The sequence below is a fragment of the Bufo gargarizans genome, chromosome 8 (assembly GCF_014858855.1).
Source record: "Bufo gargarizans isolate SCDJY-AF-19 chromosome 8, ASM1485885v1, whole genome shotgun sequence".
NCBI classification, from domain to species: domain Eukaryota; kingdom Metazoa; phylum Chordata; class Amphibia; order Anura; family Bufonidae; genus Bufo; species Bufo gargarizans.
The window spans coordinates 47049877-47193882 of NC_058087.1; the positions used below are offsets into that span (position 1 = coordinate 47049877).

Here is a 144006-nt window from a genome sequence, read left to right on the forward strand (position 1 = left end):
GCCAACTATTGGCTGTGCTTCGTTAGCAGCTGAAGGTTAACTAGAAGGTGCAACATTGATTTGGGATGGAGACAGCATTGTTTCCTGCCCCGAGGATGCGCATCCTATAAACATGTGCTCAGATTCCCACTCTTCTCTCCTCGCTCCCCTTCACGCCCTTCTGAAGGGATTAATGCAACAACATCAGGGTCACCTCCCTCTTATAGACCCGACCTTGCTGAGGGACATGGCAGAGGTTACTTATAGGAAGACAGTGAGCCGGCTCTTCAGCCTTGGATGTCACCCACCCTCATCACAGATCCAACAGAACTTGGTAAGTCTTTTTGCTGAGTTTCTTAGTTCTGATGGTTATAATAGATTTGAGTCACTTGGATATGATGTTTTGTTTTTTCATGTAGCCTCCTTTTGAAACTTTTAGGGTCAATGGATAATGTAATCTTCAAATGTGTTTTCAAAGCTCAAGTTGAAAAAATGAAAAAGTATTAATTATCATTATTATTTTTACTTACTAAGAAGATATATTTTTGAAATTAAAAAAGTCAGTAGCAAACTAAATAAATGCACATCTTCTAGTATTACAATGGATATGAGAACTTTTAATTGACCGGTGGTACTAGATATGTCTATTTTCCAAAAAACAACTCTTGGCCTGCAGTCACAAGTACAATTGAAAAAAGATCCCCGCAGACGTGACTTCAATGCTCGTGAAAATTTATTCACACATAACAATATGTCCCATGGAAAAGGACGCGTTTCGGCTAAGTTGCCTTTTTCACCTGTTGAAAAAGGCAACTTAGCCGAAACGCGTCCTTTTCCATGGGACATATTGTTATGTGTGAATAAATTTTCACGAGCATTGAAGTCACGTCTGCTGGGATCTTTTTTCAATTATACGTGGAATTAATCCTATCCCTGAGCGGCGTGCATTGCAGCGTGTGCCGGCCGACTTCTCTCCATGCAGTCACAAGTACAACACAGTGCATGCATATTCCAATGTGCTGTACAGAGATTGTCATCACTCATATACTCTTTTGGGGCTCCAAATTAACAGTATGTTTTTGGGAGAAAAATGGAGCACGGGGAGAACGTGCAAACTCCATGCAGATGTTGTCCTTGGTCAGATTTACATGTTAGCAAAAAATGGTGCTAACCAATGAGCCACTGTACTGCCATGAATTTCAATTTTTTTATGGAAATTTTTTGCAACATGTGTTAAAACTACTAAGATTTAACAGCATTTTATTTATTACTTGCTTATATAGCGCCAACATATTCCACAGCACTTTACAGACATTACCATCACTTGCTGTCCCCTGTGGAGCTCACAATCTAGATTGGTGGTCAAGATTTCTAAGGTTGCTTTCACACAGTGTTTGGTCAGTGTTGATCAGTGATTTCCATCAGTGATGGTGAGCCAAAACCAAAAGTGGAGGCTACACAAAGATTAGATTTAACAGACAGATTTCCACCTCTTCTGTATTTTTGACCTGCACTTGGTTTTACCAAATACTGAATGTGTAAAAGTGGGTTTGAACCATGGGGATATTAGACATCATCAAAAGGTGCATGACTTGAAGCATCAAATGTTTGGCCCATCGACTAACGACTGAGCAGATGTCACCTTACTGTCCTGATACGGCCGGCATTACATCAGCACATGTATACAGATACAACTTACTGTTTTTTGTACATAGACTGATGAGATTTGTGTCTTACATATCCATTATTGCAGAGCAGCAACATTTGCTGGCAGTAGACGCTGGTGTGGGGGCAGGGTAGGGGACAGCAGAGTGGTTTTAATCTGGAGGTTTTAATCCTCATCCATCACTAAAACTGTACACATCTGATCTGAAAGCCAGGCTGGCGGTTAACTCTTTGCTTACCCCCACCTTCAATTTGCAGAGCTTCTCGTTTGTTGTGTCATCAATTGACCTTGATTCATATCTGTCACGTTTGGTTAATTTGCATTTTGGCCCATGGTATTTGTTCGTACCCGCTAGTAGTGACGCTTGGCAGTCCTTATGTCATACATGTATATGTGTTTCTTCATATGTAGGGTACGCGGGCTTTTCATATATGATATGAATCAGAAGATTAAAGGGCATTAGACCCCTCCTTTCTCTTAAGTACCCATGAGGATGTGCCAGAAGTATTTATGTGCATCAGTTCATCCTCAGTGCCAGGCGGAGATTTTTTTTTAATCCACTCTTTATAAAAAAAATCTAGGTTCTGGTCTACCACAGACATAAATCCGCAGTACGAAACGCGGCGTTGACTACTACTATTTTATAAATGCTGGTAGCTGGCTGGGATTAAACACTTTGTCTTAAATGATTACGCTCCCCACACGCCAGAGACTCCTTTCGTGGACCCTGCTGCCTGTGGCATTTGCCCCATATATGCCTGAATGGAGTCCAGTGACAGCAATCTGAGGCAGCTGTAGGAAATATTTGTGCGAGCACCTACAGCGGTGAATCCCATTTACAGAAAATAAGGGTTTTTGGAAGAAAATAGGTCACATGCGCAGCGCTGCCGGTCATGTGGCTTCCTTGTAGGACCAATAAGGTTTTTTCGTGTTAAGAGCTCAGAACAAAACCTCGATTTGGAACTTATTTTTTTTCCCTTGGCATTTCTGATTTTCTCCAAGCGGTGAAAGGGACTACATCCCCCACCAATCAACCCCACTAAAGGAAGCCTAACAATATCAAGCGGCCAAGACCTACCAACGGGTAGTTAGCACAGTAAGTACATCAAGGGCTGTTTTTGTTTATGGTCATCAATGGAAAAACGGATGAAATATAAGGAATATGAATTCATGCTGTGATGGTAAATGACATACGGAAATCTAGACCACTATAATGTAATGTTTGTGGTTTACCCTGCTGTTTATATCATGGGTATACAACACTATATATTTAAGTTAATTTCTAATTATAATTACCTTCAGTATGGTTTACCTACACTATTTACTGAAATATAAGGAATTAGATTTGACAATTATGAGAGATTTGGGTTCATGAACATGTATATTATGAAATACATCATAATCAATTATATGGGAATGTCTGTTCACCATGATCTGTTGCAGGAAAAATCTTCTATATATCGCCGATCTGGTGGAAAACCCAATAATATCATGTCTCTCAGCCCCTAGGCATCCATTTTGTGAGACAAATTCAGTAACGCATTTTTACCATTTCCTCCATCTCACAAGCGAGATCATTTCCAGACATTTGTAGTATCAGCTTAAGTTATATGCTCAATAAAATGGAGCCAACATCATTATGTATATGTGGATAGACAGTAGAGTAATTATTTTCTTCTGGTTGACTCCGTAATGATTGTGTCCATCTCCATGTTTTTACATTTGCTCTCCCTCAGTATGTTCCTACATTCCTTCCCTGTATAATTATGTAGAATTTTAGGGGGTATCTTGTTTATTGAAGCCTACACTGTATCCCTTCCGTACATCCCCCTTGCTGTTGGGTTCAGCCCTGATATATTAAGTGGATTTATCTGTGTGCATGAACTTGAATATAATCGTCTCCATGATTACACTGTATATAAGTGAAGTCTTATTAGCTTGGTGGTACAATGAAAATTTGCTACAAGGGTTTGTTTGACATTATATTATTATAAGAATTGCATGAAATGAATTATTATATGAATTGCATAATATAAATTTCTTGCTAGTGAAGGAATTTTAAATGTAATAGTTAAAGCAAGGTCCCATTTTGTTGGGCTTCTCATTATTATTATTTTCAGTTACTTTACTCTAAACCATCAAATTGAAAATATTGTGAGCACATTTGATCAAAAAGCAAGTTTCCTCAAATATTTTTAAAGATTTAGGATTTGACATGTATATGGTTATAAAGAGGATCGAGGTCTATGGATGATAGGTCCATGTTTTTCTGTGCTGTCTTTACCCGATTGTCCATCCAAGGTGTGATTTTCTTTCAATTGTTCTGATTTAAATGAACATAAAACATAGAATGAGAAGATAGTTGTAAATATTTTTGCAAAAGAAATAAAATATATATATATATACACTCACCTAAAGAATTATTAGGAACACCATGCTAATACGGTGTTGGACCCCCTTTTGCCTTCAGAACTGCCTTAATTCTACATGGCATTGATTCAACAAGGTGCTGATAGCATTCTTTAGAAATGTTGGCCCATATTGATAGGATAGCATCTTGCAGTTGATGGAGATTTGAGGAATGCACATCCAGGGCACGAAGCACCCGTTCCACCACATCCCAAAGATGCTCTATTGGGTTGAGATCTGGTGAATGTGGGGGCCATTTTAGTACAGTGAACTCATTGTAATGTTCAAGAAACCAATTTGAAATGATTCGAGCTTTGTGACATGGTGCATTATCCTGCTGGAAGTAGCCATCAGAGGATGGGTACATGGTGGTAATGAAGGGATGGACATGGTCAGAAACAATGCTCAGGTAGCCGGTGGCATTTAAACGATGGCCAATTGGCACTAAGGGGCCTAAAGTGTGCCCAGAAAACATCCCCCACACCATTAGACCACCACCACCAGCCTGCACAGTGGTAACAAGGCATGATGGATACATGTTCTCATTCTATTTATGCCAAATTCGGACTCTACCATTTGAATGTCTCAACAGAAATCGAGACTCATCAGACCAGGCAACATTTTTCCAGTCTTCAACAGTCCAATTTTGGTGAGCTCGTGCAAATTGTAGCCTCTTTTTCCTATTTGTAGTAGAGATGAGTGGTACCCGGTGGGGTCTTCTGCTGTTGTAGCCCACCTTTCTTTCCCATTCTGACATTCAGTTTGGAGTTCAGGAGATTGTCTTGACCAGGACCACAACCCTACATGCATTGAAGCAACTGCCATGTGATTGGTTGACTAGATAATCGCATTAACGAGAAATAGAACAGCTGTTCCTAATAATTCTTTAGGTGAGTGTATATTTGTGGTCGTGGCTACCTGTGAACGAATCGGGGAAGAATGCCTAACCCCGGATCCTACACTGGCTGACTTGGTACGTGGGTAGGCCTAAAAGGGGACATACCCTGATGAGGACAACAGAGAAAAGGGGTGGGAGTGTGGGGCACGAGAGAGGCGCGTGGCGGGGTAAGGGAGCCGGTGAATAAATGGGGCAGACGCCCCTCCCACAAATGCAGGCTGGACCTCAGCCTTCCTAATATATAAGCAAAACATTGTATATTTATTATAGGCTTGGGTTATCAGTATATTGACATCTGGCAGTGGATTATTGCCCGTGAGAACAAAGAATTGGGCAATATCTTCTTTATTCGAAGATTTAAGAATGCTCCCATACATATAAGACAGCCATTATTGTTGAAATCGTCGGGCTCAGCTGACTTTGCTCTTATGTGTATGGGCAGAGACCCATTGTCCAATGTACTGCAAATCACACAAGCAAGACCACACTTAATCTTAACAATAACTGAAAATGTAATAGAGGAACATTCACAGCTGCCATTTTGGATTGTCAACTCCAGCTAATTTTGGGGAATGGCTGGATCTGCCTTGAATACAGTTTAACATCTACAACTATTTTAAAGCCATTGCCTAAAGACAACCCTTTTTTAAAAAGAAGCCTGGTGTTGGAGTCAGCTAATCGCTTTACTTCCGGTTTCTCTAACCACCAACAGTGATCAGCATCAGCACCACTGTAGGGAAAATGTAGCTTTAGATGGACATCCATATAATATATGAAGGTGCCAAGTGCACCTCTTGCAGGGTGGCTTTCTGTTCTGGCACGTGGAGGAAAGTCTGTATGAAGGCCATATGTTTCAATAATTCTTATAGAGGTCCTTGTAAGACAATTTTAAAACCACATTCAATGTAGTTATATACATTATTTAATTTAAAAAATATAGATAGGTATATTCAAAGGAGACAACATTTGTAACTTGTATTATTGCATTTTTCCACTATTTTGTGCCCTACAGCAAGGACACAATTGTTCTGGAGGACAGATAGCACAACCATTACTAAAGTATGAATAAACCATAGCCATGCAACTGATCCATTTTGTATGGAGCAGAGATACCTTTGCACAGAAGCACCCAGGGGTATTCTTTTTCTGGGATTCCATCATCATCATCATCAATATCAGATGAATGGGGGTCCAACTTCTGGCACCTCTGCAAACAAAAACCCTTGTCTCACCAAATTGCTCCACATTCTAGGCACAGAGAAATATTAGTAAATCTAGGCCATTGAGTTTTCGCTCAGCTGGCTATGTGAAATGCTTACATCTCCAGTTCTTGAGGAGAAGGTACTTAAGACAATTCTGAATATTAATTCCATGGGGTACTGTTTCTCTTTGTGAAGACCAGCATTTGGTATAGAGAGTCTTTCAGACAATGCTCCCTAGAAAAAGGTCTACATGTTATGGTGGCTGTCCTCCACAAGGAAGAAAACTGTCTTTCTAAAGACTCCTATAGGTAGCTATCCTGTAATTCAATGTCCACCCATTAAAGTGCCTTAGAACACGCCTATGGATTTTAGCCAGGCCAAAATCTCCTCCAAAAAGAAAAGACATCCATCAGTAGACGGCTGTTTTGGGGTTATTATTCCTCATCAGTGTAGACCAGGGTGCTGGCTTGCTTTTACATAGCTACCGGTAATCGATAATTTATTGTGCTCAACAGTTAGAGAAAACTTGTGGACTTGTTATCTGCTCAGATAGTTCACTGCTTCATGACAGAGTCAGAGATGACCAGACATAACACTTTACAAAAGCATATTTTACTTTGGTGTAATTCAACTTTTGTTTAGAATGCTTAACTTTTTTTTGCCTGCTTTTGGTGAGTTTTGGGAATTTGGTTTTTAGTGATAGTGAAGTGGACTAAAAAAAGGTCTATCTATGCATTTCTACCATAACTAATGTACTGGTACGCTGTGCACAGGGATGAACACAGGAAGGCCATCTACATCCTTAATGTACTTCCCAGACTCACCCAGCAGCAAGACATAGCATTAGTTTTTAAGCATGCCTCCAATAATATAAAAGTGGTAGAAGAGGTAATTATCTTGGTTGGTATTAAAATATATTAAAATGGGTTAATGCTCCTTTCTTTTATTGACCTGAGCTTTAAAGTCCTTTCTGAACACTGGTTTGGTATAAAAATGCTAAAAGTAACTCAAAAAAGTTGCAGAGCCCTATTTTGCAACTTTTCGAAGCAAGAATTTTGAAGTGCAAGGCATGACAAATTTCCCCTATATGTTTTATGTAAGTATATCTAGTATATGCTTGAAGTTAATTTACACTTTCACAAAATTATATGCAAAGTGCATGGCCAGGTCGGATGATTTTGAGCATTTCGGCTGGTGATCTTTTGAAAACTATACACAAACTATCACTTACAACGTCAGATAGTAAATGTGGCAGAAAGGCGCTCATAGGGTAGTATGTAAAAAAAAGCGATGTTCATGAATAAAACTTGTTAGTCGTTATGCTCACCTTTTGGTGTTGTGCGTACGCAGGCACAACACTCGTGAGGGCGAAGGGCCGGTGCTGCCGGTATCTCTCAGTCCTCGTAAGTGGAGTTGCCGGTCCTCCAGAGGAGTAATGTACCGTAGAATGCAGTGGGGAGGGATGTGTACTAGGATAGTTCGCAAATATGATACCTCTTGGCGCAAATACACAACCTCAATGGATGTATATAAGTCTTTTTTTATTTTCAATTGGTACAGAGTGACAACACGTTTCGGAGTGAATATACTGCCTTTTCAAGTCTCCAACTGCACCTCTTCACACAGTGGAGACTTAAAAAAGAAGTATATTTACTCCGAAACGCGTTGTCGCTCTGTACCAATCAAAAATAAAAAAAGATTTTATTTACAACGTCAGGTGGCAGACTAGTGCATGCTAAAAAGTTATGTGTTGGATTGGATTGTTTTACCTGTCATCTGAAACCATACATATATGAGCGAACCAACATATCACTGATTGGCTGCATTCCAGCTGATTCTAGTCTTACGTGATAGGCCAGCTTATTCTCCAATATATGTACAATAAGTATCAAAGTTTATTTCCATGTTACAATTATGGTCACATCTCCCACCATTAACACATTGGACCTCCATAATATAATATTGGTTGCCTATCCAAAAAAGAAGCCATCTATCTTAAAGAACTGTATAACCCCTCTAGATATATAAAGGATAAGGAAATTCCTTATTTTTGATTTCCACAAAAATCTGTTAACGTGCATAATTATATCCTATGGAGAGGAAGAGCTTAGCTTCTGTTTACTTGTTAAAGGTCATTATGGCTGTACCTTATAGAGATCCAGCTGTTAGGTGTCATACTGCTGGTGTTAGGCAATATACTGTACAGTAGTCACCGCTTAGGCTTCAGTTTTAATGTAATACTTTTATCCAGTTAAAACCTTTCAAAATGTTATTTAATAGGACCCCTGTGATATCAAAGATGTAATAGCTGAATCTCAAACTGCAGGCTCTCAAAGCACATTGGGAAAGGGGGAATTTATCAAAACTTGTACAAGTACAAAGATGGAATAGTTGCCCCAACCATCTCCATAAACCACACAGAATTCGCAGCTTATACAAAATCTTTATTATATATTAATTACCATTTGAAGTCAGATCAGGCCATAGCGTACTCGCAGATCCTCTGGCTGTGCTACGGAACCCATAATCATTATACAGAATAACACAGATGTGGTTCATTGCATCTTGGTTCTTGTCCAGGGTGAGTAAAGGCTATGGACACCTTTGGTGGCAATTTTTATTTATTAACGCAATGAAAATTCAGATTTTCTTTTAAATTAGTCTTTATAAAAAAAATTCAACATTTCTTCCTCTACAGCTTTTAGTCCTCTATTGTACTTCTTCTTCTCAGTGAATCCATCAGAGAGCTGCTCCGATGGCTCGTTCTTTAGCCATTTTCTTTACTTTCTAACAGCTCATAAATACTTATTTAAGCATCTTAGAGTAGAGAATTTTTAGACCAGATCCATCGGCCGGTGAAGACAAGAGTTCTAGAAAAGTCTTAGGTAACGTAGCCAGTTTCTCATTTTTATGGAGAAGAAACATAATTGAAGGGCTTAATATGATACATTTTAAATGTCTCCAGTAGTTGTTGAGCAATTAAAATACGGGTAAGGGTTGCTTTCACACTTGCGTTGTTGGATTCCGGAAGGCAGTTCCGTCGCCGGCAATCTGTATGCAAACGGATACCATTTGTAGATGGATCCGGATGTGGATCCGTCTCACAAATGCATTGCAATACCGGATCAGTCTCTCCGGTTGTCATCATGAAAAACGGATCCGGTATTTATCTTTATCACATTTTTAAAGGTCTGCGCATGCAGAGACTGCAAAACCGCATCTTTTTTTCTGGAACACTTGGGGCTGGATCCGGCATTAATGCATTTTAATAGAAAATAATGCCGGATCCAGCATTCCGGCAAGTGTTCCGGAATTTTGAACGCTCCGTCCAAAAAAAATGTACAGTGACTGAGCTGAAGACATCCTGATGCATACTGTACCGATTTGCTCTCCATTCAGAATGCACTAAGTTAAAACAGTTTTTTCCAGTACTGAGGAGGGAACTGAATACCGGAAAAGTTTAACGCAAGTATGAAAGTACCCTAACAGAAACAGGATGTCATAATTGGATTATATGAAGATTTACATCATTCTGCTATGTGTTGTACTGCGCATGGCTACAGATAGCATGAATAAGGCACATTGTTTGCTATGTGGGATTAACCCTTGATAATTTAGCACATTTTAACATAACTTTAGCTCTATGAGTATAATTATAAGCTGCTTTTATAACCTCGGAGTTCAATAATTAGTTTCACGTTTAACCAGCAATAGCATAACTTTTGCAAGTTACATTCTTATCAAAATGATAAGAATGTAACTTAAAGATGTTTTATTAAAATTTTTAATCATGTGCCCGCAGCCTGCCCCCTGAAACAGAAGATCCATACTTACCTGCTCCACGCCATGCTGGTCCTCCATGCTGCCTCCGCTGTCTCCATCTTCCAGTCTCCGCACTATGTTCCGGCAGTGCATGACATGGCCACATTGGCCACATGCACCGCTCCAGCTACAAGCAGCACATCACCGCTGAACCATAGAGTGACCATGTCCATGCACCACTGGATGTAAACAGTGCGGGGACTGGAAGATGGAGACATCAGAGGCAGAGCGGAGGGTGTGGAGCAGGTAAGTATAAATCTAAAATTTTGGGATAGGCTGTGGACACAAGGATTTACGAAAAACCGCCCAGTGCTGCCCCCTCTACATTTATCGCTCTTATAGAACTCCCATAGCAGTGATCGGAGGGTGGCTGTGCATGCATGGCTGCTCTCTGCTCACTTCGGGGGTCCTGTTCTGGAGTCAGGAGCAGGTGTCAGACATGGGACCCATACCTATTTGATATTGATGGCATATCCTAGTGATATACTATCAATGTCCCAGATGAAAATATCCCTTTATATGAGTATTTATGAGTTATCTGGGACCTAGAGATAAGGGCTACAAATTGAGCTGTTAAAGTAGCTCTCTGATAGATTCAATGAGATTCCAATTAAAATAAATGTTTTATCCATAAATAAGTGGAATGCAATAATATAATAAAAATGATTGCTCCCAAAGCTTCTAGCCTTAAAGTTATTTATTTTTTCTGCAAAATGTCTCCCTTGTTTATTATGCTTGTTTATTACCATTTAGCAAACTCTTAATTTATTCTTATTTGCTGACTGCAAATACATAAAATACATATGCACATCTATCCACTGAAATTTAATTTGACTTTCTATTTTATGAACTGTAGCTAATGCCTCAGACGAAACAGAAATGAAAACTCACATAAGGTGTTGTCTATAGATGTGGCTTTCTCCTTACACTTCACTGTTACTGTGACCTTCTAAGCTGTTGTGTGTCAGACTTTTCCTGTACACAAATGAGTTACTTCCTCTCAGCCATATCAACTGTCATGCTGCTTTTATTTCTGTCACTTGGTCACCAACAGAACCTAAAAGTCTATGACTGCATGTAATGACTCTTAAGGTGCCTTTACACGGCCTGAGAATCGGGGAGATTATCGGGAATGACCATTCCTGTGAACTGTTGTTCCCGACAAACTGGCCATGTAGATGTGCCGCCAATCACCCGATGAACGAGCGAAACGCTTGTTCATCGGGTGATCCTGGTGTTCATGCAAGTACCACCGATCATGGCTACTGGGCAGCAGATCGTGGTGTCGAAACAGCAATCTGCTGCTCAGAAACTATGAATCTGTATGAGGACAAGGGTTTGCCTTGTAAATGCAGCAGTCTTCTTCACTGAACGAGCACTGGTCTACATGCAGTAGTCTACGAACTGTTGTTGTCTTATGTATAAAGTCAACCCATAAACTGCTAAATGGGTTGTCCTACGATTCCACATAAAATTTCTGTTAGATTATACAAAACATAATTTCTATTAGTTTGGAATACATTTTTTTAAGTGTTTTTTTTTTGTGTCTGGATATTGGCTACACACTTGTTTTGGTTCCCTGATGTTCTTATGCATCCCTCTAATAATTTCAGTAGTAGTAGGAGTTCCACCACCAGGATCTTCTTGTACATGGGTGATTCCTACTATTGTACAAATTAGACAATAAAAATAAGCACACTAGAAGTGGCTTCTGTAATGATGCGAGTTGTGCGCACAATCCCAGAACTGGACTTCACCTACGGCAGGCGTCTTTCCCAAGTCCTAACAGTTGCTCTTGGTACTCAGGTACCCCCAGGACTTAGAGTACAGATGAAATACACAACAACCGGACAGTCATAAAAACAATATATACGAAGCACATATAAATACTGAAAGAAAATAATACATTAAAACAAACTCACCGGTAGATGACAGGAACCATATGCTGAGGGTCACAAAGGAGGAGATGATCAATTAATGAAGTGGATAGGAGATGTAAGGCATACACATAGATAGTGGATGAATGATTGTGAACAAAGACTAAGCAATACTGAAGGGACCCTATCTGAATTCAAGTCAGCAAATCAGGCTGGACAATGCAACAGCACAGGCACAAACAAACCCCAAACACAGCAAGAAAGACAGAGAAACGAAAAGTGCCACAATACACAGAAAACACACCATGCTAGAACAAAATACAGTCATGGAACTACATATGTCAGAATACAGAACATGTACAAACTATCTGGAAGGGAATGCACTTAACAAACGCTATACCCGACAGCAAAAAAGGAGTAAGGCTTGAATATACAGCATAAAGGCTAGAAAAGTAGCAACTCCACCCTAATTAACCAGTCAAACAGACGATAACCAAACCCAGAATCAGATGCAAGGCAGTTGTATAGCAATTGCCCAAATAAAATTAGTATCAAGGTGAATAAGTAACTGAAAGACCCTTGTTGCTTATAGTAGCTTCTGCTATGATATTGATGTAACATCAATATCTGGATACAGGAGCATTTTTGTGAATGATTCCAATTGAAAAACTGTCTTGTTTAGCCTGATCTATTTTCAATTGTGGATGAACCACTTCAGTATACAGATAATCATACGTAATGTAGATCAACCAAGAAAGCACAAAATGATTAATATATAGACAGGAATCAATAACTCTGGGAAACTACCTAAAAACAGTACAGTCTAATGATGACACCAATCCTGCCTGAGATGAGTGTACAAGCAATAGAAGATAGTGAAATCGCTGTACTCATTCCCCTACCAACATCAGTTGCAAGTAGACTTCCAGCAAGGGACATGCAATGGATATGCCTTTAGGTAATTGACTGAATGTACTTTGAGAAATGATGATAGAGCCCAAACGAAAATCCTCTCTCAGGCTCTGTGATACATGTCTGCCAAACAGGAAAAGACTGAAGAACACAGGATATGAGCTCAAAAATGAGGAGGAGTTACAAGATGAATGACATGTGACATTTACAACCATAGATAACTTCATAAAACCAAATATAACAATGGCAACTAGATGTCGACAAAGTACACTAAGTTTAGTAGATAACAGATATAACACTACAATTAATTCTAGTTGAAAACCATTAGCTGGGACAGGAGGAAAAGGAAGGAGAATCCAAGGAGGACAGGCTACACAGGTTGTATATATGAAGGAACACACACACACGCAAGGAAGTTGGCAGGGGAATACAGCAGCATCCTGGACACACAGATCTCACTTTCATCATGTATTACTGGAAGAGAAACATTCACATAACAAAAGTCTGAAAGTAGGAGCAGATTGCAAACTGAATATCAGAGGGTCTGAAAAAAAGGAATCAGGATCACAGACTAAAACATTTTTACATGTCAATGACATCCATAGCCTTTAAAGGGAATCTGTTACCAAAAAGTTCACTTGTATATCAGGCTCAATGGGGAGATTTATCATAGACCAGTGTTTTATGCTGGTTTCTGAAATCTCCTGTGCTTCTGGAGGATGGGTTTAATTTATGCTGAGGCACAGGCCTTATCATAAATCACGTGCATCTTTTGGCAGTCTGTGCGCCAGAATGAAATTTATGGCAGCTCCTGACCAGTCTACCTTTGCACCCGCTGACCCCGACTCCTCCCAGTCCTCGCCACATTCCCTTTAAGAAATTCTCATCACAGTGGTGTAAAAATGACACATATAACAAAATGTGTTGCAAGTGGCATTAAAAAAGTTGCAGACAAGGGGTTTGTAACTCTTTTTATGTCAGAAAAGTGGTGTAGGGAAATGAAAAATTTCCCCCGATGTCTTGTAGGGGTAACTCTACTGAAGGTAATGCTAAATTTCACTCCGTGATCCATTGCTTCATTCTGGAGTATAAATACTTTAAATCAATATACAAATGGACAGTTAAGCGCACTGAGGGTGGTCTCAAGCCTATTTGTGCACCCTTGTTCCTCCTACTTCCTATGCCAGACCCTCCTTCTCTTCTTGTAAATCAGGAAGAAGAGGAAAGCACTGGCAAGGCTGAACAGAGTGGTTTAGGACTGCCCTCGGTGCACTTAACTGCTCACGTGCAAATGTATTCAAAATACATCCAGCACTGTATCCGAATTAACAGTGAATTTCCAGGTGACAGACTGCCTGTAAAGCTAAGACCTAAAACCTAGTAAAACCCTAACCAAACATTGGTAGTTGTATCACTTGGGTAGCTTACTTAGCTGTCCATACCCCTATGTATTTAGCCTTCAGCACATACAAAATGTAAGAATGTACCCTTCTTGTTTTTACTGTATATCGGTTTCACTGCAGACATTTCCAAACTCATTGGAAAATTATTGTGTATCTCACTGGCTCTTCCGATGCAGATATTTGTGCCAAAAAACATTTCATACTCCACCTTGATAGCAGTCAGTCATCTGTTTTTCTAATGCAAAGCTCCAAATCTCCAACTTCCTTTATCTTGGCTTTTGAGTTTAAAGTTACATTTTTAGCTAGTGGAAATTAGGAGCATACTTCATTCAGATTGATACACCACCAATTAAAATCATTAATGCATCTGTATGCGATAAGTTCCTGAGCTCCCCCTAGTGGAAGCTGCAGGCAGAACAAAAGGTATACTATAATTCCTTTTATTTGCTTACTAGAAAAGAAGAATGACCAAGTACAAATTGTTTATTAGTTTATTAGCGTTGCATTATATGTATGTTTATTTCCACTGTATCTAATAGACTATATAACACAGCTTAAATCTGACAAAATATCCCACCATTGTCGTTAGCAATTTCATTTACAATTGGAATTGGTTTCCGAATGGTTTAAAATTCAGTTGACCTAATAAAGACAGTCTATGACTGTCATCTTAATGCACTAATTGAGCCCCATGGGATCCTGCCATGCAGCCTCAGGCACAAATAGCTAGATCTGTGAGTTTTGGCTGCAAATATGTTGTGAGATCCCATCAGCAGACAGCCGGGCCATAGGACAAGGCTTACATATAAATAGACAGCTTTAGAACTGTAGTCTCTGATATTATGTATAACATTTGTATTTATCAACCATAAGAATTTATATTTTGCTGTAGTTCCAGGATTAAAACTCCCCAAATGTTCTGCAATAAGCATTATATAAGAACAATCCTATTCACAATGACTAGAGTACACATATTGTCCTAGTCCCAGTTAACAAGGGGTTTTCTTATCCTGTAAGCAAGAACATAATTGACAATTGTACTGAATGCTCTGGCCCCTGAGGGTTAATTTCTGTACATTTTCCATTAGGACAACTGAAAATGGTTAATGTGATTTGTCAGACTGAGAAGTATAGAAGAAAAGTGATTCCTACACGCAAAGTGTATGCAGAAGAAGAGCCACTAGACTAGAAACTAATTTCCAGTATTTGGTTTACTGAAGTAAACCATGAACCAGTGTTCATGCTAGAAACCTGATGGACCCATTATAGTGAATGGGATCCATCAGCCGCCGTCAGTATCTGACATATGCTGGATCCAGTGATTCTGGTATTCTGTTCCTATTCTGGAACAGAATACAGAAATTTTAGCAAGTATGCAATCTCAGACTAAATTTGGTAAACTGGATGGCTATAGACCCTACCTTTTGTCATACAGTGCTCATGTAATCGCTAATGGAGAATGACTTGCTATAAAGTGCTTGTGAAATACTGTACATTAAATCTTAAGGAGGTTATCCCACAAAAAAAAGGCTATCTGGCGTTATGTACACCATTACTTTAACTATATCAATGCAAAAATCCTGCTCTCCACTCTAGTTTCCCACTTTTTTTTAGCTTTTTTACTCACCCTTCTGCAGCTCTAATGTCTTCACTTTAGTGGGATGGTAGTAGCTCATTCTATGTGACCATCAAGCCCCTGCATCTTCCAGGAGTGCATTGCACTCAGCTCTTGTTAACCCCTTCTTTATCCTCCTCCCTTGCAAAAAAATAGTCTTTTTCACACAGCCCCAGAGAGTCCACTAATAAACAGTAATGTGATATACAATGTATTACAGGAAATATGGCTTTCAGACAGAACCTCAGCCTGATGACCACACAAATATGCCTAATAATTGGACCCAGTGGTATTCACCCATTCAGTGATATCAGTATGGCCAGTAGCAGTTGAACAACATTCTCTTGGCCAAGAGATGGAGAAGATATTTGGGTGGTCACAGGGTGGAGTCTCTGGTGGGGGGCTGGGACACAGCAAGATGTAGGTGAAACTTGGGAGGCTCTCTCTTCTCTTCCTGGACCCCCTTGGATCAACAGCACTTCAGGAGCAAGCTAAGTTATATGTGTGCTTATGTGGGTATGTATATAAGTATAATATCCCAGTAGACTTTATATGTGCACATATAGATAGTTGCAGTCTGCAATTGTATTACCAGTAGATTATATATGCTGTTTATGCATGAGTCTCTATATGTACATGTACTAATGGTCAGGTACTGGATGTGAGTTGGTTAGAAGAGTAGATCCAGTAGACTGTATATTAGTGGACTCTGGATATACTGGATATACATACACATTATTAGCCACATTTGCTTAGCATCCAGGGTGCGCAGGAACGGAGGTGGCTGTGTGTGGTGGTGTCCTCTATGTATTGTGTTATCTGTATCTTTATGTGTAATGTCCATTTCTTTGTGATCTCTATTTTATCAGTAAACTATTTTTATATATAAGTATCTGCGAGGGTTGTATGTTACTCCTGGGGTATATGAAGGTCTGGAAGAGGTACAATAATACACAGAATAATAGGGTTATTATATAGGAAAAAAGGGCAACCGTCTAGGAATTGAATAGAAGGGACGGAAAACGGAGATATACATAAATCTCCAATTTCTAATAAACAAAATTCCCTTTATCATAATGCCTCCCCAATTTCCTTCTCCACTGTCTGGTGGTAGATATAGCTATATATTTCTATGAATTTAAAAGAAGAGAGGAATGAATGAATGAGAGGTGTCTTGAGTCTTGACCACTTCACCTGCTTCTTTATGTGAATCTTATTTTGGAGTGGAGCACTTTTGTGACTTTGCAAAAAGTAGCAAAGATAACTTGCAGTACCCCAGTGGAAGGGGGTACAGTATCTGCAAATGTTTGGTTTCTTCTGTTATTTAATGTTTGCACTGTACACCAACAGGTGAGGTATGGTTGGCATCAGGATTGGGGCTAACGACCTCATTCTTCCTCTCTTGGTAGGGGTGGGCAGGTCCTGCTTCCTGCCAGGAGTGGGGAGTGTTAGTTATGACAATGAGGCGTGAGAAAGCATGTCTTTTTGGTCCTGCTCCAAGAGGGACCAGAGAACTAGCTCATCTGTGGGAACACTACTCCAGAGAGACTGAAGGATACTGGATACATTATCCTTTTTACCTAGACAGTCCAACTATCCACCAAATGTATCATCCAGATTCAGCCACTAGCAGGGGCATAACTACCATAGCAGCAGACCATGCCACTGCTATGGGGCCCAGGGCAAGAGGGGGCCCAGTCTTATTACTTACTTCTACTGGAGGTGAAAACTTGGTCAGGACTCTCAAATGAAACAATGGAAAAATGTCCCAAGGGTAATTGAAAAGGGTTTAGGCAGAAACTCTTCTGTCCTGTGGGGGAAGGGGAAAACTGTTTTGATCCTTGCGATGGGGCCTTTAGTTCTTTATGTATGACACTGGCCACTAGACAATACAAAAATGCATATTTATCTAAATTTACACTGTCTACAAATTAGATGGCTCCATAGGTTAAAACGCAAGTAATGGTATAAGCGTAAGTGCTACAGATGGGACACAAGCAATCTGCCCCTTGCCCATAAATATAAAAATACAGTCAGCGCACAAAGATGATTGGGTAGCTCCAGGTTTTACATAGAAAGCAGTAGTAGGATGCAATCCAATCATACAAATAGGTGTTCATGATGTCTGACCCCCAGCAGATATCCTCAAAAGTATAGGTCATCTATGGTTGCTGGCCACTGGTAATGATAATGCTCTTTGGGTTGTGGTTCATATGGACATTGAGCGGTACATCCAGTCAGCGTGACCTTTTCCATTCATCTGATGGGCAAACTTACTTCTGGCTTTTTCAATTATGTATCATATGAAAAGAGGTAGAGCCAACTTTTGGAATTGGCTTCCTATGAGTCAAAGTCCGACTTTTTGCCAAGCCTTGGGACATGACAAGGGATAATAGCCAAACCATTATGTATCATGTAAAAGATAATCTCCACTTACAATGTCATACATCTGTGCAAGGTTGTCGACAGAGATCAGTGGTGACACACTGCAATTATTTATTTATAAAGTGGGAATATGTTCAGCACTGTGCAATGCAAATATCTCCAAACAGAACATTGATCTCTGTGTCTGAACAAGCTAGCGATACACCAGCGAAACGCGTTAGCCAATTTTTTGTATTTTTTAATACATTTCAATTATTGGATGGTTTGGCAGCAACCCACATTCTGTTTTTTCACTTTTTTTAAACATTTTTTTGTGCATGAATATTGGTTCATACGATTCTTCATTCCTCCCCCCTCTCATACAGTTTCCATTATTGTCAGCAGCGTATGACCTGTGCTGCTGACGAATCTTATATCATCCTAAAAGATGTGATCAACGACAATGAGCAAACTATTGTTTGTCATTAGACCGCTGGACATAAAAGTGGAAATGATCTAGAAATAAACGTCTGTTCAAGCGATCGTTTGGGCGATTATTATCATATGTAAATGGCCCTTTAGTCTACTTTAAAGGGACTTTCTGGGATTTGCATATTGAAGGCCTATCCTCAGGATGTCATTAATATCAGATCGGCGGGAGTATCAGGTGTATGAAGAGGCTGCGGCATGTGAGCACTTAGGACACTTCCAAGACTAGGGACTTCACGGTCATCGGTAATATGTCCTAGGTGCAGCCATGAGGCTAAGATGCTATACTAAGCACAGCTGCTATACGTATGGTGCTGTGCCTGCTAAACTTTGAGGAAGCTGCGGTGCTCACCAGAGCTCCGGTGAGCGCCTTGGCTCCCTCAATCAGCTGATTGGCGGAGGTCCAGGGACTCGAATCCCCGTCGATCTTATATTGATGACCTAGGATAGGCCATCAATTTGTAAATCCCAGAGAAGCCCCTTTAAGCTGCTTTGCACAATATATATTAGGTAATTGCTCTTTAGTTCTTCTGTATAATCTTCATTTTGGGATGACTCCAGTAGATAATGAAATTAATGCAGGGAATGAGAATTCACTATTCTGGTTGCCTGCCAGTCAGCAGAATTCCGACTGATTCACATCATTGATATATCATATTACTAATTAGAAAGGTTTCCATGTTTGTGAATTATAGAGATGAGCGAATAAAATAATCTAATTTGATCTGAATTTAACAAAAAATAGTGTCAAATACAAATTTTGGGCATTTTGATTTGGGTGAATTCCCCAAAATTTTATTATCCATTTTTCAGATCAGAAGACAGGAAATATGAAGAAGAAAGATCACATGAACCAGGCAGTTTGCATTTATATTCACCTGCATACATTTGCTGCAAAAAACTTTTTGGGATAAAAAAATAACCGAAAACGAATAATCCTACATTGCATTATACATAGCTATATATGTCGCTCTCCCACTTTAAGATGACTTTGAATTGGCATCGAAGAGCTTGAAATGAGTTGCATGAGTCCTAGGAGGCCCCAGAATGTCATTCACAACTTTTAGGGCAAATGGAGCACATTTGAATTGGACCAAATTTATTCAGACCCGATTTAATTGCCTAACTGTTTCGGACTAATTGAATTTTTTTAAATTCCCTCATCGTTGTTTGTGAACATGGATGTGTTGCAGAAATTTCTGCAGGTGAAAATCCCTTACATACACGTCAATGGAATTGTTTCCATAGCGCTTGTGCAACGGGCTGCCCCCCAGGTCAATCGGGTCCCAGTGTATAGGAATGCCGAGTGGTAAGTTGTGGCCCTAATAGTTTGTGCCACGGAGCTCTTACATGGATACTGTCGCTTCCGGGGTTAGGCCCTGTAGCAACAAAAGAGTTGTAGTTGATGGAATGAGTGGAGTCAAGACTTGGTGAAGTTTAACAGTTTTATTAGAATAAACTTGTGTCATCTAAATAATATTTGACCTTGCTCTTGGCTCCAGTATGCTAAGGGTAAACTGGCAGGTATACTTGGAATACTTTGCTTTCTCTCTCTCTCTCTGCTGTGCTATTCTATGAATTCCGTCTGGTTACTGGACGTTCTAGAGGTCTTTGTACCATTGAGTGGGGTGCCCTTACCGTTGACCCCTTTGTAAATACTCAGTCTATGAACTGCAAGGAGTTGGAATGCTTTACATGCTGCTTCCCCTGGAAGACTCCTGCTGCAGGAGGGCAGAACACCCCCTCATTGTGCCATGTTGTCTGGTCTCCTTCCAACTCTCAACTAACGACAGCTTCCTGCAACTCTCCCTTGGTAGGAAGCGGGACTAACCCACTTTTGCCCAAAAGGGGCAGGGGGAATGGAATGGTAAGTTCCATACTGACTAAAGATCTCTGCCAGATTCCCTGCCACCTGCTGGACAACCAGGCACATTACATCAACATAACAGATTTTGCATATAACAAAATGACACTTTGCTGGTGGTGGTACAGTTGGTGGTGCAAGCCAATACAATGGCAGCAAACAGGCTAGCAATAAGAATGTTGGAGTTGTAGTGTCCCTCTGGGCCACTACACTTGCATATATATCAGCAAGTCCATATAACTGAATAGGAAAGTCACAGCAATTCCTGCAACAGATCTGCCACGGAAGAACATAGAGGAAGGTTTATCCTCTCCCTGAGCCAGTAAAGTGGTGGAAAAGGGAGTAAACTGCATTTTTGCATCTTTTTGAACGCCACTTGAAACTAATTTTGTTGCAAGTGGCGTTTCTGCGCCTCTCTTGCCACTTTCTGAAAAGAGGGGTGTGGTGAATGCGGGGAGTTGGCGGCGCAGCAAGTTAGCCAAATTCACCTTCATTTGTGCCTGCTTTCAGAGCGCCCATAGATTTCACAACCAGAGGTGTGGATACTTTATGACAAGGCCTGCCCCATAGACTCAATCTGCCAGATTCAGAAGTTGATCCTAAAAGAAAAAAAAAAGTAGAAGGAAAGGTTTGCATTTAGGTTCTATTCACATTCGAGCTGAAATCATCCACTGGAAATTGAAGTCAGTGGCATCTATTAGATCTGGCACTGTGTCAAAGCTTCCATTATAAACAGAAGCCAGGACGCAGATGTAGACAGAGCTGTATTCATGCTTCCGCATCCCCTCCCATTTTAAAAGCAGAATGTGTGGATACTGGATCCTGTTTTTTTTTTTTTATTCTTTTAGAAACTGTAGTTAAATGATAATGAACAACGATAAAAAAAAAAGAGATTAAAATGTCAGTAATCGGGTGAATAACGTTTGATAGCCTATATCACTGATCCTTATTGCTATAGTTTTTATGAACTACACACGATGTTGCCAAATAAAATGAATGCATTAAAAGGCAATTTCACCCGTTCAGTTTAAGAAGCTATCTTTAGCCACTACCCCTCCCCCTTCTCCTTTTATGCCCTACAATTAAAGAATCAGTGTGCTGATACATTCCCTTTAATGGCTGAATAAGGTGCCGTCCAGTTTATTCATCTCGCTTTCTTCTTAGATGGGTAAGAAAAGACTTGTGTTCCCGGCAGTACAGGAAAACATGAAGCGTGAGTAATCCAATAACCCTGATAGATCTCACCGCTTCAGCACATGACCCACTTTTTCAGTCAATTGGAAACATTTACACAGGAGATGCAGACATGGGAATTAATGATGTCTTTGTCAGCATGTGGCGTGCTGGATGTAATTCGTGTCCTTAAGGATTCTTCTTCTCTTATTGATTAAGGCCTATAAGATCTTCCTTTCCAAACAATGTAAACTGTGCATGTCTCGATAGTCGAGTAACATTAGGCCTGTTTTTTAGTTCAGTAACGTAGAGAAATAATCAACTAGTGATGGGAACCAACGACGCTTAGATAATAATATCTTAAGACTTAGTATACACAGGACAGATAGCATGCACCGGCAACCACAACATAGAGATCCCCACCACGTTTAGTGCTACTTCCATTTTCACATCTGACTAGATGAATTTCACTGATGTACCACTGCCCACACAGCATGTACACCTCTAGACTATGTTTCTGTCTCCATAATTGCCATAAACTACAATAGAGAGAGCAATGCAAATGCTTGGTTTATTTCTTCTTCTACTCCTTGAGCCTGCCGCCGACCAGCTCCTCCTGCTGACACCTAAGGGGAGCTTTATGAAGTCTGGCGCTTTCTGCGCCGGTCTTGATATCCCCTGTGGTGCAGGAGGATGCGCCTAATTTATGATGAGGCTCAGTCCTCGTGATAAATTAGGCATATCCTCCGGCAGTCCGTGCACCTAAACAGAAATCTACGACAGCTCAGAGCTGCCTTCATTTGTGCCTCAAACCTGGTGTAAATTAAGATAAATTTGTCTAGGCGGCAGGCCAATCCTCCTTCCCACCCTTTAAGGAAAGTGGCGGGGGGGGCGCTTTAAATAGTGAGAGATGAGACAATTTTTTTTTTAAGTTGCAGTTAAAACTTTTTAACTCTACTTTCAGGGAAATAATAACTCTCCCCTCTAGTCTTCACAGGATATGACTTTCACCATTTGACTTTCACAATCACAGGTTTAAAAATCCACGATCGGCATTATCGCCGATCACGGTCTTTGCCTCTGGGTGCCTGCTGTTCAAAACCCAGTGGCTCAGCGGCTGAGCAGACACCATCTTTGAAGAACCAACATCTGCTGTACATGTATGGCGGATGTCGGGAAGAGAATAATGATGAAGTAAAATTGTATCGTAATTTCCTTACCTTATTTTTTGGCATTTTAGTTATTCAGCACTTCATATTCAGCTTTCAAAATGGTCTAGTCAGTAGAAACCAATAAACCGATTTACAAAATTCCCTAATAACAAAGCAAACAGGAAACATCTCCAACATTATTTAGGACAAAGGGCTGATGCTGAGGAACACAGGTCCTGGGCATATTTCCAGGCAGAGTTACTCAATCTCTCAATATCTGAACTGCGTCTTACAGTTTTCATGTTTTGTTATATTGTTTGTGCTCTGTATACTTCTAGTTGGTGTTTGTAACATGTAAGTATTATCCCCTTCCACCTGTATACATTTTGGACCTTAACGACCAAGCAATTTTATTCATTGCTGCATTCTAAGAGCTATAATATTTTTATGTTTCCATCAATGTTGCTGTTTGAGGGCTTGTTTTTTGAGGGGCAAGTTGTAGTTTTTAATGGCACTATTTTGTGGTACATGTAGCTCAATAACTTTTATTAACTCTCTCTATACAGTCAGTGCCGCTGCCATGCTGTCACTGTTATACATTTTGTGGCATTCATATTTTGGCTTAAATAACATGATAACTTTACCGTCTAGGTCCCTTTAATTATAGTGATATCAAATAAATTTAGTATTTTTAGCATTTTACTACTTTTGCACAATAAGGGGCCCTTTTAAAAAAGAAAATATTTTTACAATGTCATCCTAAGGCCCATAACCTTTTTATTTTTCTTTCTACAAAGCTGTATAAGGGCTTGATTTTTGCAGGTCAACTTGTACTTTTTATTGGTATTATTCTGGGGTGCATAACACTTTTTGATCATTTTTTTTGATGGTGAATACGTAAAAAAGAGCATTTTTTTCCCTCTATGGCGTCACCATACAGGATAAATTATATGGTAATTGTGTAGTGCCAGTCATTACTGACGTGGTGGTACCAAATACGTGGAGGGGATTTTATTTTTTGAAGGGTTTACTGGGAATTTTTTATATTCACAGAATTTTTTTTTTCCCCAGGGGATGCTGTAACAGGTGATCTTTTAATTGCTTCTGTAATCCATTGTACAGCTTATGCAATACAATATATTATGCTGTTACTGCTATACTGACTGTCACCATCAGGCTGCTACAGAGAGGCACAACCTGGTGGCAAACACTACAGGCAGGCCTGGGGCCTTCATTAGGTCAGAGGCTGCCATGCACAATCGTCAGCACCCCCAAAATCTCATTCTCAGGATGCGGATAGGAGACGCAGGAAGCTCCCTCCTTCTAAACTAGGTACATGTCACTATTAACTGTGGCATCTAAGAGGGTAAATGACCCAGATTGGCACTTCTGTCAGGCCAGGCTGTTAGGGCAGGGTCTCCTGGGCAGCACTTAATCTAGGCCGCTATAGAAAGCTTGCAATTTGGGAATAAAGCTGGTTAACGGCAGCCGAAGAAACCCATATTGTCGGTCATTAAGGGGTTAAATATGACCAATTTCAGATCGGGGGGGGGGGGGGGGGGGTCTAACTCCCAGCACTCCCACCGATCAACTGTTAGAAGAGAAAGTAGCACTGGTACGAGCGCTGCCTTCTTTTCACAGTTTACCTGCTCGTTGTCGCCACCACAGTGGTGAGCAGTGTAATTACAACTCCGCCGTCCCATTCACTTCTATGGTACGGCTCCTTCCTATTCAAGTGAATACTACAGAGCAGTTCCATTGAAGTGAATGGGACAGCTGAAATGTAATTACACATGCTCACTGCCGCGGTTACGACAGCGAGCAGGTAAGCAGTGAAGAGAAGGCAGCGCTCACACTACTCATTATTCAGATGTTCCGCTGCTCCAGTCCTCACTAGTTCATTGTAGCAGTAATGCAATTTGGATTAACCCATGTTTTCATTGTTTATATGTGTCTATGCTGCACATAGTGTTTGTTTGCTTGCTTCTGCATGTCAGCCATGGTAGCGTGCACCTGTACCTTATTTCATATTGTTTGGAGGTTGTTTTTTTTTTTTTTTTGCATTACACATTTGGGGGGAGTAGCTGCCTCCATTTGGACCATGCACTACCGCCCATCTGGCTAGGTATTTTAATTAGAGCATAGTATAGTTGGATCTTACATTGCTCTGAATACTGTAGGCCTAGGCTCAGGAGAGGAAAGTTTGATAGTGTAAGTTCCCATCTGCAGAAGGCACCTTGCCATTCGTAGATGGGCCGGACACATTTTTTATCATAAATGTGTGAGCTTCTAATTTTCATGTATCATATGCATAGCAATAGTGCAATTCAGAATAATCCATGTTTCCAATGTTTGCATGTGTCTTTGCATATGGAGCAGTGTGCTGCTACCTAAAGTGCTTGTTTCTGCATGTCACCCGTGGTAGCGTTCACCTGCACTTTATTTCATATTGTTCGTAGGTGCTGGTGCTGGTCTAACTTAGTTTTTTTTCATCATTTATATGGCCTCAGCAGGCATGTGGTCACTGTAGGACATGCAATGTTGTGCTGTTCCTTTCTTATTCCTCAGAGGAAGTTATGAAAACCTTGACATCTTGCTGATACCAGTTGTGGGTGGGTCCCTACACTCTATCACACTGTGCTATCAGTGCTGACACTGTGAGACTCTGTAGGGACATACCCATTTGACAAGAGAATGGCAACACACCTTTATCAACTTACCAGGACTCACAAACTTTTAGAAGGAGTAACAGTGGAATGGCACAACACAAAATTCTAAGCAAAGTTTCTCTAGAATTGCTAATTCATGAGGAGTGCAAGCATTTACTAAAACAGTCATGTCAGGATCGGTTAAAGGTCCGAAGTAGGGATGAGTGAACTTGCGGTTTGCAAGTTCGGGTTCGGCGTTCAGGTTACGTGACGGATCCGTTATGCTGCCCATAGACTTCTATTATGACAGAATGCAAAACGGAATGCCTCTTAAAGGCCTCCATGGTGCATGCCATGATATAATTCTGTTATAGTCTATGGTAACAGAATCCATTACAGAATTGTCACATAACCCGAACCTGAACGCCGAACCCGAACTTGCAAACCGCAAATTTGCTCATCCCTAGTCCTAAGTAGATTCTGGTTACTTAAAAACAACACTAGGGACCTTACTGCATACTGTTGTGGAATGCAAAAGTTACAGTCAGCTACAGTCAGAAATATTCGTTTTCCAGTGAAAAACATTATTTTACCTTTGTATCATATAATTTTTTGTGTTTCTTATGTATTTCTGATGCAGGTGACCCAAAGAATTGCTATTCTTGACTTATACAATGGAGTCTAAAGTCTCGGAAGGGGGTTTGAATGTCACCTTGACAATCCGTCTTTTAATGCATGGAAAAGTAAGTGGCCAACACAGCTGTGATGCTGCACGTTAGATTATTAGATATCTGTTATTGAGTAATATAGACACAAGCACATAGCCAATAGATAAGGAAGTAACGTGGAATATTACACTAAAGCCTTATGCACACAGCCTTACTTTTTTCTGCCTCTGATCTGCATTTTTTGCAGATTGGATGCGGACCCATTCATTTCCACATCTGTATGTCCGCATGTTGTTTCTGCAAAAAAATAGAACATGTCCTATCACTGTCCTTTTTACAGACGAGAATAGGCATTTTGACAATGGGGTCCGTGGAAACTGTGGGATGCAGGCGAGCACGCCTATGTTCACATTAGGGACAGAGAAATAAGCCCCTACCAGACACCTCTGGTGGTGGCTTATTTCCCTTGACAAGAAGAGGATCCAACATTCACAACCCTGCTTTCCTCTGATATCTGTCATCTGGAATAGTCAGGACTATAGATGAGCGAATTTTTTCAAAATTCGATTCTCCGGTTTGCTGATTATTTTTATTTTTTTATTCAGTTCGATCCAAATATACCTGCAGTGAATTTTGTTAAAACATTGCTATATCCTGGCTGCAGAGAGCCTGTATAGTGGTCTAGAACACTGTGCCTTGCAGTAACACGCATAGGGAGTCTGCTTTGGTAGTGAAACAATACTGTGAGTCAGTATGACATGCAGATAACAGGGGTCACTCTTAGAATCACTGCACACTTCACTTATTTGGGCAGTCACGGGGCCAAAACTAACCAAATAACTCAAGTATGAACTCAGCCTTACAGGTCGATGTTAGCGCCAAGAAGAAGCGCACTCCTTTTACACCGACATCAGCCGATTCCACATAGATGTCTACAGAACCTGTTCTATTAAACGCTTTTACAAGTAGAGCCCCCCCGACAGAGTTGAGAGGGTGTCAGCAGTAAGTTTGTGTTGACGTCACTGATTATTTTGCCCTTCCTCTGATCCGTCAGAACAATAACCCCCCAAAAAAGGATCCGCCCTCATTAGGTCAGCATTTGGTCAGTAATCCATCAGTATTGCTAATGCCAAAAAAACAGGAGTGGATCCAAAACAGTGATGACACGTGAACAGAATATTTGCTCAAGGAGAGTGTGCTTTGCGGTGTACATGTGGCTGAAGTGTATGCAAAGTTTCCTGGCCATTTTTAGGATGTCTTGCAGATGGGTGGAAGACTTCAGGAACCGCTTGACAACCAGATTGAACACGTGTGCCATGCAGGGCTCACGGTTCATCCCTCCTTGACGCAGCGCCGACACAATGTTCTTCCCGTTGTCGGTCACCATGGTTCCGATTTTGAGTTGTCGCAGAGAAAGCCAGGATTCGATTTCTTGCTGAAGGACACAGAGCAGTTCCTCACCCCTATGACTCCGTTCGCCCAGGCAAACCAGGTGCAGAACAGCATGAGAGTGATGAGAGGGGTCGCACATGGCTTGCATACACTACATGCCTCCAACATAACTCTTGGATCTCTACATGAAAATAATGTATTTGGTGTAAATCGCGAGAGGGGCATAGTTGGAGACATTGACTTCACAAGAGATACAGAGCAGCGGAGTTCAGCCACCTCTATTTGCTTCCCGCTGTTTACTGCTCCTGAATTAAAATTGGGGCAACCAGATTTAGTTTCCTCTGATGTGTATGCCTACGGAGTCCTTTTGGTATGGCTTTGCACCACTACGTAATTCGGTCCATACAGCAGAAGGAGGAGTGCAATCACCTATCAATTTTACCCAAAAAAGCCTGTTTCACATAAAAAGATTCACCGAGACGTAATTTAGTCCATACAGCAAAAGGAGATGTACAATCACCCATCAGTTTTCCCAAAAAAAGCCTGTTTCACATAACAAATTTCACCACTACGTAATTTGGTCCATACAGCAAAAGAAGGTGTACAATCACCTATCAATTTTCAAAAAAAAAACATGTTTGAAATAAAAAATTTCACCACTACATAATTCGGTCCATACAGCAAAAGGAGGTGTCCAATCACCCATCAATTTTCCCCAAAAAAAGTCTGTTTCACATAAAAAATTTCACCACTACGTAATTCGGTCCATACAGCAAAAAGGAGGTGTACAATTACCCATCAATATTCCCCAAAAAACATGTTTGAAATAAAAAATTTCACCACTACGTAATTCGGTCCATACAGCAAAAAGAGCTTTACCACATATAACTGCACCGCTGAACGGCAAATAGGCCCTTAATTTTTTTCCACTTTTACACTACACAAAGCTTTTCAACATATAAGTGCAATGCTGAACGGCGAATATATTTTTCTTTTGCCAAAAGACAGGGCTTTAGAATATATAACTGCACCGCTGAATGGCAATTAGGCCCTAATTTTTTTCCACTTTTACACTACACAAGGCTTTTCAACATATAAGTGCAACGCTGAACGGCAAATATATTTCTCTTTTGCCAATAATACACAGCAGACAGGGCTTTAGAATATATAACTGCACCGCTGAATGGCAATTAGGCCCTAATTTTTTTTCCACTTTTCCACTACACAAGGCTTTTCAACATATAAGTGCAACGCTGAACGGCAAATATATTTCTATTTTGCCAATAATACACAGCAGACAGGGCTTTAGAATATATAACTGCACTGCTGAATGGCAAATAGGCCCTATTTTTTTTCCACTTTTCCACTACACAAGGTTTTTCAACATATATGTGCAATGCTGAACGGCGAATATATTTTTTCTTTTTCCACTAATACACGCCACAAAAGGCTTTAAAACATATAACTGCACTGCTGACCGGCAAATATATTTTTTCTTTTTCAACTAATACATGACACAAAAGGCTTTAGAACATATAACTGCACCGCTGACCGGCAAATATATTTTTTCTTTTTCAACTAATACAGGACAAAAAGGGCTTTAGAACATATAACTGCACCACTGAACGGCAAATACTGTATATTTTACTTTTGCTACTAATACACGACATAAAGGGCTGTAATTTTAACACTTCACCACACAACGGCTAATAAGACCTTTTTTCCCACTAATACAAGACAAAAACTGCTTTAGAACATATAACTGCGCCACACAAGGGCAAATAAGACATATAAATATTTCCTTGCAATAAACCCTGTTAATGCCTGTTTCAAACAGCACTTATACCCTAATAAGAACGGTTTGCTGGAATTACAGAGCTGTATAATGGCAATTTGGGTGCCTAGTCAGTGCAGCAAGGTGTAATAGGATTGTTTCTATTACCCAGGCTGTAACCTCCCCTACTGAACCCTGTTCAACATAAATGCTGTGGAATGATTCCTCCCTATCCTTTCCCTACACCTTGATAAATCTTGCCCTGCACTTGTAAATCATTTATTCAGCACAGTGAAGTTTTTTTATAACACTGTCCCTAGCGCCTGCTGACGTCTCTCCCTGCACTAAGTACACTGGTAAATGGCAGAAGCTAAGATGGCTGAGGCTATTTATAGTGCTGTGACATCACAGGGCTGGCTGCTGATTAGCTGCATGCATAGCATTATGGGTGATCCCACCTAACCAGAGTTCCTTGCTCCATTTTTTAGGAAAAAATGCAATTCATTACCATGAAGCGCGAGGAAATACGGCTTGAGTGCGAATCAAATTTTCCTGAAATTCTGATCCAATTTCACTTTGTCAGCTTCGATTCGCTCATCTCTAGTCAGGATGCCACCATACACATTAGATGGTCACCTGGTCTCAACTGGTTCTTCCAGTCTAGTTCAGTCGACATTCTTCTAATGCAGAGATGCTCAACCTGCGGCCCTCCAGCTGTTGTAAAACTACAACTCCCACCATGCCCTTCTGTAGGCTGTCCGGGAATGATGGGAGTTGTAGCTGGAGGGCAGGTTGAGCATGCCTGTTCAAATGTGTATGGCCAGTTTAGGGCAGGAGACCAGGCAGGAGGACTTAGGAACCACAAAATCCCAAAGAGCTATGCTGCTGGGTACTGATAGAGCTGTACAACCTCATCTCCAAACATATATTGGAGTTCTCCCTTTATGTGAAGTTGAGCATCATGTTTGGATATTGAGCTATGCTGCCAGACCACTTGAAAATAAAGGGGAATATATTCGATAATGGATTGGCTGGTCATGGACAGCCCTCCAAGTTAATTCAGTTCTCATGCTGCTAAATTCATCATGGTGCTAACTTGTTCACTGGTACTAGTTGTCTTTGTGGTAACTATTTTCCTGGGAGTCAAAATACCAATTTGATAGTTCTGGAACCGCAAGAGGCAGCGCCAAAGATTATAATGCATACTGCTGGTCAGAGTCAAATTAGCACAGTCTCAGGCACACTGTATACTGTATCCATCTCTGCTGCAGGTAATCTGAAAAAAAAACCTCCCGGTTTCCCTTTTTCAGTAAATATTGCTAATTTAAATTAGAAATCCTACTCTATTTCTATAAATGTGGCACCCATTAGCTTATTACCTGTCCAGTTTCTTTCATTATTCAAGAACAATATCACAATTAACCAGTGTAGAACAGAATGAAGGAAGGTTTTCATGAGTTTATGTACCACTGCTTGCTCATATAGCGCCTACATATTCTGTAGTGCTTTACAGACATTATTGTCATCACTGGGGGGTGTATAAAGACTGGCATTTTTTACACCAGTCTTAGTAACAAACCTTGCTGGTTTACGATGCACCAGACACCAGAATAATTAAGAGGCAATAACTCTAGCATTTCTTCAGGAGTTTTCTGCAACTGAAAATTAAATCTACACCAGCAAGGTAGCTGCCATAGATATCAGGTGTCACCCATGGCCTGCACTTTCCCTACCAACTTTTTGCAAAAATTGCAAGGCTGGCGGAAAAGTTTAAAGTGGCCAGCACATTGGCTTAGTGGTTAGCACTGGCGCCTGACATTGTTGGGGTCCTGGTCCAACCAAAGACAACATCTGCATGGAGTCTGTATGTTTTTCCCGTGTTTGTGTGGTTTTCCTTCGGGTACTCCGTTCCTGCCACATTCCAAAGACATAATAATAATAGGGAATTCAGATTGTGAGTCCCACTTGGGAAAAGTAAGTGATGATAATGTCTGTAAAGTGCTGCAGAATAAACAGAAAGTCACAACTTTTGGTTCAAAATCATTCCCTATGAGTATGTCTCTGGAGTATGAAAGGAAGCCCATGTAAATACAGGAAGAACATACAAGCTCCAGGTAGATATTGAGTTTTGTTTAAATTTGAACCCAGGAACCCAGGGCTAATCTCTGAGCGACCATGCTGCCTGAGTTATACAAGGTTTAACTTGGCTATTAATGTAAAATATTTGCTATTTTTTTATTTACTAATATACATTTTTGTTTAATACAGGAAGTTGGAAGTATCATCGGAAAGGTAAGAACCACTTCAAAAGCAACATACTGTATAACAAATAGGACTACCACTGGCCTAAAACACATGGGAAGTAGTGCAGATAAAGGCAACCGATCAGATCAATGCATACGTTACCCACAGGAGACTAAAGGACAGCTTAGAATTCATCTGAAATACACTACTCACAAAAAATTAGGGATATTTGGCTTGTGGGTGAAATTTCAGGATGAACCTAAAATACACTCTAACCTTTACAGGTGAACTTAATGTGACCTTCTCTAAACTTTTGAATGAACATGTCCAACTGTTCAATGTTTCACTACTTTTTGCACAACTTGCTATTCTCTAACAAGGAGCTTAAAGGCAAAATCTCCGAAAGGTGTTTGATCCATGAATCACCCAAATAATTTCCTGGTTCAATTAGACTTGGAAGTTAAACAGTCCTTCTCATCATCCTGTTCACATTTTGACATCATGAGACCAAGACGACACCTAACAATTGATGAACAGTACCTCACCATTGCGAGGCTTCAAGCAGGATGTTCTTAGGCTGAAGTGGCAACTGAGCTTAGAGTGTCGCAGAGTGTCATCAGCGGGTTGCAACAGCTATACAGAGAGACTGGAAGAGTCATAGAAAGGCATAGAAGTGGAAGTCCTTTGGTCACATCTCACACTGATGACTGCTTTATTGTGAACAATGCCCTGCAGAACCGGATGATGAATGCCACACAACTCCAGGCACATTTAAGGGACATGAGATGCACCCAATCGTCATGTCAGACCATTCGAACCCGTTTACATCAGCGTGGTCTGCGTGTTTTACCACCTGCAAGGGTACCTGACCATCGTCTTGCATGGGCCAGGAGCATCTACGCTGGACAAGGGACCATTGGGCCTCAGTGCTGTTCACTGATGAAAGTTGATTCACGCTGAGCAGAAATGATGGCCGCCAACAATGTTGGAGACATCAAGGGGAGCGCTATGCATCAGCCACTGTTGTCACCAGATGAGCCTTTAGTGGTGGTGTTACAGTGTGGACAGGTGTGACTAGTCAATACAGAACTGCCCTACACTTTGTGAATGGTACAGTGTCAAGCCCATACTACTTGAATAACATCATTAATCCAGTCTTTGTGCATCTGCATGAAAAACACAGGCCTAATTTCATCTTAATAGATGACAATGCGCCAGCTCATCAAGGTTGCATCATTAGGGAACGGCTGCTGGAGACTTGGGTACCTCAAATGGAGTGGCCTGCACTTTCTCCAGACCTGTATCCCATTGAAAACCTATGGGATCAGCTGAGTCGCCGTGTAGAGGCTCATAAACTCTGTACCCCCGGAACCTCAATGACCTGAGGGCCGCCCTTCAAGCAGACAATAAGTTGACTTGTGAACAGTATGAGACGTTGTTGTCTAGCTGGTATTAATGCTCCAGGCCACATGACAAGTTTTTGAGAATTTTTTTGCAGTGGTATACCCACCACTGGTGTTGCTTTAGTTTCAATAAATTGTTTGAGATGAGGAAATCACTATTGCTGCATTGCTACTTATTTGCCCTACTTTCATGATATAATATCACTGTAGCGGGAACTTTTTAAGTTTTCCATTAATTTCAACCAAAAGCCAAATAGCCCTAACTTTTTGTGAGTAGGGTATGAGAATAAATGCTAAATGTAAAGAACAAGATGGGCACATGGCAAAATTAAATTACAACCAATAGTTTCTTACCAATTATTCCCGGGTTTATATTAAAAGGGTTGTGCCAAGTTTAGAAGTTATTCCCTATCCTCAGAATAGGGGATAACTAACTGACTGCCGGAGGTCCAACCGTTAGGACCCCAACTGACGAATTCTTTATGGGACCACCACAAATAGGTGAATACTGTACTCTGCTATGTCCAGCTGTCCGATAGAGAATTAATGGTGCGATAGGGAGCATGCCCGACCTGCTACTCCATCAGATCAGGGAAACGAGTCCCCGATTCTTGGTCAGACGCCCAACAATCAGTTAGTTATCCCCTCAATGTTACAAAAAAAAATATCCATCAATCCATTTATGTATTTATACATATCTCGAAATCCCCAAACCTTAATGGGGTTGTCCAGCAGTTAATACTGATGACCCATCATCAGGATAGGTCTTCAATATCTGATCGGTGGGGGTTCAACACCCAGAATCCCCGCCAATCAGCTGTACTTCGTCTGAGAGGTGCAGTGTAATACAAGTACCCTCTCTTCTCAAGTGAATGGAGTGAGTGCTTGTAATTATACTATGCTACCGCTCCATAGGAGACAAGGCGTAGTGTGAAGACCAGGAAGTGGCGCTCCATTTTCCAAGCTCCTCCTTGTCTCACAGCTGATCAGCAGGGATGCTGGGTGTTAGACCCCCACCAATCAGATATCGATGACCTATCCTGACAATAGGTCATCAATATTAACGACTGGACAACCCCTTTAAATGTAAGGGTACAGCCACAGGAGGCAGAATTTCCACAGCAAATTTTTTTGCAGAGGATTTTGCAGTGCTTCTGCAGCAAAATCCAAAAATAATCCACTGTGAAATCTGCATGTATTTGTCGAGGATTTTTCTGCAGATTTATTGTAGATTACAATGCCAAAAGGAAGTCTGCGGTGGCAAATCCACGTGTGAACATGACCCTAAAGGTTTATAAAAGTCAAAAAGTTTAGCAGTTGAAAAATGTTGTATAAAGAAACTCAGATCACACTATGACAGACTGTCTATATATCCAAGGGCATAACTATAGCCATAGCACTTGCTATGGGGCCCAGAGATTGGGGGGATCGGTGGCAATCAGAAGTAAGATTTTTTTTTCTCATTTGTGATGAATAACAATTTGGTGGCTTTTTGCTCTAATGTGTTTTTCTTCTGATATATTGTGCTATTATGCATACCTTTAATTATTGCTTCCTATGCTGCTGTTTTAATTTTCTTACACTAGGTGGTGGGGCCCCTTCTTATTTTTCTGTTGGGCCCTATCAATTATAGTTATGCCCCTCTATATATCTACAGTATCTAGGTTTGCAAAATTTTTTTTTTTGTTTTCTTTAGAAAGGAGAAACTGTGAAAAAGATGCGGGAAGAGGTAAGTAGCATCCGAAAGTCTTACCAGATCTAAAGCCTGTGGTAGGTTTGCACTTTTTTGATCAAGTACAATTTTTTTTGGGGGGGTGGGGTTGGAGTATTTTTTTAGGCAGATTTTCCTGCAAGTTTTTCAGCCTAAGCCAGAACTGGATTTGAAATGAAATGCAAATATATTCTAATCTAGTAATAATAATCTATTCAGAAAATTTCCCTGTACTGTCACGACAAACCCCATTCTTGAAAATTCAACACACAATAATTTTTTTCTAGCTGTGATGTTGTCATCTTAAACCTGCCCCTTTGTGTGCAGGTTTAACCACCTCCGGACCGCCTAACGCAGATGTGCGGTCCGGAGGCGGCAGCCCTGCGCAGAGTCACGCATATATGCGTCATCTCGCGAGGGCCGGGATTTCCTGTGAACGCGCGCACACAGGCGCGCGCGCTCACAGGAACGGAAGGTAAGCGAGTGGATCTCCAGCCTGCCAGCGGCGATCGCTTGCTGGCAGGCTGGAGATCAGATTTTTTTAACCCCTAACAGGTATATTAGACGCTGTTTTGATAACAGCGTCTAATATACCTGCTACCTGGTCCTCTGGTGGTCCCTTTTGTTAGGATCGACCACCAGAGGACACAGGTAGGTCAGTAAAGTCGCACCAAACACCACACTACACTACACTACACCCCCCCCGTCACTTATTAACCCCTTATGAACCCCTGATCACCCATGATCACCCCATATAAACTCCCTGATCACCCCCCCTGTCATTGATCACCCCCTTGTCATTGATCACCCCCCTGTCATTGATCACCCCCCTGTCAGGCTCCGTTCAGACGTCCGTATGATTTTTACGGATCCACGGATACATGGATCGGATCCGCAAAACACATGCGGACGTCTGAATGGAGCCTTACAGGGGGGTGATCAATGACAGGCGGGTGATCACCCATATACACTCCCTGATCACCCCCTGTCATTGATCACCCCCCTGTAAGGCTCCATTCAGACATCCGCATGTGTTTTGCGGATCCGATCCATGTATCCATGGATCCGTAAAAATCATACGGAAGTCTGAATGGAGCCTTACAGGGGGGTGATCAATGACAGGGGGGTGATCACCCATATACACTCCCTGATCACCCCCTGTCATTGATCACCCCCCCTGTAAGGCTCCATTCAGACGTCCGTATGATTTTTACGGATCCATGGATACATGGATCGGATCCGCAAAACACATGCGGACGTCTGAATGGAGCCTTACAGGGGTGTGATCAATGACAGAGGGGTGATCACCCATATACACTCCCTGATCACCCCCTGTCATTGATCACCCCCATGTCATTGATCACCCCCCTGTAAGGCTCCATTCAGACGTCCGCATGTGTTTTGCGGATCCGATCCATGTATCCATGGATCCGTAAAAATCATACGGACGTCTGAATGGAGCCTTACAGGGGGGTGATCAATGACAGGGGGGTGATCACCCATATACACTCCCTGATCACCCCCTGTCATTGATCACCCCCCTGTAAGGCTCCATTCAGACGTCCGCATGTGTTTTGCGGATCCGATCCATGTATCCATGGATCCGTAAAAATCATACGGACGTCTGAATGGAGCCTTACAGGGGGGGTGATCAATGACAGGGGGGTGATCACCCTGATCACCCCCTGTCATGGTGATCAATGACAGGGGGGTGATCACCCTGATCACCCCCTGTCATTGATCACCCCCCTGTAAGGCTCCATTCAGACGTCCGCATGTGTTTTGCGGATCCGATCCATGTATCCATGGATCTGTAAAAATCATACGGACGTCTGAATGGAGCCTTACAGGGGGGTGATCAATGACAGGGGGGTGATCACCCTGATCACCCCCTGTCATTGATCACCCGCCTGTAAGGCTCCATTCAGACGTCCGCATGTGTTTTGCGGATCCGATCCATGTATCCATGGATCCGTAAAAATCATACGGACGTCTGAATGGAGCCTTACCAGGGGGGTGATCAATGACAGGGGGGTGATCAGGGAGTCTATATGGGTGATCACCCCCCTGTCATTGATCACCCCCCTGTAAGGCTCCATTCAGACATTTTTTTGGCCCAAGTTAGCGGAAATATATATATATTTTTTTGTTTGTTTTTTCTTACAAAGTCTCATATTCCACTAACTTGTGTCAAAAAATAAAATCTCACATGAACTCACCATACCCCTCACGGAATCCAAATGCATTTTTAGACATTTATATTCCAGACTTCTTCTCACGCTTTAGGGCACCTAAAAAGACAGGGCAGTATAAATACCCCACATGTGACCCCATTTTGGAAAGAAGACACCCCAAGGTATTCCGTGAGGGGCATATTGAGTCCATGAAAGATTGAAATTTTTGTCCTAAGTTAGCGGAAAGTGAGACTTTGTGAGAAAAAAACAAAAAAAATCTATTTCCGCTAACTTATGCAAAAAAAAAAAATTTATATGAACTCGCCATGCCCCTCATTGAATACCTTGGGGTGTCTTCTTTCCAAAGTGGGGTCACATGTGGGGTATTTATACTGCCCTGGCTTTTTAGGGGCCCGAAAGTGTGAGAAGAAGTCTGGGATCCAAATGTCTAAAAATGCCCTCCTAAAAGGAATTTGGGCACCTTTGCGCATCTAGGCTGCAAAAAAGTGTCACACATCTGGTATCGCCGTACTCAGGAGAAGTTGGGCAATGTGTTTTGGGGTGTCATTTTACATATACCCATGCTGGGTGAGATAAATATCTTGGTCAAATGCCAACTTTGTATAAAAAAATGGGAAAAGTTGTCTTTTGCCAAGATATTTCTCTCACCCAGCATGGGTATATGTAAAATGACACCCCAAAACACATTCCCCAACTTCTCCTGAGTATGGCGATACCACATGTGTGACACTTTTTTGCAGCCAAGGTGGGCAAAGGGGCACATATTCCAAAGTGCACCTTTCGGATTTCGCAGGCCATTTTTTACACATTTTGATTGCAAAGTTCTTCTCACACATTTGGGCCCCTAAATTGCCAGGGCAGTATAACTACGCCACAAGTGACCCCATTTTGGAAAGAAGACACTCCAAGGTATTCCGTGAGGGGCACGGCGAGTTCCTAGAATTTTTTCTTTTTTGTCACAAGTTAGTGGAAAATGATGATTTTTCTTTTTTTTCTTTTTTCCTTACAAAGTCTCATATTCCACTAATTTGCGACAAAAAATAAAAAATTCTAGGAACTCGCCATGCCCCTCACAGAATACCTTGGGGTGTCTTCTTTCCAAAATGGGGTCACTTGTGGCGTAGTTATACTGCCCTGGCAATTTAGGGGCCCAAATGTGTGAGAAGAACTTTGCAATCAAAATGTGTAAAAAATGGCCTGCGAAATCCGAAAGGTGCACTTTGGAATATGTGCCCCTTTGCCCACCTTGGCTGCAAAAAAGTGTCACACATCTGGTATCGCCGTACTCAGGAGAGGTTGGGGAATGTCTTTTGGGGTGTCATTTTACATATACCCATGCTGGGTGAGAGAAATATCTTGGTCAAATGCCAACTTTGTATAAAAAAATTGGAAAAGTTGTCTTTTGCCAAGATATTTCTCTCACCCAGCATGGGTATATGTAAAATGACACCCCAAAACACATTCCCCAACTTCTCCTGAGTACGGCGATACCAGATGTGTGACACTTTTTTTGCAGCCAAGGTGGGCAAAGGGGCACATATTCCAAAGTGCACCTTTCGGATTTCGCAGGCCATTTTTTACACATTTTGATTGCAAACTACTTCTCACACATTTGGGCCCCTAAATTGCCAGGGCAGTATAACTACCCCACAAGTGACCCCATTTTGGAAAGAAGACACCCCAAGGTATTCCGTGAGGGGCATGGCGAGTTCCTAGAATAATTTTTTTTTTGTCGCAAGTTAGTTGAATATGAGACTTTGTAAGAAAAAAAAAATTTAAATAAAAATCATCATTTTCCGCTAACTTGTGACAAAAAATAAAAAGTTCTATGAACTCACTATGCCCATCAGCGAATACCTTAGGGTGTCTACTTTCCTAAATGGGGTCATTTGTGGGGTTTTTCTACTGTCTGGGCATTGTAGAACCTCAGGAAACATGACAGGTGCTCAGAAAGTCAGAGCTGCTTCAAAAAGCGGAAATTCACATTTTTGTACCATAGTTTGTAAACGCTATAACTTTTACCCAAACCATTTTTTTTTGCCCAAACATTTTTTTTTTTATCAAAGACATGTAGAACAATAAATTTAGCGAAAAATTTATATATGGATGTGGTTTTTTTTGCAAAATTTTACAGCTAAAAGTGAAAAATGTCATTTTTTTTTCCAAAAAAATCGTTACATTTCGATTAATAACAAAAAAAGTAAAAATGTCAGCAGCAATGAAATACCACCAAATGAAAGCTCTATTAGTGAGAAGAAAAGGAGGTAAAATTCATTTGGGTGGTAAGTTGCATGACCGAGCTATAAACGGTGAAAGTAGTGTAGTGCAGAAGTGTAAAAAGTGGCCTGGTCATGAAGGGGGTTTTAGCTAGCGGGGTTGAAGAGGTTAAACAAATCTAAGGGGCAGATTCAGGAAAACTGACTTTGTTGCCCATAGCAACCAATCGTAGAACAGCATAGCAACTAATCACAGCACAGCATTCATTTTTCAAGAGCAGAATTTGCTTACTTTAAAGGGGGTTTCCAGGCTTTTAATATTGATGACCTAGGATCCTCAGGATAGGTCATCAATATCAGATCGGGGGGGGGGGGGGGGGGGGGTCGGATAGCGCGTGCCATCTTCCGTCTCTCTTCCTGCTTGCCATAGACATAGCAGCAGCGAGCAGGAAGAGAGACAGGAGACTTCACGTACCTTCCCTTCATAAAGCTGATCAGAGGGGTTGCCAGGGGTCGGACCCCAGACGATCTGATATTGATGACCTATCAAGAGGATAGGCCATCAATGTTAAAAGCCTTTAAATAGAGATCTTTAATTTTGCACCATCCTATTTGAATCCCCCTGTATTATACACATCCACGATATGTTCTTTGGTGATGTCCTCAAGGAGCATAGGATGGTTTGTTCCTATCTTTTTGACTTCCACATTTTAATTCAAATCTTGCAGTGGTGTACAAAAAAGACAAATCTGAGATGCAAATGCTAATTAATGCAAAAAGCAAGTGCATATATCTGTTGTAATTTACACATTGAGTTCTGCCCGGAGCCAGTCAAACATTTCCAGGACATCTGTTCTATTTTTATATAGAAATGCTTCAAAGCATGAAAGCTAAGTGTAGACCAAGCCCTCAGCCCAGAAAAGTATTGTAATTGAATTTTATTAAGAATTTTCTCTTTTTCTTATTCTATTATAAAATAGGCATGTACTTTATCTAAGTGGCCATAAGCAGGGTGGGACTGATCCACTAGAATTCCAGAGGATCCTCCAGTGGGTTTAAGCTTTGAATCCATAGTGGCACCCAGAGGTCCAAAAGAGATACCCATTTGGGTGCCTTCGGAACCAATCACCTGCCACAAGGGCAGGGTTCAGCAACCTTCGGCACTCCAGCTGTTGTGAAACTACAAGTCCCAGCATGATCCATTCCCTTCTATGAAAGTTCAGAGAAGAGTTGACCAGCTTTGCTTGCTGGGAGTTATAGCTTCACAACAGCTGGAGTGCTGAAGGTTGCTGAACCCTGCACTAGGACTTATTTATTTGATTCAAAACAGACTTTATTTTTATTCTGCAGCTTAGTACGATTGCGGCGATACCAAACTTGTATAGTTTTTATTTTGTTTCATTACTTTTATGTGCCGGTACCTTGCACCCCAGGACGAGCATTCTTGTCCTGCGGTCCTTCCTCCCCCCCCATGTGCTCTGCTGCGATCAGCAGCACGGATACGGCTGTTACTGACAGCCAGATCCGTGCTGCATCCACCAGCTTCGGTGATAACGCCGATGCCGGTGGATTAACCCCTCATATGCCGCGGTCAGCGCTGACAGCGGCATATGGGAGGTTTGCCCTCCCTCTCCTTAGCCATCGGGTCCCGCATTGCGGTGGCGGGGACCCGATGGTTGCCATGGCAGCCCCGATGCCTTACACAGACATCGAGGCCTGCCAGTTACGGAAGCCCAGGAGTTCCAGCCTGAGGGCTGGGTCTCCTAGGCAACTGTCAGTAGTCATATTTGGTATTGTCGCATCCGTAATAACCTGCTCTAAAAATGGTGCCAAAACTGCTATTTTTTATTACCTTGCCTCACAAAAAGTGTAATATAGAGCAACCAAAAATCATATGTACCCCAAAATAGTACCAACAAAACTGCCACCTTATCCCGTAGTTTCCAAAATGGGGTCTTTTTTTGTTTTTGTTTCTACTGTAGGGGTGCATCAGGGGGGCTTCAAATAGGACATGGCAGCTTAATATTATACCAATGAAATCTGCCTTCCAAAAACTATATGGCGTTTCTTTCCTTTTGCACCCTGCTGAGTGCCCGTACAGCAGTTTACAACCACATATGGGGTGTTTCTGTAAATTACAGAATCAGGGCAATAAATATTGAGTTTTGTTTGGCTGTTAACCCTTGCTTTGTTAGTGTAAAAAATGGATTAAAATGGAAAATCTGCCAAAAAAGTGAAATTCTGAAATTTCATCTCTATTTTCCATTAATTCTTGTAGAACACTTAAAGGGTTAACAAAGTTTGTAAAATCAGTTTTGAATACATTGAGGGGTATAGTTTCTAAAATGGGTGGTTTCTATTATATAAGCCTCCCAAAGTGACTTCAGACCTGAACTGACCCTTAAAAAGTGGGTTTTGGAAATTTTCTGAAAAATTTCAAGATTTGCTTCTAAACCTTCTAACGTCCCCAAAAAATAAAATAGTTATTACTTTACATTCCCCATATGTCTTCATGTTTGGACCATTTTAGGAATGACATTTTAGTTTTTGGGGATGTTACAAGGCTTAGAAGTTTAGAAGCAAATCTTGAAATTTTTCAGAAATTTTCAAAAACCCAATTTTTAGCGACCAGTTCAGGTCTGAAGTCTCTTTGTGAGGCTTAAATAATAGAAACCACCCAAAAATTACCCCATTCTAGAAACTACACCCCTCAAGGTATTCAAAACTGATTTTACAAACTTTGTTAACCCTTTAGGTGTTGCACAAGAGTTATTGGCAAATGGAGATGAAATTTGAGAATTAAAATTTTTGGGCAAATTTTCAATTTTAATCCATTTTTTCAAGTAACAAATCAAGGGTTAACAGCCAAACGAAATGCTATATTTATTGCCCTGATTCTGTAGTTTGCAGAAACACCCCATATGTGGCCGTAAACTACTGTACGGGCACACAGTAGGGCGTAGAGGGAAAGTTGCGCCGTGTGGTTTTTGGAAGGCAGATTTTGCTGGACTGGTTTATTTACACCATTTCCCATTTGAAGCCCCCCCTGATGCACCCCTACAGTAGAAACTCCTTAAAAGTGACCACATCTAAGAAACTACACCCCTCAAGGTATTTAAAACTGATTTTACAAACTTTGTTAACCCTTTAGGTGTTGCACAAGAGTCATTGGCAAATGGAGATGAAATTTGAGAATTTAAATTTTTGGGCATATTTTCCTTTTTAATACATTTTATCCAGTAACAAATCAAGGGTTAACAGCCAAACTAAATGCTTTATTTATTTCCCCGATTCTGTAGTTTGCAGAAACACCGCATATGTGGCCGTAAACTACTGTACGGGCACACAGTAGGGCGTAGAGGGAAAGGTGCGCCGTGTGGTTTTTGGAAGGCAGATTTTGCTGGACTGGTTTATTTATACCTTGTCCCATTTGAAGCCCCTCTGATGCACCCCTAGAGTAGAAACTCCATAAAAGTAACCCCATCTAAGAAACTACACCCCTCAAGGTATTCAAAACTGACTTTACAAATGTCATTAACCCTTTAGGTGTTCCACAAGAATTAATGAAAAATAGAGATACAATTTAAAAATTTCACTTTTTTAGCAGATTTTCCATTTTAATATTTTAAGATGTTTTAGTGTCTCCATAATCTGAGCCATGGTTTTTTTATTTTTTGGGCGATTGTCTCAGCTAGGGGCTCTTTTTTTGCAGGATGATGTAACGGTTAGATTGGTTCTATTTTGGTGGGTGTACGCCTTTTTGATTGCTTGCTGTTGTACTTTTTGTGTTGTAAGGTGACAAAAAAGTTGTTTATTTAGCACAGTTTTTTTATTTATTTTTTTACGGTGTTCATCTGAGGGGTTAGGTCATGTGATATGTTTATAGAGCTGGTCGATACGGGCGTGACGATACCTAATATGTCTATATGTCTTTTCCCTATTTTTTACAATGGAGATGAAATTTCAGAAGTTTAATTTTTGGGCAAATTTTCTATTTTAATAAATTTTTTCCAGTAACAAAGCAAGGGTTAACAGCCAAACAAAACTCAATATTTATGGCCCTGATTCTGTAGTTTACAGAAACACCCCATATGTGGTCGTAAACTGCTGTACGGGCACACGGCAGGGCGCAGAAGGAAAGGAATGCCATACAGTTTTTGGAAGGCAGATTTTGCTAGACTGGTTTTTTGACTCCGTCCCATTTGAAGCTCCCCTGATGCACCCCTAGAGTAGAAACTCCATAAAAGTAACCCCATCTAAGAAACTATACCCCTCAAGGTATTCAAAACTGATTTTACAAACGTCATTAATAAAGAGTTATTGGCAAATGGAGATGAAATTTCTGAAGTTGAATTTTTGGGCAAATTTTCTATTTTAATCAATTTTTTCCAGTAACAAAGCAAGGGTTAACAGCCAAACAAAACTCATTATTTATGGCCCTGATTCTGTAATTTACAGAAACACCCCATATGTGGTCGTAAACTGCTGTACGGGCACACGGCAGGGCGCAGAAGGAAAGGATTTCCATGCGGTTTTTGGAAGGTAGATTTTGCTGGACTGTTTTTTTTGACACCATGTCCCATTTTAAGCCCCCCTGATGCACCCCTAGAGTAGAAACTCTATAAAAAAGTTACCCCATTTTAGAAACTATGGGATAGGGTGGAAGTTTTGTTGGTACTAGTTTAGGGTACATATGATTTTTGGTTGCTCTATATTACACTTTTTTGTGAGGCAAGGTAACAAGAAATAGCTGTTTTGGCACCGTTTTTTTTTTGTTATTTACAACATTCATCTGACAGGTTAGATCATGTGGTATTTTTATAGAGCAGGTTGTCACGGACGTGGCGATACCTAATATATATACTTTTTTTATTTATGTAAGTTTTACACAATGATTTCATTTTTGAAACAAAAAAAAATCATGTTTTAGTGTCTCCATAGTCTGAGAGCCATAGTTTTTTCGGTTTTTCGGGCGATTGTCTTAGGTAGGGTCTCTTTTTTTGCGGGATGAGATGACGGTTTAATTGGCACTATTTTGGGTGCATATGACTTTTTGATCCCTTGCTATTACACTTTTTGTGATGTAAGGTGACAAAAAATGGTTTATTTAGCACAGTTTTTATTTTTTATTTTTTACGGTGTTCATCTGAGGGGTTAGGTCATGTGATATTTTTCTATAGAGCTAGAGCCGGTCGAATAAGGACGCGGCGATACCTAATATGTATACTTTTTTTATGTATGTAAGTTTTACACAATAACAGCTTTTTTAAAACAAAAAAAAGATGTTTTAGTGTCTCCAAAATCTGAGCCATGTTTTTTTTTATTTTTTAGGCGATTGTCTCAGCTAGGGGCTCTTTTTTTGCAGGATGATGTAACGGTTAGATTGGTTCTATTTTGGTGGGTGTACGCCTTTTTGATTGCTTGCTGTTGTACTTTTTGTGTTGTAAGGTGACAAAAAAATTGTTTATTTAGCACAGTTTTTATTTTTTATTTTTTACGGTGTTCATCTGAGGGGTTAGGTCATGTGATATGTTTATAGAGCTGGTCGATACGGGCGTGACGATACCTAATATGTCTATATGTCTTTTCCCTATTTTTTACAATTCTTTCTTACTTTATTTTTGGAAAAGGACGCTTTTTTTTTTTTTACTTGAAACTTTAATTTTTTTTGTAAAACTTTAATTTTCTTACCTTATTTTTTTTTACTTTATTATTTGTCCCACTCTGGGACTTCAACATTACATGGTCTGATCCCTGTTTTAATGCAGCACGATACATCTGTATTGTGCTGTATTGAACTGTTAGTGTCTTACACTGTAAGACGCTAACAGTTGCCTAGGAGACCCAGCCTGGGGGCTGGACCTCCTAGGCCTCCGTACATGCCAGGCCCCAAGCCTTGGAATGGCTTGGGGCTGCCATGGCAACCATCGAGTCCCCGCCACAGCAGCGCTGGGACCCGATGTATGAGTTGAGGGAGCGCAAACCTCCTATATGCCGCGGTCAGCGCTGACTACCGGCATATGAGGAGTTAATCCACCGGCATCTGCGTTATCGCATCCGGATCTCTGCCGCTGATCGCGGGACCGTACGCGGGGGCAGGGAACGAGTGCAGGACGAGAACGCCAGTCCTTTAGTGCTAAGTGCCGGCGATTTAGGACGAGCATTCTCGTCCTGGGTCGTTAAGGGGTTAAGGTGTTAAAAACAATAAAAACCTTTGAAGAAAAAAATCACAATTTTCTATGCATCGCCATATTCTGACAGCCATAACTTTTTTATATTTCGGTCTACAGAGCTGTATGAGAGATTGTTTTTTGTGTATCAAGCTGCAATTTAGTCTTTGTGGTCGGGGCCACCAGGTACGTACCTGACCCTAACCTAGGGAACCTAACCCTAAGCGGTCAGAGTTGTGCCGCAACCGCGTCGTGGAGGGACGCCTGAAAGAGGGCATCCCCTTTGAGAGTAACAGACAAAAGGGGGTCGGGTGGGAGGGAGAACTTCGTACGTCGTACACATGTGGGAGGGTGCTGACGGCTGATATGGGCGGCCAAGCCCCTCCCACAAACACAGGCCAATGAATCGGCCTTACACTTGTGGTCGGGGCCACCAGGTACGTACCTGACCCTAACCTAGGGAACCTAACCCTAAGCGGTCAGAGTTGTGCCGCAACCGCGTCGTGGAGGGACGCCTGAAAGAGGGCAAGAGACATACTGATAGGCAAAGTATTTTATTGTGGCGAAATTACAAAGCCAGGTTCTGAAACGCTGTTGACATTTCGGTATCGGGGTGAGGTATGTATCGGGTGAAACATGCCGAGTGCCAACGCCCTAACTTCTGAATTACGTGTGCAGGTACCTGATTCTTGGAGGCTGCAGATGCAGCGCCTATGCGGAATGAATGTCCCGAAATAGCGGAGGGGTCGCCACCCAGGCTGGCCACCAGTGATCTGACATGGGACACGAACTGATGGGTGGTGAGTGGAACCCCCCCGAAGGGTAACAGTGGGCTGTTAGGCCCAGACCCCGACAAGGCGGACCGTAGCTGACGGAGCACCGTGACGGGGCACCACTGGTGTGAAGTGGGATAGAAGGACACCGGGACCGGGGGGCCCACCTGGGAGGTCTTGGACGTCCTGAGCAGTAACGTGAACCCCTCGGAGTTCTGGACCAGCTGGCTGACCGTGAGGAACTTACTGTTGCCGGAAGAGCAGGTGAACTCTCCGGGCCTCAGAAAGCCGTAGAAGGCTAAATGGATGGCAGATTTGAGTACCAAGCTGGGCAAAACCCCGAACGGATTACTGTCCAGGATGTCGGACAGATTGCGGAAGAGGGGCCCGGTGACCCCTTGCCTGCTGCCTCGGCCTTGAGGCCCGCATTTGCTTAAGCCCTTGAGTGCTGCCTTAACAGCCTGCATGGCGAAAAGTGATGGTTGATCGGGATGACTGACGGAGAAAAAATGTTGTACTCCCGCTAGGTATGACCTGACTGTACTGTGAGAGAGCTTGTGCACTGAGTGGCAGTAGCCAATAAACGCCAGGATGTAATCTGGAAAACTGGATTCCCCCTGAGGATGCTCCCCTTGGAACCTGCAGAACATCTTCCACCCGGTGTGATATGCTCGGGTCGTGTTGGGCGAGAGAGAATCGCGAATCAGAGCGTGGGCCGTCTCGAGGTGGTCGGCTATGTTAACATTAAGGACTCGTGAGGAGGAGCGGTGGCACCTGTCGCATCTGCCTCTGGCATGATCTGAAAGAAACGGTAAAAGTTAGCCCTGGATAAGGCGTCGGCAGCCAGGTTTTGCTCACCTGGTATATGGGCGCTATGGACGTGGAAATGGTGGTAAAGGGACAGCTGAACTAACCGCCTAAGGAAACCCATGACGTGGCTTGACTTTGATGATCCACTATTTAGGATGTCTACGACGGCTGCGTTATCCGTCACGAACAGGACGGACTGGTTCGCCCAGAGACTGCCCCATATGTGAGCAGCTACCACGATGGGATACAGCTCAAACAGTGCCGAGGAGTGGAGGAACCCTGGGATTAGTACCGCCTCAGCCGGCCATCTGTCTGCAACCCAGTGCGTGCCAAAAACAGCGGCAAACCCTGTGCCGGCGGCCGCGTCCGAGAACACTAAGGGGGACTGGCACGACAGCTTGGGGACGAATAGGGACACCCCGTTCCACTGGTCCAGGAAATGATCCCACATACGGAGATCCGCTAAGGCCTGGCTGTCCAGACGCACTGGGCTGTCCTGTTCTGGGGCGGTGCTAAGGAGCGCCAGCAGGCGGGATACAAACGTTCTGCCTTGCGGAATGATGCGCATGGCAAAATTCAGCATACCCAGTAGCGACTGAAGGTCAGTCTTAGTGACCACCGACGTGGCTGAAAACCTGTGAATCACTTCTCGGACTCTCGTTAGCTTGTCCGAGGGTAACCTGGCTAACATGCGTTGGGAGTCCAACTCAATGCCCAAAAAAGTGATCACGGTGGACGGGCCCTCTACTTTTTTGGAAGAAACAGGTACCCCCAACTGGGAAAAACACCTCAGTAGCTTCCCCAGCCCCAGAGGAGCAGCCCCTGGGCCCTCAATCAATAGGAAGTCGTCCAGATAATGGATGACGAACTCACAGCGCACCTTGTGTACCAGAACCCAGTGGAGGGCTTGGGCCAGCTGATCAAAGAGCCAGGGGCTGCTCTTGGAACCAAAGGTGAGTTTCGTGGCAAAGTAATACAGGCCTCGCCACCTGATACCGTGCCATTGCCAGAGTGCTGGCATAATGGGGAGCAGTTTGAAAGCGTCCGATATATCTGCTTTGGACAATGCGGACCCGGGACCTGTCTGCATGATGATGGCGATGGCTTGGTCTATGGAAGCATACCTCATGCCCACTTCTTCTGAAGGAATGAGGGAATTGAGACTGGGAACCTGTGAACCATGTGGGGCAGACAAGTCAATGATGAGTCTCTCTTTCTTACTGAACTTGCCTGTGACGACTCCTACGGGACTGACTCTCCACCGTTGAAATGGGGGTGCTTCAAAAGGACCGATTAAGAACCCTTTAGCTAACTCGGCTTCTATGAGTGTGTCTACTGAGCCAGGATTCCTTTCGGCTGACTGAAGGTTCCCGCACTCATGCGTGACCTCGGGGGTCATGATTAACCCTGTGTGGAACCCTTCATGGAACCCTGACACCAGGAACTGTACGAATCCTGGGTTGTGGTGACCTTGCAACATTGCTTGTAGACGATTAGTATCGACCACGCTCATATAATTTTTCACCGACTTTAATGAACAAGCTACTCGGGGGTGAGCCCTGAAGCAGTTGGTACAGATATGCAACAAGCGGCACTGGCCGAAATTACAAGACGCGTAATTGAAATTGTTGCATATCTGTGCCCTACCTAACTGGACAATGGGTCGTCCTAGTTTGTCTACTGAATTGGGGGGCCTGAAGATGTCGAGTGGTCCTGCTGAAGAGCTGGAGGGGTATGACGTCGTGGCGGCTGCCGACTTATGGCACCACTCCACTGAGTGGAAGATAGACTGACAAGCCGAACAGGAGGGAGCCTTCAGGCCTGCAAAGTGTCTGCAGAACAACTCAGTGTCCAGGACGGACCAGTCTGTGACATGTTGAAACTGGGACAGGGCTGCGGCCGCTTTGGCTGAGAATGAACAGTGGTAATCGTAGAACGCATTACCACCATACCTATGTCCCAACTCAGTGACCCTAAAGAGGTATAGGTCTAGCTCCTCCCTCCTGTCCGGCCTGGCAGTACAGATAACGTCCCTGAAAAGGCTGAAAGCCATGACGAACTCTGGAATGTTCAGTTTGCGATTGAGCCGGTGGTCGCGGCTTCTCAGCACCACCGAGACTTCCCCGCAGGCTATGACCTTGTTGTCGGAAAGGTCCCTGGAGGCTATCAGTAGCGAAGCGAGGTTGATGTCCCTACCCTCAAGGATGTCCTTCCTGATGTTGATGGGGACAAAGTGAGACGGAGCCACGTTGGGGACTGGCTGGGCAGTGCGGATGTCTACTGCCGCCGAGGTGGAGGCGACCGGAGGCTCGGGTGAAGAAACTGACACTGCCGAGTTGTGAGCCTCGACTGACTCGAGTCTAGCCTGTATGGACGTGACAGCCGAAGTCAAGTTGTTCAGCATGAGGTGTAATTGGGCCAGCGATGTCTGTATCGTGGCTGCGGGGGGGATCACCGCCGCTGGGCACCAGGGAATCTTTCCATAACCGGTATAGCTCTGCTTTCCTAGCAGACGCCGGGAAAGGAACACCCCGTCTCGACAGCTCCGCCATCAGCTTGGGGATAGTCCAAGCACGGAGGGATAACGTGCTGCCCCCTTCGGACGTCCCTGCAGCATTCTCATCCACTGATGCTTCCATGATATCAGATGCGTGCGACATCACAGCTGTGGAGAAAATAATGCAAGGTGACCGGCTACCCTGGGCGACCACCGAGTGCGTGAGGCTGTTTGACAACGTGGTAGAAAAAGGTGCACTATCCCTGTGAAGCACGCACCCTAACCCCTGACGGCCGTGGAAGAGTGGCCAGGAACCGCCACCTGAAGGTACATGCCAGGACCTGACTTTACTTACCAACTGAGGAACACTGTTCTGAACCCCACGGATGTTTTTAAATGGAAAAGGAAACCTGAACGTAAAAGAGTGCATGAGACCTTCCCTTGCTAGTGATCAATGCCTCCCGTCCACTGACGTGAGCCCCCGCTACCTTGTTCGTGAGAACTCGGTGAATCCTAGACTGGCTTCTCTTGTAAGTGTGTTTGAGAAAATATAAAATTTTTCTCCTTGCTCTGACCTGGGAAACAAGCAGCACAGAAAACAAATCAATACGTGGGGTACAACTGACGGAGCGCGAGCTGTGGGCAGTGGATTTGAACAACGGATGGGGATGGCGTTGATTGAGTTTTTTTTTTTTTTTTTTTTTTTCTGGCCCCCCCCCGACTCTGTCTGTCGTATGTGGTGGACCCCTACCTACCTAAGCAGCACGGCGGCCCGTGCCAGACTTTAAGTGTGTGTGTGTGTGGCGCTGGCCATTGCATCCCCCACCATGTCCTACTGTGCCGCGTGGGGAGCGCGGAGCTCCCTGACACAGAGGACCAAGCGGGGGGATACTTGTGAGCAACAGCTCGCGCCTCACCCTACACTTTTTTTTTTTTTTTTTTTTTCGCCACGTGGAGAGTGACGCGTGTCCCTGGCAGGGTGCGCAGTGCAGGGGCGCCCTCCGTTCGAGGGCTGACCCGTCCGCCGGCTGGGCACACCTGCCACGTGGGGAGCTGCGCCGCCCTCAGGCCTGGATCGGCGCAGGGAGGACCCCCAGTGGTGAGGGCCCACCCCTGCCGATAATGAAAATGCCGCGTGGGGGGCCTCGCCGGTCCCTGGCGGAGCGCCCAGTGCGAGGGTGCCCTCCTGCCATCTGTGGGCCGGCCCTCCGCCGGCTGAGCGCGCCCGCCGCGTGGGGAACCGGTTTAGCCCCCTGGCATAACTGGAACAGGGGGGGGGGGGGTTCTGGACATGGCGCCGCCTTCCCCCCTGTTCTCCTGAACACCGAGCCACGTGGGAGGCCCACCGCTCCCTGATGGATTGCCCAGTGCGGTGGTGCCCCCCTGAGTCCGGAGGGCCGACCCACCGTCGGCTGGGCAAATCCACCGCGTGGGGACACGGTGGTGCCCCCTGGCTTTGACAGAGGCTGGGGGGGGGGTGGCAGGGGCGCTACCCCTCAACTGGGGGGCGGGCCCCGCCGCTGGATGCCACGCCCACACCACGTGGGGGAGCGGGGCAGCGCCGGCGACACGGAGCGTGAGCCGCGCCTGTGAAGGTGAGCAGAAGCGGCGGAGGAGGGAGGCGCGGTCTGCCGCTGTGCTCCACCACCTCCATGACACGAGCGGGAGTGGGGACCCGAGCGGGAGCGGGACGGGGGGCGAAGTGTTCCGGAGCGCGGGACCCGCTTACCAACCGGGCCGACCGCACAACCGGACGTCCGCTTACCTGGCCTGTTCGGCAGGACTGACAGGTACAACGCACGCTCCGGGATCCTGAACTTCGTACGTCGTACACATGTGGGAGGGTGCTGACGGCTGATATGGGCGGCCAAGCCCCTCCCACAAACACAGGCCAATGAATCGGCCTTACACTTATTGGTACCATTTTTGTGGTACGTACGACTTTTTGATCACTTAATCACTAAACTTTTTGGGGGCAAGATGACAAAAAAATGGGAAACTCGAAGTAAAAAAAAAAAGTTTTAATGGTTCAGACATTTTCGAATGCGACGATACCTGATATATTTTTTTTATTGTAAAATTGGAAAAGGGGTGATTTAAACTTTTAATATAGTGGTGTTTTTTTATTTTATTTTATTTCAATTTTATTTATTTTTTTACTATTAGCCCCTTTAGGGTGCTAGCACATGGGATCTTTCGATCCCCTCTCCTATTCACCCTAAAAGAGATCTATTAGGGTGAATAGGAATTTTACTCCTTCCATTCTGAGCTATGCTACTTCATTGCGGCCGGGTGCCGATCAGCTGTTTGAAAAGGCACCGGTGCTTGCAGTAGCGCCATTGATTTCTCTCAGCTTTCCCTGGGCCATATGATGTCAAGTTCATCGGTCACATGGCCTAGGTGCAGCTCAGCCCCAGAGCTGCGATACCAAACAGCAGCTATCAAATGGATGGCGGAATCCTTGTTGAGCAGGTAGAAAGCCAAGACACTACTGTGAGTAGTGATGGACGAACATCGGCCGGGACGTTTCGTGAACGCGCGTTCGCGATCAAATGTTCGCGAACCGCGCGTTCGCGAAGGACCCCAGTGACTTTAATGGCAGGAGAACCTGAAAAAACTTCAGGTCATATTTGCAGCCACCAAATACTTACTAGAAGTGCACAAATAGTGTATATACATAAGACAAGGACCATTTTTTGTTCTGGGTTGTGGTGGATATGTGTGGACTGGCATGAGGAAATTCAATTACATGTGGTCGTCACAGGTGTTGAATTCCTCAGAGATCCATGCCTCATAAATTTTTAGAAATGTGAGGTAGTCCACACAGTCGTGAGCAAGGCGAGTGCGCTTATCGGTCACAATCCCCCCTGCTGCGCTGAACTTCCTTTCGGACAGGACACTCACCGAGGGGCAGGCCAAGAAATCCATGGCAAATTGTGCCAGCTCTGGCCACAGGTCACGCCTGCACACCCAGTAGTCCATGGGTTCCTCGCTTCTCAGAGCATCCACATCGGCTGTTAAGCCGATGTAGTCGGACACCTGTTGGTCTAGGCGTTCCCTGAGGCTGGATCTGGAGGTCAGCTGTTGATGGGTTGGCTAAAAGAATGATATCATATCCGAAGTGACCAACACATCTTCAAACCGCCCTCTTCTTGCAGGTGTAGTAGAATTGGTACCCGCACCTGTTTCGCTGTGGGTGGAAATTCCCCTGCCAGCTCCCGCAACAAAAGAATGCAGCATCTCTCACAGCAAGGTCTGGAAATTCTGCATTCTGCCAGCCCCCTGTGATGCTGGTAACATTTCCGCCATTTTGTGTTTGTACTGGGGGTCTAAGTACGTTGCCATCCAGTACTGGTCCTTGCCCTTTATGCTATTTATACGGGGGTCACTCTTCAAACACTGGAGCATGAAGGCCCCCATTTGCATGAAACTGGAAGCGGTGGAGCTCCCTGGCTCCTGCTCATCGCCCAGGAGAATGTCGTCCTCGGTCTCCTCCCCCCAGTCACGGACAACACCAGGGATCCCTGAAAAGTTTAAAGTCCCCCTCAAAGCCTGCTCTTCTTGCTCCTTCTCCTCACCCCAGTCACCATCCTCCTCTGACTCCTCTTCAGACTCCTGCTGACTTGTCTCAGATGGAGTAGCCCTCCTGGGAATTCATTCAGCATTGCGACTTCCTCATCTTCCTGCTCCTGCTCCTCGACGGCTTGATTAATGACACAACGCAATGCACGCTCAGGAAAGAAGGCGTAAGGTACGATGTCACTGATGGCGCCCTGGCTGCGACTGACCAATTTGGTGATCTCATCAAATGGCCACAGAAGTCTGCATGCGTCGCGCATGAGCAGCCACTGGCACGGTGAAGAGAAACCAAGCTCCCCAGAACCTGTCCTGCTGCAGAGTTCGTACAGTTAGTCGTTAACGGCACGTTGCTGCTGGAGCAGCCTATGAAGCATATACAAGGTGGAGTTCCAGGTCGTCGGGCTGTCACAAATCAGACGTCTGACGGGCAGGTGGTGTCGACACTTAACGTCAACAAGGCGAGCCATGGCTGTGTAAGATCTTTTAAAATGGCCAGAGATTTTCCTGGCCTGCCGCAAGACGTCCTGGACCCCGGGGTATTTGGCAAAGAATCGCTACACGACTAAGTTCAGGACGTTTCAGCGTGCTCAGTATATTGGCACCGTTGTCAGACACCATTTTACTAACTGTCAAATTGAGCGTGGTTAGCCACTGATCGGCCTGTGACCGCAGAGCTAAAAGCTGTGCAGCTGGTTCAGCTGGGACTGAAAATGATCCTTTAGGAGCAACGGGGCGTTACCATTACACCGAGAGGCTCTGCTGTCTCTGCAACTCCCGCTCCTTGTCTACTTTGACAGGGCCTGGCAGTGAAAATGTCTTCACAGCTGGCCCTGTGAAAGTGCAGAGCACAGCTCCACAGCAGCAGCAAAAATGTAGTGTCACATATTGTTCTGCTGGTCTGTGTAGGAGGAGGAGCAGTGTGGTCAGGAATCTGGTGTTCTCCTCCTCCTACACAGACCAGCAGAACAATGTGTAACACTACATTGTGCTTCTGCTGTGAAGTGCCGGCGGCTGAGGAACATGAGGAATTAGGTGAGTATTTTTTTTAACTGCCTGTGAAGGGGGCACATATCTGGGCATAGCTACTGTGAAGGGGGCACATATCTGGACATAACTACTGTAAAAGGGGGCACATCTGGGCATAACTACTGTGAGAGGACACATATCTGGGCATTACTACTATGAGGGGCAAATATCTGGACATAACTACTGTGAGGGAGCACATATTAATGCATAACTACTGTGAGGGGCACATATTTGGGCATAACTACTGTGAGGGGCACATATCTGGGCATAACTGCTGTGAGGGGGCACATATGTGGCATAACTACTGTGAGGGGCACATATCTGGACATAATTACTATGTACTGGCACAAAGGGGGAATACCTTCTATGTGGGGGCTTTAAGGGGACTGGTTGTGGATAGTTATGCTTTGGGCAGAGTTAGAGGCGTGACCGACTATGGAAAAAAATATATACATACTGTAAACATATTCGCAAGATGTTTTTTATTTTCACATATATGTTTATATTTGCATGTGTGGTTTGGGGGTGTGGTGGCCCAGGTACATCCTTTACGCAGGGGCCCTTTGCTGTCTGTATCCGCCCCTGCTGCAACGTATGCCTTGACAGCACAGGCTGCAGATGGCAACACTATTGTCAGCAGCTGACACGTTAAAAAAAAGCCCACACTGCGGAGCCATGTACCGGCGTCCCGCTCCAGATACATTTGCAGTCTGCTTTTTGCCTCCTGTGCCCTGTGAGCTCTGCCTGCTTCTCCTCCTTCTCTTTCTCTGCTGCTCCGTCTTTCCCTCTGAACTCCCCTGCTCTTCCTCTCTTGTGGGGACCCACCTGACGTCCATCGACACGTCATCATTGTCACCTAGACCACCACTGACATTTGAGATCTCGGAGTAGGCAGCAACAGCGGGGGACCTCCCTCCTTGGGCTGATCTGGGTACTGTCGTCAGACCACTGGGTGGCGGCTGTTGCTGCCTCCTCTTCCTCATCCGATGTCAAGAATGGCTGCGCATTGGTTAGGTCTGGGAATGGATAGCGAAATAATTCCTCTGACTCAAGTGGAGGGGCTATGGTGGTGGTGGTGTCTTTGGGGGTGCACACAGCAGAGAGTGAGGAGGGTGCAGATACAGAGGATGAGAAGGGTGCAGAAGCAGAAGGCCGAATGAGCCACTCAACCCACGCTGATGCGTCCTTTTAAGTAATCGCCTTCTCCAACTTCCCACTTAGGCTCCGGCCTCGTGCACCTGCCCGACCCCTACCATGCCTGCGGAACGGCCTGCCTCTTCCTCTGCCTGTCATTTTCAAAATGACCCTGTACCTAAGTCAATGGAGAAGAGCAGTATTTGTGGAAGCAGGCATATCGCAGGCCTTAATCAATATTTGGTGGAAACAGGTATATCAAACCCTTTAATCAGTATTTTGTGGAAACAGGTATATCACAGGCCTCATTCAATATTTTGTGGAAGCAGATATATCAAACCCCTTAATCAGTATTTTGTGAAAGCAGGTATCTCGCAGGCCTCAATCAATATTTGGTGGAAGCAGGTATATCAATACCCTTAATCAGTATTTTGTGGAAGCAGGTATATCAATCCCCTTAATCAGTATTTTGTGGAAGCAGGTACTGTATATCGCAGACCTCAATCAGTATTTTGTGGAAGCAGGTATATCAATCCCCTTAATCAGTATTTTGTAAAAGCGGGTATATCGCAAGCCTCAATCAATATTTTGTTGAAGCAAGCATATCAAACCCCTTAATCAGTTTTTTGTGGAAGCAGGTATCCCACAGGCCTCAATCAATATTTGGTGGAAGCAGGTATATCAAACCCCTTAATCAGTATTTTGTGGAAGCAGGTATATTACAGCCCTCAATCAATATTTTGTGGAAGCAGGTATATTAATCCCCTCAATCAGTATTTTGTGGAAGCAGGTATATCACAAGCCTCAATGAATATTTGGTGGAAACAGGTATATCAAACCACTTAATCAGTATTTTGTGGAAGCATGTATATTGCAGGCCTCAATCAATATTTGATGGAAACAGGTTTATCAAACCCCTTAATCAGTATTTTGTGGAAGCAGGTATATCACAGGCCTCAATCAATATTTTGTGGAAGCAGATATATCAATCCCCTCAATCAGTATTTTGTGGAAGCAGGTATATCACAAGCCTCAATGAATATTTGGTGGAAACAGGTATATCAAACCACTTAATCAGTATTTTGTGGAAGCAGTTATATCGCAGGCCTCAATCAATATTTGGTGGAAACAGGTATATAAATCCCCTTAATCCTTATTTTGTGGAAGCAGGTATATCGCAGCCCTGAATCTGTATTTCGTGGAAGCAGGTATATCGAAGGCCTCAATCAATATTTTGTGGAAACAGGTATATCGAACCCCTCAATCAGTATTTTTTGGAATAGGTATCTCGCAGGCCTCAATCAATATTTGGTGGAAGCAGGTATATCAAACCTCTTAATCAGTATTTTGTGGAAGCAGGTATATCGCAGACCTCAATCAGTATATTGTGGAAAAAGGTATATCAATCCCCTTAATCAGTATTTAGTAAAAGCAGGTATATTGCATGCCTCAATCAATATTTTGTTGAAGCAAGTATATCAAACCCCTTAATCAGTATTTTGTGGAAGCAGGTATCTCACAGGCCTTAATCAATATTTGGTGGAAGCAGGTATATCAAACCCCTTAATCAGTATTTTGTGGAAGCAGGTATATTGCAGCCCTCAATTAATATTTTGTGGAAGCAGATATATTAATCCGCTTAATCAGTATTTTGTGGAAGCAGGTACATCGCAGGCCTCAATCAATATTTGATGGAAACAGGTTTATCAAACCCCTTAATCAGTATTTTGTGGAAGCAGGGATATCGTAGGCCTCAATCAATATTTTGTGGAAGTAGGTATATAAAACCCCTTAATCAGTATTTTGTTGAAGCAGGTATGTCAAAGCCCTCAATCAGTATTTTGTGGAAGCATGTATCTCGCAGGCCTTAATCAATATTTGGTGGAAACAGGTATATAGAACCCCTTAATCAGTATTTTGTGGAAGCAGGTATATCGCAGCCCTCAAGCAGTATTTTGTGGAAGCAGGTATCTCGTAGGCCTCAATCAATATTTGGTGGAAGCAGGTTTATCAAACCCCTTAATCAGTATTTTGTGGAAGCAGGTATATTGCAGCCCTTGATCAGTATTTGGTGGAAGCAGGTATATTAATCCCCTTAATCAGTATTTTGTGGAAGCATGTATATCGCAGGCCTCAATCAATATTTGATGGAAACAGGTTTATCAAACCCCTTAATCAGTATTTTGTGGAAGCAGGTATCTCGTAAGCCTCAATCAATATTTGGTGGAAACAGGTATATCGAACCCCTTAATCAGTATTTTGTTGCAGCAGGTATATCAAAGCCCTCAATAAGTATTTTGTGGAAGCATGTATATCCCAAGCCTCAATCAATATTTGATGGAAACAGGTTTATCAAACCCCTTAATCAGTATTTTGTGGAAGCAGGTATATCATAGGTCTCAATCAATATTTTGTGGAAGCAGATATATCAATCCCCTTAATCAGTATTTTGTGGAAGCAGGTATATCACAGGCCTCAATCAATATTTGTTGGAAACAGGTATATCAAACCCCTTAATCAGTATTTTGTGGAAGCAGTTATATCGCAGGCCTCAATCAATATTTGGTGGAAACAGGTATATAAATCCCCTTAATCATTATTTTCTGGAAGCAGGTATATCGCAGTCCTAAATCAGTATTTTGTGGAAGCAGGTATATTGCAGGCCTCCATCAATATTTGGTGCTAACAGGTATATCGAACCCCTTAATCAGTATTTTGTGGTAGCAGGTATATCGCAGCCCTCAATCAGTATTTTGTGGAAGCAGGTGTATTGCAGTCCTCCATCAATATTTGGTGCAAACAGGTATATCAATCCCCATAATCAGTATTTTGTGGAAGCAGGTATCTCGCAGTCCTCAATCAATGTTTGGTGGAAGCAGGTATATCAATCCCCTTAATCAGTATTTTGTAGAAGCAGGTATATCGCAGGCCTCTATCAATATTTTGTTGAAGCAGGTATATCAAACCCCTTAATCAGTATTTTGTGGAAGCAGGTATCTTGCAGTCCTCAATCAATATTTGGTGGAAGCAGGTATATCAATCCCCTTAATCAGTATTTGGTGGAAACAGTTATATCAAACCCCTTAATCAGTATTTTGTGGAAGCAGGTATCTCGTAAGCCTCAATCAGTATTTTGTGGAAGCAGGTATATCACAGGCCTCAATCAATATTTTAATGGAAACAGTTTTATCAGTGGATGTGCATTTTTGGGGGTTTCTTTGGTCTTTGTGGCTAGCATTTGTCTATCCAGAGGATAGGTCACTAGTATATACATCTCAGAAATCCTTGTAATTATGCGCAAACAGTAAGTGAAAAGATTATTTTGTTGCCAGAGCTCAACAGAACATGTCCTGTACAACTGTACAAAATATATACTGTATGTAAAATGGGTGCCATCAAAGGGATAAGATTGGATCTGGTTGCATCAAAGACTGGATACAGGGAGATTGCATGGACAAAGGGAAAAAACAGCAAACACAGAGTAATAACAGGAATAAAAAAGATGCATACAGTATAAACCATGAAAACATGGGACATGACAATCCCTTTTATTGAACTCTTGCAGACATCAGTTTGGTGTTTTACACATAAGAAACCAGCACTTTTTAGATTCTACTTTTGATGCTTTTATTAAATATGTTTTTCTTATAACCTAGAGTGGAGCACGAATTAACATTTCAGAAGGAAATTGCCCAGAAAGGATCGTTACCATCACTGGACCAACAGATGCTATTTTCAAGGCATTTGCAATGATCGCTTATAAGTTTGAAGAGGTAAGAGTTTTAAATTAGTATTATACGTATTAGTATTATAAGTGTCTATTTCTTACCTCATTAAAAACTGGTATATTGGCCCACTTTTCGTATTAGTTAGAATAGGTAAACATTTAGACATGGAGGGGGAAATGTATCATTGTAGGTGTATTAAAGGTTAGTTTTTAAAATGGAGTTGCAATACACACTTTGGCCAGATTTAGGAAAACTTTGCACAGTAAAAGCATGCCTGGGGAGTATCTGGCTTGAAGTTATAACTTTTTCACACTTCATGAATGTGACCAATGATCTACTCTGAAATTCTGACCAAATTTTCACTCCAAATCTGTAGGTGGCTCGAGACGGCACAGTGCTCAAAAAGTCACAAAATGTTTGACCCCCCAAAAATAGCAAAATCCATAGTTGCAAGTTTTTGAAGCCAAAATTCTGGTATTCAGGACTTGATAAATTTCCCAAGGAGTGCTTATATGTGCCAGAGTCATCGCAGTGGCTCAGACAGTATCTACAGACTGCATGTCTAAAAGTTTAAGCTAACCTTAGTTGGCGTAGTTTCTAACAGATTTTTTGCACTGGCAATTTTATTGCAGCACAGCGAAAAAACTGTCTAAAACGGTAGATGTATCCTTTTGCATCAAATCTCACAGCATTTTGCACCAAAGTCGAGGTGCAAACACAATAGTAAATGTAGTCCACTGTATTCAGAAGTCTAGACCACATGCAGATTTGTTGTGGACTATACTGGAGGAGCTTTAAATGTCAGCCTGTGAAACAGGTGAGGCTAGTTGCACACTAGCGTCAGAGATCTGGCAGGCTGTTTCGGCAGGAAAAAACCTGCCGGACCTCTGCACACTCCAGAAGTTTGTAAGGCTCCATATGTCCCCATTATCTATAATGGGAATCGGCAAAGATATTTGCCGGAATACGGACAGATTTCCGCTGGTTCCCATTATAGTGAGTTGGGCCGGACAGAGCCTTACAAACCTCCGGCAATACCTGAGAAGGCAGAGATCCTGGGGTTCAAGTCCAAAAGGTGCTTTATTTTGGCACTTCAGCACCATTATACACATAAACATCGAAATTATACACCTGCCCGTCTCTACATAATATTCTATACGTGTTGTCTCTACCTCACCTATAGAGAGCCATTCACAAAAGGGATTTGGACCTCCTCCACACAGATCTCCTCTAGATCTGTCAGGTTTCGGGGCTGTCGCTGAGCAACACAGCAACACAGCTCAGCTCCCTCCAAAGATGTTCTATTGGATTTAAGTCTGGAGACTGACTAGGCCACTCCAGAACCTTGATATGCTTCTTACGGAGCTACTCCTTGGTTATCCTGGCTGTGTGCTTTGGGTCGTTGTCATGTTAGAAGACCCAGCCACGACCCATCTTCAATGCTCTGAAGGAGGTTGTTGCTCAAAATCTCACAATAAATGGCCCCATTCATCCTCTCCTTAATACAGTGCAGTCGTCCTGTCCCCTTTGCAGAAAAGAACCCCCAAAGCATGATGTTACCACCCCCATGCGTCACAGTAGGGATGGTGTTCTTGGGATGCAACTCATCCTTCTTTTTCCTCCAAACATGACGAGTAAAGTTTAGACCAAAAAGTTCTACTTTGGTCTCATCTGACCACATTACTTTCTCCCATGCTTTCTCTGGATCATCCATATGGTCATTGGCAAACTTCATACGGGCCTGGACATGTGATGACTTGAGCAGGGGAACCTTCCGTGCAATGCATAATTTAAAACCATGACGTCGTAGTGTTCTAACGACAGTGACCTTTGAAACTGTGGTCCTAGCTCTCTTCATGTCATTGACCAGCTCCTCCCTTGTAGTTCTTGGCTGATTTCTCACCTTTCTTATCGTCAGTGATACCCCACGAGGTGAGATCTTGCATGGAGCCCCAGTCCGAGGGAGACTGACAGTCGTCTTTAGCCTCTTCCATCTTCTATCAAATGCTCCAACAGTTGATCTATTTTCACCAAGCTGTTTGGCAATTGCCCCGTAGCCCTTTCCAGTCTTGTGGAGGTCCACAATTTTGTCTCTGGTGTCTTTTGACAGCTGTTTGGTCTTGCCCATGATAGTAGTTGACGTCTGACTGACTGTGGGATGGACAGGTGACTTTAAAGAACTCAGACAGGTGCTACTAAGTTAGATTAATGAGTGGAGTAGAGGTGGACTTTTTAAAGTCACAGTAACAGGTCTTTGAGAGCCAGAATTCTTGCTGTTTCTCAGGTGTTCAAATACTTATGTTCAGCAGTACAAGACAAATAAATTCTTTAAAAACCATACAATGTGATTTCCTGATTTTTTTTTATTTATTCTGTCTCTCAGAGTGGGAATGCACCTACAATGTGAATTTCAGACCCCCCCATGATTTCTAAATGGGATAACTTGCAAAATTACAGGGTGTTTAAATATTTATGTTCCTCACTGTATACTGTACACATCACCACACTTACTTGAAATAATCTATTCTGGTTGTAGATATTTGACAGTTTTTGATAAATTCTTACTTTTTAGGACATCATAAATTCCATGAGTAACAGTACTGCAACAAGCAAACCTCCTGTCACTTTAAGACTCGTCGTTCCAGCAAGTCAGTGCGGATCTTTGATTGGAAAAGGTGGTTCCAAAATCAAGGAAATTAGAGAGGTATGTTCAAATGGAATAATGATTTAGCTGAACAAGTCTCATTTTTGGATATTTAAAGGGTTTCTGTCATCAGAAATAACATTATGTAGCTGACTGACATTAGCGATGTGCTAATGTCAGCACAATGCTTTATAACTCCCTGCCTGCCGCCGTTCTCTTAAAGTAAAGACTTTTAAAATATGCTAATGAGCCTCTAGGTGCTATTAGGGTGTTGCTTCAGCACCTAGAGGCTCGGTCACCTCACCCTTTTGGCACACCCATGTACACTTGATTGACAGTTCTCCTCATCGTCCCGTAAATCCCGCGCCTGCGCCGCCCGTTTAGTATTCGACGCAGTGAGTGAAGGACGCGCTCCTGCTGCCGGCTTCACTCACTGCGCCTGCGCCGAATACTAAACGGGCGGCGCAGGATTTACGGGACGATAAGGAGAACTCGGACATCAATAAAGTGTACATTGGCATGCCAAAGGGAGAGTTGACCGAGCCTCTAGGTCAGTGATGGTGAACCTTTTATAGACCGAGTGCCCAAACTGCAACCCAAAACTCACTTATTTATCGCGAAGTGCCAACATGGCCATTTACCCTGAATACTAATATAACATATCTTCCATGTACTTTATAATTTATCTATAATAGCCTGCCTACATTCAGTGAGCTGTCTGTGCCATTCATAGCATGCCCTGCGCTGATGAATGGTAGAAAAAGTCTAAGGCATAGTGTTACACCTTGGACTTTTTCCAGGGTGCGGGTGCCCACAGAGAGGGCACTGAGTGCCGCCTCTGGCACCCGTGCCATAGGTTCGCCATCACTGCTCTAGGTGCTGAAGCAACATCCTAATAGCACCTTAGCTCATTAGCATATTTAAAAGTCTTTACTTTAAGAGAACGGCGGCAGGCAGGGAGTTATAAAGCATACTGTTATTACTGCTGACATTAGCACATCGCTAGTCAGTCAGCTACATAACGTTATTTCTCATGACAGAAACCCTTTAATGTGTTTCTTTTTACCTTTTTACTATTTAAAGGAGCTATCCCATGAAATGTATTACTATGCAATAAATAGAGTATTTCAAATGAAGTATTATTGCAATATACATGCAATAAAAATTGTGTTAGTTTTTCTTATGTATATTACATTTTTCTGTCTGGTACCACCCCAGTTGTCTCTCCTATGACTGAAATTCTAGTCCACTGTCTTCTGCACAGTGGTGGTCTGCTCAGTAGCTTTGTTGCTCCCTTTTACTCTCTTCAGTGCTGATGTACTGATCAGGTGAAGCCACCAAGACACCTTTCATTCATCCCTACTTCTAAATGAATAGAAATACATAGCTATATCTCTCTAGACAGTGGAGAAGGAAATTATTAGTGTGGGCAATACATACCACATGTATCTCTAGGGCCATATGTGAGGGACTATTTTCTATGAAGGGGAAGAAGGGATTAACAAGGGCGGATTGCAGTGCACTGCTGGGAGATGTAGGTGCTTTATGAGCTGCTGCCCACTCACAGAATTCCTTCCAAAAATGTGATTAAAAAGAGAAAAAAAGGAGAAAATTAAACTAGAAAGTAGAGTTTTTTGAGAGATGAATGCAGTTGAGTGAGACAGTTATACATTATGCTATATTTTACAGTATTCTCTTTTCTTGTGCAGTCTACCGGGGCTCAGGTACAGGTGGCTGGAGACATGCTGCCCAACTCCACAGAGCGTGCAGTAACAATTTCGGGCACCCCTGATGCTATTATCCAGTGTGTGAAGCAGATATGTGTAGTGATGCTGGAGGTACAGTGTGTTGGCGTAGCGGTAATGTATACACACTGATGCACACATATTCAACACCAGCCTTGTTAAGAGATACTAAGCTTATCTACAGAATATGTAGATTTATTATGCTGAGAGCATCTAAGGCGGTGTACTGTATATAGCATTTTTATGTTTTATGCATTGGCTCATGCTATATTTCAGTATTTCTAACTAGAAATGGGTTATTTCAGTATTTTATTGATTCTGACAAAGCAGTGGTTATTATTAAAATGTAAAATTAAATGCTATTTAAAGGCTATGTACACCTTTGGGGTCATTTTTTTTATTATTGCATTGTACTCATTTTAAGCTAAAAGTCATTTGGGCTTTATTCAAAATGTGGAGCCTTTTTTCTGTACATAGCTGAGATGCTCAAGTAGCAGCCTCTGGATTTTCTCGCTTTTCTGCCAGTCGAGGAGCTGACCGGACATTATTTCTGCTCTATGACCTTATAAACACTCATTATAGCTCAGTTCTTATCTTACTACAGAGTGTGGCTTAAATAGGTATTTATGACCTCTTAGTAGTTTAGAAATAAGGTTTATTAGATGACTAGCACAAAGTAAAGATACCAGTCACACAGTTAGAAAAACAGTTAACCCTTTCTGACAGAACCGCTCAATATTTTTAATAAAGGCCAATTGAAAATATGATTTTTAGCCAAAAATGAGTAAAATGCAATCATAAACAAAAATTTCCTTTGAAGGTGTACATAGCCTTTAAGACAACATTTAGTTTAACTGTAAGTTTAAATATCAACTTACAGTGTAAGGAGAAAAGGCTTTAGGGCTCATTCACATCTACGCTATTCATTTCTGTGGTTCTGCTCCGTCATAGAAGCAGAACAGCAAAAAAAACAGAAGAGCTTGAACCAACGAAAGACACCAACGGCACTCAAAGGACCTTATTGACTATAATGTGGTCCCTCAAGTTTACGTCATGGTGTTCAAAATTTCCCCAGACAGTATAGGATAGCATGGTATGCTATTGTCCTGCATTTTTTACAATCTGCGGGGCATGAAACACAGATATCATCACACTTTAAACTGTACACTATAGGCTGTGGTAAGTCAACTAAAGACTATGGTTATTTTTAAAGGAAGAGCCTCTACACAGAAGGGCATTGGACTGTTCATCTCATCCTCAGTTGCTTGTTTGCCACCATATATACTTAAGAATTTCCATAATTTGCTAATTACATTTATTGGCAGATTCTCATACCATGATCTCCTATTTGAACAATTCTGTAAAAGAACAAGCCATAGAAGCAGACCTTTATCTTCTTGGTTACCTGCTTTTTAAAAGGTTCCCTCAGTTCAGCTCTCTTCAGTTGGAGATGATCATTATCCTACATACTGATGTAAAATGCTTAAATTAACTCTGTCATGTTTTCCACAAGGCATATCTAAACTTTCAGATAACTTTTCAGAACAGGCTGCCATATGTGTATACATGAGCTATAGCTCTGCATCTGACCATTATATGGCTCAAATCTGGCATATTTTACCAGTTTTCTCCTTTGAATGCTGCATCTATAATTCTCAGCTATCACTGAGTTGATGTCACTGTCCCTTCTGTGATAGATTTTAGGAGATCAAGGAGACTGGCAGAGCGTGGAAGAATCTAACATCCTCTTTGACGACTCTTTATTCAGTGTTTGTGACCTCATCCCCTGTTTCAAGTGTAGCTTAGTACTCATTACTCTACTCTATTTGGTGTTGCCCCACCCTTCTGATTGTGCAGTAGATAGCTTCATTTGGGTTTGGCTGAGCTGGTGTGAGGTCGTCTCTGGTGTTCCTGCTCGTCCATCACTACAGAAGTTAAGTGTTGCGTTTGTTTGTGTTTTGTTTTCCCTTCCTTGCTTGTTGTTACTAGGCCTCAGGGAGACGCCTGTTCCTTCATTGGGGAAGGAACGGGTTGCCTCACCCTGACAATATTCTTAGGGATCTCTAGGCTCTCCAGGGTCCCAGGTTCCAGGGTATGGACATTTCTACCTTCAAGGGGTGCCTATACGGTTAGGAGTCAGGGCCAGGAGTAGGGTTACTAGGAGGTGACCTTTTCCTGTCCCTAGCGTAGAGGCCTAGTGGCTTTCCCTTTCCCTCCTGGTTGTCAGTTTGGTATTTCCTCCTATACCTCATCCGTGACATTATCTACCGCCAAATAAACCGCCATTTTGTTTAGGTCAGTGCAGCTATGTAGCCTATGTCTGCACTGGTCGAACAGCTGCAGGGACTGTCATTGGAGGTAGCTGACCTCCGTGCAACAGTCTTACGGATTCAGAGACCACAGGCGGCTGGTTTCCGATGGTGGATACCAGGCCTGTCCTGAACCTAAGGTGACTCTCCCGGACAGATTTTCTGGGGGTAGTGACAATTTCATTTGGTTCAGGGAATCGTGAAAGTTGTACTTTAAGCTGCGTCCATACTCTTCTGGGGATGAGTGTCAACGTGTGGGTATGATCATTTCTTTGCTTAAAGATGATGCACAGTCTTGGGCTTTTTCTCTGCCGACCGGATCACCATCCCTCCAGTCGGTAGATGAATTTTTTAGAGCCTTGGGGCTTATTTATGATGACCTGGATCGGATCTCTCAGGCTGAGACCAAGTTACGTGGTTTACGGCAGGGAGAGACCTCATCCCCTGTTTCAGGTGTAGCTTAGTACTCATTACTCTACCCTATTTAGTGTTGCCCACCCTTCCGACTGTGCGGTAGATGCCTTCTTTTGGGTTTGGCTGAGCTGGTGTGAGGTTGTCTCTGGTGTTCCTGCTCGTTCATCACTATAGAAGTTAGGTGTCGCGTTTGTTTGTGTTTTGTTTTCCCTTCCTTGCTTGTTGTTACTAGGCCTCAGGGAGATGCCTGTTCCTTCATCGGGGAAGGAACGGGCTGCCTCAGGCCTGACAATATTCTTAGGGATCTGTAGGCTCTCCAGGGTCCCAGGTTCCAGGGTATGGGCATTTCTACCTTCAAGGAGTGGCTATACGGTTAGGAGTCAGGGCCAGGAGTAGGGTTACTAGAAGCTGACCTTTTCCTGTCCCTAGCGTTGAGGCCAAGTGGCTTTCCCTTTCCCTCCTGGTTGTCAGTTTGGTATTTCCTCCTATACCTCATCCGTGACATTATCTACCGCCAAATAAACCGCCATTTCGTTCAGGTCAGTGCAGCTATGTAGCCTATGTCTGCACTGGTCGAACAGCTGCAGGGACTGTCATTGGAGGTAGCTGACCTCCGTGCAACAGTCTTACGGATTCAGAGACCACAGGCGGCTGGTTTCCGATGGTGGGTACCAGGCCTGTCCTGAACCTAAGGTGGCTCTCCCGGACAGATTTTCTGGGGGTAGTGACAATTTCATTTGGTTCAGGGAATCGTGAAAGTTGTACTTTAAGCTGCGTCCATACTCTTCTGGGGATGAGTGTCAACGTGTGGGTATGATCATTTCTTTGCTTAAAGATGATGCACAGTCTTGGGCTTTTTCTCTGCCGACCGGATCACCATCCCTCCAGTCGGTAGATGAATTTTTTAGAGCCTTGGGGCTTATTTATGATGACCTGGATCGGATCTCTCAGGCTGAGACCAAGTTACGTGGTTTACGGCAGGCAGAGACCTCATCCCCTGTTTCAGGTGTAGCTTAGTACTCATTACTCTACCCTATTTAGTGTTGCCCACCCTTCCGACTGTGCGGTAGATACCTTCTTTTGGGTTTGGCTGAGCTGGTGTGAGGTCGTCTCTGGTGTTCCTGCTCGTTCATCACTATAGAAGTTAGGTGTCGCGTTTGTTTGTGTTTTGTTTTCCCTTCCTTGTTTGTTGTTACTAGGCCTCAGGGAGACGCCTGTTCCTTCATCGGGGAAGGAACGGGCTGCCTGAGGCCTGACAATATTCTTAGGGATCTGTAGGGTCTCCAGGGTCCCAGGTTCCAGGGTATGGGCATTTCTACCTTCAAGGGGTGCCTATACGGTTAGGAGTCAGGGCCAGGAGTAGGGTTACTAGAAGCTGACCTTTTCCTGTCCCTAGCGTTGAGGCCAAGTGGCTTTCCCTTTCCCTCCTGGTTGTCAGTTTGGTATTTCCTCCTATACCTCATCCGTGACAGTTGATGGGTGGAAACTAGCTGCAATGAATACACATAGATCCAACATATTCTGCTTCTAACTCTCTCACTCAATCAAAATCTGTCAGAAGCACCATATAGGATATTATAGAGAAGTGCTGAGCAGTATGGATGTGAATAAAGGAGCTGGCGTGAGATAATAACACTATATATTAGCTGCTGAATCTGCTGAAGCATTCCTGTGCTCTCTGGTCTCTCTGTTTATATCTACCCTCCCTCCTTCTCTCTCCATAGACTTCTATGGGATGATCTCAGTCTTTAGTGAGCAGGCAGCCCATTTTGATCTCACAAGACAAATTTCTCATACTGTACATTTCAGAAAGAAAGTTAGTTTAAAACAGTGAGGGAATAAAACAGCTCATAACTGGAAAAGCCATTTCTCTCTGATAAGATATATCACAAAGTTTCTTATATTTGCCTGATTTTGCTTTACGCAAAGTTGTGTGAATGTACAGTGATCCTTTAAGGAAATTTCATCGATTATCACTCTCATTGTCTCAGAATAGCTTAGTTTTAGTGCACACTTGTGGTATATACAGGTCCTTTCTCATTTATGTTCTTGCCCAAAATGAGAACATTTACAAACTGAGGGAAGAAAAGAACAAATTCCAATACCTTTCTTTGAGGAATGCTTTCCTTTATCCTTGAGAGTTGTTACTGTTTTGGCTGTAAAAAAAAGATCAGGGGTCCCACTAAAGGGGTTGTCCAGTGTATAAGAATGCTTTATATACTTCATCTCTGTATACTTCTATGTGGCTGATTACAAGCCATCTAACCACATGAGCACCGCAGCCAATCACTGGCCTCATCGGTCTCATCTGTATGTATAACACTAGGGTGCTAAGACCTGTATTTGGCACATGAACAGCTACAGAGAAGTATACAGAGACTGATATGGACCACCAGTGCTGAATTGACTACTGATGGTCTTGTTTTTTTTTTTTTTAAGCATTCTTTGCATTAAAAAGTATATCCTGGGCAACACCTTTTAGCCACAGGAAATGTGATCCAAATTCTTCCATATCGCTGGGAAATGGCCATACTCATTTTAACAATTGTTAGCAAGATGCTGACAAGCTATTCATTCACTACATTTTTTTTTCCACTACAAAAACACTGTCAATGGGATCCCTGAGTCTCTTGGCCCCAAAGCAACACCTATGATTGCTATGCCCATAAGAAAGAAGGGTGTGAACTAGACATCTCACTAGACAGCCTCTGGAGAAGTGAGTGAGTGGTATACTGTATCTGGAGGAGAGAATACTAATCTTTCGATTCGCACAGCAGCTGACCTCCTCCGCTGTCTGCAAAGCCACCAGTTCCACCACTTCTGGGTGGACTGATATCACTGGCGGCCTCACAGACAGTGGAGGAGCGCAGCTGCTGGGAGGATCAAAAAGTCAGTATTCTCTCCTTCCCATTTAGGGCTTGTTCCCTTCTCCAGAGGTTCCTTTGCCACCAATGAATACAGGCGTTCTATGCACATATTTTCAACAGAACATTAGCAAAATTATGCATTTGTAGCGGAATACATGATTTTGTTAAAACCAATGAATCCATACATCATATTAATGCTGGAACATCAATGACTAAGTGATCCACAGCGCGGGCACTAGAAAATAGGGCAAGATGAGATGTCTGGCCCAAGCAGTGTGAACAGAGCACAGGGGTGTAACAGTAGTGGTGCTTCAGATGCTAAGGCAGGGGTGCACAACCTGCGGCCCGGGGGCCACTTGCAGCCCTCAATGTCATTCTGTGTGGCCCCCAATCATCTGGTGACAGACGTGTATGTCTATGTCTTGTGGCTGCTCACATGTATTTTTCATGTATTTTCCCACTAGATGGAAATCCTGGAGGTGTAACCAGACATTTATGATATATACTGTATGTGCAATGCACCATAAATACAGTATTTCAGTTTCTAATACCCTTATAACTTTTATTTTCGGCCCTTGGATTCCTTCAGTCTCACAATGTGGCCCCCAACCAGAAAAGGTTGTGCACCCCTGTGCTAAGGCCAGGCTCTCGGTGCTCTAAATTGGTCATTTGCAAAAATATAAAAAGTATCATGTCTCGGCAGCAGTTCAACCTATAGACAAGCAACAGATATCAATTGAATCAGCATGATCAAGCCTACCAGGAAATATGTCTGGTTTAATAAGGTTGATTATGCTGACAGATGCTCTTTAAAACCTTTCATCTTTTCGGTATACTTCCTACTATGTGGAATTAAAATCTATTTTGTACTGCAACTGTGTGAATTACAGATATAAAAGATATGCAATTTTTATAACAGTATCTGTTTAATGTTAGTACAATCCACTTCTGTGTGTGCTATTGTATTAAATTTACCTTATTTTCCATAGTTACATTATTTTTTACTTTTTGTCTAGTAGTGTTATGCTATCTTACATCACGTGGCTGTTGATTCAGTCTAAGGGGTACTCTAATATTATCTCTCCCTCTCCTATGCCTTTTCCTAGTCCCCTCCAAAAGGTGCTACCATCCCTTACCGTCCAAAACCCGCCTCCGCCCCTGTCATTTTTGCAGGTGGTCAGGTAAGAGCGGACCAGCTGGGCGCCTCCACTGCCAACCTCAGCCTATTGCTGCAACACCAGCCTCTGCCCGTTAGTTTGCAAAGATTTTCTTGCATGTTCTCTCATCCTTCATGTTATCACTCATCAAGACTGGATCATTCACTCTGAGACACTGCCGGCCTAGAGTTCCTAATGCCCACAGCAGAAAAATTACTTCCATAAAGTAAGGTTTTGTTTTCTATGGGACCCAGAAAGTAGCCATTTTCAGCATATCAATGCTAGACAGAGACTGGATGCACTATGCCGAGTAGCCCACCCAACTATGCCCCCAGTATATTGACAGTACATGGGGTGCTGCTTATGGAAAGCATCTGTATGATGTTGAGGCAAACAGAGGTCCTTATGACTGCTTCTCTTCAGTGAGAGGCCATGAGGGTGAAATATATATTTCATTCCAGTAAGAGAAAATATAAAGTTCTCGTTAGTGTGATTACAAATTACAGGATTATTGTCAGTGGCCACATGGCACTGCACACCTTGGCTTATTCTCTAACTGTTTATGTAGGGCAGGTTCACACAGTTGTATTGTGGCTTTACTTTCCCATCCTTTTTGAAACAGGACTAGTTCTCAGCAGATTGCTGAAAGCCATAGGGTTGTCCAGGATTATCCTTACCTCAGGATAGGCCATCAATATGTGAGTCAGGCTCCTAGCACCTTTGTCAATAAGCTGTGCTTGAGTAGCTCTGACACCCAAACTTGGCACCGGAATGTCACAGCTCTGTCCATTGTGCGCTGAACAGAGATCGTTTCTGCAGCATTGTCCCCATTCCCTGTGGGACATAACTGGTTTCTGCAGCATTGTTCCCATTCAATGCGGGACAGAGCTGGTTACTGCAGCATTGCTCCCATTCACCGCAGAGGTCTGGGTGTCGGACCCCTGCCAATCAGATACTGATGTCCTATCATGAGGATAGACCATCAATAGTAAAATCCTGAACTACACCTTAGATAGAAAAAGATTAAAAAAAACAAATACATACAACGCAGCTAAAATAGGCTGGTGTAAGTAGGCTCTTACATGGTATACAGTTTACCTAGAGAAGATTTGATGCTAATTACTGTAATAATTTAATATTTTGATGACATGTTCATATTTTGGCCCTTATATCATTCTTAGGCTTGAGATATTTGGCTGGATAAAAGATTCATATGGATCCTTAATATGGCACCAATAGATATTTAAGTGCCGTTTTTGTACCACTCTATGGAGGTCATTTATCAAACTGGTGTAAAGTAGAACTGGCTCAGTTGCCCATAGCAACCAATGAGATTCCTCATTTCATTTTCCAAAGGAGCTGTCAAAAATGAAAGGTGGAATCTGATTGGTTGCTATGGGCAACTAAGCCAGTGCTACTTTACACCAGTTTGATAAATGACCCCTTATGTCTCCGATTTAATACAGAGCCGAATGGCCTTATACAGTCTCTTAGGCAGTCTCTTTTTCCTGTAATGGTTTGGCAGTGCAACTCAAAGTTAATGATCTCTCATCCTATGCATGAATGGGTGGGTAAATTTAGTGCAACGGTCTGCCTTCAGAATAATTAGGGGAATTAATGGGCGTTATCTTAATTGCTTTGTAATCTTAATGATGTCTAGATCGTAATTGTCAGCAGATGCGCAGAACATTGGGGCACATTTATCATTGCTGTCAGAAAGAAACACTGGCGGAGATTTATCAAAACTGATGCAATGGAGATGAAAAGGTGGAATCTGATTGGTTGCTATGGGCAACTAAGCTAGTTTCCCTTTACCCCAGTCTTAATAAATCTCCCCCGCTGTCTTTGTTGCCCATAGCACACAATCACAGCACAGCTCTCATTTCTTAGACTGTTCTGGTAAAATAAAATTTGTGCTTTCATTGGTTGCTATGGGCAACAAAGACATTTCTGCTTTTTATTTAATAAATCTGAAACAGTTGCATCCAGCAGTGACTTCATTTTAAGGATCATAGATTAAAGAAATAATTATGTATAATTAAAATGATATTATAATTATACATTTTGCATGTTTTTTTCATTACTAGTCAGTTGTATAGTACCAATATTTTCCGATAGGGAAAAACAAGGAATGACAAATTTATTAGTGAGGGTCAATTATTTGTCTACCAGAAAAGCAATATATAACAATGATTAGGATAAAAAGTGACAATGGGGGACATTTACTAAAGTTGTAAAAAAGTTGGGACACGCCATACTTGCGCAATAATTTGCGACTTTTTAAGCTTCTCGGCTCTTTTCCAAAGAGCAGAGAAAAGGAAGTGGGGCTTAGCAGGAGAGGACGGGGCTTCGTACCACCGGCCAGATTTACTAAAACTTTTGCCAGAAAGTGGCGTAAGTTATAGCTGAAGTCGATGCCGGCATGTAGTTGGTGTGGACTTCAGTATCTGGCGCTCGGCAGGGCTGAGATACGTCTAATTTATTAGGAGAAGTCCCTCTCTTCTTAAATTAGGTGCATCTCATGCCGTTGCAGGGAGATCAAGACTGGCATAGGGATAAGCCAGTTTCGATTAATGTCCCTCCTATAGGAATTGAAAAAATATCCTCAGTTTTTATATTTTTATATTTTTCAAATTTAATTTAGTGGGGTACAAGCTCTCCTTATGAAGACCAGCTGTGTATGGAACCTAATAAGCCAAGAGGTAACTCCCAGAGAAAGAGAACCGTCTCGCTAACACCACCTTCTGTAAGTGGCCCCCTATGAGTGAAAGTCCAAATTTTTTACAAGCCTTGGAACATTACAATGTCCAAACGCTTGTTATAAAGCCAGGCTTTGACTCATAGGGGGCCGCTTCCAAAAGGTTGCACTTGCTAGATGGTTCTTGTTCTCTGGGAGTTATCGCTTTAAATTTTATTTTCCCACTCACTGAAACGCTGTAATATATTATGGTTAACACTAGATGTCGCTATAACACAGTAATTCCTGGAATTGGCGTAATTCTATTTTACACTGTTATCCACTATACTTTTATGAAGACCCCTAGAAATTACCCATGTAACTATATAAATACAGAAAATGCTTATATAGTTCCCTTAAAAGGGCACTAATGTTCAAATAATTTTGATGATCCTTTCGTCAAGGACTTTAACAAGGTTTTCTGAGTGCTTTATACTGATGACCAATCCACAGGAATAGGTCATCAGTATCTGATCGGTGGGGGTTCGACTCCTGGGACCCCCACCGATCAGCTGTTTGAGGAGGCCGCTGCGACCTCCTTACAGCTTGCCAAGCACAGCACTGTCCATTGGATGGCGGCTGTGCATGGTATTGCAGGTCAGCCCCATTCACATGAATGGGAATGAACTGCGCTTAGGCCACGTGACCATTGAATGTGACATCACTGGTGTAGGGTAAGTTACGAGGTTCCTCTGGCGCTCACTGGAGCACTGTGGCCTCTTCAAGCAGCTGATCGGTGGGGGTGAGTCAGATCCCTACTGATCAGATACTGATTACCTATCCTGAGGACAGCTCATCAGTATAAAACACTTAGACAACCCCTTTAAGCTTGATGTAAATGACAGAGACTTCTGAAACATGACTTCCATGTCAACTTTTGCATGGTCAGGGTCATGCAACTTTCTTTTTCTCCCCATAGAAGCCTATGCACAGGTCTAACTACTTTTGAGTGTAGACTGAGTTCCATTTGTTGCATGGCTTCTGCACATTGGTATTGACAAAGATTGCAGTAAGCTACAAATTATAGCAATTGCTATGTTGTAGATATATAAAGTTGTACACAACGGGGGTCATTTACCATAGTTTTACAACAGTCACTTTACAAAAAGTCACAAAAGTTGCCAGAAATGGCGTTGTGTGCAAAACATTTTTGTATTTTCTACCTCTCCTGCTTCTTTTTTGCTGGAGCATGGACAACATTAGATGTGCCATATTTAAGAGGCATGTGCCACTTAATAAATTGGTCGGATCTTCCTCCAGCAGGGTTTTCACTAAGACTGGCGTGTTAAGCGCCAGTCTTTAGTCAATGACCCCCATTGTGCATGTGACGGCCAGCATCACTGATAACATTTGTCATTCTCCTAGTTTCTGAATGGGAAGCATGCGTGATTCCATAGTAGGAAATAGTTTAAAAGTGTTGCATTGTAGATTCTTGGGTCCATTAGGACTCATTCATAGACTTCTTCTCTTTGGCTGTCTTTCCATATCTGTATACCACTCTGATTTTATTTCCGCTTCTGTTTCAGGCCTATTCTATCCAAGGACAGTACGCAATCCCCCACCCTGATGTGAGTTCTCATCTCTCATTTTCTATCACCCTCCTCTTCCTTACACTTTCTTGCCCAGCATGCTGATGTTACTGATAATTAATATTAGATCATAATATTAATATGTCTGAGATGGGAGCTCTGTATTTGTTACTCGGTGGGCAGCCATGGAATGTATGCCACAATGGAAAGAGGACTTGGTTTCAGCAGGTTTATGCTATATCATTTTTACAAAGTGTATTAGTATTACTACTTATATTTATACAGGGTAAAACGGGAACACATAATGTAAGTATTACAAATTCTAGGCAAAAATGTCATAATTATTCTATATGGCCAATGTGTATACTGTGCACACAGCCCATACAATAGTCACATCTTCATACATTATCAAATACTACAGCCTTTCATAAGGACCTGCATTTGTACATTTTGTGTTGCTGCTGTTTGTGAAATCTCCTGATCAAAAACTAGTCCATAATACCAATCCCTGTTGGCCTGTTCCACCATAAAGTTGGAGGTATCATTGAATGCATCTAGTGTGATATTACAGATGTGCCAACAATGCATGGGTAGTAAAAATGTCCAGTGGTTTTACAACATTTGGCAATTGCTTTGCTAGTTATCTCCCCAAAAATATGGCTTCTTCTTGACCTGGCAGTCAAATTGGCTATCTGATTAGGCTTTGTGTGACCAGCCCTAAGTGCATAGCTTTTGGTTTTGTTGCTTATCTTTTAGTCTATATGACTGCCAAGTATGGGCAGCATGGAGGCTCCTGCTAATGTGCGAGTACAAACATATGAACACCATAAAAAATGCCCTACTGCTCCATATTACAAATATATGTGATTTTGGCAAAAGATGTAAAGGGGACTTTCCAGCTCACGTGTTTCTTGCCCATTTTGGGCCAAGCTCCTTCTCCTCTACATTGTGTGTGTATGTCCCATGGTAACCTGGTGATTTGTTTTATTTTATTATTTGACTCTGTTTTCTTGTGCCTGTGACTTCTTGTACTCTCTAACAATAACCTTCTTAGTTCTAATGTCCCTCCTACCCCTCAGCAGTTGACCAAGCTCCACCAGTTGGCCATGCAGCAAACCCCCTTTACTCCCCTCGGACAGACCACCCCTGCTTTCCCTGGTACGTACCCAACTTTCCCGTTCTAGAGTCTTCCTTCTTTTCTCTTCTCACGTCTCAGGCATTTCACTTTTTTTGTCCATTTGTCGTTTTTTTTATGCACTAATTTTCTTTTGAATACACTACAATTAGTAATGTTCTGATAACTCCATCAGCTTGCACTCCATAATAAATGGCTGGGTTTTAGATAACTACTAGCGTTTTTTTGGTAGACATAGTGCTTTGTATTAGAAATAATGATGGATTTATTCCATTTTCTCATCAATTTATGAGCTTTTTTAGATGATGCAAAACATTAATATTCTCAAGGGCAAGAAAGTTAAATGTATCTCTTCTTTCTCCTTAGGAGAAAAGCTGCCCTTACATTCCTCTGAAGAAGCTCAAAACTTGATGGGCCAGTCAGCAGGTAAAACACTCATAGCAGGACTAGATATATTGGTGCCTCCACTACTTAACGTGGATAATCTCTAGATAAGATTCACATATTAATCAAGTCAGGGGAAGAATTGAAGATTGTGGACCAACTATGAAGGGTTGGAAGGTGGTGGAGACATTTGCATTGAACACATCATTTTTTATCAATCACAAAATCAGTAATGATCCATCCTGTGAATCCTTCATTGGCTTACATTTTCAATAAATAGACCATTTCACAGTCAAATATTTCGACATCAATTCATTGTCTATTTTCATGTCAAGTTTCAATCCACAGTTTAAAACAGCTATGATCATTTACGCACAAAATCTGGATCAGATATATCCTACTGTGGATGTTGCAGTTGTTAAATCTGATAATTTATTAGTGGTATTTTTTCAGCATAAACACAGCTTGGAAATTAATGGAAAAATGTGAGCACTGGAGAATAGAATTTGGCAGAGTAGAGAGTTATATATTTTACCGTTGTGAGTTATGTCTTTTTTAACCCCATTATTTTGCTTGGATACAACATAATGCAAAACAATTGGGGATGTAAGGCAGAAATTTATAGGCAAGCAAACATGATGCATTGATTTTAGTTACCAAATTAATAATATGTTAGGATTGAGACCCAGTCTACAAAAAATCAGGACACTGAATTTTTGTAGACTTTTCAGCTTTGCAGAGTAGATTGGGGCAGGGTTAGCAAAGTTATCATTACAGGTTGGGGGATAGACTGACCTAGATATAGCAGGAGAGTAAAGTCCCCCATGCACACTAGTGCCCCTTCAAAAAAGGCAGGTTTGGCCAACAATCTAATGTGTAATTGAAGCTCCTGACTCTCTCCACTGACAGATGAGATCAGGAGAGACAAGGAGCGTTGAATTCCAATGTCTGATCCTTTTGCTCTCCTGTTGAAAATGCATACGCACTTGGCTGATCCTTTATGTGTATGGGGGAGCCTGGAAAAATGTCTGTCGGTCAAACAAGTGTTCAGCCAACAACCATTGAAGGGGTATAGGCATATTAAATCTATACAATTCTAAGCTAAGTATGCGGCTTCCTGGTCACATAAGGACAGGCTGTATTCCAGTCTTTCTGGAGACTGTATTAGTCTACTGTTCATTGCAGATGTCATAAAACACAACCCTCCTGCTTCATTTAGACATTACATCAAGGATTTGTGTGCCTCCAATATGGCAAATTCAGGAAACTTAAAAAAAATAAAAATGAAATAAAATCGCTTAAAATACATATAACAATTCAACATAATTAACTTTTATTAAAATCTTCAATTCCCCAGCAGCTCTCCTAGAGACATAAAGAATTACGGTATATACTTTCCATTGAAATCAATGAGCAGTCTTGTGCACAGACATGCTGGGTCCTCCAGAAAGGACACCGAATAAAGGACACCCTTCCCCTTTAAGTAGTAAATATTAAGTTATACATTGGTACCAAATAATAGTACTTCTAAGGGAAATAGGTCACATGAGATATAGCAAGTTTTTGTCTTTGATAGGCTGTTGAGTAATTTGGAAGTGTTGTAGACCTTTCTGGCATGAAAGATTTTTCAGTATCAACACTCTGTTGCCAAAATTATAAAAATAAATCACCATACATATTAGATATTAAAATATTGACTTCTTCCTGTGTATGAAGTTATTGTACGGTACTTAGTCTTGGTTATTACAGATGCTTTGTGTTAGATTACTCTAAAGGCATTTACTGATCCTATGTTTTAGAGATTTTTCTAGCACTTTACTGTTTTTATACTTCACTGCTTGACACTGTTAAGTGGTATCTTTGGAAATCAATATATTTTGATTAATTTACATTTAGAGTTCAGCAATCTAAAACATTGTGGTTGATTTAGTGATTTAATACAATTTTTGAGGTACGGATTTAGTAAGTAGCAATATCAATCATTTAGTGGTTTATTTTAACAATAACAATCTGGCAAACACCCATACAGAGTTCAGGTAAGTACGTAGTTCTTGAGAAAGGTGAGAGTATCCATAGTGTCCACTTGAACTTTGGCAGTTTTTTTCTGAAAATTAAGTACATGTTGGATAATATGACCTAATGTGACAGATGCCAAACTAAGCTCCAAGGCATGTTGACATTCTGATCTCAAGTAAGAGATAGCAAGAAGGAACAGGTGAGCTACAAATGGGAGCAGTGGAACTGGGATGTATGGAAACAATGACGTTACTCTAATATACTTTCTTCATATAATAGGTATGGATGCCAATCCCCAGGCAAGTACTCATGAACTCACCATACCAAATGATGTGAGTATGATCCTTTGTTTCTGTCCTACTTTAGCTTCATTTTCATAATCTATATATATAAAGAAGGACGTACAGTATATATGTGTGTGTGTATGTATGTATGTTTGGCGATCACTCAAAAACGCAACCATTGATTTCAATGAAACTTTGTATACACATCTCTTGCTACCTGGAAATAAATCTTTTAGGGGGTCATACGCCCCTACACAGCAGCTGCATGGAGTTTGTATGCTCCAACTTTTTTTGCTCCACACATATTGCTCTGTAACTCAAAAACTCATCGATCAATTTCTACTAAACTTGGTACACATATTACTTACTATCTGGGAAAGAATACTGTGGAGGTAACATACCGGTACACAATGAATTTCTGTCTGTTCCGACGTCTTTCTGTTCTTTATGCGCGACCAAACGACTGGACCAATCTTCACCAAATATGGCACACATGTACATCAGGTGTCCGGGAAGGTTTTAGACCAGATCTCTGCTCTCTAGGACGTACCGTTCCTGAGATATTCCCAAAAAATTACCTGCATTAGCCAATACAAGCCTGCAAGTCTTTCTCTTCATATCCCAACTGCCATACACATGGTCACATGTCTCTTATCAGCCAATAGAAGCTCGCAGGCCCTTAGTCTTCACATACACACAGTTTTACTCCAGGTTTCCATAACAATCCAGCCCTTTTTCTTTACTGCTGTAGGTCAGCTTTTGGCTAGGGCTACACGACGACATGTGTCGCGCGACAATATGTCGCACGACACATAGGGCACAACTAGACTGCTACATGTGTCGCACGACATGTGACATGCTGCGACTGCAACGCGACAGTTGCAGAAGAATACATCTTGGGTGGAGTTTTTGTGACTGTCGTGACACAGTCGCAGCATGTCACATGTCGCAGTGCGACACCATAGCCTATCATTATAAACATTGTTCGGACAAAATGTTGCGCGACACATGTCGTCGTGTAGCCCTAGCATTAAAGAGGCAGGTGTGGACAGTGCACAGTGTGGCGGTCACTGTTAAAGGGGCGGGCACTGTGAAGGTCACTGTTAAAGAGGCGTTCACTGTGGATGTTACTGTTCAGGGGGAAGGCCACTGTAGAGGTCACTGTTAAAGGGGCAGACACTGTGGAGGTCACTGTTAAGGGGGCAGGGGCCACTACTAAAGGGGCAACTGCTGTGGACGTCACTGTTAAGGCAGCAGGGTACTGTGAGGTCACTGATAAGTAAGCAGGGTACTGTGAAGGTCACTGTTAGGGGGGCTGGACCCTGAGGAGGTCACTGTCAAGGGAGTGGGGTGCTGTGAAACTCACTGTTAAAGGGGCGGGCTGCTGTGAAGGTCAAAATTAAGGTGATGGGCTGCTGTGGAGGTCCCATTTTAAAGTGGCGGGGCACTGTGGGGAGGGTCAGTGTTATGTGGTGGGGGACTGTGGAGTTCACTGTTAAAGGGGCGGGGTGCTGTAGAAATCACTGTTATGGGGAATACTATTAATATCTTTTAACGACACACACAAGCATTAAAGGAAGTCTGTCATCAGCATTTCACTTTTTTAACCCTTCCCACAGCTCCCTAGCATGCTTACAGTTAATAAAAACGTTACCTCTGGCATCAATCCTGGACTTATAAAACCATCAAAAACGACTCATTTGCATATGTTATAAAGATCGTTTTTGATGGTTTTATAAGTCCAGGATTGATGCCAGAGGTAACGTTTTTATTAACTGTAAGCATGCTAGGGAGCTGTGGGAAGGGTTAAAAAATTGAAATGCTGATGACAGACTCCCTTTAAATGAAATAGATTAAATATACCCGTTCAAAGCCAGGTCCTTCTGCTAGTGATTAATACAAATATATCCTACTTGGCCATGACAAGGGATGTGCACATGATATCAGAACATTCTTTTATGTATTGCAACAGCCCAGATGACTTAAGGGCTCGATGCCATTTGGTTTTAGAGTCAGAAAATCAGAAGATGACATGGTCCATATCCAGATAGCAGGCAGTGAACGTTCCTCAAAGGGAACGTTCTGAAACATTTTTCTGTTTTACAGAGTAACATTAGCAGGAAAGTTTTTTCTTTTTAAGCCAATTGATGGTGACATATCTGACCATTTGCCAGTAGTAGCTGGGACATAGCATTGATGTCTACTCCATTAAAGGGGATTTCTAGGGCTTAAGTATTGATGACCTATCCTTAGGATAGGTAATCAATATTATATTAGTGGTGGCTGTACTCCTAACACCCTGGCTGATTAGCTTGTAGAGGGCGTCTTGGCCCTCGGGCAAGTGCTGCGGCATCTTCCTTGGCCTGTGATGTCACATCTATTGGTCACATGGCCTTCCCATAAATTTGGTATTTTATCAGATACCTACAAACTTTTGTTGTATTGTACGGAATTCGGTGAATAAAATGTATCATTCTCATCACTCACTGTCCCTAGTCGGGGTCATAATCTAGATTCACTATCAGTATGGCTACTTTCACACTAGCATTTCTATTTTCCGGTATTGAGATACGTCATAGGGGCTCAATACCGGGAAAAAAAGCTTCCGTTTTGTCCCCATTCATTGTCAGTGGGGACAAAACGTAACTGAACAGAACGGAATTCTCCAAAATGCATTCCATTCCGTTCTCATACTGGAAAGCAAACCGAAGCATGCTGCAGTTTGCTTTGCGTCCTAGGATGCGGAGCAAAACGGATGACCCACAATGCAAGTCAATGGAGACGGATCCATTTTCTCTGACACAATAGAAAACTGATCTGTCCTCCATTGACTTTCAATGGCGTTCATGACGAATCCGTCTTGGGTATGTTAAAGATAATACAACTGGATCCATTCATAACGGATGCAGACGGTTGTATTATCAATAACGGAAGCAATTTTACTGAACTCTGCCGGATCCAGCAAAAACGCTAGTGTGAAAGTAGCCTTAGTCTTTTGGTAGTATGTCTTATGGCAATTGCAGTGCCTGCACTCTTTCATATCTGGATATTTTTCAGACTTTTCTAAATTTTTCAGCTAATAGGCTGCATCATCGGACGCCAAGGGACCAAAATCAATGAAATTCGACAGATGTCTGGAGCACAAATCAAAATAGCCAGTGCCATGGAGGGGTCAGCAGAGCGTCAGATCACTATCACTGGAAGCCCAGCTAACATCAGCCTTGCTCAGTACCTCATCAACGCCAGGTAAGCAATTTTGCAGACACACTATACTGTGCAGTGTGAAGACTTTTATAAAACTGGGGGCATAGTAAATAGTTATGGCTTTACTACAAACTAAAACTAAAGCTAGAAATACTGAATTTAACATTCCTTAAAATAACATTAACATAACATACTGTCTGCTGTTTCCTAAAGTTTCATTCGGACTGCAGTATTAGGGATTTATGTAGTACCATGCCCGTAACCTGGTGGAGGCCCATGCTGTACCTCTATCTGCCTCTGATTGTACGCAAAGGCATGCACTGCTTTTTTTCCTTCATGGAGTTTATAAAATAACGGCATGTGCTTCTAATGCTGTATTACATATATATATATTACAGTTGCAAGAAAAAGTATGTGAACCCTTTGGAATGATATGGATTTCTGCACAAATTGGTCATAAAATGTGATGTGATCTTCATCTAAGTCACAACAATAGACAATCACAGTCTGCTTAAACTAATAACACACAAAGAATTAAATGCCACCATGTTTTATTGAACACACCATGTAAACATTCACAGTGCAGGTGGAAAAAGTATGTGAACCCTTGGATTTAATAACTGGTTGAACCTCCTTTGGCAGCAATAACTTCAACCAAACGTTTCTTGTAGTTGCAGATCAGACGTGCACAATGATCAGGAGTAATTCTTGACCATTCCTCTTTACAGGACTGTTTCAGTTCAGCAATATTCTTGGGATGTCTGGTGTGAATCGCTTTCTTGAGGTCATGCCACAGCATCTCAATCGGGTTGAGGTCAGGACTCTGACTGGGCCACTCCAGAAGGCATAGTTTCTTCTGGTTAAGCCATTCTGTTGTTGATTTACTTCTATGCTTTGGCTCATTGTCCTGTTGCAACATCCATCTTCTGTTGAGCTTCAGCTGGTAAACAGATGGCCTTAAGTTCTCCTGCAAAATGTCTTAATAAACTTGGGAATTCATTTTTCCTTCGATGATAGCAATCCGTCCAGGCCCTGACACAGCAAAGCAGCCCCAAACCATGATGCCCTCACCACCATACTTCACGGTTGGGATGAGGTTTTGATGTTGGTGTGCTGTGCCTCTTTTTTTCCATACATAGTGTTGTGTGTTTCTTCCAAACAACCCAACTTTGGTTTTATCTGTCCACAGAATATTTTGTCAGTACTGCTGTGGAACATCTAGGTGCTCTTGTGCAAACTGTAAACGTGCAGCAATGTTTTTTTTGGACAGCAGTGGCTTTCTCTGTGGTATCCTCCCATGAAATCCATTCTTGTTTAGTATTTTATGTATCGTAGATTCGCTAACAGGGATGTTAGCATATGCCAGAGACTTTTGTAAGTCTTTAGCTGACACTCTAGGATTCTTCTTCACCTCATTGAGCAGTCTGCGCTGTGCTATTGCAGTCATCTTTACAGGACAGCCACTCCTAGGGAGAGTAGCAGCAGTCCTGAACTTTCTCCATTTATAGACAATTTGTCTTACCGTGGACTGATGAACAGCAAGGCTTTTGGAGATACTTTTATAACCCTTTCCAGCTTTATGCAAGTCAACAATTCTTAATCGTAGGTCTTCTGAGAGCTCTTTTGTGTGAGGCATCATTCACATCAGGCAATGCTTCTTGTGAAAAGCAAACCCAGAACTGGTGTGTGTTTTTTATAGGGCAGGGCAGCTGTAGCCAACACCTCCAATCTCATCTCATTGATTGGACTCCAGTTGGCTGACACCTCACTCTAATAAGCTCTTGGAGATGTCATTAGTCTAGGGGTTCACATACTTTTTCCACCTGCACTGTGAATGTTCACATTTTGTGTTCAATAAAAACATGGTAACATTTAATTCTTCGTGTGTTATTAGTTTAAGCAGACTGTGATTGTCTATTGTTGTGACTTAGATTAAGATCAGATTACATTTTATGACAAATTTGTGCAGAAATCCATATAATTCCAAAGGGTTCACATACTTTTTCTTGCAACTGTACGTGTATATTTTTATTTCTTAAAGAGGCACCTGACGACAGCACACAGAATGCCTTTGGGTCCATAATTAGGGACTTTTTCCGTCTGAGCCTTGTTGTGTCCATTAGCCCTAATATGTTACATTTGCAAATATGTCATTTTTTTACATTATTGGTTTTACTTTTGCCCCTACCCGAACAAGGCTCTTCATATGTGACCTCACATTGTCATGGATGCAAACCTATGAAATGGTCAGTGAATACACTTACTATCTAATGCCAAGGCTAATTGATTGAGTCATATTTGGTGACCAAGCAAATATGTAGATTATGCTTTCCAGCCATACATTGCTTCCATAGGATTGATTGCAAGAATCTATAAGCTATAGGTCTGTGTCCCCTCCTAAAGCATCCCTGCAAAATGGTAATCCAGGACACCAAGATGTGCAAAAATTGCCACTGACCACTATTCTGCCACCAATGTACATGAGATAAGTCTCTGATTAGTGTGAGTGGTAATCTCTTGTACAAGCAACTGTAATCATTTCCCAAGCGACACCAGTTGCATGTAGAATTCCAGTGAGGGAGATTCAATGTTTATGCCTTTAGGTAGTTTATTGAATACACCTTGAGGAATGATGATAGAGGTAAAAGGAAAATCCTCTCTTCAGCTCTGTGATGCATGTCTGACAAACAGGAAGAGACTGCAGGACACATGATATGAGCTCACAGAAGAGGAGTTACAAGATGAATGACATATTATTATTATTTATTATTAAATCGACATTCATTCCATAGCACTGTACATATGAAAAGGGGTACACATACATAATACAGACAATTGCACTAAGCATGAACAAGACGAGTTACAAACTGGTACAGAAGGAGAGAGGGCCCTGACCGTGAGGGCTTACAATCTACATGGTATGGGAGATGGACACACTAGGAGAGGGACAGATAATGAAATACAACCATAGATAACTTACATAAAACCAAATATAACAATCACCACTAGATGGCAGCAAAGTACACTAAGTTTCATGGATAAATATAACAGAATACAATAATATCAATTCTAGTCAGAAGCCATAGATGGGACGGCCCAGCCCCATTCATTCAAGTTGGTTGATGCTGCAGTTCCCTGCACAGCTGGGTGACCTGGGAGATACTGTGCAGAAATAATCAGTGAATAGGACTCAGCGCTGCAGTCTCTTCATTCTCAGGATTGGTGGGGGTCACATAGGTCATAAATGAGATGTAAACTCCCTTGTGATGAAATGATGGCATGCATTTACCTTCTCTTGTAATAATGTCATGCTGTATTCAATAGGTGAGCTTTACATTTGTGATTAAAACACCTTGTAAGCCAGGGAACAACAATTTTTGTGTAATTCTCAGAAGCAAATAATCTAATTACATTCAGTTACTTATCTGCTTTAATAGACTAAGTGCTGTACAATTCTTATGTCATTTTCCAAAGAACGTCTAGTGTTTTAGAACCAATAAATCTTCCAGTGCAGAACAACATCACAGTTACTTCAGAGCAGATACACGTAAAAAGAAAGTATGGCATCATAAAAAATCTTCACTCTTAATGTTTAACTTTATCATTATATATTCTCCATTAATCAATCATATCTTTGCATATATGAATACATGCAAAGTTCTACAAGTACCTATAGGAACTTTATAAGTAAACCGTATTTTGTTTAAAGGGGGTGTCCTGGCTTTTACTATTGATGACCTATCCTCAGGATAGCAAAAAAACGAAGGTTAAGAGCAGCACCCACAATAGGTTTACCAGAGCTGGGACAGTGGAATGCAACAGCTGAGCCGAAAGACCCCAGATCCAAGGCGGTCCAAATTAGCGTAGTAGAAAAGATGTAGGCTACAGCAGCATCTCCACCAACTTCTTTATTCAGGTTTCCAAAGTGCGGTACAAAAATGCGGTACAAAAATGCAACGTTTCGGCTAGGTGTAGCCTTTGTCAAGCATGACAAAGGCTACACCTAGCCGAAACGTTGCATTTTTGAACCGCATTTTTGTACCGTACTTTGGAAACCTGAATAAAGAAGTTGGTGGAGATGCTGCTGTAGCCTACATCTTTTCTACTATCCTCAGGATAGGTCATCAATATCAAATCGGCAGGGGTCTGGCACCCGGCACCCCACCGATCAGCTGTATGAGGAGACGGCACGTGCAGTGCGCATGTGCCGTCTCCCTTCTCTCTTCCTGTCCAGTGCTGCTGCCTATGGCGAAGACCATAGACAGTAGCAGTGGACAGGAAGGGAGAAAGGAGACGGCACGCGCGCACTGCGCGTGCCGTCTCCTCATACAGCTGATCGGCGGGGATAATGGGTGTTGGACCCCTGCCGATCTGATATTGATGACCAATCCTGAATATAGGTCATCAATAGTAAAAGCCTGGACAACTCCTTTTAATAGGTTCTTTCAGCTGTTTCCAACCCCTACAATAGAGAGAAAAACCATCTTCAGTCTTGTTTTTTTCATAGAACACTTTCTCACAACGAGCTCAGCTTCACTACACTACTACTCTACAACATGTAGCAGAAGACAGATAACAATTGCCGGTGTTTGTACAATGCAGGATGTACTTTGACTTTGTTTTACTTCTACTTATATACTGTCTTTCTTTTTACCTTCACAATCCCATCTGTTGCTTCCGTGCTTTTCTCTATTTCTACACCTTAACTACTCCCGGCTGGTCATTACCATCTTCTTCTTGCCACACTTCTCCTCTTGTGCTTCCCCATGCCGTTCTCTCTTTCAGGCTGACGTCTGAGGTTACCGGGATGGGCACGCTGTAATTTCCTTCCATGACTTCCAACTCTGACCCTTCCGTCCACAGCCAAGCATTCTCTTACTTTCTGTCATCGTCCCAACTACACTACAGACCTGTATGATATGTGCAGGACTTGCCAAAGCTGCTTATCGAATTGCTCATGGATCCATGTGTGTCACATAGCTCCATCAGAGCCATGTCAATCTGCTTACGTCAACAAGACTTCATTATACTACTGACAGATATGTCCATACTTATACATGCATGCTGAGAGATCCTGTTACAGTGACTCGAAAGTCAGTGCATACCGGTCTTTACATACATATTCTAGCTGGTCACAGTATACAGAGTATTTTAACATTATGTTTGGTGTTCATACAGCAGCTCATGCATGCACCATATTTTTAAATAAAGGACTATGCATTAAATTTTCCTAGGGGGAAAAATTAGTAAAATTAGGAAATTGGCAAGTCAATATGTCTTTGAAGGATTACGCTGCTGCTGTTAAATTCATTTATTGTGATGTTTTGAATGGAATGATCATATGAAATGGATTTGTGTTTAGTGATTAGGTAACTAGCATGTTCTTGTCACATTTAATGCGGTTTACTTTATGCTGTAGTGAAGGTAGAACATTTATTACAGTCCGCAGCAACCAACCCCCTATTAGGTTTCAATGGGTTATGTATGTATTGGTTGCTGTGGCTTACTGCTGATCATTTGCACAAAATTCTTACATAATTCCACTAAGGTTTGGTGATTGTGATCAATGAAAGTATCCAAAGACGACTAAGAAAGATCTAAAATGCTGCACACAGAATGTGCTTCCCTTGTTTTGTGTAATGTTCTTGGATAAAAGCTTCACCCGGACGCTCCCTTTGAAATCCACACATTGGCCCAGATTCAGGTAGATTTGCCCATTACTTACACCTGAGCCGCTCAGCTGAATTTCTCTGCGCTGGAGCAATTTTGCCAAATTGCCACCTGATTCAGGAATCGTTTGTTCATTTAATTTGCTCCTGTTTAAGGCAAAGCTGAGGGCGCAAGGCCGTGCAAGTCAAAGTGGGTGTGCCCCTATGTAAATGAGGAATCTTCGGCTCAGCAGAGGTTTGCTAGCATAATTTCAGGGCAAATCCTGCTCAGCTGCTTGCACTGAGCAAATAAATAGGAGCAGACTTGCGCAGGTTCTTTGCTGAATTTCATCCTGCTTTTTCCTACCCCCCCCTGAGCAAGGAAATTCAGCCCTTTTGCAAGACATGGCACCTCCCAAAGGGACCAAAATAAGGAAGGCCAACTTTGTGGCTGCAGAGATGGACATCCTGATTGCTGCACTCCAGCAGCATAAGGAAGTCCTATATGGTGCCCAGCGGGCAAACACCACCATTGCCCAAAGGAGGGCTATATATGAAGCCATTGCCCTGGACATCAATGCCCTGGGTAATGAAGTGCGTACCTGGGATGACATCCAGAAGAAATTAAATGATATGAGACATTTGGCCATCTTTTGCTAACTTGCCCCTGCTTTTAACAGGAGCAAGTTTGCCCAGGGAAAAAAGCTTGCACGCTTCCAGCGCAAGATGCGCATCACACGCGCATGTTTCTGAATCATCGGCAGTACCTAATTTGCATATTCGCTGAGGGAATTCCATGAAGGCGCAACTTACACCCCGCGCAAAATTGCACGAAAATTGCGCAGGAACAGCTAGGCTGCGTGCGCGGGAAAATGGCCGCATTTCAGGCTTAACTGGTTTACAGAATCAGCCGCAAATTTGCATAGGAGCAAATCAGTACTTGCGCGGCGCAAATCACACTTGTTCCCGCGCAAGTGCTTCTTGAATCTGGGCCATTGACTTAACTATGGGTTGGATTTACTTCTGAATGCTTACTTTCCTGTGGTGCTGAGAAATTTAGAGTTCCACCTGCCTGAGTTCCACCTGCCTGCTTCCTCCAGTACAATACATGCTCAACGCCTGCATGGAGTGTTGTCTTGAACCACCATGTCCTCCATATAATAGTCCCTATTCGAGTCATTACTCTAAGGATGTCTTTTGGGAGCCATTAAAATGGCTAGCTGCTATTGAGCAGCCTCATTCATGGAAGCATAGAAGCACATAACACGCTCCATCAAATATTATCCTACCCACACATCTAAAACTAGTCCTGATTATAACTTAAAGATGTTCCTGTGTTCTCAATGACTTTTTACATAGGCCAAGGATTGGGACAAATATTGAGGATAAACTTAATACAAATGCTTGATCCCAATAACTGGCCATTCCTTGGGTGATTGAGCCTAGAATTGTTGTTTGTGGGCAGCACATTGCCCTGTGTATACAGGGATGTGGGGCTGACAAACATTAAATCTGTATGGGAATAAATGATTACAGTAGCGATCATTCTTCCCCATGTGAATGCAGCTAAATGAGGTGGCAATGATCAGGAATGAATGGTTGTTCCTGATCATTGTCTTAAGTATTGGTGTAGTAGTATACAGTAGTAGTAGTAGTAGTGGTGTATAATGCCGGCTGACACCACTCCAGTCTGACTTAGTACCTACAAGGGGCTGCTACACTGCTGTTATTCCCCACCATGAACCTATGAAGAATAGTAGACCAAATAGTTGTGCCAGCACAATAGAATTACTGAAAGTGTTGGACCTACCATACAAAATGAACCAGAAAATTAGGCCAGCCATATGGTAGTGTCAATAAAATAGCTACTAGTACAACAGTACCCAATCAAACGTACCACCCAGTGTAATGTATATGCAGTAAACAACAGTCCCATCTTGGCAGGATAATCCTGTGAATGGGGCCACAGGGGTTTAAGCAATTTTGCCCAAAAAGTGGCTGGGGACCGGCAGGGCAACATTCAGAGAAACTATACAGTATTTATTGTCCAGTGTAAAGACCCTTTAAATGAACACTGATTGGCTATATTGGTGAGCGTCACTTTTCATGACCCCATATCAGGGCATCTAAAAAAGACTCTTAAATGTAGCTATCACTAGCCATGTCAATGTTAGATATCAGTATGCAAGAGGTCAAAATACATCCTGGGACAGTGGTAGAAATTCAGTAGGGGCAGACAGATCACAGACCCTACAGGCAAATTTTCTGGTGGGCTGATGCTCAGGGGACCACCTGATCCCTAATCATGGTCCCCAGCTGAACACATAATGATTTCATGCTCTCAGTAGTAATTAGTGCATGAGGTACTTATGCACTTGGCTGGCAGCCACATGTGCCCTCTTGAATTCAGCTGTATCGCTGTCCTCGGGATTGTGATACAGTTGAATACTGTAGAAGGAGTGGCAGTATTTTGTGCTGCACTGTGGTGTTTGGTACTGCTGGGGCAGTTTTTTCTGCTGCACTACAGTACTGCTGGCCCCGTCTACTTGTGTTATCCTCAACTACTTGTGTTGCCCCTTTTGTCAATTTTGACCAACGGACATAATGGGGCATCTTTTAGGCCACTTTAAATTCCCAGTCCACCACTGAAATCCAGGATGGTCTGGTTGAATCTTCAGCACTTGTTTAGTGTGGGTTTGAGTAGTCAGGAGCCTCAAGAAAGATCGTGTGGCCCCACTGGTGGATCAAGACATTACTCCATTACTCGGTGTGTCATGCAATAGAAGAAACAGGTAGGGAGAACCAATGAGATCTGCATGTTACAAGACTATATATATATATATATATATATATATATTAGTACAACTTAATAACATGTAGTATAACTAAATCCACATTGACACCCTCAGTTGCTCTGTATTGCTTTTCACATCACATTACCTGCTTTACCTCTTAAAGGGGTTATTCCATGACTAATGTAAAAAATAAAAATCAGACATCTAATAGTACATGAAAATCTATTTCACATGGATCCAGCGATCTCCCCATTCATTGCTCTACTAGATTTAAATCAAGCTAACAGCTCAAGGGGAGTGTCTTTTCTGCAGCAGATAAAGGGGCGTGTCTCAGCTTCCCCTATCACAGCTCAGGGGGAGTGTCTTTTCTGCAGTAGATAAGGGGCGTGTCTCAGCTCTCCCTATCACAGCTCAGGAGGCAGCTGAAGAATGAAACTGAGCATGTGCAGCCTTCTCAGTGAGCAGGACAAAGAAAAAGAAAAAAAACAGCAGGTGGCGCTATACTGGTACATGTTATTAAATAACTTAGTGGCTATGTTAAATTTTTCATAACATGCAATTAAAAAAGAAGTCAGATCCAGGTGCTGGTTTGAAAACTGTAGAATATTTTTCATGGGACAACCCCTTTAATAAAGAACACTATCATCAGGATTTTCTCTAAGGAACCTCATACGAGGTCTATATATAGATTTTTCATTATACCTTACTCAGAGAAAGTAGACGAATTCACCTTCTGCTCCAGAGACATCTGAACGTATGTTTTCTCGTTTCATTATTGGGGATCCCTTAGCTTCTGGTGTCTACACTGTGGAATAAAACGTAGTTTATTTAAGTATGATTATGTTGTCTTCTTAATACTTTGAGATTATTGATGTGTATGCAATTATTTATTGACAAGTCTAAGAATATATATTATTCCGTGCTCATTCGTGGCTCTGTTTGCTTATTTCTGTCATAATATGATTGATAATTACTGCTTTCACTTGGAAACAATTTATCTTACTTATGTTAATGGTTTCCTTAAAGAGGACCTTTCACCTTGAAAAACATTGCGAACGAAGTATGCTGCCATGGAGAGCGGCGCCCGGGGATCTCACTGCACTTACTATTATCCCCGGGAGCCGCTCCGTTCTCCCGTTATGCCCTCCGGTAAGTTATAGTAGGCGGAGACTTAGGACTCTTGGTTATAGTAGGAGGAGACTGCCCTTGTTCTGCTGGGCGTCTCCTACTCCTAGGCTGTAGCGCTGGCCAATCGCAGCGCACAGCTCACAGCCTGGGAGGTTTTTTTCTCCCAGGCTGTGAGCTGTGCGCTGCGATTGGCCAGCGCTGCAGCCTAGGAGAAGGAGACGCCCACAGGACAAGGGCAGACACCGCCTACTATAACTTAGTGAGTGAACATACCGGAGGTCATAACGGGAGAACGGAGCGGCACCCGGGGATAATAGTAAGTGCAGTGAGATCCCCGGGCGCCGCTCTCCATGGAAGCATACTTAGTTCACAATGTTTTTCAAGGTGAAAGGTCCTCTTAAAACAAACAATAAAAACTTCACTAAGTTTCAGTCTGCAATTTCCATTCCCCCATTTTCACCCCACCTTTTTCTCAGTTTGCAGCTACATCCAGAGGAATGGGATGGTGCAGACATTTAGGCAGTAAACCTGCCATATGTTACCAGACTCTGATGGTGCCAGAGAAGACACATCATGGTAATCGGTGGCCTTCCAATGTCATTTTGTGACCAGTGTGTTAAAGAAAGTGCCCTCATTCATATGGAAAATCATTCTACAGTATTTGTACAACTGTTGGCTGTTAGCTGTCCCTTCTACATCACAAGATGGATCTGCAATGTATTTCAACCAAACAATTCCTCAGCAGTCACGGTGCTCAACATAAAAGTTGGTGCTCGAGTGACTACACGGAATTGGTAGGAGTAGAAGATGAACTACAAAATGTAGACTAATTACCTTATTTTGACATCACGCATGATAAATCTCCACCGTCGCTTCTGCGCTTTGATCACCTCTGGTAAATTTTATGTTTTAGGGGGGTTCAAATGTATGATGCAGCCATTGACGAGTCTCAGTAATATGCAGCACTATATAAGTCAGCATAATAATAAATAGTAGTGATGTGTCTCTCATGTATCATGTTGCCCAGTGATGTAATGCACAGGGGACACGTCACTGCTGCAGGCAGTCATTGGCTGCAGCAGGCATGTGATCCCCAGGGAGTTTACCAGCAGGCACCGAGAGGGAGGTAGCAGGAGACTGAAGGAGCTGGAAACCAGTGGCGAGGATCGGGTAAGTATGCTTCTCTCCAGGGGGCGTTTCTAGCACCAGGCGAGGAGTGCGATGGCATGATGAGCCACCTCAAGGGGAGCACAGACCGGACACTATTAGGCAATTGCGAAACTGCTCATCTCTCCCTCAGGATGGTGATACAGTTGAATGCTGTGGCGGGGCACAGAAGCGATATCCCCCTGCCCAGCAGCCCCCTCTGATAAGGTTCAGCCTGTAGCCCGTCAGGGGCCAGCGCAGAGCTTGGTAGCCGAGAAGAGGCATGTGCCATGTAGTGCATCGCTGAGAGTGGCCTTGAGGTAAGTATTAGTGTCATGATAATACAACTGGCAGAATCCGTTATGAACTCATCCGGTTGTATTATATCCAAAATAGCAATGACGGATCAGGCACTAAAACCATTGTAAGTCAATGGGCGCCTGATCCGTTTTCTTTTGTGTCCGAGAAAACGGATCCGGTATCATTGACTTACATTTTGCTTCATGCCGGATCTGTCTTTCTCTGCATCCCATGCCAGAGAGAAAGAAAAATACTACTTGGGGACGGGGATGCAACCAAACGGAACGGAATGCACTCTGGTGCACTCCATTCCGTTCTGTTTTGTCCCTATTGACAATGAATGGGGACAAAACTTAAGGGGTTTCCTCCGGTTTTGAGATTCTAGGACGGCTCTTAATAGCGCAAAGGAAAAGTGCAGATGTGAAAGTAGCCATAGCTAGAATCCACTGCTGTAATGGCAGTCCTTGTCCTTCAGGGGGCCATGTGTCTTCACACATATCTTTCACTGTACAAAAGCCTGCTTTTAAAAGTTGGATTTGATGTGTATGTTTCCATTGTATCTTCCCAGTAAACACTTATAATTAAATCATTTCCATGCTTCTATTTTTGACAGGGTAGATCTCGCCTCGTCCCACTCATAGCTACATAATAACGTTTTTTGTAGCCATACTGTTTCCAACTTAGTAACGACTCCTGTAACTGACTAAGTTAATGTATGAATGTCGTTTATTGTCACACCCTACTCTTTATTACCACTACATGGAATCTAGCCACCCTTTGCTCACTGAACTGGGACACCCCATAAAACCACAGTGTATGAATCATAACCTCTTCCTGACCATAACCGTTACCCTGTGCCCATTACATCTCAGCTCTGACCATCCTGGTTCCAGCACAGCCGCTGCTACTTCACCCTAATCATACCTCTCTTTTTATGGGAATGTCTCAACATACCATAAGATTTGCCACTCAGTACTACTGAAACATTCTGTATGTGCAAAGTCATCATTGTCCTTCATGTTTTAAAGAAGGTGTTTTTTTCTATACATTTACCAGTTATTGATACATGGCTACTTTCACATCTGTGGTACTGCGATCTGGCAGCCAGTTCCGACAGAGAGTGCCGGGAATCAGTCAGACAAAAAACTGTCACTGCCAGATATCTGAGAAGCTCTGACAGACGTTTTTCAGAACCTCCTGCTTGAGGTTCTTTTGTTTTGCTTTTGTTTTGTCATCTCGTTTCCCTCTCTCAGCTGTCATCTAGTTGCACTGATTGCATCCCTTTAAATCCCCTCCCATACTGCATCACTTTGCGGTTTATACAACTTCCTGGAGTGTGCACATGCTGAAGGTTGCAACTGATGCTTCTACAGATAAGTCTGTTCCTTTGTTTGTGTTTTCCTGTTTGCTTGATCCTAGGTGACCCTGACCCCCTCCGTATTAAGTGTAGGGAGCCAGTTGTCGTGTCCCCTCACTATTATAGGGTGCTCAGGTGTCATACAGTCGAGGTACGAGGGCATGCAATTATCTATCATAGAGATCTTTGCATGGGCTGAGAAGTCAGGGAGAGCTCTAGGGCCTTTACAGGGCTCCCCCTTATGTTCCTTAGTTTGGGATCAAGTCAGTCTGATCTTCATTTGTTGTCTTCTAGTTTTCTGCAACACCATCCGTGACATTATAAACCGCCAAAACCGTCTTAAGCATGGATCCGGTTTCACTCTTGACTGAATGTATGCAGGGTATTTCACTGGAGGTAGCAGATCTCCATAAAACTGTATCTCAGTTTCAGAGTTTCAGAGTTTGTTCTAAGCCTAAGATCTCGCTTCCGGATACGTTCTCCGGGGGTAGTGAGAATTTTGTTCGTTTTAGAGAGGCTTGCAAACTCAATTTTCGCCTACTTCCCCATTCCTCTGGTGATGAGGAGCAGAGGGTCGGGATCATCATCTCGCTGCTCAGGGATAACTCTCAGTCTTAGGCCTTTTCACTACCGGTGGGGGCACGGCCCCTCCGATCCGTGGATGAGTTTTTTTGTAGCCCTGGGTAAGATATATGATGATCCGGATCGTATTGATCTGGCTGAATCTAGACTGCGTCTTTTATGCCAGGGTAAACAGTCCGCAGAGTTATACTGTTCAGAATTTCGGAGATGGGCAGCTGATTCTGGTTGGAATGATGCTGCACTCCGAAGTCAATTTTGCCATGGTCTTTCAGAGGGATTGAAGGATGCATTTGCCTTTCATGAGAGACCTGCCTCCTTGGAGTCTGCCATGTCTCGGGCTGTTCGCATTGACAGGCATCTTAGAGAGAGAGGAGAGATCACTCCTTCCTGTCATATTCAGTCCAAGGACAGTGGGTCTGTCTCGTTCAGTGCACAGGAGTCTGTCTCTCTCAATCCCCTTTGAGGAGGAGCCCATGCAGCTGGGTTTGCTTGCCTCTAATAATAGAGGATTCAGCTCTCCGAGGAGGGTTTGTTTCTGTTGTGGAGGTATAAATCATTTGGCGAATGTTTGCCCCTCTAGAAGATCCAGGGAGAGTTTTGAGGGTAATAAAGAAACAAAAAGAAATAAATCCTCTAAAAAATTTCCATCTGTTACCATTGGCAAGGTTGATGCGGAAATTGAAGCTTTTCCGTTTGCTTGTAGTTCTCATTTTGTCCTTCCTGCCAGGGTGGTGCTAGAGAGCAAGAACATTGTTTGTAAGATTTTTGTAGATAAAGGAGCAGCTGTCAATCTCATTGATAGTCAATTTGCTGTAACACATGGTTTCCAGGTATGCACTTTGGGAAAGGATATACCTGTTTTTGCTATTGATTCCGCTCCACTTTCTCAAAAATCGTTAAAGGGCATAGTTCACAATATCCGTTTGACTGTAAGTGATGCTCATGTTGAGGATGTGTCATGTTTCATCCTAAGCGGGTTACCTACTCCTCTAGTATTGGGGCTACCCTGGCTCACTTAACATAACCCCACCATTGATTGGCAAGCGAGGAAAATAAATGGTTGGAGTGACTTTTGCAGAGAGAATTGCCTCTCGACGTCTCTTTCAGAGGTTTCTATTAAGACTGTACCATCTTTTCTCTCTGAATTTTCAGATGTGTTTTCTGAGAGTGGTGTTCAGGAGCTGCCCCCTCATAGGGAGTAGGATTGCCCTATTAATCTCATCCAGGGCGCCAAGCTGCCTAAATCTCATTTATACAATCTCTCCCAACCTGAAAGGGTCACTATGCGTACTTCTATGCATATCTCTGAGAGCCTGAGAAAGGGACACATACGACCCTTGAAGTCACCTGTTGCCGCAGTTTTTTTTTTGTTAAGAAAAAAGATGGTTCTTTAAGACTATGTCTGGATTTCAGGGAGCTGAACAGTATCACAATTCGTGACCCTTATCCGCTTCCTCTGATCCCGGACCTGTTTAACCAGATTGTTGGGGCTAAAGTTTTTTCCAAGTTGGATAGAGAGGCTTACAACCTGGTCAGGGTCAGAGAAGGGGACGAATGGAAGATGGCCTTTAATACCCCTGAGGGCTATTTTGACAATTTGGTTATGCCTTTTGGTTTGAAGAATGCTCCAGCCGTCTTCCAACATTTTGTGAACAGCATTTTTTATCATTTAATGGGGAAATTTGTACTAGTGTATCTAGATGACATTTTGATTTTTTCTCCGGATTTCAAGACCCATAGGGACCACCTACGTCAAGTCTTGCTCATTCTGCGGGAGAATAAATTGTACGCTAAACTGGAAAAATGTGTGTTTGCGGTTCCAGAAATTCAATTTCTGGGGTTTCTTCTCTCCGCTTCTGGTTTTCGCATGGACCCCGAGAAGGTCCGCGTTGTGCTTGATTTGGAGCTTCCTGAGAATCAGAATGTGCTGATGCGCTTTTTGGGTTTTGCCAATTATTACAGGAAGGTTATTTAGAATTATTCCTCTGTTGTTAAGCCACTCACTAATAAGACTAGAAAGGGGGTAGATTTTTCCTCCTGGTCGGTAGAGGCGCGTAAGGCTTTTTCTAGTATCAAGGAGAGTTTTGTTTCTGCTCCCATCATGGTACAACCTGATGTCTCTCTGCCCTTCATTGTTGAGGTGGGTGTGGGTGCGGTCTTGTCTCAGGGTCACTCTCCTGCCAAATGGCGTCCGTGTGCCTTTTTCTCGAAGAAACTCTCCTCCTCAGAGAGAAATTACGATGTGGGAGATAGGGAGTTGTTGGCCCTCAAGTTAGCTTTTGAGGAATGGCGCCATTGGCTAGAGGGAGCCAGACACCCTATTACCGTTTTTACGGTTCGGTTGAGGGTTTTGTGGCAGCCTGCGAGACCTGCACTCGTGCCAAAGTCCCTCATTCACGGCCATCAGGTCCTCTCCTCCCGTTACCCATTCCTTCCCGTCCTTGGACACATCCGTCCATGGAATTCATTACGGACCTGCCTCGTTCCTCGGGGAAGACTGCGATTCTGGTGGTGGTGGACCATTTTAGCAAAATGGCGCATTTTATTCCTTTTCCTGGGTTGCCCAATGCTAAAACGCTGGCGCGGGCATTTATTGATCACATTGTCAAATTGCATGGTATTCCTTCAGACATAGTCTCTGATAGGGGCACGCAGTTTGTTTCCAGATTCTGGAAGGCTTTCTGTTCTCGCTTGGGGGTTCGGTTGTCATTCTCTTCTGCTTTCCACCTGCAGTCGAATGGCCAGACAGAGCGCGTCAATCAGAATCTGGAAACATATCTGCGCTGTTTTGTGGCGGAGAATCAGGATGATTGGTGTTCTTTTTTGTCCCTTGCTGAGTTTGCTTTAAATAACCGTCGTCAGGAGTCCTCTGATAAGTCCCTATTTTTTGGTGCATATGGGTTTCATCCGCAGTTTGGGACATTCTCTGGAGAGTGGTCTTCTGGCTTACCTGATGAGGAGAGATTCTTCTCGTCTTTGTCATCTATTTGGCAAAAGATTCAGGATAATCTAAAGAGCATGAGTGAGAGATATAAGCGTGTGGCGGATAAGAGACGTGTGCCTGGTCCGGACCTGAATGTTGGCGATCTGGTGTGGTTGTCTACAAAGAATATCAAATTGAAGGTTCTCTCCTGGAAGTTGGGTCCTAAGTTTATTGGGCCTTACAAAATCTTGTCCGTCATCAATCCTGTTGCCTACCGTCTGGATCTTCCTCAGACTTGGAAGATCCATAATGTTTTTCATAAGTTCATTAAAACCTTATGTCCAACCCACTGTACCCTCCTCTTTGCCTCCTCCTCCGATTATGGTTGATGGTTATCTTGAATTTCAGGTCTCTAGGATTGTGGATTCTCGTATTGTCTGCAGTTTTCTCCAGTACCTCGTTCATTGGGAGGGTTATGTTCCTGAGGAGAGGAGGAAGAGAGGATGTGGGTCCCAGTGACGAACATTAAGGCCACTCGTCTCATCAGGGCTTTCCATAGGTCCCATCCTGAGAAGGTGGGCTCTGAGTGTCCGGAGTCCACTCGTAGAAGGAGGGGTACTGTCACCGCCAGATATCTGAGAAGCTCTGACAGACGTTCTTTAGAACCTCCTGATTGAGGTTCTTTTGTTTTGCTTTTGTTTTGTCATCTCGTTTCCCTCTCTCAGCTGTCATCTAGTTGCACTGATTGCATCCCTTTAAATCCCCTCCCATACTGCATCACTTTGCGGTTTATACAACTTCCTGGAGTGTGCACATGCTGGATGCTGCAACTGATGCTTCTACAGATAAGTCTGTTCCTTTGTTTGTGTTTTCCTGTTTGCTTGATCCTAGGTGACCCTGACTCCCTCCGTATTAAGTGTAGGGAGCCAGTGGTCGTGTCCTCTCACTATTATAGGGTGTTCAGGTGTCATACAGTCGAGGCACGAGGGCATGAAATTATCTATCATAGAGATATTTGCATGGGCTGAAAAGTCAGGGAGAGCTCTAGGGCTTTTACAGGGCTCACCCTTATGTTCCTTAGTTTGGGATCAAGTCAGTCGGATCTTCATTTGTTGTCTTCTAGTTTTCTGCAACACCAGCCAGATCTTCACCAGACCCCATTATAGTTGCATCTAACAGTGCCGGATCCAGAGAATTCCAGCAGGCTGTGCTCTGCCAGAATCCATGCCGTAGATGTGAAAGTAGCCTACAACACTCCTACCTTGACTTCTGTCTGTGGATCTTAAAATATTTCCACCATAGGCACACACATATCGTATTCAATAACCTCACAGAATGAATAGGAAGTAACACATACTGTAAGTTATAGGCAGAGATTGTCATCACTCACATGTGTACCTGCCCTAATTGGGGCTCATACTCTAAAGCCCAAATTAAACTATCAGTATGTATTTGGAGTGACGGTAATCTACATATACAAGGGGGCCATGAAAACTCCATGCGGATGTTGCACTTGGTTAGATTTAGGCTACATTCACATAACCGTGTTTTGCGGACCGCAAATGGCTGGCACTATATAGAAAATGTCTATTCTTGTCCGGACAAGAATAGGAAATGTTCTATATTTTTGCCACGGAACAAAACTACGGATGCGGCCCTATTGAAATGAATGGGTCCACACCCGTTCTGCAAAATTGCGGAACAGATGCGGACCAATTCATACGGTCGTGTGAATGTAGCCTTAAACCCAGGATCCCCGCTCTGCAAGGAAATCGCCAATCACTAGTTTTTTTAGACTTAGCTCTCTGAGCCTTCCCTTCAGACAGTCAGAGTTAAATGATAAAATTATGAATAGTTACAGCCTGTACTGAAGCAGAGGCTATAAAAATCTGTATGCACTAAGCCCCCTAGTGGTAGCTGCAGGGAAATTCTATCACAGTTCAGGGTCTGACCCCCTCTCACCACTGGTCCTATTGCAGTATAGTGCTGAGTATGAATTTAAACGGGTTACCCCACCACAAATATCCCTATACAATGAATAGGGCATTTCAGATTTAAAAATCTTTTCATTTTTTATGTACATTTCCCTCTCTGGTAGCACCCCCTGCTGTTTCTCATGTGGCCAAAATTCTGGTCTGCCTTCTCCTGCATTCAGTGGCTTCCCTGCTCTCCTCTCCCTCTCAGTACTGGTGTAGTGATCTTATAGTGAATCGACCCAGACATTTTTTATTCATTTGTCCCTACTTTCTAATTCATAGAAATATTTAGCTATATCTCTCTAGACAGCGGAGAAGGAAAACGCATTGCATACCATAGAGCAGGTCTGACCAACTTGCAGCTCTCCAGCTGTTGTAAAACTACAACTCCCACCATGCCCTGCTGTAGGCTGATAGCTGTAGGTAGGCAGACTGGGCATGCTAGGAGTTGTATGTAGTTTTGCAACAGCTAGAGAGCCGCAGGTTGGCCATCCCTGCCATAGAGCTTCTTATTGCTGGAATCTCTGGTGCTCTCCTGGGATTGTGGGTACTTGATGAGCTGCTGTCCACCTACAGAACGGGAACAGAGAAGTTGTCCAGATAATGAAAAGTAAAAAAAAAGAAGCTGAGAATTACACTACAGAGCAGCATTTTTTGCATTTATATAGTTAAAGGGTTTATCCTATAAATAATGTAAAAAATGAATACATACATAATCTAGTCTATGACAATCTATTTCTAACAAAGCTAGAACCAATCATATAGTACTTCACATGGATCCAGAGATCTCCACATTGATTGCTCCAAATTTTGTTATTTCAAGTTGTCATCTGAGGGGGGTCCTTTCTTCTGTAGCTAGTGTGGCATCTCAGGGAGCAGGACAGAGAAATTGGAAAAAGTGCAAACAGCAGGTGGCGCTATATAGATACATTTCATTGAATAACTCACTGGCTATACTAAATTTTAAATTATATGCAAAACTTTACAAATTACAAAACTATTCAGATCTAGATGCTGTTTTTCAAATTATAGAATATTTTTCGTGGTGTACATTACTCCAGAATATTTTTTTTTTTTAATTCATGGGATAACCCCTTTAAGTTGCCAAAGGAAACTACAGGTTAAACTTGTTCATAACCAAAACTAAAAAGTTTCCATTATCATTGATTTTGGTTGTATAGGCATATTAGTCATACACTTATTTAACTACTAATTGATTAAAGGGGTTCTCCAGGTCTGTGCCTAAAAAGTCTCTTTTAGCTAACGTGTGAAGAGAAGACATTTTGAGCAGTACTTACCCTTCCTCCGCTCCGTGACCACCCAACTGGTTGCGGGCTATTCGCCTAACATTTTTTCCCCATGTTTACAGATACATTTTACAGATATTTTCCCCATGTTTACATCTATGCTGATAGATGTCACTGTACGGCATCCACCAGAGGAATCTGTTAAAGGTATAAGTGATGTATACACATTAAACATGGGGTAGCAACCTGATGTGAACACAGCCTATATATATATATATATATATATATATATATATATATATTAACATTCATAATTACTTTCAGTGGTACCAGTTCTTAAATAAGCACTCTCACAAACATTTTTATTCTCTGACCTGTTAGAAAGGTACATGATGTAACCAGTAGTGAAGGAAATCTTCTTTCCTTTGACTATGTTTGTGAATTATAACCTCCCTTCTGATCCTCACTCAGCTGTGTTATGCGACCAGCACTTTCACTTTCCAAATAACATGGCATCTTATGTGTGGTCAGAAAAACTCTATGGGCCAGATTTATCATTAGCTCAGGTCAGAATAATGGAGTGAAAAAGTCCCATAAAAAGTCCCTAACGCTAAAACTGCGCACAAATTTGAGACTTTTTTCTGCTCTGCACTATGCTCGCCAGTTTTCAGAAAGTGGGCGTGTTTTCTTATGTAAATGAATCTCTAGACAGATTTACTATTGGGACTATTTAAAAAGTCGCAATTTCACTCCAGTGAGGACCATGCTTATCTTATGAGACTTTTTAATAGAACATGCGACTTTTTCATAAAAACGTGCGACTTTATCATAAAAACGTGCGACTTTTGTAAAGCTGCTTACTGACGGATAAACTGCTACCGTCAAACCACATTTATTACAGCCTTAAAGGGCCGATCATAAATCTGACTTGGCTAAAACTGACTTTAGCCATATGTGAAAGTGGAGTGAGCTGTCAGAGTCATGATGAATCTGGCCCTGTGTGTTTCTATGGGATCCTCAATGTCAGTCTCATAAGAATGAATTAAGTAACTGACTTCCTGTCCTGTGTCAGTTGGAAATCAGAGTTCTGGTCACATGACACAGCTGAGGTTCAGAAGAGAGGTTGTAACTCACAAATGAAGTCACTGGTAAGAAAATGACCTTAACTACAATTTACATCATGTACCTTTCTAACAGGGCAGAGAATAAAATATTTGTGGGAGTTCTTCTTTAAAAGATAAAACTTACTGTGAAAGCCCTATAACATAATGGACATATTGGGCAGATCTACATGGAGTATAGTAGTAAAGTGTGGTTCCTTCTGCTCTGTCAAATGCTGGGTGGTATGCTTATACATTGAGACTGATTTACTAACATCTATTAAAGCTGTTAAGTAATTTGCTTTGGTTATCCTAACATTCAAGCTGCCATAGAAATGCAATATTTGTCTTGTGTGACTCTGGTCCCACAACAAATTTGACATGTGTTTCATTTGTGTTTTTGGATTAAGGCCAAGTGATAGGTCTCCTGCGACTTTCTGTTTTGTGTTTAGCTTGAGATCGCTTCCTGGTTCTCACTTCCATTCAACTGTTCAGTGTTGTTCGTGATCTGGCAAACAAGCAAACAGCCCCTAGAATGCTAGCTAAGAGAGCTATTTTACGAGATCCCTGTGTACTGTAGCATTCTGTATTGATGACAAACATATGTTGTTGCTTTTTTCTTTGTCGCTTTTTTTAATGTTCATTTTTCTCTTAATTCAGCACTCTCCATGTCTGCCTTCAATTACATACACTGCTGCTAATTCCTAGCTGGACAGGACGCATTGTAATGTTCAGTCTGTGATTATAATTACTACAAGGACTCCTTCTCCCTATTGGAAATTACTTCCAATTTACAAACAATTGGTTAGGTCTAGGGATGAGCGTATCGACTTTGGATGAAACATCCAAAGTCGATTCACATAAAACTTTGTTCCAATACTGAACGGAGCAGGAGCCCCGTACAGTATTAGAATGTATTGGCTCCGATGAGCCGAAGTTATTGCTTCGCGAAGTCTCGCAAGACTTAAGGTAATAACTTCATAAATAAATTTGTACTGTAAAAAAACTTTTCCCGAACTCAGGTTTGGTTCGAAGGTACCACTTGGAACCGAACCCGAGTTTGGGAAATAGTTTTAAGTTTTATGCAAATCAACTTTGGATGTTTCATCTGAAGTCGATTCACTCATCCCTAGTTAGGTTTATTCTTGAAAAAGTGGTACTACACTGTAAAGGGACACTTCCGTCAGAACAGGGCATTTAAAAAAAAACTCAATATTCATAGAAAACTATTTTTTTTTTATAATTGCCTTTTTTTCCTCTTTATGACAGTATTATACCACCGAAAATAAGAGAGTTTTTCTGAGACTTTTTTTTACGTATAACCTAGCAGCCTCTGGATAGGTCATCAGTATTTGAATGATGGGGGTCCGACACCCGGGACCCCTGCCGATCAGCTGTTTGAGAAGGCATTGGCCCTCACAGTGCCATGGCCTTCTTGCAATTTTTCCTAGGCCATGTGACGTGACGTTCATTTGTCACATGACCCAGACATAGCTCAGCCCCATTGAAGTGACAGCACAGCTGCTATCAAATGGACACAGTTGTGTTTGGTGAGCTTCTCAAACAGCTGATCGGCGGAGGTTCCGGGTGTCCTCATGAACTCAATTCCTACAGAGATTCAGCTGAAGATCATATTAAACTGTATTCAGGACCATAATCCCTGGCAAGCAGAGCAGAGAGGAGGATGAGGCAGATCTTTACCGCACTGCTCTGAAGTAACTTGTCCTCCTGTGTGAAAAGGACAGGTTTTGTGTGTACTAATAGGATGGCGGCCATTTTATTTCTCCTAATGATTGCTCCCCAGAGAAAACTAGCTATTATAACTAATGAAAGGTATTTGGGAATTTATTTATAATAAAGTAATATTTACGTTTTTCATTTTCTTAATTCCTGGAGAATCCCTTTAATGGAGGCTGTTTGCCTTGCTGGCAGTTCAAACAAATGAGAAAGTTTAAGAGCCACGACGGGAAGAAGAATAAAGTGAAGAAGAAAGTTACTACCATGTTTTTTGCTTTATAAGATGCACTTTTCCCCCCTAAAGTGGGGGAAAAATGTCAGCGCATCTGATAAAGTGAACATTACTGAGCATTTCTATAACGAAATTGTTCTAATCTAATCTGAGGTCTGATATGGGGTCTTATCTGAAGTGTGATGAAGATTGGGGGTCTGTTCTGAGGTCTAATGAAAAATATTATTTTTCTTATTTTCCTCTAAAACTTAGATGTGTCTTATCATCAGAAATGTCTTATAAAGTAGAAAATATGGTACATAAAGAGTATTCATATATACCCGGTAGGTTACGTGCTTAAAAGTGTTGTCCGGGCTTTTATCAGCCAATATCAGATCAGCAGGAGTCCGACAACATAGGTCTCTGCCATAGACAGCAGCAGCAGACAGAAAGAGAGAAGGGAGACGGCACATGCACAGTGCCCAGCCGTCTCCTCATACAGCTGATCGGCGGGAGTGCCGGGTGTCGGGGCCCTGCCGATCTGATATTGATGAGATGGGAGTGTCCCTGTAAACATCATCCAAGTCTATTATTATTGTACAGGGCTTAGCTTTTATAAATTATCTATATTTAGAAAAAACCTAAATAAAATAATAAACCGCACATTACGTCAGCATCAGGAGCAGCAATATTTTCCATGGAAAACTTAGAGTCATCTCGTAAGTGGAGGTCAGGCCTGTCTTTTAGTTCCCTGTCTGGAAAATCGACGGCATCATACAACTTGCTCAGTTTTGTGGGAGTGCAGCAACTTGGTTCTAATGCATCATGGGTAATTGTGTTCTCCCTCATTCACAGAAAAATAATACATTGATCTAGTAGTGGAAAAAAAAAATATTTGCATGTATAAAGGAGATGAGGGAGAGGGAAGTCATGGCCGAGCAGCTAAGCGCAGGCAACATAAACACGCCCTGCACTTGTGTAAATTCTTCTTAATTTCTGCCTGCTGTCCGCTGTTTAGTAATGGACTCCCCACGATAAATTTATTAACTAAAACCACAAGGATTCGGCTCCCAGGGAGAATCGGGGTGGGGGCTGGAAAGCTTTAAGGGTTTTAGGACTCACATTGTTTTAGTTAGGATTACCAGATGTTCTGTTTAGTGTATGTGCCTCTCCTAACGTGGAATAAATAATGAATTCCAAAGAGCCCCCTTCTTGCTGTCACATAAGTTATTACCACATAATTGTTCAGCTTTTTCATAAAATTGAGAGCCGAGCTGCCCCTTACCCTCTGCTTTCATCTGGTTTTATTGGGAGTCTTGCCTATTGCTGCAGAACCTGATGTAAAAGCCCCCAGACAACAAACATATGTTAAAATCACCCCCCCCCCCACACACACACAAAATAGAAGTGCCCTTAGTGTGGGTTCACATCACGTTTTATATGTCCATATGATGTATATGTTAGAAAAAAAAGGAAACAAAAATGTAGCACACCACGTTCTTGTATCCTGCTAAACAAAGTATGCTTTTTTTTTTCCACTGGTCTCTATGGTGAATTAGTCTGAGGCATCCGTTTAACATATACGTTTTTTGTATATGTTAAATGGATGGGAAAAACGTGGAGAGACTGCCGTAATATCTCCCTGTCCGGTATCACTATAAGGGCTCATGCAGACTTTTTTCCCCCGGCTGGGCCCGTATTGCAGCCTGCAAACAGCAGGTCTGCAATATACGGGCCCTGGCCGTTTGTGCACTGCATCACTGAGGTGAACCCATTCACTTGAATTGGTCCGCAATCCGGAAGGTGCGGAAGGGAGGCACGGAACCCTACGGAAGCACTATGGAGAACGGTGTGTGCCGTGGACAGATCACGGACCCATTCAAGTTAAATGAGTCTGGATGGAATGGCCTGGCAACGGCCATCTGCATGAACCCTAAAATAGATTAGCCATTAAAGGGGGCTTTTTATCAGTTCCATGCTGTCCTAACAACAGATGTGGTAAAATCTTACCTCATTACAGAACTCATGGGTATGCGCTGGAGCTGTGAGGATTTTAACGGGAATGTGTCATCACAAAACGACCTATTATTGAAATCATATTTTATGTTTAACATATTTTTAAAGAATTCTAATTCTAGGAAGTCTAGTAATAGGTGCCACTTCTTGGTCTGTACAGATCACTTTACTGCAGTCATCTGCTTATCTGTCATTATAATCCTGCCCGTAAAGATATCACCTCTGTGTATCGATAAGACCACAATTTACAATAGGTGATTGTCAAAGCTTATCTATTCTTTCCTTGTACACTGACCTCTGCTCAGGTCACAGAGCACGCCTAGAAAGCTCTCCCACAAAAGTCAATGAGGTCCCCTCCTGACCATTGTGTCTATGGCCCATGTGGCTGCCGTAAAGCAATTTTCCTAATGATTTCTAAATGCTGTTAAGAAGCGCTCAGGCAAGATGGCCGCCCCCATAATCATGTTCAGAAAGAGAATTAAAAAAATCTGCAATCAGAAAAAAAAAAAAAAAAAAAAAAAAAAATAAGTATATGTGTCACTATCTGGTTTTAACTGGCAGATAACATTTTCGTGACATTTCCTTTAAAATTAGGGCAGTGTAAAACTGGTGGCAGGTTCCAGATCTGCATGCTTCTTCCAGCTCTACCTCAACATTTCTGGGAGGCAGACTCCCTCTCCTCCTCTAGTTTGCTTTCTGCATCTCCACGCACCATTTGGCTATATAGTTAGGGCGGGTTCACATTGGCGTTATGAAATTCCATAATAGGTTCCATTATACATTACTGAAACAATAGTCCTGTCGACAGGAAGGCAAACAAGCCGAGAGTTTGCCATGCTGCGGCCGGACCTCTGGCCCTTATTATAGTGAATGAGGTCAGAGTGGACTTCCGGAGGCATGGTGGGCTAACGTTAACATGGATCCGCAGGCTGTTCCCCTGCCGGACCCTGCTGCCGCAAGTGTGAAAGTAGCCTTATACAGGTCCTTCTCAAAAAATTAGCATATTGTGATAAAGTTCATTATTTTCTGTAATGTACTGATAAACATTAGACTTTCATATATTTTAGATTCATTACACCCACTGAAGTAGTTCAAGCCTTTTATTGTTTTAATATTGATGATTTTGGCATACAGCTCATGAAAACCCAAATTTCCTATCTAAAAAAATTAGCATATTTCATCCGACCAATAAAAGAAAAGTGTTTTTAATACAAAAAAAGTCAACCTTCAAATAATTATGTTCAGTTATGCACTCAATACTTGGTCGGGAATCCTTTTGCAGAAATGACTGCTTCAATGCGGCGTGGCATGGAGGCAATCAGCCTGTGGCACTGCTGAGGTGTTATGGAGGCCCAGGATGCTTCGATAGCGGCCTTAAGCTCATCCAGAGTGTTGGGTCTTGCGTCTCTCAACTTTCTCTTCCCAATATCCCACAGATTCTCTATGGGGTTCAGGTCAGGAGAGTTGGCAGGCCAATTGAGCACAGTAATACCATGGTCAGTAAACCATTTACCAGTGGTTTTGGCACTGTGAGCAGGTGCCAGGTCGTGCTGAAAATGAAATCTTCATCTCCATAAAGCTTTTCAGCAGATGGAAGCATGAAGTGCTCCACAATCTCCTGATAGCTAGCTGCATTGACCCTGCCCTTGATAAAACACAGTGGACCAACACCAGCAGCTGACATGGCACCCCAGACCATCACTGACTGATGGTACTTGACACTGGACTTCAGGCATTGTGGCATTTCCCTCTCCCCAGTCTTCCTCCAGACTCTGGCACCTTGATTTCCGAATGACATGCAACAGTCCAGTGCTGCTTCTCTGTAGCCCAGGTCAGGCGCTTCTGCCGCTGTTTCTGGTTCAAAAGTGGCTTGACCTGGGGAATGCGGCACCTGTAGCCCATTTCCTGCACACGCCTGTACACGGTGGCTCTGGATGTTTCTACTCCAGACTCAGTCCACTGCTTCCGCAGGTCCCCCAAGGTCTGGAATCGGTCCTTCTCCACAATCTTCCTCAGGGTCCGGTCACCTCTTCTCGTTGTGCAGCGTTTTCTGCCACACTTTTTCCTTCCCACAGACTTCCCACTGAGGTGCCCTGATACAGCACTCTGGGAACAGCCTATTCGTTCAGAAATTTCTTTCTGTGTCTTACCCTCTTGCTTGAGGGTGTCAATGATGGCCTTCTGGACAGCAGTCAGGTCGGCAATCTTACCCATGATTGCAGTTTTGAGTAATGAACCAGGCTGGGAGTTTTTAAAAGCCTCAGGAATCTTTTGCAGGTGTTTAGAGTTAATTAGTTGATTCAGATGATTAGGTTAATAGCTCTTTTAGAAAACCTTTTCATGATATGCTAATTTTTTTAGATAGCAATTTGGGGTTTTCATGAGCTGTATGCCAAAATCATCAATATTAAAACAATAAAAGGCTTGAACTACTTCAGTTGGTGTGCAATGAATCTAAAATATATGAAAGTCTAATGTTTATCAGTATATTACAGAAAATATTGAACTTTATCACAATATGCTAATTTTTTTAGAAGGACCTGTACACCTGATACGCAGCAGTTTAAAGCCCCAGTGAATATTGACACCCCGTGAACGCAATAATGGGACACTGAGTAGTTGTCATGGCAGCCAGGGAGCATCTGAAGGCCCCCAGGCCTGCCATGTTCTGACCTCTATTACATCATGTAATAGGAGATATGTAAAAATCCCTATACACTGTTATACAGACGTCATACAGTGTATAGTACAAGCAATAAATTACAGGTTCCATTCTATTAAAAGGACTAAAATAATTTTAAAGGTGAACAAAGTTTTGATAACTATTAGAAAAATATTAACAAAATAATATTCACATTTCCCATATAATCTGGACACTCTGCAAAGTTACAATCAGTAGTGGTATGTCCTTCCTCTGTTTGCACATACACACAGGGTTGCTCAGGGGTGGCAGACTTGCTGGTTTTAGTCCAAGACCTGAATATTATACAGGTACATTGGCTGCTATCAGAATGCTCTAACCCTCAGCTGCGGCTGGAACTCTTCTGCAATGTTTGTTTCAGGTGCCTGAGTTAGTTTCTGAGGTGTGGTACCACTATGACTAGTACCAATCACTCTACTACAACCAGTCCACTATCTAGCTAGTTACTACACAGGTATATTGCTAGCTTTGTTACTAGCAGTAGCTTCACAGCTCACTCTGCAGCCATCACTATTTATCGTGCATGCAGTTATGTCATTCCCAGTGCCGTATACCACAGTACACTATATCCAAAGGGTACCTGCCTCCTCAAAATACTGATTGAGGGATGCTACATACCTGCTTCCACCAAATATTGATTCAGTGGTTCTATATACCTGTTTACACAAAATGCTTGAGGGGTGAGATATACCTGCTTCTACAAAATACTGATTATGGGGTTCTATATACAGTAGCTGCTTCCATAAAATACTGATTGAGGGGTGCGATATACCTGCTTCCTCCAAATATTGATTCAGGGGTTCTATATACCTGTTTCCACAAAATACTGATTGAGGGATGCTACATACCTGCTTCCACCAAATATTGATTCAGTGGTTCTATATACCTGTTTCCACAAAATGCTAATTGAGGGGTGAGATATACCTGCTTCTACAAAATACTGATTAAGGGGTTGTATATACCTGCTTCCACAAAATACTGATTGAAGGTTGCGATATACCTGCTTCCACCAAATATTGATTGAGGCCTGCGATACACAGGCTTCCACAAAATAATGATTGAGGGGTGCAATATACCTGCTTCCACCAAATATTGATTAAGGTGTTCTATATACCTCTTTCCACAAAATACTGATTGAGGGGTGCGATATACCTGCTTCTACAAAATACTGATTAAGGCGTTCTATATACCTACTTCTACAAAATACTGATTGAGGGGTACGATATACCAGCTTCCACCAAATATCGATTGAGGCCTGAAATACACCAGCTTCCACAAAATACTGATTGAGGGGTGCGATATACCTGCTTCCACCAAATATTGATTCAGGTGTTCTATATACCTGCCTCCACAAAATACTGACTAAAGGGTGGGATACAGTCCTAAACTCAGTATCTGAGGAAAGGGATTTAGGGGTCATTATTTCAGAAGACTTAAAGGTAGGCAGACAATGTCATAGAGCAGCAGGAAATGCTAGCAGAATGCTTGGGTGTATAGGGTGAGGCATTAACAGTAGAAAGAGGGAGGTGCTCATGCCGCTCTACAGAGCACTAGTGAGACCTCATTTGGAGTACTGTGCTCAGTACTGGAGACCATATCTCCAGAAGGATATTGATACTTTGGAGAGAGTTCAGAGAAGAGCTACTAAACTAGTACATGGATTGCAGGATAAAACTTACCAGGAAAGATTAAAAGACCTTAACAAGTATAGCTTGGAAGAAAGATGAGACAGAGGGGATATGATAGAAACTTTTAAATACATAAAGGGAATCAACAAGGAAAAAAAGGAGAGAATATTTAAAAGAAAAAAACTGCTACAAGAGGACATAGTTTTAAATTAGAGGTCAAAGGTTTAAAAGTAATATCAGTGGGTATTAGAGGTCCGTTTGTGCAGGCAGTCAGGGCCCTTTATTCCACTCCGGTTGCCTACCTTAAACTTCCATCCATAAACCCTGCTCCCATCCAAATACTCAGGGGTACAGGTCAGGGGTGCCCTCTCTCCCCGGCTCTCTTTGCTCTAGCAATGGAACCCCTTGCCATTTATATCAGAAATGACCAGAATGTTACGGGGATCAAAGTGGGAAAACGCGAAATACAAGCTGAGCTTGTTTGCGGATGACCTCCTCTTATCCCTTACAAACTCTTTTGTTTCCCTACCAAACTTTTTACAAATCCTGAAATTCTTTTCAGAAGCCTCTGGGCCTCATGTCAATCATCAAAAATCAGAACTTATGTTATGCAATGCCCCCCCCATCACTAAAGTCACTCCTATTGCAAAACTTCCAGTTCCAACATTCACCCAACCATATCCCATATTTGGGTACTGTAGTGCCCAACCAACCACACATGATGTATAAGTTGAACTATACTCCTCTATACTGGGCAATTAGAGAAGATCTCAAAACCTGGAGCACATTACCAATATCATGGATAGGTAGAATACACATAATAAGAATGATAGTCCTGCCTAAGCTCCTATATCTTTTCCGTACCATACCACTACAAATGCCGAGTCGGGATCTCCATGACCTACAAAGGGTTGTAATGAAATTCATTTGGGGCAATAAACGTGCCCTTATCGCTCGGGCTACTATGTGTCGACATAAAACACAGGGGGGCCTTTCAGTACCCGACTTCATAAAATACTATAAAGCAGCTAGACTAGCTCAGCTTTTCCTGACGCATCTGAAACCAGAGACACACCCCTTATGGGTCTCAATAGAACAGTCACTTCTTGCTCCTTGGTCGTGGAGAGCCCTACTCTGGACTACCCTACCTGTTCAAACTCGCCGTTATCTTATCAAGCTCTATTGATGTGAAGATCTGTTAGGTTCAGGTTGGGCCTTCAGTCTAAACACACACCACTTCTCCACATAATGGCAACCGTGCCTTCCCACCAGGGCTTAGGACAGCCGATTTCAGCTGGTGGATCAACAACAAATGTATAATGTTACATAAGTTCTTGGTCAGGGGTAAATTGATCAGTAGAACTACAGGCAACAGCACACTGCTATTCAATTGCACAAAGATATAAGCAAACACTGAAAAAATAATGGCGGCTTGGTGGCCATACTTACTGCAAGTGCAGTTAGAAGCTCTTTGCGCATATAATTGATCAATACATATGTCGAGCCCATCTACCAGACGTCAAGGTGGCTTCTAATCAGATGGGTCCTACTCTAACATGCCTCTTCTGGGCTTACAGCCTACAATCTGGGCAAAGTAGTACCAAGCTGTATCCTACATATGCCTCTCTCAGGCTGTGAGCCTGCAGTATGGGCAAAGTAGAATACAGCTGTACAAGCTATCTAATTAAAAGCACATGGTAAATGGGCGGTGGTGCACGGTTCAATCTCACCTCCAGAGGGCGCCACCCCCCAGTGGCAGTGACTATAGGGAGGAAAAACAAACATACGTCTGGTAGATGGGCTTGACATATGTATTGATCAATTATATGCGCAAAGAGCTTCTAACTGCACTTGCAGTAAGTATGGCCACCAAGCCGCCATTATTTTTTCAGTGTTTGCTTATATCTTTGTGCAATTGACTAGCAGTGTGCTGTTTGGGTTTAAATGGAAATCTGATACGTTAAGTTTTCAAGCAGTTATAGATAGAGTCAATGGGATTCTATTATATGAAAAACTCTCAGCCATTCGTATGGACGCATTTGAGGCTTTTGAAAAACTATGGGAGCCCTGGGTTTCCTTCTCCTACTCCACCAATGTACAACACAGTTTATCGTTGTAATATCTGATGCACCTTGTATGGAGGCTTCAATTACACAAGGCTTATAGACCACTTGAACATATACGGTTGTAATACTCTATGCCATTTCTTGGCAAATAACTGCTATAGAATGTCCTTTTGCTTATTGTTAATGTAATTTGATTTTATTTCTTTGTTTTTATTCTGTGTATGATCAAAATATATATACCACTGGTATCTCATGATGCATTTATGATGCTATAAATTTTTAATAAATCATTTGAAACATAAAAGTAATATCAGGAAGTATTACTTTACTGAGAGAGTAGTGGATGCATGGAATAGCCTTCCTGCAGAAGCGGTAGCTGCAAATACGGTGAAGGAGTTTAAGCATGCATGGGATAGGCATAAGGCCATCCTTCATATAAGATAGGGCCAAAGGCTATAGTATTCAGTATATTGGGCAGACTAGATGGGCCAAATGGTTCTTATCTGCCGACACATTCTATGTTTCTATGTTTCTATACACCTGCTTCTACAAAATACTGATTAAGGGGTTCTATATACCTGCTTCCACAAAATACTGATTGAGGGCTGCGATATACCTGCTTCTACAAAATACTGATTAAGGGGTTCTATATACCTACTTCCACAAAATACTGATTGAGGGGGTGCGATATACCTGCTTCTACAAAATACTGATTAAGGGTTTCTATATACTTGCTTCCACAAAATTCTGATTGAGGGGGGCGATATACCTGCTTCCACCAAATATTGATTGAGGCCTGCAATATACCGATTTCCACAAAATACTGATTGAGGGGTGCGATATACCTACTTTCACCAATTATTGATTAAGGGGTTCTATATACCTGCTTCCACAAAATTCTGATTGAGGGGTGTGATATACCTGCTTCGACAAAATACTGATTAAGGGATTTGATATACCTGCTTCCACAAAATACAGATTGAGGGGTGCGATATACCTGCTTCCACAAAATACTGATTAAGGGGTTTGATATGCCTGCTTCCACAAAATAGTGATTGAGGGGTGTGATATACCTGCTTCCACAAAATACTGATTAAGAGGTTTGATATACCTGCTTCCAAAAAATACAGATTGAGGGGTGCGATATACCTGCTTCCACAAAATACTGATTATGGGGTATGATATACCTTCTTCCAGAAAATACTGATTGATGGGTGCGATATACCTGCTTCCACCAAATATTGATTCAGGTGTTCTATATACCTGTTTCGACAAAATACTGATTGAGGGGTGGGATATACCTGCTTCTACAAAATACTGATTAAGGGTTTCTATATACCTGATTCCGCAAAATACTGATTGAGGGGTGAAACATACCTGCTTCTACCAAATATTGATTCAGATGTTCTATATACGAGTTTCTACAAAATACTGATTGAGGGGTGGGATATACCTGCTTCTACAAAATACTGATTTAAGGGGTTCTATATACCTGCCTCCACAAAATACTGATTAAAGGGTGGGGTACACCTGCTTCTGAAAAATATTGATTAAGGGGTTCTATATACCTGCTTCCACAAAATACTGATTCAGGGGTGCGATATACCTGCTTCCACCAAATATTGATTGAGGCCTGCGATACACCGTGTTTCACAAAATACTGATTGAGGGGTTTGATATACCTGCTACCACCAAATATTGATTCAGGGGTTCTATATACCTGTTTCTACAAAATCCTGATTGAGGGGTGCGATATACCTGCTTCTACAAAATACTGATTAAGGGGTTCTATATACCTGCCTCCACAAAATACTGATTGAAGGGTGCGATATACCTGCTTTTACAAAATACTGATTAAGGGGTTCTATATACCTACTTCCACAAAATACTTATTGAGGGGTGCGATATACCTGCTTCCACCAAATATTGATTCAGGTGTTCTATATACCCGTTTCCACAAAATACTGATTGAGGGGTGCGATATGCCTGCTTCTACAAAATACTGATTAAGGGGTTCTATATACCTGCCTCCACAAAATACTGATTGAAGGGTGCGATATACCTGCTTTCACCAAATATTGATTCAGGTGTTCTATATACGAGTTTCCACAAAATACTGATTGAGGGGTTGGATATGCCTGCTTCTACAAAATACTGATTAAGGGGTTCAATATACCTGCTTCCACAAAATACTGATTGAGGAGTGCAATATACCTGCTTCCACCAAATATTGATTTAGGTGTTCTATATACCTGTTTCCACAAAATACTGATTGAGGGGTGCGATATGCCTGCTTCTACAAAATACTGATTAAGGGGTTCTATATACCTGCTTCCACAAATACTGCTCTTCTCTAGGGACTTTGGCACTGGGTCATTTTGAAAATGACAGGCAGAGGAAGAAGCAGGTCGTTCCGCAGGGGTGGTAGGGGTCGGGCAGGTGCACCAGGTCGGAGCCTAAGTGGGAAGTTGGAGAAGGTGTGTGCAATTACGTCAAAAGACACACCAGAGTTGGTTGAGTGGCTTACTCAGCCTTCCGCTTCTGCACCCTCCTCATCCTCTGTATCTGCACCCTCCTCACTCTCTGCTGTGTGCACCCCCAAAGACACCACCACCACCATAGCCTCTCCACTCGATTCAGAGGAATAATTTTACAATCCATTCCCAGACCTCACCGATGAGCTGCCATTCTTGGCATCGGATGAGTAAGAGGAGGTAGCAACGGCAGCCACCCAGCGGTCTGACGATAGTACCCAGATCAGCTCAAGGAGGGTGGTCCCCGCTGTTGCTGCCTACTCCGAGATCTCTAATTTCAGTGGTGGTGAAGGTGACGATGATGACATGTCAATGGACATCACGTGGGTGCCCACAAGAGAGGATGGGAGTACGGAGCAGCAGATAGGGAGGAGAAGGAGGAGACACAGGCAGAACTCGCAGTGCACAGGAGGCAAAAAGCAGACTGAAAATGTATCTGGAGCTATCCACCATGCACGGTCACATCTTGCACTCTCAGGAACCCTGCATATGGCTCCGCAGTGCGGGCTTTTTTTAACGTGTCAGCTGCTGAAAATAATGTTGCCATCTGCAGCCTGTGCTGTCAACGCATAAGCCACGGTAAGCCCAACACTCACCTAGGGACGACCGCCTTAAGAAGGCACCTGGCCTCCCATCACCGAGTCCAGTAGAAGCAATGCCATCAGAACCCACAAAACCACACTCCTGGCGCTCCACGTCCTGCCTCTTCTTGTCCTTCTCTCTTTCTCTCCCATTGTCCTCCACGCCACCTTCTACCGTGCCATTGTTGCGTTTATCTGGCAGAAGGCAGACTTCCGTGACCCAAATGTTCGAGCGTAAAAAGTTGATGACGCTGGATAACCCACTTTCCCAACGACTGACTGCTGGCTTGTTGGAACTGCTAGTCCGCCAACTACTGCCATATAAGCTGGTGGACTCCGAGGCCTTTAGAAAATTTGTGGCCATTGGCACACCACAATGGAAGGTCCCAGGAAGGAAATATTTCTCCCAGAAGGGCATCCTAGAGCTATATGGCCACGTTCAGCAGCAATTGAATATATCTCTGGCACACAGTGTCGGTGCCAAGATACATCTGACCACAGACACGAGGTTTAGCAAACACGGGCAGGGAAGATACATAACTTTTACTGCCCACTGGGTGAACCTTCTGACGGCCGTCAAGCATGTAACCTGTGGCACCCTTGTAGATTTGGTGTTACCGCCACGGATTGCAGGCAGGTCTGCCTCTTCTTCTCATCCTCCTACTCCATCCTCCGTCTCCTCCTCAGCTTACCACTCCTTTTCCACTGCTACCGCCTCTTCCGCTGCACCCCCAAGCTCCCCAGAACTTATTTGATGTGCCAGGTGAAATGCTGCCATGTTGTGCTGCAGCTGTTGTGCCTGGAAACCAAGAGCCACACCGGTCCTGCATTGCTTTCAGCTCTGCGATCATAGGCCGATAAGTGGCTAACCCCGCTCAATTTGACAGTTGGTAAAGCTGTGTGCGACAATGGTGCCAATCTGCTGAGCGCTCTGAAAAAGGGCAAAATGACACACGTGCCGTGCATGGCACACGTCCTGAACTTAGTCGTGCAGCGATTCATTGCCAAATACCCCGTGGTCCAGGATGTCTTGCGGCAGGCCAGGAAAATATCTGGCCATTTTAGGAGATCTTACATGGCCATGGCTCGCCTTGCTGACATTCAGAAGCGACACTACCTGCCCGCCAGATGTCTGATTTATGACAGCCTGACAGGCTGGAACTCCATCTTGTATATGCTTGATAGGCTGCTCCAGCAGCAATGTGCCGTTAACAATTACCTGTATTAACTCTGCAGCAGGACAGGTTCTGGTGAGCTTGGTTTCTTTTCACCGCGCAAGTGGCTGCTCATGTGTGACGCATGCAGACTTCTGTGGCCATTTGATGAAAACACCAAACTGGTCAGTCGCAGCCAGGGCACCATCGATGACATCGTACCTTACGCCTTCTTTCTGGAGCGTGCATTGCGTAGTGTCATTGATCAAGCCATCAAGGAGCAAGAGCTGGAAGATGAAGAAGTCGCAATGCTGATTGAATTCCCAGGGGAGCTACTCCATCTGAGACAAGTCAGCAGGAGTCTGAAGAGGAGTCAGAAGAGGATGGTGGCTGGGGGGAGGAGAAGGAAGAGGAGCAAGAAGAGCATGCTTTGAGGGGGGCTTTAAAAATTTTTGGGATCTCTGGTGTTGTCCGTGGCTGGGGGGAGGCGACCGAGGACGACATTCTCCTGGGCAATGAGCAGGAACCAGAGCACTCCACCGCTTCCCATTTAGTGCAAATGGGGGCCTTCATGCTCCTGTGTTTGATGAGGGACCCCCGTATAAAAAACATAAAGGGCAAGGACCAGTACTGGGTGGCAACGTACTTAAACCCCTTGTACAAACACAAAATGGTGGACATCTTACCAGCATCACAGGGGGCTGTCAGAATGCAGCATTTCCAGGCCTTGCTGTTGTGGACTACCTCACATTTCTAAAAATGAATGAGGAATGGATCTCGGAGGAATTCAACAGCTGTGATGACCACGTGTAATTGAATTTCCTCATGCCAGCCCACACATATCTGCCACCACTCTGTCAGGTGAATGCCTAATGTTTGGGGCCTGTTCTCCACTGGCCTGCAGTAAAATTGTTATCCACTGACCGTCTAATATACCTCCAGCCACATAACTACTTGTTCTTTTCTGTCCGGGGAATGCCTAATGTTTGGAGCCTGTCCTCCACTGGCCTGCAGTAAAATTGTTATCTCCTGACCGTTTAATATACCTCCAGCCACATAATCACTCAAAATGTTTCTAGGCTCCAGCAGGGCACATTTATGAGTTCCCCTTTAAGACGCATAAAAATGGCCCCTGACTAAAATACATATTTTTTGTGGGAATTTTTGCCATTAATGCCCCTCTGGTATGTCACTGTCCATGTTGTGGGATCATTTGTGCACTTCTAGTAAGTATTTGGTGGCTGAAAATAAGACCTGAAGGTTTTTCAGGTTTGCCTGCCATTAAAGTGAAAGGAGCCCGCTGCGAATGTGTGGGTTTGCGACCGATGTTCATCCATCACTAATTATAACTACTGGGGCCTAAATAGAAATTATTACTAAGGGGGACTAGAACCTAAATGGGGATGATTATTGAGTGGGGGCATATGTTAAATGAGGCATTGTTACTAAATACTGGAGGTGTGTTCTATTAGTCAAGGAGAACTCAGGTGGTCAGGAGAAGTCATCATAGTGATCTGCAGAATTTAGAAAATAAAGATAATGACTCCGGGCAGAGGAGGAATCACCTGTGAGTGGGGGCCTTAATGGGATTATTAATGACTGAGACCTAAATGGGTATTGTCATGATGGAGTGGTATTATTTGACCTTTATATAGTGTTGATCTCTGTATACTGTGGGGCATGATTGTATAAAAAGGGGCATATCCATAGGTTAGGGGGCACAATACTTGACTTGCCCTGGGTGCTGGCAACTCACGCTATGCCACCGTCTTAACCATGCAGGCCAGGCTGCCATGAAGACACCCTGCTGGAGCCAAGAGCTACTGTGATTCTGTATGAGCTGCTACCCGTTTATGCCAGTATTAAGTAAATCAACTCAACTTACATCAGAGTCTGGAGCTTACTCATTTTAGTTCCTACCAATTCCGAACTTTCTATGTAGCAGTTTTGCTGCCGGACCTTGGAGCACTAGATCCAGGTAGGAGCACTGTGACACCCCTCAGAGCCATATCGCTGCTCGGCATCCTAACCCTGGAACTAATAAAGCCTCTGGGGATGGACTCGCGGCGCGCTGCACATTCACAACTCTGTAAGTGTTCTTGCAGAATACCCATGAGACACACAGTGGTTGCAAGAAGGAAGGCTATGTTCACAGAGCTGTTTCCACACACATTTCGGCATGTATTCTGCACCGAAAAAACAAGCATTTTCTTTCTTTCCACATGGAAGCTATAACTAGCCATCATCTGCAGATTAGCCCAATTGAAAGGTCTGATATGTGGTGAGATCTGCAGAGCATGATTAACTACAAATCAAGGGTCAGCTTTGGATTTCTGAAGCAGATTTGGCTGGATTTTTCTGACGTGTACTTTAGACAAACACTCTAATTGTGTAATCTCCCCTCCACTTACTATAAAACCAAACACTAACAAATGCTTCCTACATCTTCCAGCCAAGGTGACAAGCCGTGATGCTCCTTGTTGTGAGTGTACTGCAGTTGTACCAAGCAACCCTCCTGTGTGTGAGATCCCTGGACACGCTGTTCCATTCTACAAACATCTCAAAACCAATGTACTTTCCCTGGAAAAAGTTAGTCAGATCATCTGGTGAACAAGGATGGAAACCTGTAAAATATGAAGGAAAATGTAGCTAGTCTACAATGTATAAGACCCCAGAACATTCCTAATGGAAAGAGGGAAATTATTTCACTACCAGGTGAGTCATAAGTGACTAAAGGTGGAGTTCAGGCCAGCAATTTCTAAATGTAATTTCTGTATTAGTACTGCTAAAAAATGACACCAATGATTTCAGTGATACCCATGTACAGTACTTTAAAGAGGACCTTTCACCACTCCTGACATGCCTGTTTTAATAGCTTCATGCATTCCCCATGAAATAACAATTCTAGAGCATCTATTCGTATGGCTCTATGTTGTGCCATTGCTTTATTATTTCTTCTAGTTATGAATGAATTGCTAGCAGTCTGCAGTAAGGGTACAGAGGGGAGGTAACCAGTTGGAGGGGTGTACCTAGACAGTGTGAACATGGCAGCACTGATTGGATAGAGTCAGTCTGTGCAGGTACACCCCCCCCCCCCCAAACTGATAACAACCCTCTGTACCCTTACTGCAGACTGCTAGCAATTCATTATTAAATTCTAGTAGAAATAGTAAAGGAATGGCACAACATAGAGTCATAAGAATAGATGCTTCAGAATAGTTATTACATGGGGGATACATGTAGCTATTAAAACTGGCATGGCAGGGGAGGTGACAGGTCCTCTTTAACATGTGCCATTTTGTTGCAGTATCTGAAGCTACACATTGGTGCAGTTTTTATCCGCATTGCGGCTACACCATGGCCACTATTCATGAAATCACCACATAAAAAAATACAGTGTCATGGCTATAATACGGCCTTACTGAATCAAACTTAGATATGCTTACAATTTGATAGCTACGTAAGTTTGGTTCAGAACAGCTGGAATATGTGTGGCAGACATACTGCAGGCTTTCAAATATGGCTGTATTAAGCTAAACATCCTAATAACCCTAATACAGTTCCTATGTTTATGTGTTAATGACAAAAGCAGAGTTAATTACTGTGACATCATGTTTTGGATGTCATATAACTGTTATATTTTGTGTTCACAGAAACAGAAAAAGATAATATGCCTTTAAGATTCATTTTGTAATGTAAGGTAAGCTCAGTGACACTGCAGAAACAACAGAAAGCATAGTGTTAATCTGTTGTTACTGGGCAGAAGTCTAGACCAATTACAGCCAGCTTCTCACACAGCAAGAGTTTTCACCAATCACAGCTAGCCTCACACACAGCCTGTCTGGGAATTCTCCTAGCAGGAGCTGCTAGAATTATTTTTCACCAGAGACAGGAGTTGAACACACATAGATCCAGCCAGAGTTCAGTTTTTTGGAAGCAAAGATGCCAAAATAGGTATTTAATACAGTTATGATGTGTTCCTATTGTTAATAGTGTGATTAGAGCTGTATAATGAACTGGTTATATGTGTTTACTTACAGTTCTAATTGCAAACTACAAATAGCATACAAATAGCAATCCATACAAATTGCATACAGATCAGTAGAACTATCGGTCAAATCTTAGATATACCTCTTAGAGAGATCATAAAGTGCTTACATAACTTAAAGTGAGAGTACAGATACTCAAGAGAGAAATATATCCACCATTTTATGTTGAATGACAAGATTGAACAGTTGAACCACTATCTTATGCATACCTCCATTTTGTGATATATTTTCAACACGTGTTTTGTATATTGACTATCTGCTGTGAAGGCAGCAGTGTTATATATGAAGAAAAGTTGAGGTAAATAAAAAAGTTATTTTTAAGCATTTGATGTGCTCTTTAAACCTACTGTTTCCATAGAACGGTGCTAGAGGAATTACAGAGTAACAGACAGTAACAGACTAAAATTCAGAGATATCAAAATTCTTCTAATGCCACAGCGCAAAAGGCACTTGTTAGTGCTGCGCCTGCCACATATGGCGGCTGGATATGTGGCAGTTAATGTCAGCTCTGATGTGCTATCTTACAGATGACTCTTCCTAGATTGTAGATATAGGTTTCTACTGTGTAATGCAGGCTTTGAATAGGTCTGGCCTTGTTATCTATGTGCTGGGTGTCTGAGCCGTAGTCCCTCAGCTGCAGCAGGGCCTGTAAAGCTGTGGCCTGCTGGTCACTCTGCTGATTATATATGCTGTAGCTCTTCTGATATCAGGAGTTTTGGTATTCTAACAAGCTGGAGTATTCTCACAGAATAACTGGATCAAATCCTGTTCACTAAGACCCTTGGAGCAGATATAATTGGACATCTTTCCTCACTCCTCACTATGTGGACTAGAACTCCCCCTCCTGGGAGGAAGCACGACCAGCCCACTCCTACCAAGAGGGGAGGAACAGGGTGGTTAACCCTTTCCCTGACAACCTTGTCATGCGGGTGTACAGGGCATTACATAAAAATATATAACAAACAATTGCCGATACGCTCAGATCTGGGGTACTGCACATCCCATACATGTAAATGGACACATTTCCTCAACCCAGTTCACATGGAGTGGAAAGTTTCAAGGTGGAATTTTGGCACTGCTGAGGAAACCAATCAGTGGTGAGAATAGGTAGCATGCTACAGAATGTTTTTTTTTTCAGTTGGAAACAATGAGGAGTAGCCCCATTGATTGACAATGGGTATAATCCTCATACAGATCTGCTACACACACAGCCCATTTGCAGCAAATGCATAGCACTAATCTGAGAATCAGACGCAGAGTTTTGCTGCAGCAATACATATCTGAGTTTTATCTGACGTGCACATAGACATAGGGGCTCATTTAATAAGACCGGCATTTTCCACACCCGTCTTAAGTGTCTCTGTACTGCTGGAGGAAGCGCCAAAGTTATATGGAGGTGCAGACCTCTACATAACTTTGGCACTTTCTCCAGCAGGTTGTGCGACAGACTTAGGCCCCTTGCAGATGAGCTAGTATTCCGCACGGGTGCAATGCGTGATGCGAAAGCATTGCGCCCGCACGGAATCCAGACCCATTCATTTCAATGGGGCCGTGTACATGTGCGTTGGTTTTCATGTACAGTACATAGTCAGGGACTGGGGTAGTGACAAGAGGCAGGCTGGAAGCCTCTGTATGTTGCACACTGGCATCTTCAGCGCTGATAATGCTCAAGACAGGCTCTCCTCAGCAATGCCCAGTTGGAGCCCTGCTAGGAAGATTCCTTACATCCTGTTTTCTAGTACAAAGAAACATCTTTCCCTAAGGGCTCATGCACACAAACATATTTTCTTTCCGTGTCCGTTCCGTTTTACCGAATGCGGAACCATTCATTTCAATGGGTCCGTAAAAAAACATTCCATTTGCGTATGTCCGTTACGCAAAAAAAATTAACATGTCCTATTATTGCCCGCATTACGGACAAGGATAGGACTGTTCTATTAGGGGCCAGCTGTTCCGTTCCGCAAAATACGGAATGCACACGGACGTCATCTGTATTTTTTGCGGATCCGTTTTTTTCAGGACCACAAAATACATACGGTCGTGTGCATGAGCCCTAATAAAGTATATTACAAATATGTTTAACATCCCTGTTCCAACACTATATTAAAAATAAACTAAAACGAGTTACATTTTAAAGCAGAAAACACGACACACCCTTCCTTCTGAAATGTTTGCTTTTGCCTTAATTTCTTCAGAATTTCAGAACCGATTCTGAATTAAAACAAGATGATAAGACTTACATGAGTATTACATGACCGGATGCCAAATTAATGAGTGTGAAACAATAAACTAACAGTGTCAAATATGAGGGTCATGTAGAAGCATTGCCTTTTGGAAGAAGAACTTGCTGCTTGATTCCAGACAAGTGATGAATGTCTTCTGAAGTTAAAGATTTAATAACACCAATGGGCAGGATCGCATTTTTGTTTGGCCAAAAACAAGTGTTCAGACAGTTACTTCGACCAAGAAGTCACATCTGTTGTGATTAACACTGGAACTACAGTATTGTTTGTGGATACACAATTCTCCAACCACCACTTGAGAGGTCTCACAGCAAGCTGTTCTATTGTAACGTTCAATGTATGAATTATACAGTAGATAAGAAGCTCCTTGCGGTTCCTGCAGGTAGCCAGGATTTTATCACTAAATGCTTCAGTGAGGATAGGAATTTGGAGCGCTCTATCAGAAAATCTGAGCTCCGACGGCTACAAAACACAAAAAGAAATGAATGAACACAAATACGTACAGATGTGTCCAACTGTCCACCCTTTCTGGGAATTTTATGAAATGTTGTGTAAATGCTGTTAGGAGCAGCTCAGGCAAGATGGCAGCCCCCATAATTATGTTCAGGAAATAGAATGAAAAAATCTGCAATCAGAAAATAAAAATAGATCAGAAAAAAGGATCTGTGCTACTATTTTAACTGGTAGTCGTAGATAACATTTTTGGGGACCCATTTTCTTTAAGCATGAGGCAGGCATGGCTAGATTTAACTATCCTGGCCATCCATTTCTGAAGCTTACTATGGGCTAGCCCCTCCCACTAGTTACAGAAGATTCTAGGAGTAGGCAGCGGGAGGACAGACTTGTAGAAGACAGAGAAGATTGGGAGGATTTTCACGGACAGAGTCAGCAAGACAACCAGAGTTGCACCCCAGATAAGTGGATTCAATGGCTACAAAATTTTAGTCAGCAAGGTGATAAGCATACAACCTTCTCAGGCCCTGCTGCAGGGAAGGTATAACGAGTTCAGACACCCTGCACACGTTGGGTTATTATTTTTCAAACAAAGCTTTCTGCTGTATAGTCTGCAGCACTATTCTTAGCATGAAATTTACTGGTATCTTATCTAGTTCCATTCCAAGTCAATGGTGTCTTTCAGGATTCACTAATATCTATTTTAAATATGATTAAGCTTACAGTAGCTTTTTTGGCACAGCTTCAGATTGCCTCATCTAGTTTTTTGCCGTCCAAATACAATATAGGGCATTAGTAATAAATCTAACCCATTGGTTTCAGTTTGTGATAACTCCTTGTTTAGAGAATGTTGAAAAAAAAGAAGGTTTTGTCAGAAAATTAGTGAATAAAGCACTTTAAAAAAAAAGCCTATAGTGTGTCTGTCCTGCCTCCAGCAGCACAATAGAGCAGCCATTAAAGGGGTTTTCCGCGTTTGTTTTTATTTTTTATTTCAAGACCAGCTTGCTGTAACTGTTAGGAAAAAAAACATGCTCACCTGCTCTATTTCGGTTCCCTGGCTCTCTGCTGCTGTCTTTAGGTCCTTGACCTATAAATATGCAGATGGACAGTGTCTTGCGTGCCAGTGTAGCCAGTGACTGGCATCAGCAGTGATTTTGCCCCAAGCGGCATATGATTCAGCAGTGACATGCTGCTTGAGGACCCATCACCACTGAGACCAGTCATTAGTTGCAACAGCGCACGTGACCCTTTCCTTCTGGAAGTACTGGGACCAGAACAGAGTTGCTTAGATCAGGTGAGGTACAACAGGCTGCCCTGACATTGAAAATAGTGAACAAAGGGGAAAAACCCCTTGAAATATCCCACTTTTTATTAATAATGAGGTCACTCTGATCATCCTGTCCTAGTTTATATGTCACAGCTGCAGGAAACGGCTCTTGTAACTGTTTTAGTCTCCAGCGTAAAAACTGAGAATGTTCAAGATTTTTTTTATACAGAAAATCACAATGAAATTAAAATAAATGATCAAAACTTATAGAAAACATTAGCAGTATTTATACGTGTAGCACACTACAGATGCTGATGTCTGTGAAAGAATCCTTTTATCTTTCAGTTTTTCATTATGGTAATAGAGTCATCGCTTCTAGTGTTGCTTTCGAGTTTATTCCAGACCCTAAGGGAAGGAACGTACAAGATGGATGACAAATAAGGAACAACGTCTCCTCAATGCATGAAGCCAAAATATACAATCCAACACTTACTTTCCATGGACACCTCCCAACCAAACTGTGAATATCATTAAAGAATGAACTTCTGTGCAGTTATTTTTGTAACTAAGACTAAATAGATTTCCCTGTGACGTAATGTTGTAACGGTTCTTGAAGAATGTCTCATCAACGTACGTGAAAGGAAAAGAAAGATGTCATGAACTGGATGGACAGATGTCTTTTTCAGCCTTATTAACTATGTTACTATTTTGTGGGGCACAAAAATAAATATTATAAGGACGAGTGAACCAGTTCGGAAAGTAGCTATTTTTCGAACAGCAGACAAACCTGAATCTTTCCGGATCCATTTCCGACGAATCCACTAAAACGGTGCATAGCTCCATTTTAGTGCACATGTCGGCGGGAATAAAAGCATTAGGGAGGAAGAAGAAGGGGTCTCACATGACCCTGAGAGGAAGTGAGGGGGAGTGCTTGCCCTGATTGGCTCCCAGGCTGACAGACAGCCTATATGAGCCAATCAGTGCTGCAGTAGGCAGGAAGGTGTCCTAGCAGGACTAGCAGAATGTCATTCTGTGCTGGGCTGGGAATGAGGGTGGTTGGGTGTGACAGTGTCTGCCAGAAAAATTATCTTAAAGGGGTTCTCAACGAGTATAAAATGTCCCCTCATGTGTCGGGCACCCCACATGGAATATACTTACCCCGGTCCCCAATCCAGGTACTGCTCCTGGTCCCTATCACCGCCTGCCATTGGCTGCTCCCTCCCCGACATCCGTGTACAGGAGTGGCACGGGGACCGGGGTAAGTATATTCCGTGTGGAGTGCCCGGCACATGAGGGGACATTTTATACTCTCGGAGAACCCCCTTTAAGGAGTCAGAAATTCATCAGGGACAGTCCGAAATCAAACTTGCTTATTACCAGGAAGAGTGAAGGGAAAGGCTAGGATTCCAAAGAAGAATTGTGTGTATTGTGTAGAATAGGGACAAGCAGGACAGCTGACAGACCGGGAGAGAGAAGACAGGAGCTGTGGCCGGCTGTGCCTGCTATCAGAAGTGCAGGTGCTGCTGTGCAGACCTCAAAAACAGCTACCTGCAAACAAGTAGTCAAATTTTTCCACCATTTTCACAGAAATCCTTTTTTTGTGCAGTTCAATTTAATTAAGCAGCATATATAAGTGATTACTGCTTCAATACCCAAGGTATAGCAGAAATCTACCTGTGTGTATTAATGTGTAATTAAACGTCAAGCCTTAATCAACCATTTATGTTTATTCAGCTTTTTCTTTTGGTGGGGTGGGGTTCAAATTAATTAACCCTTAGGATACCAGAGGTTTCATTTTTCTTTCCTATCTTCCTTGAGCCACAACTTTTTTATTTTCCCATTAACATAGAGTTATTTTTTTGTGGGACAATTTATTATGGCATACAACGAAGTGGAGAGCAGGGAAAAAAATCCAAATGGGGTGGAATTGGAAAAAGAAATGCAATTCCTCCACCGTTTTATGGGTTTTGTTCCCATGACGTTCCATTTGCGGCAAAACTGACCTGTTCTCTTTATTCTCTGGGTCAGTATGATTACAATAATACCACATATGTATAGGTTTTATAGTGTAAAAATAAATGTCAACTTTGGGACCCCAAATTTTTTTTTACATCACCATATTCTGACTCCCATAACTTTTTTTAATAGTTATATCTACTGATCTGTGCGGGGGCTCATTTTTTGCAGGACAATCTGTAGTTTTCATTGATGCCGTTTTGGAGTTTGTGTGACTTTTTGATCACATTTTAAACCTTTTTTTTGATAAGAGAAGCAATGAAAAAATGGCAAATTGTCAATTTTGACCCTTTTTTCCGTTACGCCCTTCGTCATATTTGAAAAATATTTTAAAATTTTAATAGTATGGGCATTTTCGGTCGCAGTGATACATTTTGTGGAATTCGATTTGCTCATCTCTACTTATAATACAAAATTATGATTTATAAGGATTTTTAGGGGAATATTATTTTTTTAAGTTAAAAAAAAAAAGAAAAATTTTTTATAAGGCCTCATACACATGACTGTTTCTACATATCTCTTTCCAAAAACCACAGATCTGCAAAATACGCATACCTTCTGTGTGACTAAGCATTTTTCTCAATCAATAAAAATGGCTATTCTCCTCCACAGTATAGAACAGTGTATTATCGCAACATCTGAAGTTCAGTAAAAAATAGACTTAACACAACTTAGGTGCATGAACAGTTTACTAAACTATGATATGTACACAAAGATATACTGTACAAAGATAAAGTAAAGTAACAGTCACCGAAAGTTGTCAACAAATGGGCCAGCTCCACCTCGACCAGCACCCAACATAGCACTTGGTCTGCGCCCATATGATATAAAAAGAGGTAATGGTAGCAAGGCACCTTAGGGCTGTATTACGTTGGCAGATGAGGCAAACTGTCGGGAACAAAGGGTTCCTTCCCAACAATCACCTGCTCGTCAGTAAAGGAGACAGCTGCAATTACATGCAGTGATGTCCTCTACAATATAGAATACAGAATTATTATTTGCCAGCAGAGCGTGATTAGAAGGCGCAATCTGCCGCAGGCAAACAATGATTATTCAATGAAAGAGCGTTTGCTTGGGTAAACGGCGGCACCTTTACACAGGCAGATCTTCACTAACGAGCGTTCCTATGAACGCTCGTTAGCGATGATCTGACTTAGGCTTCTTGTACACAAACGTATTTTCATTCCGTCTCTGTTCCGTTTTTTTTTTTTTGCGGACCGTATACGGAACTATTCAGTTCAATTGGTCCGTGTGCTCTCCATAAAAAATGCATGAAAAAAAACCCGGTTGTGTGCATGAGGCATAAACCTTACTGATCTCCTGTTACTGCCCTTCCAACACTGATACTTCCTCCACACACAGGAAATATCTTGGCTGCCACCTCAGCCAGTCAGGTGGTGGTTATGCTGTTTGCAGACATTTAACTCCTCAGATGCCATGGTCAAATGTGACTACGACATCTGAGAGTCTAGAAACTCTGGCACTTCAAGGCCAGGTAGCCTCCACTGGGCTGAGACCAGGGAAGGAGTTCCTTGTAAGTCCTTGTTCCTTCTAGGCTCATTAATTGTATATTAGGATTCAGTCCAAAATTGGAATATAGCTACATTTTCTGTGTAGGATAGTAGAGAAAATTCCATTATTCTATACAAATTGCAATCTGATGAGTGCATGTTGTGGTCCACTTGGGGACCTAAAAAAAGTGAAAAAAGTTTTGAAATATATATAAAAATTCAAATCACTCCCTTTCCCCCCCAAAAAAATACTTAAACAAAAAGAAAATCAACATCATTGGTATCACCTCATGTGAAAATGTCCGTACTACTAAAATTTAAACAAACATCCCATATGGTGAATGAGGTAAAAAATGGACGATTTGCAGTTTTTTTATCCCAAAAAATTGAATGAAAAGCGATCAAAAAGTTCTACATACACCAAAATGGTATTAACAAAAACTATAGATCGTCCCACAAAAAATGAGCCTCATAAATCATCGTAGACATAACTATAAAAAAGTTATGGTGGTCGGAATATGGCGATGAAAATAAAAAATAAAAAATTTTCAAACTTTTTTTGTATTAAAATGCAAGAAAAACTATACATATGTGATATTGCCTTAACCTTACTCACCTGGAGAATGAAGAGCACAAGATATTTTTAGTGCATAGTAAACGCCGTAAAAACAAAACCCATAAAACGGTGGTGGAATTGTGTTTTTTCCCAATTCCACCCCATTTGGAATTTTTTTCCAGCTTCCCACAACATTTGATGCAATATTAAATGGTGCCATTAGGAAGTACAATTTGTTTTGCAAAAAACAAGTCCTCTCATATATATATATACAAACCGGATTCCCAAAAAGTTGGGACACTATACAAATCGTGAATAAAAACTGAATGCAATGATGTGGAGGTGCCAACTTCTAATATTTTATTCAGAATAGAACATAAATCAAGGAACAAAAGTTTAAACTGAGAAAATGTACAATTTTAAGGGAAAAATATGTTGAATCAGAATTTCATGGTGTCAACAAATCCCCAAAAAGTTGGGACAAGGCCATTTTCACCACTGTGTGGCATCTCCTCTTCTTTTTACAACACTCAACAGACGTCTGGGGACCGAGGAGACCAGTTTCTCAAGTTTAGAAATAGGAATGCTCTCCCATTCTTGTCTAATACAGGCCTCTAACTGTTCAATCGTCTTGGGCCTTCTTTGTTGCACCTTCCTCTTTATGATGCGCCAAATGTTCTCTATAGGTGAAAGATCTGGACTGCAGACTGGCCATTTCAGTACCCGGATCCTTCTCCTACGCAGCCATGATGTTGTGATTGATGCAGAATGTGGTCTGGCATTATCTTGTTGAAAAATGCAGGGTCTTCCCTGAAAAAGATGACGTCTGGATGGGAGCATATGTTGTTCTAGAACCTGAATATATTTTTCTGCATTGATGGTGCCTTTCCAGACATGCAAGCTGCCCATGCCACACGCACTCATGCAACCCCATACCATCAGAGATGCAGGCTTCTGAACTGAGCGTTGATAACAACTTGGGTTGTCCTTGTCCTCTTTGGTCCGGATGACATGGCGCCCCAGATTTCCAAAAAGAACTTCGAATCGTGACTCGTCTGACCACAGAACAGTCTTCCATTTTGCCACACTCCATTTTAAATGATCCCTGGCCCAGTGAAAACGCCTGAGCTTGTGGATCTTGCTTAGAAATGGCTTCTTCTTTGCACTGTAGAATTTCAGCTGGCAACGGCGGATGGCACGGTGGATTGTGTTCACTGACAATGGTTTCTGGAAGTATTCCTGAGCCCATTCTGTGATTTCCTTTACAGTAGCATTCCTGTTTGTGGTGCAGTGTCGTTTAAGGGCCCGGAGATCACGGGCATCCAGTATGGTTTTACGGCCTTGACCCTTACGCACAGAGATTGTTCCAGATTCTCTGAATCTTCGGATGATGTTATGCACAGTTGATGATGACAGATGCAAAGTCTTTGCAATTTTTCGCTGGGTAACACCTTTCTGATATTGCTCCACTATCTTTCTGCGCAACATTGTGGGAATTGGTGATCCTCTACCCATCTTGGCTTCTGAGAGACACTGCCGCTCTGAGAAGCTCTTTTTATACCCAATCATGTTGCCAATTGACCTAATTAGTGTTAATTGGTCTTCCAGCTATTCGTTATGCTCAAATTTACTTTTTCCAGCCTCTTATTGCTACTTGTCCCAACTTTTTTGGGATTTGTTAAAACCGTGAAAATTTGAATCAACGTATTTTTCCTTTAAAATGATACATTTACTCGGATTAAACGTTTGATCTGTCATCTACGTTCTATTAAAAATAAAATATTGACATTTGCCATCTCCACATCATTGCAATCAGTTTTTATTCACAATTTGTTTAGTGTCCCAACTTTTTTGGAATCCGGTTTGTATATATATATATATATTTATAGTGGGGATTTGCTCTGGTAGAAAGGCTAGCGGACGCAGAACAGAGGCAACCACAAAGTCTTTATCTTAAACAGTTCAGTGTTTTAGTCACACATAATGAAAAACAAAAAGTAACGGTTTGCAGTTTTGGTGTTTGTTCACACCATAAAAGGTCCACAGAACAAAAGCCTTCACCTTGTCACTAGTTTTTCCACCCGCAGTCCACAGCAGGCTTTAGGGCCTGTTTCCCAGCAGGCGTCTCTCAGCTCTTTAGCACGGCACAAGTTCTCAGTTCCCAAACACACAGAGACTGACAGGGCTCCACTGTCAGAGAGGAGTAATCCACACCCAGCTGAGACTGCTGGCTGGGTTTAATATAGGCCAGTAAAGACCCGGCCTGGAACGTGGGAAGCAGAAACCCACCCAGCACTTTGGCTACTCTCAATAAGAGCCGGCCCGGAGCGGCTTTACAGCCATACTAACAGCAATCATTGGCAATCAGCACTAGCTGCCGCTGACTCTTGAAATTACCGGCTCTTACCTCATCGAGGCCAGGAACCTTGGTGACACATACCTTCCATCAATGACTGCCCCTTGTGCCTTCCTACACAAGCTATACATGAAACAGACAGGATCAGAAACAGTTGAGCACTGCCTAGCTATCAGAAGCAGTTAAGCACTGCCAGGCTATACATGGAACAGACAGGATAAAGACACAGAACAGGTGCAGAAGATCAGACAAGGATACAACAACAACAACACTTTACCAGGCGACACCACACAGAAGGGCAGATGACAAAACCCCCTGGGTCAGCAGCAAGGGGCTACACCCAGCAAGGCACAAGACAGAACTGACCCCAAGCCCCACAGCTCACAGATAGAAATAGCTGTAATAATGAGGGCACCTGCAAAGCCAAACCCAGGAACAGACCAGGAAATGTTAACCCCACCAGAACCAGGAGAAACCAGAACCAAAGAAAAAACAATACACTCACAAGTGTCAGTTCACACCAGTCACAGAATGCTGCAGCCAGCACGTGCCAAACAAAAACCAGCATACACAGGATAATTGTGGCCAGTTCGAGGTTACAGGCAGCCAGCCTACACAAGAACAAGGAGTGACAGAACCTCACAGTGATACAAACACAAATGCATCCATACCATACTCAGTCCATGTTCACACACAAGACTACAGCCAGCACGCATCGATGAACCAGCATACATGGGAACACCCACAGCCAGTACACAAAGCACATGCAGCCAGCCTGCATGGCACCGGTGACAGGACCAACAGAGATATGGATGTGGGGAGACACAAACACAGGCAACAGTTCACACACTGTACACCGCAGCTAGCACACAGCCCCAAGCAACCAGCACTGTGACACCCACCTTGGGGAGAATAACCACCATAAGGGAGTTGCTCACACCGAGCTAGAGGCAGCTGAGCTTGGCCTTGGTCTGGCATGCTTTCAGTCTGGGCCCTTAGTATCAACGGCATCTCTAGTTCCCAAGGTGACCACAATAGAAACAGATATGACCCCGGCTGTTTTCTTTGGCAGTTTTGGCCATATGTTGCCTCTGAACTTTATTGTTGTCACTGTCCTAGGTCCTGTCCCACATACAATCATCATCATAGTCATCACCCTCCCCTTCACTTTTAGTAGACAGTGATATGTCATTGTGGGATCCTTGGCCCCCTCACAACTACCTTCTTTGTATTTGTCCACTGTCGCTACCATTGCCCCTACCGCCACCACCGTAGCTAAAAGTATTGCTACTGCTACTACCACCAGTACCAACAAAACTTTGCTTGGAGTTCCTCATCTTCTCGTGGCAGTCAAAATGCTAAAGCTGAAGCTTCTCACAACAGGAAGGCTCTCTTAAGTACTGTATCTTCCATAGCACATGGTGTTTTGTTGTCTCTTCTTAGGAAAAAAGGAGCCTCGATAGGAGGGGGCAGTAAAGACAGAGATGGATGCTGAAAGGCTTTTTTGGAGCAGCAAGGAGGAGGCGCAGGAGGAATCAGACTCAGAGTTGACCAAGTCATCATCCTGCTGTGAGTGAAAGGAGGTGTGAACCATCCAGTCCACAATCTCATCTTCTTTGTCCTTAATAATAGTGTGGCACGAGAAGCCAGAAAGAACTGTCACCTGCTGTTACTACTACTACTGCTGGCTGAATGGCTGGTGCTGCTACTGCTGTTTGCGCTACTACAGTCAACCACATTCTATCTCTTGGATTATGAGGTGTGAGCCATTCAAATTCCACTCTTCTGTTTACCAGACATTTTATTATGAGGCCTATATATGAAAAGTCACAGGTTTGGTACACAGATTATTAAACAAGACTAGCAAATTGCAAGTGTTCTTTTTCCTTGTAATTTAAAGACAGAAGTGCAATTATACATACCTCCATATTGCAAACACGTTGCACACTGGTATTGATAATGTATAATGGTAATACAATGCAGCATAACATATTCACTAATAATGCATGGTATCTTGATGCAATACAATGCGTGGAAGAAACTGGTATAAAAATGTTGTTATTGCAGGACAACATATTCACTAATAATGTACAGCATCTTGACACAATACAATCCATGGAATGAAACTGGTATATAAATGGATTTATGGCATACAATGCGTTTACTAAAAATGCATGGTATCTTGATGCAGTATATTGTGTTTGCAGCAGAATATATCCTATTGAGGCCTCATGCACACGACCGTTGTGTGCATCCGTGGCCGTTGTGCCGTTTTCCGTTTTTTTTCGCGGACCCATTGACTTTCAATGGGTCCGTGGAAAAATCGGAAAATGCACCGTTTTGCAGCCGAGACCGTGATCCGTGTATCCTGTCCGTCCAAAAAATATGACCTGTCCTATTTTTTTGACAGACAACGGTTCACGGACCCATTCAAGTCAATGGGTCCGTGAAAGAACACGGATGCACACAAGATTGGCATCCGTGTCCGTGATCCGTGGCCGTAGGTTACTTTCATACAGACGGATCCGAAGATCCGTCTGCATAAAAGCTTTTTCAGAGCTGAGTTTTCACTTAATGAAAACTCAGATCCGACAGTATATTCTAACACAGAGGCGTTCCCATAGTGATGGGGACGCTTCAGGTTAGAATATACTAAAAGAACTGTGTACAGGACTGCCCCCTGCTGCCTGACAGGTGCTGCCAGGCAGCAGGGGGCAGACCCCCCCCTCCCCCCCTGTAGTTAACACATTGGTGGCCAGCCCCCCCCCTCCCTCCCCTGTAGTTAACTCATTGGTAGCCAGTGGGCCCCCCTCCTCCCTCCCCTGTAGTTAACTCGTTGGTAGCCAGCCCCCCCTCCCTCTCCTGTAGTTAACTCATTGGTGGCCAGTGGGCCCCCCTCCCTCCCCTGTAGTTAACTCGTCGGTGGCCAGTGGGCCCTCTCCCCTCCCTCCCCCTCCTAATTAAAATCTCCCCCCCTATCATTGGTGGCAGTGGAGAGTACCGATCAGAGTCCCAGTTTAATCGCTGGGGCTCTGATCGGTAACCATGGCAACCGGGACGCTACTGCAGTCCCGGTTGCCATGGTAACTTAGCAATTTGTAGAAGCATCATACTTACCTGCGAGCTGCGATGTCTGTGTCCGGCCGGGAGCTCCTCCTCCTCCTCCACTGTAAGTGACAGGTCTGTGCGGTGCATTGCCTAATGATCTGTCACTTACCAGTAGGAGGACACAGACATCGCAGCTCGCAGGTAAGTATGATGCTTCTACAAATTGCTAAGTAACCATGGCAACCGGGACTGCAGTAGTGTCCCGGTTGCCATGGTTACCGATCAGAGCCCCAGCGATTAAACTGGGACTCCGATCGGTACTCTCCACTGCCACCAATGATAGGGGGGGAGATTTTAATTAGGAGGGGGAGGGAGGGGAGAGGGCCCACTGGCCACCAACGAGTTAACTACAGGGGAGGGAGGGGGGGGCCCACTGGCCACCAATGAGTTAACTAGAGGGGAGGGAGGGGGGGGCTGGCCATCAACGAGTTAACTACAGGGGAGAGAGGGGGGGGGCCCACTGGCTACAAATGAGTTAACTACAGGGGAGGGAGGAGGGGGGGCTGGCTATCAATGAGTTAACTACAGGGGAGGGAGGGGGGCCCACTGGCCACCAATGAGTTAACTACAGGGGGGAGGGGGGGTGGCCACACTGGCCACCAATGAGTTAAAAAAAGGGGGGGTCTGCCCCCTGCTGCCTGGCAGCACCTGCCAGGCAGCAGGGGGCAGTCATGTACACAGTTTTTTAGTATAGTCTAACCTGAAGCCATGGGAACGCCTCTGTGCTAGAATATACTGTCGGATCTGAGTTTCACGATGTAACTCATATCCGACAGTATATTCTAACATAGAGGCGTTCCCATGGTGATGGGGACGCTTCAAGTTAAAATATACCATCGGATTGGAGAAAACTCTGATCCGATGGTATAAAGGGACTCCTGACTTTACATTAAAAGTCAATGGGGACGGATCCGTTTGCAATTGCACCATATTGTGTCAAAGTCAAACGGATCCGTCCCCATTGACTTGCATTGTAATTCAGGACGGATCCGTTTGGCTCCGTACGGCCAGGTGGACACCAAAACGACTTTTTTTTCATGTCCGTGGATCCTCCAAAAATCATGGAAGACCCACGGACGAAAAAACGGTCACGGATCACGGACCTACGGACCCCGTTTTTGCGGACCGTGAAAACATACTGTCGTGTGCATGAGGCCTGAAGCTGGAGGTATTGACAATAGGCCTATAAATTACTTATGAACTATAGGTTGAGGTTCTTACAAAAAAGACTGTCTGGTTGTCCTTTTACAGAAAAAAAGAGGTTGTTGCAGGATGAACTTTTCAATCGCCAGCAGCTTTATGAACAGTTCCTCTCTCCCTATGCTTTCCCTGACAAAACCCTATTCTACCTAATTTGGTATGTCCCTATACTGTCCCTATAATCTCCCTACCACACCTAAATTACTGGTTTATGTCTGTAATTGATAGTTTTTATTATATACAACCAACACGCATGCTCTTAGATACGAAGCTGCACTTATAATGGCGTCTTTTGAGCCCAGGGGCTGAAGGACCTTCCAAAATCCTGCCCCTGATTAGCTCACAGGCTGCCTGTCAGGGCAAGCTCCCTCCCTCCCAGGGTCATGTAATTCCCCTAATCTTTATACTTCCTGTTGTTTTCCTCTGCCTATTTTTACTGCAAAATGACATGTATGCTGTTTTGCGCAATTCGTCTATAATGAATCATGAAAACTTTGGATTCGTTTTGCAGCAGAATTTTTGTGAAATCCTTAATTCATTTAATTTGTTTAGAATCAATACACCTTAGGCCTCCTGCACACGACCGTTGTGTGCACCCGTGGCCGTTTTCCAGTTTAACGTGTTTTTCTGCGGTCCCATTGACTTTCAATGGGTCCGTGGAAAAATCGGAAACTGCACCGTTTGGCAGCCGCATCCGTGATCCGTGTTTCCAGGCCGTGAAAAAAATATGACCTGTCCTATTTTTTTCATGGCCAACGGTTCACGGACCCATTCAAGTCAATGGGTCTGTGAAAAATCACGGATGCACACAAGATTGTCATCCGCGTCCGCGATCCGTGTCCGTGATCCGTGTCCGTTTTTTCCCATCATTTGAATGGCAAACTTGACTTAGATTTTTTTTTTCATTTTTCATGTCCGTGGATCCTCCAAAAATCACGGAAGACCCATGGAAGAAAAAACGGGCACGGATCACGGTACAACGGAACCACGTTTTGCGGGACGTTAAAAAATACTGTTGTGTGCAGGAGGCCTTATCTGTATTTTTTTTTTATATATTTCTCTTCTGTTTTTCCTTTCCCTTTCTTTCTGGAGGGAAATGCTTTGATCCTTTTTCTTAATTTACTTAACACCCTTTTTATTAAAATGCTCCTACTTGTAATGGCAGTATTTCTGATAATAAGATATGTAAAGAATTTGCTGGTTGTATTCGGTGTATCAAAATAATATCTTTACTATACCTAGTACATAATAGATACTACTGTGTGAATGACAATTGTAACACTGACAACTATATTAGTGTTGAGTGAATCGAAGCATCCAAAGTGGAATTCGATCTGAAGTTTAGGAAAAATTTCATTTGTCATGAAGCCGAATTTACTCACGCTTGGTGGTAACAAATCATTTTTCCTAAAATGGCGGCAAGAGTTGTGGTAGAAAGAACAGAAAAAAAAATACTCATCTCATCCACTTGCTCAAGCAGAGACAGTACACTCCTCTCTTGAGTGGAAAAGACCTGCCGAAGGACCTGCGCTGAGCGTGATGACGTCACTGTGCGCTTACAGTGTGATCACGTGGTGACGTCATCATTAATGCACGAGCAAGTGGATGAGGTGAGTGAGTTTTTGCTCATCTCTAAAATATATAAAAGATGCCAATAATAAATCTGCCCCATAGTGTACATCACATGTCATCACCAAACTGAAATCCCACAGGATACCTTTATAAGTAATGGAATATCACTGTGTATCGGCCTCATAGTAACTCCAGGTTGTACAAAGCTGTAATATGACACCAATAAAAAATCTATTGGGCCTTACTGTACTTCTGTTTGACTCCACATTTATTTTTTTGTTGGATTCTATATGAATTCTACACAGATATTCTCCTCTAAAAGCATGACTAGAACAGATATTTAGACACCGAATGTAAGTTAAGAAGATCTTAAAAATCATGAGCAACTCAGCTCCTATTATATCGACCCTGCACAGCCATTACATTTTCAATTGAGCTGTGCCTCTGGCTCTGTGCAAAGTGCTAGCTCTGGCACAAGAGGCTGATTGGTGGTGGCGCCAGGGTTGGATCCTCACCAATCGGATATTGATGTCTTATCCTGAGGACAGGTCATCAATATCAAGAGCCAGGAAACCAGCTTTAAAATTAAGGTTTCCCTTCTCTTTTCTGAGTCATCTTCATACTTTGAGGTAGGAGACACTAGAGTGTAGACATGAGCTGGCTACTCATTAGTTCTGAATTATGGCCTTTGGCCTTGGTAATGTCTTCTTCATTGACCTGTACTTATTAAAAATGAAATGAAATTTTCACTATTTCTATGTCATCAACACTTGCTGTAGAACACATTAGCATCAATTTCATCATATACATGATCTCTGTATCCACGACACCCAAAAACATGTGTGAGTTGAATTAAAAGTACTGTAAAAATAAAGTAAATATATATATATATATATATATATATATATACCGGTATATATAGTAAGTATAAACTGTACTAAATATACAGAAGATCTTCCCAAAAGACATGTAGAAATGAAGTACAGCGATACCTAGAAAACACAGATGCCTTAAACCCATCCAAACAAAACCAAAAATGAAAAACAATTAGACCCTCATAATAGAGTGATATACAATGTAGCATGTATTAATATATTAAAGGGGTTTTCCACTGATGACTTATCCTCTGGATAGGTCATCAGCATCTGATCGATGGGGGTCCGACACCCGAGACCCCTGCCGATCAGCTGTTTGAGAAGACACAGCCTTCTTGCAGCTCACCAAGCACAGCGCCATACGTTGTATAGTGGCTGCGTGTGGTATGGCGCTCAGCCCAATTTACTTCTAAGAGGCTGAACTGCTCTTAGGCCATGTGACCAATGAACCTGACGTCACTTGACCTAGGAAAAGCTGGAGAAGGCAGTGGCACTACTGTGAGCGTTGGTGCCGTCTCAAACAGCTGATCACCAGGGATCCCGGGTGTCAGACCCCCACTGATTAGAAACTGATGACCAATCCAGACGATAGGTCACATAGCTGCCAGCTGTCCCGAATTTGCTGTGACTCTCCCTGATTTTCAGAGACAGTCCCGGCAAAGTTGCGCTGTCCCGGACCAAAAAATAGAATAACACAAACCACGCCCACAAATGGTTGTTTTTGGGCGGGTCTGGGGCTTATATATCCCCGATTTTACCAACTCAAATGTTGGTATGTATAAGGTCATCAGTAAAAAGCACTTGGAAAACCCCTTTAATAGAATAAAGTATAAAAGTATAATCTTTGCACATTTACTAATTTAAAGAGGACCTTTCATCGGTCCAAACATTGTGAACTAAGTATCCTGACATATACAGCGGCGCCCGGGGATCTCACTGCACTTACTATTATCCCCGGGCGCCGCTCCGTTCTCCCGTTATGTCCTCCGATAGAGGAGTCTGCCCTTGTTCTGCTGGGCGTCCCCTTCTCCTAGGCTGTAGCGCTGGCCAATAGCAGCGCAGAGCTCACAGCCTGGGAGAAAAAGCGCTCACTAGTATTCCCTTTATAAGATGCACTGCATCTTATAAAGGGAAAAGCAATGAGCGTGCTTCCATCTGTATTGATGGAGGGCTCATTGCTTCTGTTCTGGCACCCCCCCCCCCCCCCCCGAGAGTCGGCTCAGCCGGCACCCGGGGCGGACCGCCACCCTCACCCCCCCCCCGCCCCCGGGCACGCCACTGGTACTGAAGGCTCCTTCCTAGGAGTTGCAGACATCCTTGCTTTTTGGATATCGAGCCAGCGTGGAAAGCATCCTGTTTCCGTGATTAACCGATGTTGAAATAAAAACAGTCTATTACCCACAAATCATTATCCACATATCATGTACTCTCAGTCTGACCGAGCGCCCTGGGATTACTCCATGTAAGAAGATAATGAGCCTTGTGCTTTTTTGAAACCATCAAAGTAAGATCTCAAATTCGTTAATCTCTGGCTAAAATCTCTCCTAATCAAACCCAATCACAGTCCAGCATAAGCATTTGAAGCTTTCCGTATTAACAATAGGATAATGTTCTTCAAATGGACCTGATCGGACCTCACTTGGAACGCAGATTAATCCCATGTCTGATCTACTGCGTCATTTTCCCCTTAGACTCTTAGTATAATATTTCTCTCTTTTGTATATCTCATGCAGATGTTTCATGGTCATAGCTTCTGGGAGCCAGATGCTTGAGCCCACCATCCCCTCCCTAGCTGTGGATCACGAGTCCTTTGCTCAAGTCTCCAATTCTTGCTTTTGCTCATCTCCCCCCCCCCCCTCCCATCCCACTCTCTTATATTCTATCATCTACCCCCTTTTTATGAGCGGTGGCCAAATGTGTCCCACGGTCTCAGTTATTTAAGAAATATTGTAAGCAGATGTGTGCAGCAACAGTAAGAAAGGAGCAGACACCCTTTCAGTGCCTCATACTAAGCCCCGATGGCTTACCGATTGTGGGGGCGAAGTCAAAAGAGTGGGCCACCTTATAACTTTTCACGAATAACTACCTTTGCTCTATATATGCATGCGAAGTGGGCCATATGGAGGGTTATACTTTCGTGCTTTTCAGCTCTTAACGGCTGCCGCAGTATTACAGTGGCCGAGGAAAGGGGGGCTCTATGGAGGGGTTGGGTGTGTAAGCTTTGTCCCGCCAAATACTGTAAAGTGGAGGCGGGGTTGGAGACATACACAATTAAGGAGGAGGAAGGGTCGTGCCGCGTGGACGAGGGTGATATATAGTGGTTAATGGGGGCGTAATATCTTATTTAGTTGAATGAGCGGTGGATGGTTTTGGAAGTGAGGCAATTCCAGACATGGACACCAGGTGGCAATGTGGTTCCGTCTCATTCTGTAGCCCATTAGGCGAATGTGCAAGGATTTGGCAGGGATATGTTTGGCAGCTTAAAAGCATGTGTCTGTGATCATTCCCAGATGTGGCAGAACAGCCATATATGGAGAGAGATTGACTGCAGACGTTGCCTTTGTCAGCCCCCCTTTCTTGGAGTTATTGCAGCAGTTGATTCTTGAAAGTAAAAATGTGAGGTGCAGAGGATTCTGTTCATAAGTTCCATTTGTGGAAGGAAAAAAGTCTCCCCGGGGACACAACACATAAGACACAGATGCTTGATATTTGTCTGTCTGTTTGTGCATAAACGAATCCATGATTGGCGCAAATATAATCCTAGACGTGTTAAGGTACAGAGCATAACCGTACACATCCACATGTGTATACGCATCAGGCTTGGGAAGATGGATGCATGGAACAAAATATTACTATTGGGTTTGTTGTAGGAATGCAAAACAGTAGAGTGGCCGAAAATAAGAATATCGGTACGGCTCATCCATTAGCAAAGCATCTTCAGGTACATCGAAAAAGAGCACAAAGGGGCGACTTGTAGGCAAGTGACACCCAGGAGAGAAAGTCCAGCTCTAGGGTCTTAAAATATAATATTCTTTGGGGCACATATATTAGGACCTGTAGACGCCGGTCTTAATAAGCCCTATACATGGTGGTGGATCAGCTGGAGTTATGAAGAGGCGCCGGCGGCCTATACATAACTTCAGCGGATCCTCCGCCACTTCTAAATGTAAGACCGCTGTCTTACGTTTAGACCATTTTCTACGCCTAAAACAGGCCCGTCCCCTTCCCCGCCCACTTTTTTGTGGCATGAGCGGGGGAGAAGTCGCAGACTGCGACGCTAAAGACCTTTGTGCCACAATCTGCTCCAGAAATATGCCTAATTTAGGCGTGTTACTGATTCATAAAGGAACCCTTTATTTCTTCGCATAAAAACCACCAAGTCAGCATTAGACATGGCTTACGCGTTTCAAGCCCTGTTGAGAAGCAGACAACATGTAGGGTGATTAGCTTCCACCTCTGATTTTAAACTGGCCATGCACATTAGTCTTGTGTCATCAAAACCCGCCGAGAATGGATTGGGCTAAATGAATATTCTCACACGATCCTTTTCTTCTCCCGGGATATAAGCCACCGCAAAAAGGGTCCAGCCGCGGCTTCTCCGCTCTCCACATGTTCACATCACCGTTCAGCCTTTCCATTCTCCTGCTCCGTTTAGGAGCAGGAGAACGGAAAGGACGGAAAAGGCACATAACTGACGCCAAACGGAGCCCTTAGGACCCATAGACTATAATGGGGTCCGTTATGTTTCCGCTCAGAAGATGATTTTGAAGCGGAGACAAAAGTCCTGCATGCACAACTTTTGTCTCTGCTTCAAAATCATCTTCTGAGCGGAAACATAACGGACCCCATTATAGTCTATGGGGTCCTAAGGGCTCCGTTTGACTCAGTTTGGCGTCAGTTATGTGCCTTTTCCGTCCTTTCTGTTCTCCTGCCCCTAAACGGAGCAGGAGAACGGAAAGGTTGAACGGTGATGTGAATGAAGCCTAACCCATGCAGTTCTACTTTCTTCCATCTCTTCCCAGCTTAGTTCAGTAGGTTACCAAGAAGTAATGGACCATTGGGAAAAAAAAAACTCTAGCTGCAGGATTAGACTGCACAGGGTTTGTTGTCTGTTACCATGGAGATGCACAGGTTTGCATGGGAGCTGTATAAACACAAAATAGGACATTTTTAATGAAGACCTATAACAAAATTACTTAGATGAATTGGCACAGTTTTGAAAAATGGTTGTGAAGATGTCCATAGCCTTCCTTCAATGTATTCGTCTGGCATATAGCGTCAGACTGTATACCAGTGAGTTGACTTGTGGTCTGGACTAGATGATATAATTGTACAGTAAGATACCAAAAAGTAGAATGTAACCACATATGCAGAATCCTGCTGTTGTTTTAACAGGGCCTGTGTCATATGGAGGAGTATGGGAAATGTGACAGTATGGCAGTTTTATTCACTCTTCCTAAATGCATCACTATGCATGAATTCCTATTCTTAACTGTTATATCATGATTCTGATTGTGCTTATTATTACCAATAGACTATGCCACCAGTAAAGACACTAAATGTATTTAAATGTGGTATCATAGTCAGCCTTAGGGGTAAGTGACCCGTGCATTTGCACATGGTGCATCACCCGTCTGCACTGCAGAGGGCGCCACTGTCCCTGTTGGCATTGGTTACTCCTTCATTCACTTGGCTCCTGACCCCATAGAAAACCATCTCCCCAGGATGTGACCTCATTCGTAGTGTTATTCTATCAGTGTTATTCTGTAGGGTGACCATACGTCCTCTTTTTTCCAGGACATGTCCTCTTGCTGGGACATGGGACACCCTATATTTTGTGTCCATGGGCAATACACTATAAGGGTCCATTGATACAACTGCAAAATAGGTCGGCATCCGTTCTGCAATTTTGCGGAACAGGTGTGGACCCATTCATTTTCAATGGGGCCGGATTGTGCTGTCCGCATTTGCGGATCTGCACTTCTTTTCCGCAATTTCGGACAAGAAAAGGCATTTTCTATGAGAGCGCGGTCGATGTGCGGTCCACAAAATGCGGAACGCACATTGCCTGTGTTTTGCGAATCCGCAAAACACATACAGACGTGTGAATGGATCCTAAAGGAGGGGTATCAACAGAAGGGATTGATTGTGGCATGATCCAACCTACGGCTGACCTTGAATTTGATTAATCAATACTTGCCTGTAAGATCCACGGACACTATAACGCTGCTGCTCTGGTACGTTGGTTGCTTGGCGGTAGCCATATACCGCTGAGGCCAGTGATTGGCTGCAGCAATTATGTGGGTGGATGGGGTCATTGCTGTTGACAAGGAAACAAAGACTGGTAGGAAGCAGCGAAGAGGATCTAAAGGCCATTAGTCTATTGTCGGCCAAACCGCTGAGAGCGGTGGGTTCGTGCGACAATCTAATGTATATTGGGAGCTTCCAACTGAACAGATGTGGTCGGCGGACAGAAGTATTGAACAAAGTGAATATTTTCACCCCATCCTTTTGTTCTCGTGGGAGATAAACGGCCACCAGAGTCGTCTAGCTTTCCCCCTTCATATATGTGTATGAGGGAGTCGGGAGAGAAAGTTGTCAGCCAAGCGATCTTTCAGCTGACAACTGTTGAGCGTGTAGGGCCACCTAACAGGTAGCCATGCCCTGCAGTCCATGGGAATACATGGATCACACGGGAAGTGCACAATAGCGCAAAACTATTTATTCTAGTTGCAGCCAGACAGAATATACCGTATATGTGATTGCTTAGAACTCATTCGCACTACGTCGCCTGACAATTGCCTCCGTACATGTGTCAGATCTGGAGTGATAATGATAATGTGTGATCGTGTCAATGACATCAATAATAAATAGATAAACAATGTAACAACATTTCTCATTCAGTTGTATTAATGTATCGTGTTAGGCTACTTTCACACTAGCGTTCGGGGCTCCGAACGCATCCGTCCAGCCCTAATGCATTCTGAGTGGACGCGGATCCGCTCAGAATGCATCAGTCTGGCAGCGTTCAGCCTCCGCTCCGCTCAGCAGGCGGACACCTGAACGCTGCTTGCAGCGTTCGGGTGTCCGTCTGGCCGTGCGGAGGCGTGCGGCTCCGTCCAGACTTACAATGTAAGTCAATAGGGACGGATCCGTTTGAAGATGACACAATATGGCTCAATCTTCAAACGGATCCGTCCCCCATTGACTTTCAATGTAAAGTCTGGACGGATCCGTCTGAGGCTACTTTCACACTTAGAATTTTTTTTAACAATATAATGCAGACGGATCCGTTCTGAATGCAAGTGTGAAAGTAGCCTTAAATATGCTCATGGTGACTATTATTATTCTACTACTCCCAAATGAAACTCTTCCACATCACCCACTGTCATCTCCCTGCACCCCTCTCAACTCTTCCACATCACCCCCTGTCTTCTCCCTGCACCCCTCTCAACTCTTCCACATCACCCCCTGTCTTCTCCCTGCATCCCTCTCAACTCTTCCACATCACCCCCTGTCTTCTCCCTGCACCCCTCTCAACTCTTCCACATCACCCCCTGTCTTCTCCCTGCACCCCTCTCAACTCCTCCACATCACCCTCTGTCTTCTCCCTGCACCCCTCTCAACTCCTCCACATCACCCTCTGTCTTCTCCCTGCACCCCTCTCAACTCTTCCACATCACCCCCTGTCTTCTCCCTGCACCCCTCTCAACTCTTCCACATCACCCTCTGTCTTCTCCCTGCACCCCTCTC

General features: G+C 42.9%; 1 protein-coding gene across 1 annotated transcript; it reads left to right on the forward strand.

Annotated features, from left to right (window-relative positions):
• The first annotated feature begins 23148 nt into the window (after positions 1-23148).
• On the forward strand, positions 23149-91356 carry PCBP3 (poly(rC) binding protein 3). Its single transcript, XM_044303902.1, has 14 exons — positions 23149-23178; positions 26113-26215; positions 31575-31598; positions 34650-34682; positions 58721-58837; positions 61365-61496; positions 63146-63274; positions 69878-69952; positions 74192-74233; positions 75277-75352; positions 75696-75755; positions 78009-78061; positions 81090-81259; positions 91265-91356. The coding sequence occupies exons 2-14, from the start codon at positions 26147-26149 to the stop codon at positions 91305-91307; spliced, it is 1023 nt and encodes a 340-aa protein (XP_044159837.1). The 5' UTR covers positions 23149-23178; positions 26113-26146; the 3' UTR covers positions 91308-91356.
• The last annotated feature ends 52650 nt before the right edge of the window (positions 91357-144006 follow it).

What these genes read in the sequence shown, in the direction of transcription:
- PCBP3 (XM_044303902.1), top strand. Translation starts at nt 26,147, where the DNA reads ATGGAGTCTAAAGTCTCGGAAGGGGGTTTGAATGTCACCTTGACAATC. An exon ending in TTGGAAGTATCATCGGAAAG is followed by an intron (nt 31,599 to 34,649) that starts GTAAGAACCACT and finishes TGTTTTCTTTAG; the next exon opens with AAAGGAGAAACTGTGAAAAA. An exon ending in CTTGATGGGCCAGTCAGCAG is followed by an intron (nt 75,756 to 78,008) that starts GTAAAACACTCA and finishes TTCATATAATAG; the next exon opens with GTATGGATGCCAATCCCCAG.